General features: G+C 41.5%; 5 protein-coding genes across 7 annotated transcripts; 2 read left to right on the top strand and 3 right to left on the bottom strand.

Annotated features, from left to right (window-relative positions):
- The first annotated feature begins 52,471 nt into the window (after positions 1 to 52,471).
- On the top strand, positions 52,472 to 54,971 carry svbp (small vasohibin binding protein). Its single transcript, XM_084021404.1, has 3 exons — positions 52,472 to 52,600; positions 53,035 to 53,169; positions 53,260 to 54,971. Exons 2-3 carry the CDS (start codon positions 53,056 to 53,058, stop codon positions 53,344 to 53,346), a joined length of 201 nt encoding a protein of 66 aa, XP_083877530.1. The 5' UTR covers positions 52,472 to 52,600; positions 53,035 to 53,055; the 3' UTR covers positions 53,347 to 54,971.
- On the bottom strand, positions 53,797 to 62,475 carry fbxo2 (F-box protein 2). The gene is made up of 6 exons (XM_084021392.1): positions 62,380 to 62,475; positions 60,972 to 61,036; positions 59,039 to 59,165; positions 57,939 to 58,031; positions 57,721 to 57,859; positions 53,797 to 57,327 (listed from the first exon to the last, which is right to left on the bottom strand). The coding sequence occupies exons 2-6, from the start codon at positions 61,006 to 61,008 to the stop codon at positions 57,193 to 57,195; spliced, it is 531 nt and encodes a 176-aa protein (XP_083877518.1). The 5' UTR covers positions 61,009 to 61,036; positions 62,380 to 62,475; the 3' UTR covers positions 53,797 to 57,192.
- Positions 62,476 to 65,042: 2,567 nt separating this feature from the next.
- LOC311027009 (integrin alpha-5-like) lies at positions 65,043 to 109,384 on the bottom strand. 2 transcript variants are annotated; one of them, XM_084030756.1, is made up of 30 exons: positions 109,033 to 109,384; positions 102,169 to 102,293; positions 99,682 to 99,782; positions 98,289 to 98,412; positions 96,721 to 96,782; positions 96,584 to 96,629; positions 96,267 to 96,392; positions 95,641 to 95,685; positions 95,331 to 95,374; positions 95,173 to 95,229; positions 91,127 to 91,179; positions 90,362 to 90,570; positions 89,499 to 89,690; positions 89,366 to 89,411; positions 89,162 to 89,275; positions 86,817 to 86,872; positions 86,253 to 86,410; positions 84,895 to 85,032; positions 79,051 to 79,118; positions 74,452 to 74,602; positions 73,930 to 74,022; positions 73,505 to 73,584; positions 72,910 to 72,990; positions 72,677 to 72,782; positions 71,601 to 71,759; positions 71,346 to 71,453; positions 67,812 to 67,925; positions 67,066 to 67,167; positions 66,840 to 66,962; positions 65,043 to 65,997 (listed from the first exon to the last, which is right to left on the bottom strand). In XM_084030756.1, the coding sequence occupies exons 1-30, from the start codon at positions 109,230 to 109,232 to the stop codon at positions 65,914 to 65,916; spliced, it is 3,165 nt and encodes a 1,054-aa protein (XP_083886882.1). In that variant the 5' UTR covers positions 109,233 to 109,384; the 3' UTR covers positions 65,043 to 65,913. The 2 variants fall into 2 exon arrangements, with proteins under 2 accessions (XP_083886882.1, XP_083886883.1); XM_084030757.1 differs by having other exon boundaries at positions 102,169 to 102,287.
- Positions 109,385 to 119,364: 9,980 nt separating this feature from the next.
- On the bottom strand, positions 119,365 to 127,891 carry bin2b (bridging integrator 2b). Of its 2 annotated transcripts, none has more exons than XM_084038252.1 (12): positions 127,595 to 127,891; positions 126,012 to 126,092; positions 124,396 to 124,450; positions 123,887 to 123,981; positions 122,974 to 123,069; positions 122,742 to 122,849; positions 122,568 to 122,653; positions 121,871 to 121,946; positions 121,668 to 121,750; positions 120,857 to 121,532; positions 120,166 to 120,255; positions 119,365 to 119,726 (listed from the first exon to the last, which is right to left on the bottom strand). In XM_084038252.1, exons 1-12 carry the CDS (start codon positions 127,685 to 127,687, stop codon positions 119,616 to 119,618), a joined length of 1,650 nt encoding a protein of 549 aa, XP_083894378.1. In that variant the 5' UTR covers positions 127,688 to 127,891; the 3' UTR covers positions 119,365 to 119,615. The 2 variants fall into 2 exon arrangements, with proteins under 2 accessions (XP_083894378.1, XP_083894377.1); XM_084038251.1 differs by having other exon boundaries at positions 119,365 to 119,729; positions 127,595 to 127,886.
- A 1,718-nt stretch (positions 127,892 to 129,609) lies between these two features.
- Positions 129,610 to 141,528, top strand: txnrd3 (thioredoxin reductase 3). Its single transcript, XM_084040050.1, has 16 exons — positions 129,610 to 129,942; positions 130,572 to 130,632; positions 131,458 to 131,567; positions 132,823 to 132,930; positions 133,071 to 133,143; positions 133,271 to 133,390; positions 133,538 to 133,680; positions 134,153 to 134,268; positions 134,800 to 135,025; positions 135,377 to 135,469; positions 135,996 to 136,072; positions 137,458 to 137,614; positions 138,108 to 138,215; positions 138,464 to 138,559; positions 138,676 to 138,810; positions 140,393 to 141,528. The coding sequence occupies exons 1-16, from the start codon at positions 129,826 to 129,828 to the stop codon at positions 140,453 to 140,455; spliced, it is 1,803 nt and encodes a 600-aa protein (XP_083896176.1). The 5' UTR covers positions 129,610 to 129,825; the 3' UTR covers positions 140,456 to 141,528.
- Positions 141,529 to 144,179: the final 2,651 nt, after the last annotated feature.

Below are 144,179 nucleotides of genomic sequence, written 5' to 3'. Positions count from 1 at the left end.
ACGCTGAAGTTTGTGATTGTACGCCAGGTCACTGGTTTTTTGCAGTGTGACCCGGGCTAGATACATTTTTCAAGGCTGTTAAGGCACAAATATACAATGTCACTCCATAACCTTTACCTAACTCTTTGCACCTACAAGTAAATAGCAGGGTGCAACACGTCCCAGCAAGTTCTGGGATTCATGCTGGGAAATGTAGGAAATGAAAAACAAAGGTGGAGGTGGTGGTGCAGAGGGTGATGTTTAAGCAGGTTTAAGGACATGGATGAATCTAAAAAGTAAATTACAAGAATTCACTCCTGGAATACATTCAAAATGTCAAATGAATGACACAACACAAGCGTGTTCATCTGGTGAGGATCAGCTCTCTCCTCTGCACCATGTCAACCCTGAGAGTGATGTAAGACAGCTTTATTGATCAATCAAGCAATCAATCAACTTCACATTTTTTCTTACTGCATACAAAGAGTGAGGGGGGATTAAGTGGGAAACCTGTGTCAGCAGGGTATGCAGCAATTTTCTTCGCATCGTGTCCCATCCAAAACGCATATTTTTGGATCATCTGTGAAACAAATCATGTTTTTGTTGGCCTCGTGCAGTGTCAGTCAAGCCAACGCTAACCTATTTGGCCGTCTCTGCTGTCAACAGACAGTAAAATGGGGAGAATTGATAACTTTGTAATGTAACCGGCATATGGGGAAACTCCGGGAGGATCTTTACCAGATCTCCTCCAATGAGTTGAGACAGACCTCCGCTGACGTGCTGGATGACCAAAAACAAGCACAAGGTCCGCCATGAGTCCATGTTTGCAAGTTCTTCCCAGGCTCAAACCAGAGATGTGTGAATCAGACGCTAGTTAACCATGCAGTGTGTGTGTGTGTGTGTGTGTGTGTGTGTGTGTGTGTGTGTGTGTGTGTGTGTGTGTGTGTGTGTGTGTGTGTGTGTGTGTGTGAAACCATATGTGTTCTACTGCTGGTTAACTGTAATTTCATGTCGGTTTTAATCCCGGGGAGTCAATGCTCATTCCTAAATAATTTTGACTGGAAACACATAAAGTCAGCACATAGCTCTCTCAGTAATCACCTTCTCTCTCTCTCTCTCTCTCTCTCTCTCTCTCTCTCTCTCTCTCTCTCTCTCTCTCTCTCTGTGTGTGTGAAGGTGTTTGTATGTGTGAGTGTGTGTGTGTGTGTGTGTGTGTTTGAGGTTGTAAACAGCACCATTTCTCAAAGCAGTAAAAGATTTCAGTGACCTCGTGTCTGCAGTGGATTTCCTTTGACCACCAACCTTGCTGTCCATCATGTGCAGCAAAACCTGGACCCAGGACTTTACAAGTGCTCAAGACATATTGTAATTATTTAATACTGTAATAAACCAACGACATAATTCTTGATAACAGTAAACCTCTCAGGCTGTACCCTGATAGATCGTACTGTAATTCCCTTAAGAGACTGTCATTATTACAGCTGTCAAATGAAAAAAAAGAACACCCATATATAAGAATATATTTGGCCATGGTGCTAAAGTGATTAATAGAGGACATTTTGACTAATGTAAAGTGTTTCATGAACAAATAAATGAAAGTGATCATCTTGATTATTAAATAAATGTATGTCTGTTAAGTCATTATTGCTGAATGGAGTAATACAATGGTGATTGAACCTATAGGTCCACTGATGAAAGTATTAACATATTTATATATTTGTAGTATCACAAACATAGCCATTACATTACTTTCCCCAAATGCTGTATGAATGAATATTGATGTAATTAATATTTTCATAGTGGTGCAGCTTCATGTTAATCGAATTTAAATAGCAAAACAGGTGCTGCACATCTCCACCGTCTCAGCGGTGTAACCTGATACTTTCACTTTCACCATTCGCTGACTCATTCTGTGTGCACATTTGATCACAGAATGACAAAAGGACAATAATTGTCTGACAATTTTCTGCCCACACTATTTTGGGGGCGTCTAGTATTAAACAGGGTGTCAACAAATCAACCAAGACCGACATCTTAAGGATTTCCACTTTAAGGTCATAGTATGCTTGCAACAAACTTTTCAAAAACTTTCTGGCCAAGCAGCAACCTCAGGGTCTGAAAATGCAGCCAATGAAGACTTGCCTTGGACTTGATTCTTACTAATGTCCATCATATTTTATTTATTACCTCAGTAAACTCTGTCAACATAACTTTATGGTCTCAATTGCTTCAAGTCTTCTTTAATCCAGCATGCCAATCTTCAATTTTGAGGAAAGGTGGTTTCAGATGTCATTTGATGATCTTGTGTTAGATGCAAACTGACACCACTGTATGTCCCTCTGCTGGAGGAATCAATTAATACGGTTATGATTATTTACAGCCATTTAAGCTATTTTGTGTACAGTGCAATGCGTCTAGTGCTAAAAACATGCATGGTACATGCATCTCACCTTCAAGTTATTTGTTAACTGCAAGTGGATGAGATGCATCCCACTAGCATTAGATTGAGCCACCTACATAAATGGTTGGCTTTAGTCTTTCAAACAACTTGAGGTTGGCTTAAAATGGAACAATGGAAATGACTTTCTCTCTGTTAATAACAAAGATGATTGGATTTTGTGTTGTCTGCCCATAACCACAGTGCGGTCAGTATGTGTTGGCAGGAGTTTACTCTTGTGAGGATTTCACACAATGATGTGGTTATCCACAGTTTAACCTGGACACAACATGTCTCTCAGGGAGAATTTGAGCGGTATGGGGAAGTAACCCTGTCAGTTTGGAGTTTGGATCCATTAAGGAGACACTTATTTTGGAACAAAATATGTACATTAGTCAATGGGAAGAGATACATATTTTTTTGGATCCTGTTTGAATTGTCCCCTGAAAAACATTTATAATGTTTGCCAATTGAAAAGAATACATTTTGCAAGTGAAGAAAGTTGCAGTTTGTGGTAGATTTCTCCCGTCTCACACAATGTACGTCACCAACATTGGCTTGTTAGCCAGTAAGGTAATTTAGCTTACTTACACAAATATTGGGTGGGTAGTCTTTCTAATGACCAAATTCACTTATACTTTAACAGTTATATGCAATGCTTTCTTGACATGCAAATGATCTTTTTTAAATTGATAAACATCACATGTGTAATTCATGACAGTTGTCTCTCAACGGTGATTACCGCACATACTGAAATAAGGTCCCGTGGTGGATTTCTTTATCCCATCAACTAAACCAGAGCTGGTATGGTAGGCTTAAACATAAGTTTCTGCTGTTTTTTTTAAACATCTCCAACATTCAGTTAGTGTGGTTTGATATCTTTGAAGTGATTTTAAGAAAGTCAAGACACTCTTGGTCAGAGTTCCTATTCTGAATAACGCTGCAGTCAGACCTTTATGTTAGTTATCAAAGCAAATGATACTGTAGTTGCATTCATTTTTACATCAGGATAGGAGGTTCAGTGACAAAACAAATCATTGTGACGACCCTCTTGTTGACTTCCTGTGAAGTCCATGACACTGACAAATTTAAGTTTGCATTTCTGGCTTCTCAAAAATATACCACGAGATTGGGATAGGCCCTGCACTTTAGGATCTTTCTATCCTTATTTTAACGATGAACAAGTACAAACAAGTAGCAGAATAAGAAAGTTGCAACATGGTTTGTTATACACAATCATTTTTCTGATAATGTGTGTCATTTTCAAGCTACTGAATGCTGTGGTTAGCGTGCTCCCCAGGTTAGCTACAGCAGCTTATACAATGTCTGCCAATATAATTTCCACCTGCCTTTTGCTACAGCATAGATGTACTGTATTTACTTTGGTCTGGCCACACCTTAAAGGGCCATTCAGTTATTTGACTGAAATCTGCAACCACGCCGCTAGATGCCACATACACACTGTCCCTTTAAGAAGTTAAATTCATGTCCATTCACAGTTATCCCTGCATCACAATGATAAATGATGATTCATTAATCTTCTCTAATTGGTTTGTAAGTTAAATCTTATACCATCATTCACAGTACGTCTTTCTTTTGCTTTAAGAAAGGAAGAGCCAATATGAAATGGCCCATTAAAATTCACTGCACATTTATTCTCAAGAACCCAGACAGCCACCTGCTGCATCTATATTACACTTTGTTTTATTATGTTAGACGTTATTACCTTATGGATGTATTGTATTATGTTGGCTGCTCGGTGCACTTCCTGTCCCTAACTCATGATGAATGGTAGGTCCCTTGCTAGTACAAATGACAGTTAGGGGTGATTTATTTACCTCATTTCAGGATTGCTATTGGCTCTGTGTATATCTGTGTGTGTCTGCGTGCTTGCATCCTGAACCTGGCTTTCTTATTCCCTGACTCACTGAGACAAATGACATGACGTCAGCCCAGACCTCGAGGAGTGTCTCCTAGTCTGGTTCTCGTTCATCACCCACAAGGTGAAAATGGAGACTCTGCTGTCTGAGAAACGGTCTGCCTCTTCTAGGAGTGTAATAATACATGCTGTTGAATACAGAAAATAGTATATTGTTTTTTTGTTGTTTTTCACAAACAATAAACATGATTGGGAAGGAGCCTGCTGAGACTTCTGTATTTTTTTAAAAAACTTTTCATTTGGCACTGTCGACAGGTCAAAATTTCAGTTTGTCCAATAATTTGGATGTAGACCGAATTCAAAGTTCCCATTAGAATTGGCTGTACTTTGTGTTCAGTATTATTTAGCAAATGTTAGCAAGCTAACTCCCTAAACTAAGAGGTGAACGTGCATCTTACATTGAAAACATGACACCCGCTAACAATCAGCATGTTAACTTTATCCAAGTCAAATGCGTAGTGCTTCTCTGAAAAGTTTAGATGATTCTAAAACTGAAAAAAGCCTGATGCAGGAAGTGGCCCAAGATTATAGAAACGGTAGAAAAATTATGTTGGCTAAAAAAAGACTCCTGGTAGGCTACCATAAGACATTTAACTGTGTCTTCAAATTCAATATATTCTGAGTAGTCATAGGGGAACAAGATAAATGTAATCAACATAGAGCTGAAGGGACTCGGTCTCAGGGTCTCATTGGAATGCATTGCCGAACATGAGGCAGTGCGATGGAATCTCATTGCCACCGTTTAGCGTAAATACCTCGGCATACCTCGGTTGACCAAGGTTGTTTGCCTGGCAGGGGGACAAGTGTTTGTGTGTGTATGTATGTGTAGGCGCTGTACACAACTAGCAAAGAAACAGAGAGACTGTTATCACAATGTGTCATATCAACGACATCAAATTAGATATTGACGATAACTTGTGAAATGTGAAATCTACTGTTTTAAATCGAGGGAGACCCTTAAACTAGTGTGATTCCTTCAAAACACACACACACACACACACACACACACACACACACACACACACATATTCAAAATCAGACTGTGGAGAAAGCTGAGTGGTTCATTCATGAGGAGGTCCTGGGGGAGATATGTTGTGCCCCGCTTCCTTATAAAGAAGGGTTTTATAGACCTGCAGGCTGTCTCACTCTCCCCCGATGTCACATGACCTGTTTTACATGTGGTGTCTGACTGTCTGCCTAAAATCTAAATATCAGACACAAAAAACGCAACTTGAAATGTTGTTTTTAAGAATATAAAATCACAATTTACATTGTATGTACTGTAGTACTAGTTTACAGGTTCTGTGTAGGATTCAGTGCATTAATAGCAGCAAATGATGCTTTCCCTCCATGTTGTAATCCAGGCTGTGTTTTCTTTATGTAGCCGGGCAGACTGTGCGTTCATTTTAGTTCATGTCTCTTTGTTTGGCCCAGGCTGCTGAGCTGTAGTGCGCTCATGCAGGTTAACACTGTCAGCACTGTCAGCGCTGTTACTGTTGTTTACACTGTTTGTGCTGTGAGCACCGTTAGCTGCTAGCTGCCGGCTAAGCCGGGACTAGTTATGCTCTGAATTTTGAGAGCATTTCAGCGATTGAGGTGTGAAATAGGATTGCAGTTAACCTTACCTGTATCAATACCTTCTCTCTATATTCATCATTGTGCTCTTCAGTCAAACACCATCGAGAATATCAACACATTTTCCATCCTTACCGAGTAAACTGGCTAATCCTGATTTTGTACCAAGACAGAATGAGTTAGAAAGAAAAATGACATAACAAGTAATTCTGACAAATCCCTGCAGCAAAGGAGTAATAGGTAAAATAGTGATTAAAGTAGCTCAACAATTTTAGGAAAGTTCATCAAGCTGAGTACATTACACATAAATACAATGAGGTCTTGTCTAGCCGGTGAGCAATGCTGATCAACATTGAAAGCTTTGCAGGGATGGGGCCAACTTCTTGTTTGTGTCACTACTGCCAGCGTCTTGTCTGCCAAATATTCTGCTGTTACTTTTAGAAGTGTTTCTGACTTGACTGCAAGAATGTTAAAACTCTTCAGCCGCTGCTCTACAATGACTGATAACCTTTTTACTGTCACTGTCTGATATTGTGACTCATGAACAACTCAATTCTACATAGTGCATGCAATTTCATTGTAATGAGTCCTATATTCTAAATGTTCTAAAAAACTATAAAAACAAATCATATAATGCTTGTGCCTCTCATAGTATCTCCATCTTTTCATTGTTTCTAACCTAATGTCATGGCTCTACTCAACTCAGCTAGTTCATCTTAGGTTTTCCATTTGCAAACAGTTGTGATCAGTACCTGGTTTCTGGCACTTTTCTTGGTACAACCTTGGTCGAGGTTCTAGGCAAGCTGAACTGATACTAGAAGGTTGAGTTAAAACACTGCAGACCACTGATTGGTCAGAAATGTGACAACGCAGGACATCTTGCAAAATGCACCATTTTTAGATCGCCGTGATACTGTCAATAGAGCTCCCAATTTGTTATTCTCTCGACACAGATTGGCGCCTCCGATTCACTAATTAGTGTGTTACCATGTTAACATGTAAAAACAAAAACAACTGAGGCTGATGGGAATGTCATTATTTCTGCAGGTATTTGCTCTTGAACCAAAGTATTAGACAATGTTGAAAAGTAGTAACATTGCTATTACTTAATTTTTCATTTGGGTGTTTCTGATTGAAATAAAATGTTTACCAATTTCAGAGTGTATTTTATATTGATAATGATATTGTGTTATAGACAATATTTGAACATATTTGCTTCTTTTGTTAAAAAAAGAAAGACATGGTTATTACGTGCTTCGAAGTATAGTTAAAATTAAGGTATTGAATTGATACAGTACGGGTACCAGAACTTGACAGTGGTGCTACTGGTTTGCACCATAGACTCTATTTAAGTCACTAATCACTGAACGAATGACCATAAACTCACGTTTACAGTGTTTACAGAGTTAATAAATCCAGTTAGAAGTAGGGTAATTTTCTCATTATTAACCAGAGGAGTTGCCCCCTGATGGCCATTAGAACAAAATGTTTTCAGGCACTTCTGCTTGGCTTCGCTTTTCAGGTTGGTTGGTCCTAAAATATCGAAACCCTTGGTCTGGTCTCCATCAATGTGTCAAAACTCACCATCTGATTCTATACAAAAAAAAAAAAAAACAGATACAAAACAAACAACAAGTGTGACAGCATCCTCGGTGCTTGCTCCTCTAATGAGAAACAAGTTCAACACTAGTCCATGTCTGCCTCCAGTTATTACAGCTTACTTATCAAAGTCACTCTGACTCATTACAGCTGGCAGACACATGATGACTGATCAGCACATGTTTGTGTCTACATCGGTGTGTGTGAGTGGTCAGGTGAAAGGGGCCGCTGTGACCGGGACACACTCATTATGGAACCACCTGAAATTGTGTGTGTGAGATGCGGGGTCGCGGGGTCATGGTCTAAGTCCTGTCCCAACAACACAGCATCTGTGCCCTCCGCCTTCAATAAATAGAGACAGTCATTCATACATACCACCCATCCATCAGAGCTCTCAACATATCACCACGGAAAAAGAGAGAGCGGGAGAGTGCTGGCTTATTACTGAGCCAGACTGAGACATTTAAATGAAGAAATGCAGTAAGACTTCCTGTGCTTTACGTTTCGTTTTATTTCAAATTGTCGGTATCAGAAACGCCACAAGAGGTTAAAAGTGTTTAGAGTACAGCAGTTGGTCAGCTTGAATGCATGTCAGTTAGAGTGACCACGTTTACATGCACATTCATTCTGATAAATGAAAATATTCTAAATTTGATACGGGTCATATAAACAGCATATTCAGTCCATTCCCAAACCGTCAAATACCAACACTTTGTCAGGACCCCTCGGTGTCACTTTCCAAAACACTGGCTAGTGTAGGGATGATGTATAATTACAGAGTAAACTACCCGGCAGTATATAAAGTAGTTAAAATGATCTCCACCTTTACCAGCTGCAACATTAAAGTGATGAACACATTAATGCATCATTAATTCTAATATAATAACATATTATTCCGCATAAAAAGTACTTTTACTGTTGGTTTTTTAAGTATATTTTTAATGAAAATACGTTTTTACTTTGATTTAAATAGTATTTTGAATGTGACACTTTTACTGTAGAAATCGTACTTTTCCTAAAGTAGAGATCCGAATACTTCTTCCAACACTGTATGTTACCATTAGTTTATTTGAAATAGCCAGTGTCTTCCTTTCACTCATACAGTGACAGTGTCAGACCCTGTTCATATAGTGTAGTGTAGTGTGTGTACTGTTTACCTGTCAATCATCTCGTTCCACTGTGCCCTAATAAAACATCTTCACTGATAGTAAAATTTACTTTGTTTTGAAGACACGATGTAACCTAATATATTGTGAAGCAACATGGTCAGGTTTGTAAAATAAAGACAGCAGCTACAATGACGATAAAGAGGAGTGTACTTCATATTATAAATCTTTGAAGTTTTTTCTCCATCTTCACGTGGTTTACTTTTGAAATGATATTCGGGGCTACAGTTAAATCATTCAGGCCTAAAGACCCGACGAAATGAGTTTGAATGCCAGCATGTCGCACAAATCTACTTGCTTATTTCATGCATCATCCTGCCATCACATGTGAACAACACCTCCGGAAAATTGTACTTTTTTGTTGTTCTACAGCAGAGCAATGGCGACTTGGAAGTGCAAGCGCAGTGATATCATGAGCAAATACTGAGACTCCAAAAAGCTCTGTACGGGCTTGTTTTTATTTATTGTTTTACTTTGCAACACTTTGATTAAAATATGGGAAACCTGAAATCATGGCTCATTTCCCGATAACATGCCATTACAAGGCCCTGTCCATCCCTAGCTGAGGAGTCTTGATTTAGGAAGGTAATAAAATTCCTGTCAATCATTAAGATATTTCCTTTATCTATCCCCCCTGCCCACACTTGCATTTTATAGTCAGTGTCTCTGCCAGGTACAGCTTTGGATCACTCCAATCACATCACACAAACATAATGACTTACTGTCTGACTCACACACACTTTAATTACTTTTACAGGAGTCCTGAAGGCCAATGAGCTCGCAAAACACACAGTGTGTATATCTTCAGCCATTAGAGGAGATAACAATGACTCTTTTATAACTTTGGATGAGGTCAGTGTAATATGCCAGGCTGTAATATGTCAGGTTATCACCATTAACAAGGATGTAATACACTATGATCATGATCCTATCATGCCGCTTTTAAATCACTGCATGGGAGTCAAGGGAGGAGTTGGAGAACGATGGACTGACTCAACCCCAAATGACAATTGAAAGTCGGAGAATGAGAGCAAAATCAAAAAGTTCTGTTATCCGAGTGTGCGTGTGTAAAGATTATTAACCTTCCTTTAACATCTGGCCCATGTTTTAGGATGTCTGTGCATTAGCTTGGGCTTGGCAAAGTAGTCTGTTTCCCATGCAGAGAGAAATGTAAGGAGAACGTGAACAATTCTGTTGCTCAGGAAAATGTGCAAAAAGTCAAAAGAAGGATCAAAGTCAGTTTGATACATCCCCTGGGAACCATGAATATATGTGCAAAATTTCAAGGCAATACAATTCAACTCTATTTAATAGTTGCAATATTCCAGTCTGGAACAAAGTGGCAATTCTGCTAGCATCCCAAGTCATATTGTGCACCTATTTAAAAATGCATGCCCAAAAAATGCCAAAATATACATTTCACAGAGCCAGAGATGGTCATGAGCTAATCTTTCAACGATCAAATCAATGTCCTCCCAACATTATGTCCCGCCCTCCTACCCTGTTTCACTCGGAGATACGTCACGGTAAGGAAGCTTCAACTTTAAAGATACTGGGCGATCAGCCACTGCACACATTGTCCAAAGAGAAATCAGATTTTTATTTAATCAAATAAAAATTCTGATTTAATTTAGGATAAACTAGTTAACCACCAACCTTTTTTCATCCTATGACGTCATGCCTTTATGCAGTTAAAGTAATGCTACAGCAGCTCTCCCAACTTCTCCCATGTCTTCATCATGTACAGATCAACGTTTAATCAGTGCCACATGCAGTAACCACATCAGCCCAATTTTAAGATTTTTTTATGCTGGCTTACACAGATGCCAGGGCAGATTGAAGTCAAGTCAAATGATGCCATCTAACATCACATGGCAAGGCCGTTCTTTTCTTGTGGGCCAAAGGAGAAACAAAAGGTAGTCATCAGTTTGTCTCAAAGATGCATGCTGAATTTTGGTAGGTCATGCTGAATGTAAACTACACAAGACACCTTTACATTATGTTAGCTTTTAGTTTTTGTTTTAGTTTAGCTCTTGTTTCATAATCATCGAATTCTGACTTTTACGTCAATCACAAAAGTAATCCAGTCATTGTTTTCTTTACATAATAGTTACAATTACAATAGTAGCAGCTGATGTAGCATGATGTTCTTCACTATTTATTTATTTATAGGCTACTAGTGCCCAATCGGGCCATTTGCTTGGTTCCCTTGCCGCTTGCAGCTCTGTCAAGAACTGCTCATTGACTCCAGGGAAGTGAAGAAGAGTTCGGTTGTAACATTAGCCTAATCAGCATCCAACAGCAAAAGTGAACTGCAGTCAACTATGTATAATCTTGTCCTGTGCGTCAGGTCCATTTCAGGTCCGTCTGCAGTATTGACCTTATTCTTTGCCTCACAGGGATTATTTTATAACCTCACTTCAGTGTTTTACCTTTAAAAAAGACGTTATTAAATATTAATTAAATAAAAATAAAATAACCACAATATGATTTTTTTTGTTTTTTTTGTATGCCGTGAGGAGCTGCTGGGTTTTTAATCACTATCATTGCCAGAGAAGGTAGACACTGCCTTCATTACACTTTTAACCATGGGGTATTAAAAAAATACTGAGAAATTGAATCAAAGAACAAATGTGAAGGCTAGTTATATAGCTAGCTAGCTAGCCAGCTAGCCATTTAGTTAATATAACCAGCTGGCTAGTGACAGTAAGAGTAATAAAAAAACACAGTTGACAAGTGCTCTTATTGGCTAAGACCGACCAGCAGATGTTTATGCTTTGGTCATTTTTGTTGTTCCTGATAGCGGAGACTTCGACACCAATAGACACTACAGAGTGATTAAAAAATGTCTTTGTATCGATGACTTCACTGATGGATGTACTGTAAAATCATTGATCATTGAATATTATTCTTTGTTAAAAATGATGGAAGAATGAATACATACAAGAACTAAAAATTTATGATATCATAAATTCAGTATAGCTAGGGACAGACGGCTCAAATGTTGAAAATGGCAGTTTTCACCCAAAAAGTTTCAAATTTCATTTCACTAAAGTTGCAGTATTTAGTGCAATTTACTAAATACCCAACAAAATCATTGTGTAACTGGTGGTGTGTTGCCATGTCAATTATGGGTTAATTTGTTACTAATTGCACTCAGCAAAATATAAAGAAAAACAAATGCACATTTTTGATTTACATTTTAGGATTGTTTTTCTTTGGTAGAAATGTGTTGGAGTAGGAAAGGAAATATTTGTAACAGATGGGATAATTGCTGTGTTTGGCTTGAGCCAGCTGCACAGGGCCCATAATTCCTTGCTGCACCGCTGCTCCAAATGTAGTATTACTTTTACATTTTTGATATGAAACTCAAAACTTATATCTGGTGGCATGACACTGCACTAGACACCATCTATTAAACCCCTGGATAGACTTTACCTAAAATAATATTTGCGCACTACCCCACACACACAGATGTGCGCGCACACACACACACACACTCCGCAGCTAGCAGGCAGCTCATAATTCAATAGCCTAATGTTTGTCATGGCCGCCTGCTTAGCTCAGACACACAGAGACCCGATCCCCCTGGGACGTAACAGTTACACATAGGCACACACACATCCTCGCACACAGTCACGTCGTAGCAGAGGTGGCACGGTTTGCATGCAGCTCAGGACAGATGATTTTAAATGATCCTCATAAATACCTCTGTATTTAATACACACACATACACACACACACCCAGACACGCCGGATGGGGAAAAGTTGTTGAGAAGCGAAGGAGAGCGAAAAAGACAGATAGAAAGAGTGTCCACAATTCCTCCAGGAGTCCCACTTTAAATCAGGCCTTACAAAAAGGGCCTTATTTCAGCCACATTCAACCACCGCTGGACTCCCAGGTTATCACAATAACAATAAATCCCATTCACTCTCTGGCTCCGCAGACCGCTGTGTGTGTGGGCGTGTGTGTGTGTAAGTGATATAGTGTCTCTGGCTTTGGAAACTCATAAGGAGTTTCCCAATGCTGTCCACTGGAGGGCGGGGACTGGGGTTGCCACAGTAACAAGTCCTTTGGAGCCTGGAACTGGTTCAATCTATCCCGTCCAGAGACTGTGACCACCCTCCCACTGTGCATGTATCTTATTGATCATCTACTATCAGATTGTCCACTGTGATCTGAAGAACTGATGCTTAAGTCACAACTAAGGCTGGATAATATGCAACATATTGATCTGCAGACCTATTGGTGGTCATTTTAGACATGATTGTAACAATTTCAAACATGTCTCGTCACATCATAAGAATGAACAAAACATGCACTTCCACACTTTTAAGGCTCTCCCAGGGTTGTTGTTTTTTTCTTTGAAGAAGTTGTCACCAAACTGCATTTCAAGAGTATCTAGCTTACATATCACAACATAATTCTGAGTGAAACAGGATAGTTGAGACATAACCTTGGGAGGAATTTCATTTGATCATTTAAAATATTATCTCACAACCTTTTCTAGGTCTGTGCAGAGCCGAAATTGCAGATTGATGATGGATGGATTTCATGATATTATGGTTTGCAACTAGCTGTAAGCATGTGTCATATTTTGTTTTCCAGAAACAAGAAGTTTGTTTTTTTTGGTAATTCTTTTTGCATCTATTGTTAAATAAATGCACAATATAACTGTAGATTTTATCTAAAAGGTTTAAAAAAAGAAGGCATTTTTCATGTTAGCTCGTTGCCAGTGCATTATAACAAGCGCATGTTGGAGAAAGTGTGGAGAGGAGTCAGAATGAGCAAACCATATACGTTTATTTTTTTGAAGTGCTATTTGACATAAAAGAGGTGGTTTTCAACTAGGATCACTGCTGGCTATTCCTGGGGCTGTCACAGGAGCAGTGATGAGCAGGAAAAAGATGTATTCACTAATCCTTCTTGCAGCAGCCAAGAAAGCAATAACACAAAGTTGGCTTAAAAAAGACCCATCAACCTATGACACATGGCTGTCGGTAGAATTTACATAATGGAAAAAAATGACTTTCATGCTGAGACTGCAAAATGCACAGTTCACGGACCGATGGTCACCTTGGCTGGTGGAGGCATGAAGCTTGTATTGCAGACTTTGCGTCTTGTATTGTGTAAAATGTTTAAATTACCTGTGAAATTGTTCAAATTTCCACATTGATTTGCTTAGAAAGTTATTTTTTTAATTACACGTGAATGCATCAGTAATGATAATCCAGTAATCCAATATCTTCTCATAAAACACTATGATAAAACAGGGATGGGCTTTCTGTGTCATGGGTACTTTTACTTTTGATACTTTGATTACATTTTGCTAATACATGTGTCATTTTTAATAATACAATGATGTACTTTTTAATTGTTATTTTGAATCTGTTCACAGTGCTAGTGCACCTGAGGTAGAATACTATTCGTTTTGCAGGTATTTGGATGTAAATCAAAATATTAGACACATTATCATTTTGACCTGATGGTGGCGCTAGTCAGGGCATCACCACAGTTATTACAATTAATCCCGATGAGGAATTGAATGTATGTAATAAGATGTCATGTCAATCTATTCAACGGTTGACGTTATATGTGGACATTTTGCTCAAATCCATTCAGTAGATGTTTGACAGGATAATTGAAAATGATCAGTTGTTTGTCCTGCTGACAAAAAATAACATGATGATCCATCCAGTAGAGCCATGCTGCCGCATGGGTTAAAATAATGACCATATTTATGAATAACATAACACAAATGAACATTAAATATGGTTGGTAAATTATGGAGATAACAATAAATTCCTTGTGAAGTCATGTCTGAAAGATTGGATATCTGACTGACAATCCTTAAATATACACCTGACAGCTCTACACTGTAGCTGACTGAGCAGCTAACAAGCTGGCTCATTTATGGAATTAATGTTACTTATTATTATTATTATTATTAATGAGTGAGATCTTTGATGGGGGGGTTCCACCCTCATCAGGAACCTAGCAGCAAAGTTTTAGATGTACTGGAGTTGCTGGATATTCTTGTTGGGGATCCCGATGAGGAGTGCGCTGCAGTAGTCTAGCCTGGAGGAGACAAAGGCGTGGACAAGTTTTTCGGCGTCGGGTAGAGTGAGTGAGGGGCGGAGTTTAGCAATGTTCCTGAAGTGGAAGAAGGAGGTTTTGCACAGATGTTTTATGTGGGCCTCAAAGGTCAGGTGAGGGTCCATTGTGACACTGAGATTTGTGACTGAGGGTGAAAGGTGGATGTCCTGGGTGACGCTGGTGTAGTGGATGACCGGATCTGATGCGGAGTGCCGACAAGAATGGCTTCTGTTTTTTAACTGTTCAGTTGCAGGAAGTTCATCCACGCCTTTATCTCCTCCTAGCAGGTGGAAACTGTGGATAGGGCTGCAGAGGGGGTTGGGTAAGTTTTGATGTAGAGTTGGGTGTCATCAGCGTAGCAGTGGAAAGACATTCCATGCCGGCTGATGACACGACCAAGGGGGAGCATGTACAGTGTGAAGAGGGTGGGGCCGAGGACTGAAGCTTGGGGGACCCCACAGGTGACGGAGTGCGTAATTAATTTAATAAAGTTAATTAGTGTGCAACCATTATTAGGAGTACAGAACCACATTGCCCTTTCTTCGAATCTTCGAAGATATGAAAAAAACAAATTTCCAGCCTCAAGTACACCGATGTTTCCATAGAACAGCCCCCGCGGGATTCAACCTGTTGATATGTTCCTATTTAACTATCTGAAAAGAACAGTGAGAAGCAGCATGAAGCTCCAGAATCACTTATATAAAGACACTGTCCACTCTTGGCTGTATGCTAAGAGTGCAGGATTTTCAGTGGCTGTGAGTTCACTGCTTTTAAAAGAAATGAGAGGAGCTGATCTGATTAAAGCACTGTGGGCTTACAGCGAGAGGGCACGGGGTTCGAACCCTGGCCTGCCTTTCTGTGTGGAGCCTGCATGTTCTCCCCCGTGTGGGTTTATTTATTTATTTATTTATTTAATAAGTTTATTTGTATCAGGGACAATGTACAAAATAACATTAGTCTCGAGATGAGACGAGATGCCTTGTACCGGATTTAGCTTACTAGCTACTTTCCATCCGTAGTCCCTGGGCAGGTGAATAAGAACAATAGAAATATAAGAATTATCAATTTACATAGCATTCTAAACATCCATACACATATGCATATACACCCTCTCACACATCACAAACACTCAGGACATAGTCCTATTACATATCAGTTAACAAAACATACAGTTATTAAAATACTTCACACTTTGCCAAGGTTAAGAATAATTTAGGCTCATGATTAATGCTGACATGTCTGATTTCTTAGGATCCATTGTTTGACTTCCCGGGAGAAAACATTGAAGTCTGTACAAAGTTTCAGATTAGTTGGAAGATTGTTCCATGATTTGACTGATTTAAAAGAGAAGGCAGATTGAGCAAAGGCAGAGCTACGCTTAGGGATGTTACAATCTCCACTTGAGACAGATCTATGTTTCTATGGGTTCTCTGGCTCACACAGTCTAAAGACATGCAGATTAACTGATGACTCTAAATTGCCCCATAGGAGTGAATGGTTGTCAGCCCTGTGATAGGCTGGCGGCCGGTCCCGGGTGAACCCTGCCTTCATGTCGCCAGGGGAACGAGGAACGGTGTGAGCAAACTATCGCTGTAGCCATGTCATGGGCAGGCGGTGTGTTGTTCGTGGTATTAAAGAGTAAGGATCACACCTGCATCTAACCAGAACCAAGCAACATTTGCAGCTACTGCTGTTGAATTTGTTGAAACTGGGCAGCAAATTAGCCATCTAGCCTGCTAATTGCAATAGCAGCGGAAAGTATTTGCTTGTTTGCGTATGTAATCGCACGCATGCCTGTCTGTCTGTCTGTCACAGGAAGACCCAAATGTCTATTTTCAGAAATCAGTGTTCATTGTTCCGTCTGGAGCCAATTAGATAACCCGAAAGAAGCACAGACACAATGTTTTGATACAGAGAAGCTCTGTCCTTTTGGTGTCAATGATGAGAGTCCCGAAGAATGTGCGCACACATACATGCACTCACACACGCGAAAGCACATGATTATAAATTCCTCATAACTCTGTCGCTAAATCATACTATCATTCTGTCACGCATCAACCCTCTTTTGTCCCGTTCCACCCATCCACCCAGACGCACACATAAATGTGCTGTTGGCGTAGGTACTGATGATGTTATTTGACAGAGCTCTGATCTGTGTCTGCCACACGCAAGCGACTGCAGTCCAAATCAAGTAATGTATCAAACATGTGTCCACAGTGGAGAAGACGGACCATCTCTCTCTCTCACACACACACCCTCACGAATACCACAGTCTTAAGCGTAGATGATATCAATCACTTCATTGGCATTCTTACACTGTAACATACTCTCCCACAATAAAACTGTATGTGCGGCTGACCACAGATTCTGTTGGCCAGAGTCTCAGAGGAATGTGACAATATCCCAGGGAAATACATTGAGGCCTGAAACACATCGCCAGCGACCACCACTAGTTAATCCTGCTGTTATGTTGCGGGGTCAATCGACCCAATACTGCCTTCGGGTTGTCTGAAACACTGCTTAATCTGCTTTTTCCTCTCTGCAAGTATTTGCTTTGTCTCTTAATTGAGGGTCACGAACTTTGGTGTGAAATGTGGACATGCCGATGTACTGCTGCAACATTCTTCAACATTAAACATTTCTTGCTGTTTTGAACCCATAGGAATTGGACCAGCCTCTTATCGGTCAACATAATTCGCTGTTGAGATGTGTTCGGTGCTCCTCTTCAAGCCTCTGCTCATCTGTGTAGGTTTGCAGCTCGGGAATTTGTACCTCTGCAGAAGCTTATTCCCCACATACGTGTTGTCTGGGCAGTCCACGCTGGGATACCTTCAGCCAATCAACAAGGAGTTGAATCAGGAGCTAGCACGAAGCAGAAAAGATGTCTGCTCGAAGAGACAGTAAACACAGTAAGTGTGCAGTGCAGGAAATGCAACACTTACCTTGTGTTCACGTGGAGAATATGAATATACACATTACTACAGTGAGTTTTATATTTCAATCTTCTATCTGTCACAGTTACTCATGGGGTGCAAAGGTAGTTTATACATACTGAGGTAGTGGAACGACCTGAGGGGGGAGGGTCTCTGTGTGTGTACGAACACAGCCCTGCGTGTTGATTGGACAGGATGATCCGGGCTCTGTTGATTTTTGCAAAACAAACAACAGACTCTAAAACCGGATGATTTATGTTGTTCTGTCGGAGCATAGTGTTGGCTTCAGTGAATATAATCAAAAAAATGTTGCCAACTGGGACTTCAACAAAATGCAAATGCCAATTTACTTCAATGACGACTAAAGTATAAGTATGCAGGTTATAAAGGATTTACAGAGGCATATTCACTTCACTCTTTAGTGCCTCCTGATAATAAGAAGGAATATTATTAGCATTGTTGCGGTGTATGTGAGTGACACCAGCTGCTAAGAAGGACACGTATACCCAAGACGTTGCCTGGCGATGTAATTCCATTGAAATGGTCTATCATAGCATCCGGTCACCAACGCATCCTGTCATTCAACTTGGAGGACTTGTTGCAGCATATTGTTTCTTCACTATTGGTAATGTAACTGCCTTTAAAATCACACTATACCAAGTGTCCCATTAGAGACATTAAACACTGGACACAATTAAACACAATAATGTCATCTTTTACTTCTTTTCCTTAAACCTTGTGAATGCGTGACTCACAATTGTGTTGTTTTGTACTTTTTGGAAGTCTTTTTTGTTCCTTGAGCAGCTCAGAACTTATTTTTTTAAAAGCAGATCATCAGTGTATTCTATCGTGTTGCATCGGTAGAGAGGAACACATTATCTTGTCGCACATCTTGAACACTGCTGTGATGACACAATCCGACAACAATGCTCAAAAACACATATTTATGCACATACGCGTCCAATCGTGCACACGCACAGATACAAGCATCATCCAAACACCCCCCAAGAAAATTGCAACTGCACGTCAGAGGTGTTTATGCTGGCATGATTGGTGCCCACAGAGCCGCAGACCCTTACTGCTGTTTCTCCACCCAATAAAACACAAATCTGTTGACATGGTTCGGGACTTAAGTGCCCAAAGGAATGTACACAGACATTCTATGTCCAGTATATATGCATGACCATAGTAGTATCTGTTGTAAAAGTATTTCTACTTGTGAATGGAATTAGGTTCAGTAGAAACTGAAGAGAAAGTGACAAGAATATTAATCAAATAACAAAAAGCAGATGTTATAACTCATTGTGAAAGTTACATTGAAAGTTAAAGTCCTCTTCTAACAATACCAAGGTAACTCGTTATTACGGTAATCATGTCATCCTCTCGAGCTGAATGCATTTAAGTGATCCTGCTGATTTAACTGATTACTGATATGAGTGCAGGCTAGTTAGTTCACACGGACCACACTCAGAATCGTGCACCTTTGCAATTGCTATCTGCCTGTCTCGAGTGCTGATGTGATTATGTGTGCTAATGATATTGCAGCGCAAACACGACCATAAAGTTTTGCAGCTGAGTGTAATTTGCACCCTGTTTTTGCATCTGATTGCAATTATCCATGTGGCAAAGTGTAAATGTGCTTGAGGCCAATGTGTCGGTTCTCATGGACGAGTCAGCTGGAGCCAGAAGACCTGACACTCTGAGTGGATTCTGGCCGAGCTCGGGCCACATAGGCCAGGCTCGAGTCAGACTCTGGCTCATTTAACTTCTCTCCTTTCATTGTGCACCTCTGTGCTGCGGAGCACACATATGCAGGTGCTTATTATGAAAATGTTACATGATTAATGAGGGAAATATTAATTAAATTCTCTGATTTTGAGCATTGTTGGGACATTTTCTGGATTTTATTAAATACCTCATGCATTTTCAAAAGTGACCAGAGTTTTAGTCATTTATTTTTCATGACCCGCCATTGCATTCTCTCATCCCAAAATAAATTAGCTCTCTGAAGATGCTAATATTCACTGTAACTATGTGGCTATTACTGCTGATCTGAACTTTTTTTTGAAAAGAGTTCATTTTTATTTGATCATAGAATTCATTTTAAAAGTGTTTTTTTATTCTGTTTCATTTGATTTCATAACACTTCAATTTAATGCCACTTTTTCTTTGTTCTTTTTATTTCTTAATGTCACTTTTCATGACAATTGGGTTGTCCCGCCCTCTCACCCTTCAGTCAATCACTTGCCACAAGCGAGCCGAGTGTCAGTTAGCCGATAGCACCTGCTAAGCCTTGGGCTACTTTCCCGCGAGGACGAAACTCTTATTCCTTGCGGTGAACCGACATCTCAAAGCTCCAGTTGTCCATCTGCGTAGAGTAGTTGGACGTGCAGGGAAACACAGGTACAGGTGAAACAGTCATGACCCTCACAGACACTGAAACTGGCAAATCCTTTTATTTAGCCAAGACCTACAAAACTAGTTAGCTTGAGGTTTTAGTTTGATTGTTTATCTGATAAAGTTTACCGTATATTTGTCACTTGCCAATGCATTTACCCATTGGTTTGTGTGGAAGTGACCATATTTGGACTGCGGAGGAGCCTCACCCAGACCTGAAACCTTACTGCATCTGGCAAAGTTAGCTTCTATAATTCAAGATAAACTTTATAACTAAGTGTTAAAGTAATCTAAGTTGGTAGCATGGTAGCGACAGCAGTGAGACTGCTTCCATGCAATCAGACTTCTTTTTGCAACTAGAAAAGTCGCCCCCTGATGGCCAGGCGAAAGAATGCTAGTTTAACTGGAGATTGCTGCCTGGTTGACAGAACGACACACGCCAGCCGGCCATCTGAGGAGGTTCTGGTTGCCGCTGGCCTGTCCTGGTTTCCCATGGTTTAGTGTTTTTACGAGCAACTGGAAGCCATTATGGAGATGAGGTTGCTGTGCAGAGTAAAGCGGTCCTCTCCCAGTGATGACAGGCCTCTCAGTCTGGGTCCCCTTCCCTCCCAACGTAAATTAAACACAAATGGCCTCTGTGTTGTCACACACACACACACACACACACATTCTCTGTACACACAGTAATATGCACTTGTATTCACACACAAAACATGCACAGTGTCACCTTACTATGCAAACGCGCTGTTCACGTGTACGGTGAGCAGATCTGCAGCGTTTCACAGATTTTCACAAAATCAAATGTTTTAATATTTAATTTTAAATAAGGTGGAAAGTAACCCCTAAAACTTTCAGCAATTAAATTGCACATTTTAAAAATGTGTTTTATAGTAAATATTAAACTTACTTCGAGGAACTTTAAACTAAAAAAGTCTGATGCATTAATACTGATAGCTCAATGTGAGCTACATAAGTAAACAAGACCATCAGCGAGACAATTGGCTATTTCTTTAACATTATTTTTAATGGGAAACAATTTACAACACGCAGGTGCAGGTTCAGGTTCAGGTTCAGAGCTCTGGTGGAAGGTGGCGAGCTCTGCACCCTGCAGCAGTTGCTCCTCCTCAGCTGGGACCGGCCGAAGACAAGCTGCTGATCAGGAGGATCTTCCAGGATAACCTGGACCATGTGGAAGACGAGGCAAATGTGTCCCTGAAGGTTGGACCGAAGCTGACCACCCTCTTCCTGGGAACAAACATAAATAACATGCTGCCAGGCCGTGTTACTGGGCCGACTGGAGAACCAGTCGGCAAGAACCAGAACCAGGACTGTCAGACCCTGCTGCAGCACAATAAGAGGTTTTCTAAAGATGGCAACCGCAGATCTTTACAACACAAAGTGATGGTGCTAATGGAAACATTGTCCACAGGTGCCACCAAAATAAACACAAACATTGTATTAAATGAAAACTTGCATGTGTCTTGCACTATGTTGCACTTCAGTCTGCCAATGGACTAGAGTTGATTCAGCAACAATACTGAATGCAAAGAACTTACAGAAATACACAGCTGCTGATTGGTAAGTTGCCTTCGCCCAATGATAGCTGGGATCGGCTCCAGCCCCCCTGCAACCCTGAATACAGGATAAGCGGTAGACAATGGATGGATGGATGGATGATTGGTTAGTTGCTGCATTCTACACTTTCCTATTACTTTTATAGAAGAGCGATGCAATAAATAAAGGACCACCAACAAATTGTAAATAAATCAACAAAATAATTTTTAAATCAATAAGTTGTAATGAAGGGCTGCACGGTGGTGTAGTGGGTAGCACTTTCGCCTCACAGCAAGAGGGTCCCGGGTTCGATTCCCGGGTCGGCCCGGGTTCCTTCTGTGTGGAGTTTGCATGTTCTCCCCGTGTAAGCGTGGATTCTCTCCGGGTTCTCCGGCTTCCTCCCACAGTCCAAAGACATGCAGGATGGGGATAGGCAGTGGCGGTTTTTCATATGGGCAGTATGGGCAGCCGCCCAGGGCATGAGCGCCCGCACAAAAAAAAGGTGCGTCTGCTGAGAGAGACTGGTTCACACCGGCCGCGGAAGCGCCGCGAATAGGCGCGGCCGCCCCGCGCCATGAAGCGATCGTTTCGGCGTCTGCTCTATTTTTTGCGCGTGCCGCGAGCGATCGTGTCAATTCTGGCAGGAAATCACACAAATAAACACGAGACAATCCGGTCAATTTTCAAAATTAAACAATTTTCAAAATAAAATACCGCAATTGATAAATACGATATTTGTGTATCTAAACTCGCACTGGGAAACAGGAAGAGAAAATACAGTTAATAAATGTGAAGAGTAGATAGACAAATATGTGTATTTCAACGGTATATCTACACTGTCTACTACCATACACACTCTCTCGGTCTGTCTGTGTGTGTCTCTCTTTCTCTCTCTCTCTCTCTCTCTCTCTCTCTGTCTCTCTCTGAACGGATAAATAGAAGAAGTGTACAAACTTCTTGGTTATAGAAACATGGCATATTTATTTTATGAGGTTATGATAAAAAAATAGCTCTGAATGAACAACAGATGAGCAGAAGCGCTTGTCGACCGTCGCGGAGAATTACCTTCTGGTCTGAACAGGGGGCAGGGGGGTCCATTTGTGTGTGTGTGTGTATGTGGGGGGGGGCGCTGGAGGTGAGGTTCGCCCAGGGCGTCATGAAACCTAGGACCGCCACTGGGGATAGGTTCATTGGTGACTCTAAATTGCCCGTAGGTGTGAATGGTTGTTTGTCTCTACATGTTGGCCCTGTGATAGACTGGTGACCTGTCCAGGGTGAACCCTGCCTTCGCCCAATGACAGCTGGGATCGGCTCCAGCCCCCCCGTGACCCTGAATACAGGATAAGCGGTAGACGATGGATGGATGGATGGATGTTGTAATAAAGACATTTTAAGAAACTGTGAAAACAGCTTCAGGTTATTCAAGAACCTGCTGGCTGTGCATCATTCCTTTCATATTAATTAATTAATTTATAGTAACTCAAAGAGTACTGAAATTGCTAGGAGCAAGGGCTACACTAGCAGCTCTGTGAGCTATGCTAGTTTCAACCTGTCCTCACTGCTGATGCATCCGATAGTGAAGCTTGGTCAGGACTCCTTGGTGTCTGACATAGACGCTTACTTAGCATAGTATGCATTTGAATGTGACGCCTCCACGCGCTGCATAACAGACAGAGCAAATGAGAGAGCAAGACAGTCTGCACAGGGCAGGAGGGAGATGAGGTGGATGGGTCACACAAACACAGGACTTCCAGAGGAGACTGCTGTTCATGTCCATTTAAAAAATAAAAGTATACATTGACATTTTGTCACATCCGACAAAATCTAAACTGACTCCTACCACATACGTGGGCAAAGATAAGCCCGCGAGAAGCCTATTGACACGCTGGGTGATGTTAGAGGTGAATGTAGAGCCTAAAAGTTTAAAGCTTTGGAGCTGTGACCAAGCAGCTTTTTAGTTTGGCAGCTGTGGCAACCTCTGTGTTTGATTGGAGCGTAATCATGAGTCACACCTGGCCGGCGTGTATAAAAGCCTGAGCACCAGAAATCGCTTGTTAGCAGATCTCCTCTTGCCTCACATCTTCCTGTTGTGTCTTTTCTTTGTTTTTGCAGCATAGCATGCAGCACATGTTCATCCAGCCACTGACTTCACAGATTCCTCCCATCCATCTGTTTGACTTATTTAGAATGTCTTTGTAACAGTTATCCACTTCATGTCATACAGTATGTTGGCTGGCTGAACAGGACGCTGCCGTCGTGTGCTCTGTGGGCACGCACAACAGCATCTTTTAGCATTTATATCTCTGTTTCTGTCATAAAGACAACACCACTCTTAGTATTTGAAAGCGATTAGACTGCAGAGGTGAGTCTTGGCAGCCCGCGAGTCTCTGAGAGGCCTCGTCCAAGATTACTGGCTGTGATAAAGCGACGGGAGAAGAGGCGAGACTGAGAAAGTTGGCGGATGACGGGGGAATGTGTTTCCATCCATCATACCAGTGAACAGGTTGAAACAACGTTCCAGGGGAGAGGAAGAGAGGGGAGGAAGCAACAGGATAAGAGGAGAGGAAGAGAACGGGGGAGAGGAGAGGAGATGGCAGCAAAGGAAAAGGGGGTGACATGGAGAATGGAAAAACAAAAAGAATAGTGAGAAGATGAAAGGGCAGGACAGAAGGAGACAAAAATAGAGAGGAGAGGAAAGGAGACTAGAGGAAATTAGTGGAAAGAGAAAAGGAAATGAACAGATGGGGAGGAGTTGGGAAAATGGGGGAAAGAAGAGGACAGAAGTATGGAGAGATGAAAATAGAAGACAGAAGTGGAAAATGGAAAGGGGAGGAGAAAAGATGAAAAAGGAGTAAAGGAAAAGAGAGGGGGAAGCAGGGGGGAAGTACCCAAATAACTGTATATTATATGTATTTATTCTTTATTAATATAATAATTATTAATGAAAAGGAGAGGACAAGTAAGGAAAGAAGATGAGAAAATAAGGATGATGGAAGGATGGATTTAGAGAAGATGAAAGAAAAGGACAGAGGAGAGGAGGATGGGATGGGAGAGGACAATAGAGATGATAGGTGATGAAGGGAGAGGAGAGGGAGAGAGAAAAGAAGGCAGGGAAGGAGGTAAAAGGAAAACATGTCTCACAGGAGGGGAGAAGAAATTAGAGGAGGAGAGGAAAGGACAGAAAAGGAGGAGAGGAGAAAAGACTAGAGGACAGAGGAGGGAGGAGAGAAGATGAAATAAGTGGACATAAGAGGGGAAGAAATGAGACACACATAAGGGGACACAGAGAGAGAAAATAGGTGTAAGAGAAGGAAAAGAATTGAAGATAAAGAAAAGAAAAAGGGATGAGTTGTAAGAAGAGGAATGGAGATTTGTAAGAGAGCCTAGAAAGAAAGCAAACCTGAGTCTCTGTTCAAACAAACCCCATCACTGCTGCTGCCTCCAGTTGTCCTGCTGTGCTAATACATGTTGAGGTGTTCCAGACCTCTCTAATATCCTGCCCTAAAGAGGCAATGGGCATTCTGCCACACACACCATTCTTATTACTCCTCACACACAGACACACACACACACACACACACACAGACACACACACACATGCTGAGAGGACGTTTTATTAGCGCAGTGTGAAGGAGATAAGGCATTCCAAGCTGATGAGCAGGAGCGAGGAGACAGGGGGGGTTCAGGAGATCGGCCCGTATGCTAATAAAGATGTTTGGGGTGCAGCTCGTGTCTCGTGATGGATTATGCAGGAATGTCCAGCTATTCTGTTTTTTTTTTAAAAAGCAAACAGAATTTGCTTGGTGATGAATAATCAGCACGCAGACATGAACAATTTTCCCTCTGCAATGTTTCAGCTGCCCCGAAACACTGCACCGACTTTGTTTTAAATTCAAGGGCCGGTGCGTCTTGCTCCCGCAGTGAAGACTGTCCCTTTGTTGGTCGGTCTGACTCAGCAAAAATTACCGCAACGTGAAGAATTATTCGGAGAGGGTATTTGGACATAATTAGTACAGAGAAATAAGTTGTTTGCGCAGTTTCTCGAGCAGTGATGTTCATGCAGATTTCATTGGAAACTTAAAGCTTCAGTCATCAGTAAATATCTATCAATCAAAGTTTTCCCAGGTGTTTTGGTTGTCGCTGTTTAAATTCCTTCTGATGCAAAGTCAAAGAGTGTCATGGTTTGCTTGTGTACCAAATTCACGGTCTACAACTGCATTTCTTTGTGCATCCCTGTATTGTGCAATAACTCATAATAAATGATACTTGAATTCTTGAAATGTGAAAGATGTCACCAAAATGACCCAACCTCACAAAATTAACCGCCCTATTCCTATCTCCAAGCTCAAACACATTATTTGACACCTTACAGTGGGAACGGGTTGACAAGACAGAGTTAGCAGCTAGGTGGAGACCAAAACAAAGATAAAAGGAGCCTGAATATCAAATAGACTCACCTCCAAATGCTGATGCTGAATAAGAAGTAAGGTATCAACATGTTATTCAATGACTGCAGATCTAAAGTAGAATCAGGTATGGAAGTGGGAAAACAATACGTGCCAGTTCATCCTTTTACCTGTATGTTGATATTATGCTGTGAAATAAGATCAATTACACCATGCAAATGTAACCTAAGGTTACTCCAACAAAATACAGTGGACAATGCTATTGCAAACAACACATAATATCATTATTCAGCTGTACAAAATAGGCCAGGGTTTTCTCTTGATGAGGGAGATGCCTGCCACTTACTCACGGTGAAGAGTAAAAAGGGTATGAGAGAAACCATAGCACTGTGTCACTTTGTTTTCCAGGCATGGAGAAGCAGATGGGAAGAGAGAGAGTAGAAAATGAGATGGAATAAAAGACAAAAACAAGCAATGAAAAAGGATGGATGTCGGACAGCGTGGTGAATTCAACCCAGCAGGGAAAGCAAACGCTGGCTTTAGTTTGACTGTGAAGCAACAGAGCCAGATGTTTGCAGAGGAGACATCAAGTTTGAGATGAAAACAAACTACTGTGCAGATCTGAGGCTTTGCAGAGCTGAAATGAAGAGTTACATAATCTGTTTTTACCTGGAAGACTGCGTGCGTGTGTGTACATGTTGAAAATGGTACGGCCTCTTAAGGGCCACACACACACGCATACAGTATATATGTGTTTCTAAGTGTGTGTCTGCGTGCATGTGCCATGCCATTCGGAGCCCATTAAGCTTGTCATCGCATCCCATTCATCCGTCTGCGTCCGTGTGATTCTTTCTCTCTGCAGCGTGACCTGCTGTCACCATGGAGGGAGCTGCGTGATTGGACGGAGACCAGGAAGTCCTCGCGAAAGCCATTAGTCTGACGATGTTCATGGGAATGCTTGAAAATGAGCGTGGTTTCGTGAGATCTGCAAAACCTCACTGGAACCAGTTTCCTCCCATCCGCACGAGTGTTCCCAGTGAGTCTGTGTGATTTGTTATTCACCCCGGGTCTCTGCTGCCTTCACTGACGACAAGAGGGGCCACAGTAGGGATAAATAATCCAAGAACCACACACACACACACACACACACACACTCTAAAGAGTTACATTTACTGTATGCATATACACAGACACTTTAAAGCTGCACTAGTCAGTATTTAGTTATGTTTGTTTGTCAGCAGGATTAAGGAAAAAACGATCCACTTACATGGTTTTAAGAGTGTAGCATGAGACCAAGGGAGAACCTGTTCAACTTTAGAGCAGATTTGACTCATGGGGTGGGTCACTTTTGCTAAAGGTGTAAATGTGTCACATAGACTGGATACAAGAAGTGGATGTTGTCCTCCAGCATCTTTATTATTATAGTGCAAAATGAATCCCGTTATAGCCAGAAGAGTGCTGCTGCGTGGTTTTGTTATTGCAACATTACAGCGATTGAGTGGACATGGACATGGTCGGAGGTGGTGGGTTCACCCCATCCTACAAATGCAACCACAACGGGAGAATTTCAGGAGTGCAGGAGTTGCACCTGGATGGCCAGCATTTTGAGCACTATTTCAGGATATCAGCGGAGTGCTCGGCAAGGTGGGACCGCTTATCACGAGGGCAGACATCATCTCTCTTCTAGCGACTGGCCCTGCCGAGCGACTCGCCATATGCTTACGGTATGGATACTTTTTTAAATGATCATATTTCTAGTTGCATGTCCTTGCAGCTCATTTGCATTCTATTCTCATTGAAAATTCCGCTATAGAAAAGGTGCATTTGCACGATGTTGTGGGCATTAACATAATGGACGTTTTTATAATTAAAGAATACCGAGCAAAATATGTGGTCACACAATCCAAAATGCATTTCAAGAAGTTGTATGGAAACGCATTTTCACCAAAGCCTTTGTATGAACAAGCTACACTAGTTACACATGGCACAGGGGATTATTGATATTATATGGATGTGTGTGTGTGTGTGTGTGTGTGTGTGTGTGTGTGTGTGTGTGTGTGTGTGTGTGTGTGTGTGTGTGTGTGTGTGAGACACACACATATATATATAAATATATATATATATACACATATATCCTTTTAAATGCAAACTATTCATTATTTCAGGGTTAACTCAGCAAATGTATTATTATACATTTTACTCTTTACCCTTCAGGTAGCTTTCAGTCTCAGTTTGGTTACCCGGTTCTAACCAAATGGATAAATGGTTGCATTCACACACTCACAGACCAATCGCAACACGATGCCATGCAAGGGTTCTCTTTCTTCAGTTTGTTGCCTTACACTTCAACAAACCAAGCAAACTGGCTGCTGGTTGTAACTTAATAACCATTGATATTAACATCAATCTTCTCATCAAACTCAAAACTAATATGAGTGTTTCCAAAAGTAGCTCCTTTTCAAACAGCGGACAAGCCCGCTTATTTTCCATTTGATTTATTTAACCTCTAGAAGTTAGAAAGTAGAGCATTTGGACATTGTCTGCCATGAACAAAGCAACTGCAACAGAGATACTATGGGGAGATGTGAAGATACGCTGTAAACAAACACATTGCCTTTGACTGACCACTCTACCCACGATGCTGTCGGGCTACAGACGGCTGTGGTTGATCCCGGCCCAGCTGTTTAGGTGTTTTATAAACTACTAATCCTCTTATCTGGGTCATCTACGTGCTGTTCTGCTCTCTTCACGCCACCCTACACCTCAGATACAAACACACACACACACACACACACACATCTCACTGGTGTATAACCGTGCAGCACCTCTGTTATCTGATGGTGCTGCGCTTTTTCTCTGCCAGCAGCTGGACCGGCACTGACACACAGGTGGTGAGGAGTCCTGGTATGTGAGTGAGCGAGTCTACTTACCTACCTAAAATGGAAAGCAAGATACACGTAGAGAGTATTTGACATTGACTGCACAAAAAGATAAGAAACAAGCTACTTTTACTCAAATAGTGTACATAAATAAATACAATTTTGAGTAGTTGTACTTAAATTTATACTTTTACTGCATTCCATTCCATGGAGAATTATTGTACTTCCTTTTTTTATTTAGTTTTTACGCAATTGTTGTTTTCTGAAAGCATACCTCATATTCTCAGAACTCAGGATTTATGCCTTTTTATATGCAATTATGCTGAATACGTATGTGCCGTAGTCTGGTATAATATACATTTTTACAATTTTAATTAAAGTTTACATACCTTTACCAATTCTGCAAAAATATTAGCACGTTTCCTGGAATGCACTCCAATTGCAGTTGCACTACACTTTTGTTCACGTGAAATACTCTGCTATGAAAAAGTTAACTTTCATCCTATCCACTCGTAAGTATTGTAATACTGCATATCAATACAGTACACAATGATTACTGCAGTATGGTATTAAAAGTGGACCATACTGTGAATGGAAAGTATGCTTATATTCTGTTGTTTGTTCTGTATGCAGAAAATTCACATATCTGACTTTGTTTAGAAATGGATTGGTTTATTTTGTGTATTTTTGTGTTTCTATATTTATATTTTACAGACTTAAACAGACTATGCGACATAAACATAAAAACATAAACATGAACATAAAAAAGGCATAAATCCCTGATAAGGCACTTATACTCACATTTTCCATTAAATATTAGTGTTTTATATTGGTTCTTAGAAATGTCTCTTCATATGATATTGTGTGCATATCATTTGAACAGAAAATACCATCTGAGCAGACATTGCATTGTTTTGAAGGGTTGAGTGCCATTTTGCAGGAGATTTATGTGTTGTGTTGCCTTTGGTGTGTGTTTTTTTTGGATTTGTGTGCGGAGTTCTGAGAAGACATAAGGACAAACTTTAACATGCAGGACCACAATACTGTAATGAGAGTAGATGTCATACTTACTGTGAACCTGCTCCAGTTTGGTTGTCCTCTGCCCAGCATCCCTCATCATTAAACAACAGTCAAGTGTTGAGATAATGGCTTTCCCTGGTGGTGGTCTAGCACTTCCCTCGCTCTTTCTATGCCTCTCTCCTACAGCATCCATTGCTCCAAAACAGAAAAGCTCACCTGTGGCCCTTTTTAGTGCTAAAGCTCTGATTGCTCATTTGAAGTGTTTGCACACATGAACTGTGTATGTTGGACCCGTCCTGTGCACCTTCGATCTCGACACAAATAATCCTGAAAATAAACACCAATGATCCTGCTGTCAAACTCCAATAACATTAGGTGAAAAGAGCGTTGTGTTTGGTGTGAACACACCTTTCTGGTTTTATCCTTCCCTGGCTTCCAGTTGAAAGTCACAGTTCTAGACCCATCTGTTGAGACTCCATCTCCTACCGACAGTCAGCAATATTGGTCTTTTTATTCATGCGGTAAAGAGGGGATGGAGAGAGCTGTGAGCGTTTCAGTGTGTCACCTGGATGTGCAGTTCTTCACCTGCTCTGTAAGGAAATGAATGGTGAAAGGAGAGGTGAAAAGAGCCTGCAGCTCTCTGCATTATCACACTCATCAGATGCTCCATGATTTGTAGTGGAGCAGCACATGGAGAACATAGCCCTCATGTTGAATATCACCTTACTGTAAACTACATGATAAATGCACAGGGGAGCAGGGGGGGGGGGGGGGGGGGGGGAATCACCACTTTATTCAGAACAGGTGGCCATGCGTGCTAAGGCCCAAATGACAAGCAGCTGTGGTACACATGCACACTGCCTCCTAAAATCCCAACATGTCAGCCTTTTTATGGCTTAGATGCTCCCTCTCTTTGTTTGTCCGTCCAGCAGATCAGCAAACAGACAGACAGTGGAATCCGTTCTCCAGCAAGCAGCAGCACCTCACCGACACTCTCATTGGGCCTCATGCAAGAATCACTCGTACAAACAGTAGTGTAGTGTACGAGTGATTTTTGAAGTTTCCGCATTCAGCTATTTTCTTGTATTTTGAACTTTCTAGCATGGGGAAACCATCATGGTGCCCGCGAGCTCCTGGTCTCTTGCAGGGAGTCGATGAGTCGACCATGGGAACGTTCTACATATAGCACATAAGCAGGGGTGGGAAGTAACAATGTACAAATATTTACTAACTGTACTCAAGTCGAATTTTCAGGTATCTGTACTTTACTTGAGTATTTATTTTTCTGACAACTTTTTACCCTTACTCCCTATATTTAAAAAATAAACATCAATATGTTCCACTCCTTAAAAGTTTAAAACAGACTTGTTACTTTAGTTTTAATTTAGTTAATAGATAAAACATTTAACCAGATTAATCACAGGGTAGCTGTGAATAATTTGTGATCAATCACCATTCCTAAATATACCTGGAAAATTCAGATTTTCTCTGTATGTTGTTGTGGGAACGGAAAGATAAATGATAGAAGGCGTATATGCACCGGAATTTGAAGCCTCTACAAATAGGGATGCACCGATACCACTTTTATTCAGACCGAGTATGAATACTTAAATTTCAGTAATTTAAATTGCACATTAATTCCTCAAAAAAAACACTGGTGGACACAGAACTTTGCATAAAAATGTACAAACATAATATTATGACTTTTAAATGTTGATATAGACTAATTGTTGAGATAAACAGAGAAATGTCACCTTGAAACAAAGATATGAGAAGAAGAAAAAAAGTAGTAGTATTAATTTTAAATGATTTGACTCCCTCCCGCTGCAATTATTGATCAACTTGCTGTGGTGAGACGTTATTCATTTTGAATCGTTCCTTCAGTGACAATATGTTCCTTAACAGCACATGTTATTTTCCCCTATAGAGTGGCGAAGTCCCATCCCTTCCGGACTCATGAGTCCTCTGAGATCGTAAAAAATGTATGGCTCTCAATACAGATAATATAATTATTTGCTGGTCCCAGTCGTCATATGCCCCCGAATTAGAAATATGTTGTTCCATCCATCCATCCATTTTCTACTGCTTATCCTGTATTCAGGGTTGTGGGGGGGCTGGAGCCGATCCCAGCTGTCATTGGGCGAAGGCAGGGTACACCCTGGACAGGACGCCAGTCTATTACAGGGCTAAAAATGTTGTGTGTGGATTTAAATTAAAATTTGTCACGTCAAGAGTGACCGTTTATTGTGCAATTGTTCAGTGTAAGGCTGTAGAGAAAACACAATGAGAAAGACTACACGTCGCGTATGTGATGTCACGTCATGACCCTTTCTCATTCAGTGCCGATCAAACGAAGATGCCGGTGTATTTTGTTCATGCGGCTGCTCATGCTTTCGGTTCCCGACCGATGAGAAGACGAGGAATCGCTGGCTCAAACTGACGGATATCATTCGCATCGAGAGCAGCGACGAGCTGTAGTTCACAAAGCGGCCTCACACAAAACCTACTATTATCACACTTCTTCATTATAAATCGTAGTTTTTTTTGCATGAAAAATTATCTTTAAAAACCACTAAAAAAACCACTAACAACATATGTGAAATTCATGGCACAATTCAAACGGGACCAGAAAATAATGTCGCCATAGGAATACATGCATCAGAAATTAATTTTGAGGTCCCATGTACCGGAAATAGAAAGGTGGGACTTCGCCAGTCTATTCCTGCAAGACTAAAAATTCTTCCCAAAGAATGTATAGAAGGATGTGGTTTTTAATTACGATTAAATATATATGTATGTTAATATGTATGAGCTTCCTTACTTTTTGTCCCTCCTCCTCATCCAACAGCAGAGCAACAGCACATTTGCTTGATTCCACATTTGAGTACCTGGTCTACCCCCCCCCCCCCCCCCCCCCCCCATCAGCTGTTTTGCCTGACACAATGAAGCACCTGTTGCGACGTGTCTCAATGTGATCAGGGCCTATCTCTTCCGTGAGATGCCCAAGTGACTGACACCAAAAATGCTTCTGAAAACACTTTCTACGTGGATTGGATTAGGATCACAGTTTGTTTTGTCCGTAGCACGTAACTGTACACCACCTGCTCAGCACCAAACAGCAGACACACAACGTTCAGCTGGCCAAGAGCATTTGGTTGGATATCATGCCTCGTGTGTCAGAATAACCTTGCCAGTGAATTATGAGCATTTGGCAAAGAAATGATGAGTAAGAAAACATATTTACTCTGCAAAAAAAATGAGAGAAAAGAGAGCAAAATCACCGCTCACATAGCACTGACAAATCTCTCAACAATCTGGTCTTAGTTTGCATAAAACAGGTCTTACTTAGGACAGAGTATTGAGGGCTTTTTTGGAGTGCCACATATTTTCACTGCCAAGGTGTCAAATAATGCAGCTTGCTCAGTGCTCCTTGGCATGATGTCACACACCTGCCTGCTGCATTATGGGCAACAGATGTCGTATAGAGGGAGAGACACTTGAGGTGGACAGGTCAAACACAAGACTTTCATTCAGGAGACCGCTCTTCATGTCCCGTTCAAACAAAAAGTACACATTAGTGTACTCGTTAGTAACATGAATTATTAGGGTCAGTAGTGACTTGACTCGTTTGTCAGTCGCTATTCACGTGAGTTGCTTGTCAGTGAAGTTAACGTCGACCATGCTCTTTTCCTAAACCAAAGTGGTTTTCTTGCATGAACCAAAGTTCCTGTGAAGAGGGGAGTTTATTTTGAAAAGAGACTATGCATTAAACAAGTGCATATTTACAGAAACCTGCCCATGCTGCGTTATTAAACGCATTGGAGTGAGAGCGTGTTGCACTATCCTCTTATGGGACAAACTGTGCTCACCAAATCTCTCAAGATTGTTTGTCTGTTCTTTACTGGGAGGTTTGTATAAACCTTTAAGTTGTAAAAAAAAATGTCATAATAACGTATGCTTGTATACGCTGATGGTTAAGTAACTGACATCCCCTACTGTGAGCCAAGCAGCCGCGGTCCCATGTTGCAGTCACCTGTGGTTTTTTCGGGAGATCTGAGAGCTCTTATCTCCTGCAGGTAGAGCATGACACTAGGGGCACGGATACATGCCAAGTCTCTTTTCCCACCTCCCTGAGTCTGTACGAGTGTGTGTGGGTTCAAGTTCAGATTGAGTGAGTGGCATGCCTGTCTCGCACGAAGGAGCGTTGAGTGCCAGTTTCACACTAAACTCCATTTCAAACGTCAGTCCGTTTTGTCAGTCAATTTGCTTAATGGTCCTCCTCACCTTTCATGTTGAGTTGTTTATCTGGCCCTGGCCCAGACATCTCTGTTCTTCCATGGCCCAAAGGAACACGCAGTCAGCAGAAAGTCCCACATAAAAGCTGCTTGGAAAAGCTAAAAGTGATAAGCGTCCACCTTTTACATCTTTATATCACGCCTGTATGCCTAATTATGTTCTCCCCCACGTAGTAGAAATCAGCAGCTGATGGTGTCGATAAACAATTTAGCCCAATATGAATTGATGCCCATTCTGTGCTGTTGATCCATCGTTGGAACAAGTAAACACGCACATAGGCAGGCAGAGACAAATAAACCGTGGGCTTTGTGAATCCAAATACTTGATATCCGGCTGGTGTCCTGAACATCCAATCGTGTTTCTGGTCCAGTCTGAAGCCAGGCCAAGAGCAACTCTCTGAGGCTGCTCGGAAAGAGCCATGCCGTGACTAACATGAACCATCATCAGCATCACTGAGCTGCCAGCCAGGAAATAAATACAGCTGGACAAGACCTTGGACCAACAGGCCTCCCAGTTATGGTTGGTGAACCTCCACACAACAGGGAGCTGGTAGAGCAACACATAAACTTGTGACTGGAAACATTAAGATGAACATGAATGTAATGTGATATCAATCTTTGGATCTGCAGATGGATGTAATCATTCAAATCAGTTTTTGACACAACAGAACAGAAAAAGCTTGACCCATTTTACCGTCCCATCTTTCTTTAATGTAAATTGTAAACACCAGCAATTTTTACTCATCAAGACTAATTATGGGTAGCAATGCTCAGTTGCACTATGGGAATTGTCGGACCCAGCATGTTTCACTACAACTCAAGATTTCTCAGCCTCCACTGCAACACTTTTTTTTTTCACGCACAATACAACTGTAAAATGTTGAACCAAATCAGAGCTGGGATTATTTTGAAAACTTTTGTGTTTGATACTTTGTGGAAATGAAAACCTAATAGCCTCATTGGTAGACCAACTCAAATGACTCCTGCTCATTTATCTGCTAACTTTTGTTTTCATAACAGTGACACTCATAAATGACGTGACAGATTAGTTCATTGTAAACCAACATCAAAAGAATTCCGTGTTCTCAGGAAACATACAGTGTTATGGTCTTACAGTGGGATTCACACAGTATTCAGGCAACAACAGCGTTCTTATAGATGATAATGGGTGCCTCGATATGTCTGTATCACGGAAGCACCGCAAAACACATTCACACACACCATTTTCCGGCGACTGTCCATGGCCAGCTCACAATCTGCCACAAGAAAATACACTAAACAATATTATTTTAAATAATTTATCTCATTCTGATAAATCATCATGTAAAGTATATGCATCCCACACTTTTGACTTTCCTCCCCTCTCTCCCTGCTGTTCTCCCAGAGTTTCAAATCCCCCGATTTCCCTTCCACATGATCAAATGTCACATGTCGAGCCGACACACAAACGAACACAAATGGACAAACACAAGCAGACGGACAGACAGAAATTAGCTCTACGGAAAACAGCAGAGGAGCAGAATGGCTTGTTGAATGGTGTATATTTATAAAACCAACAGTGTGTAAAAGTTAAGGATCCTGCAGGACATTTACAATATACAATCCATGGCAGTGAAGTTTGGAAGGAGCCCCTCTGATCCACGGCCCATTTGAGCTGCTGGTGGAGCCGTGCTGCCCAGGCCTGTGTAACTGTAGTGTTGGTGTGACCCATGTCCCGCTCTCTGTGGGCCGAGCAGCAGAGGCATTCCAGCAGCCGTCACGCTCCCATCCTTAAGTAAACTCTGCTGGCGTAATCGTCGGAGGGAAGCAGCCAGAGGAGTTGCTAAAACACTGGAATCACGCACTCACTTAACAGTGCCCGCATTGAAGGCGAGGCTTAGCGAGCGAGGCGGCCCGGAGCAGATCTGCAACACCTGCAACACCTGCCCCGTTTAACGCGGCATTCACGTCATGTGGGATATGATATGACATTCCTGCTCGAAGAAGCCGTTCACATCGGATTCCAGCCAAGAAATATCTTTGAACTCAGTTGTCTGCAGGCAACTACAACAAGTTTGACAGTGGGACCGTGATGTTATACATTTTTTAATATTGTTATATGTGGAGGTATATATCTGTAGTTTAGAATATGACGTTATGTGTTTATTTCAAATAAATCCAAGAAGATGGATAGTAAAACATGTGGATGTATGTTTCTATGGCATCTCAGAGGTCCCATGGAGTCTAGCGGAAGGGGCGGGACTTCGCCACTCTATGTGGATGCGGTCATCATGACATATGCCATTGCTTTGTGGACTACGGTTTGGAAGCCCGGAGTTCAGTACTTTTGTCGTTGCCATCTTGGATTTTTTGCAACCAGTGAATGGAAGTGACCATATTTGGACTGCAGAGGAGCGAGGGGTGGATCTGATGTGCATCTGAGCGGCAGCCTGAGCTGCAACCTTACTAGCTCTGGATCCATCTGGCTTCTGGTGCGAAGCTGTTTACAACACTTCCTAATTCGAGGTAAACTTTACAGCTAAATGTTGAAATAAACGTATTAGCTAATTGCATCGTTAGTGACCTGTCATTCACAAGGTAGCCACGCCCGAAAGCATACCCTTATGGTCTACCTGGCTCTAAATGGACCATCATTTACTAAATGAACATCATGCAGTATTGAAGAAGACTTGGAACTAGAGATTAAGACCATAAACTCATGTCTACTAAGATAATAAATCAAGAGAGCAGTAGGGTCATATTCTCAATGACTTCTATACAATCTGTATAGATTGGCCAGCAAAGTGAATGCAGGTTAAAAACACTTCCACTTGGCTTCACTTTTCATAACAGTTTGCCGCCTGTCCCTTACTCAAGAATTAAAATGGTTATTATGACCATTTTTCATAAATGTCTTATACTTTTGACAGACATGGATGCTACTTGACTGTTTGGGAGAGGCAGACAACGGCAAGACAGTACATAACTTTTTTATTGGATGGATTATTAGGTTGAAATGCTGTGTAGATGAAGGCACACTCACATACAGTACAGGAAAAGGGTTGATCCATGCTTTCACTATGAATTACAGAGCTGTGTTGTCAGGATTTGATCCATACCATACTCTTATGCATTATCTCATTGTTTCTTTTTCAATATAAAATAATTGTGTTTGAATAAAACAAGATACAAATGTAATTTGACCAAAATGTTACTTCAACAGCAAAATCACTCCATTTTACCTCACTGGAAATTAATCTAAAATGTCAATAAAATGTACAATGTTCCTGACATCAAATGTGTTGTGAGTGTTTCTGATACTGAAAGAATGAAGAACACAGACATCAGTCAGCATCAGTCCTGTCCTCGGTCCTCCTCCCTCTGCTGATGAGATTTACTGCCTGCAGTGGAGAGAGGAGGGGCTGCTTCGTCTCAGGCAGCAGATACGTTTACAAGAACAAACTAAAAACAGCTCAACGACATACAGACAGCGTATTTAGCTTGTTTAGAACAATTCACTCTTAGCGGAGCTGGCAATCTGTGGTTGTGTAAAACATAGCAGCGCTGCATGAGAGACTGCTGAGCAGAGAACATTGTATTTATTTGATACACGTTTACATCATGTTGAACAGGTATATTGATAAAGTACTACCTTTTTGCCTGCAATGGTTTTATTGCATGTAGTTAACATTTAACGGTCTCCTAGTCATGGGGCAATATGCAAATGTAATTTCATTGGCCTGCGATCCATTCATTTATTCATCATATTATGCCGATAATCATCAAAATGTGCTTAGCAATCTGGGAGCAAAACCTAGAATCACTTTACATTTTGCTAATGCAATATTTTTATTGGGTCACAGACAAGACAAGTGTTTTTATAGTGAACATCGTGAGTGAGTTCGGTATGATAATAAATCATAAGGTAGTTTGTGTGTTGTATTTCTTTTTAATAAGGCACTATGTTTGTCTACCATGACAGTGAAATAGACAGGTCACACAAATTATGACCATCCAGAATGGATAATTCCCCACAATCTTCTTATTGTCAGATTTTATTATGCCGATCCGTGATGAAGTCCGACAGCGTCCCAGTGTCTCCACCACAACCACTCTGCTTACTTAGCCCCATTTTTCTGTCTCTGCTTGTTATTACACCAAAACGTGGGAACTAATCAATACTCCGGTTGTAAAAAATCAAGCTGAAATGGAAAATGCCTTTGAAAAAAAAAAAAAAAAAATGCTTTTAGATTCCAAATCAAATTCCTGGTATTTTTTTTACCTCAAAATCTAATATTTATTTCAACTAGTACCAACCTATTTCAACCACCTATGAATTAATCTGCAACTAGATCTGCACAGAGAGAATGTTCTCAGCTAACTTTTTCGACTATCAAAACAAATTCCTCCCAACGTTACGTCCCACCTGCCTATCATGCTCCACTTCCATTTGCAAGCCTAAAGTCCATGGCCAAACGTTTATTAGTTATTCTCCCCACACAAACACTGCTACGTTCTGAAATGCCTCAATTTAAATTTGGCCTTTTCTTCTGTAAAGTGATCAGTCACCAAGTAACTAATTTGCATAATATTTGTCCAGCTGCTAAACTGGCCCGCCCTCAATGAAAGGTACTTAAAGCAAGCTGGAGCATAATCTGAAGACTTGCCATGTTTTCTACTTTGTGAAAGGAAATGTCCTCTATATGGACTTCTAAAGGAAAAGGAGTTGTACAACGAGTGAGGAAGTTAATTTGGTCACTATTCCTCAGCAGCACAACTCCTGTTATCTGGTTACCGTAAAGAAGTGTGACACTAGGCTCGTTGGAGATAAGCCAGGCCTGTGCAGAATCGATGGCGGCGATCGCCGCACAGTGCATGCCGGTTAGTTTTGTGTCTGACTTGATCCAGACTTGCTCTGACGTCATGAACACGTGGGCAACGATAATCTCATTATCTCACAAAATCAAGGCAGCTACATTTTTTTAGAGCCAGGCCCTGCAGTTGCTCTCAACCGACTGCAAGACTAAGGGCATGATGGGAAACGCCTGGCTCGCGCCTCATCTGAGAGCTGATTGGCTCGTTGTTTTGACAACAAACAGCATGTTTAGTAGAAAATGCAAATTTCCTGTGTGAGTCTAATGTAATGCTGGATTGTGGGCTGTTGGTCTCATGTTGTGCAATAAAAGTTAAATCTGTCACAAACATCTCATGTGGTTTACTTAAGTGCACTAGATTATGATACTACCTCAACATCAGATACACTACAATATTGTATAATGTTTTTTGCATTATGTTCATACATTACATATATTTAGTGGCATTATTTTATACTTTATATTTTTATACTTATTTGACAATTTCCTTCTTGACTCTAATGGAGCAAATGCAGCTGTACAATGTCCCGGGGGGTTACTTAAGTATTCTGATTCTGATTTCCACAGATATTTATGAACAAATATATGCAAATGTGGTCGCAAACAACAGATAGCCTACAGATCGCGTATAACAGGATTTACCTTTTTCTATGACTTCCTGTCAAATCTTCGAAGGCTGATGGAAACTGTCCGACTGAAGTGCAGCTTTTAGGCTCCGCCTCCTGCTCATGTCTACTTTCCAGGTTAGGCGCAGTTCATCTCGAACGAGCCTAGTGACAAACACGTGGTTGACCAATCACAACAGAGTGGGTCAGCTGACCAACCAGAGAAGACTGGGCTTCTTGGGTGGGAGGGACAGGAGCTCAAACAGAGCACTTCAGAAAGAGTCTGAGAAGAGCTGCTGCAGCCTGAAATAGTAACCTGAAATACAAGTATTCAGCTGAAAAGGAGCACAATAGGTCCTCTTTTTATACTGGGTTTCTGTACCCAAGCATGACTATGGATCACATTGAATTTGCATGCCATTCAAATCCCAAAAGATAGTTGAAATACTTGTATGTGGAGGCTTTTGAGAACAGTGTATACATGCTCTTCATGTGGCTTCTGGATGTCAGTAGAAAGGCAGAGAGGGCCACTGATATATTTGCCCCTATGATATTTACCACAGCAACACTGCTGTGTTCTTCTCCTTCCATACCTCCTTGTCTAACTCACAATGACACACACACACACACACTCACACACACACACACACACACACACACACACACACACACACACACACACACACACACACACACACAGAGGAGGGCCTGTAAGCGTCCTCCTCAATTAGGAGTGTTTAACTTTAACAGTGCGCCGGCGTCGGCTAAGCCACGGCTCCCTCGAGACCAAGCCGCCAATCTCACTGAGTCAACACATGCGTACATACAGTACCCTGACTGGCCCAAAAAAATGACTCAGGCACACACACACACACACACACACACACCGACATAATCTTACACATCTATCTAGTCTAGTTTGCTGCTTGGATGCAGACAGCACCCCCTCTGGAGGACTTTCTGCACACATACACAATGCTGATACACAGTTCAGGTCATCAGCCTCACCTGTCTGTGAGCTGTGGTTATATGCTGAATTTGTGTGTGTGTGTGTGTGTGTGTGTGTGTGTACAGGTGGTATACACTACACTCATTCATACAGAGACACCTGGTTGTCTTGGAGCGAGCGTTTCTGTGTGTGTGTGTTTTGACAGCTGTGTCCAACCAGGCTGCACGGTGTCCTCAGACGTCCCACAGAAACCTTAACCCTTTGACCTGGTACTCCAGTCGCCACCACGTGCCACCAAACTACACACTGCAGCTCCACTCCACTGCAGCAACATTTACTCATGTGGCAGAGTCCCGGGCAGGTAAGCTCCAAGTTGACAGGAAACAGCACAGAAGAGGCAACTAAAATGGAACCAGAGATCATTGTTGTTCTTTCTGTTTTTATTTGATAAAAACATGTAGTGTGTATTCCATTCTGCTGCTCCGCATGTAGACACCATGTTGATTCAAATCTAATTGTCACTGGCACGCAATGAATCTTGGAATAAGTTGGGCCGTGGAGGATCGATCAGTTGGATCCTCCAAATCCAGGAAGATTTAGAAGATCATGTGGGATCAACTCAGTCTTGAAGCAACAACGCTGATTGGCTAATTGCTAGTGGATTTGATTCATTGTTTTTCAAATGAGAAAACGCTGTTTGTCACAACACCAGAAGGAGAAATTCCTGCATCAAAATGTGTGTTGATTCAAACTGCAGGATGTAATCTCAGGATTTGTTCGATATATTTTAGCAGAATTTTAAGCTCTGTAGTCATAAGGACATTTTTGACCCTCCAGTCTAGCCACCTAGGAACCTACATTTATTTATTTTAATGTCTGCATTTATATGTGCATTCCAATGTCATAATTATATGATCGGTGGGGCAATCTTACAAAAAAGGATGCAGAAAGGATACCCCCATTAAGCCTATATGGCACCTATGTGTGAAACTGGGTATAGAGAGGTATATTCCAATAATGGGTATCATTCTTTTGCATACAGATACATGTTTACAGATACAGAGTTACATGATTAATCTTGATGTCAATTGTGAATGTTCCTGTGTGTGCCCAACTCGCAGTAATGTCTTTTTTTTTGCCAACAGTGTATTTTTTTCTTCAGGCTTTAACGTTGCATAAGGGATCCCCATTTTCCAAAGAAAAGAGTGACTGTTGGTTATAATCCAACATCATTCTGTAACATTTTGACCACAGGGCTGCAGTGTGCCTGGACCCTGTTGGGAAACACTCTGCTCACTGAATCAAGTGTGTGTTCACAGTCCTGCTGTGTGTGTTTGTGTGTGACTGTGTGTGTGACTGTGTGTGTGTGTGTGTGTGTGTGTGTGTGTGTGTGTGCGTGTGTGTGTGTGTGTGTGTGTGTGTGTGTGTGTGTGTGTGTGTGTGTGTGTGTGTGAGACCATGGGGTTTTAACCTATGTACAATAGTTGTTATAACTGCTGGAGGGCACAGCCAGATGTGTCTGTACGTGTGTGTTTACATACATGCCGTACTACATGCATGTCTACGCACAGTGCCCGTGTGTGTGTGTGTGTGTGTGTTTGTGTGTGTGTGTGTGCCAGGTCCTAAGAATGCACGTATTGTTTATCACATTCCTGGTGTGTGTAGGGAAACCTAAACCCAACAGGGCTGTGCTCTCGCTGCTCTCCACAGCCCGTCCACAGGCTGTCCCAGACAGAAAATTGGGAGGGTTGGGGTCCAAATTACACTTGGTGAGAGAAGAGAACGCTGCGTTTGTTTCCTGCTCCATGTGTTCGCGCGTGTACAGTGAGGGGAGTGTGTGTTGTGGAGTGTAATGGCTGTGTGGCATGTGTTTTTCTCTGGCTTGGCCCGCTGTGGGCGAGAACAGCCTCACTCTGACAGGCTCTTTATGGAGTATTATCGATTCTATCTAAACTAAACGGGTGTCAGTGTTCGGCAGAACGTAAACACAAGAAACACTGCCGCTGTGTGTGTGTGTGTGTGTGTGTGTGTGTGTGTGTGTGTGTGTGTGTGTGATCCATAGACCGTATGTGAAGATTGGACGACGTGTTTGCAATATCTCTCACTCTACAAGGTTCAAGCCAATATATGCCGGGTATGGACAAAGCTGTCTTGTGCTGCTGACGTCATTTCTAGGGATCAGTGGGCGGAGCCACAGCATCAAGATCCCGCCCCCACACCCACCAGACGATATCATGGCATGGCAACATAACAACAACCTACAATGGTAGGCATTTTGGGGAAAGTGTTTAATGTGTTGGTTTGGTCCATGTCCCATCCACAAGCATGGAGGGGTTATGACCTTTACTGCCACCAGGGGAAGATCGAGATCGAGTCTATGCTGTCATCAATGATATGAATGGCACACAGGGGCGAACTTGTTGTTCTAATATTGATAAATTGATAAATAACCTAAATGTAACTCTAACCATGTGTGTAATAGAGGTGTCCTGTATGATATTCATCCACGTCCTATAAGATGTTTTCAGACTGATCACACAATTTGTTTCACATTCAACTTTGACCATTTTGAAATCTCTTATCTTGGAGATGTGCCATTTCTGAGAACCGCCTGTCCTAAAACATATCCCCCTGATACCACAATGTTCTCCCTGGCACCAACAAAGTCCTGCTGCGAACATTACAACCATCCCTACCTGTTGGAAATTATGGAGGCCAATAAGAGTCGGAAATACAATTACCCCTGGCACTAAAACAACAATGGAATGTGAACCGAGAGTTGAGTTTATTTTGCTCAACGTGCACATTTACCTGACTTTTCAAGCACAAGTCAAGTTGCTGTGCATCATAATGCAACTTGTTGATGCACACAATGGTGGCCTCGCTGAGCAACTGTTGGCTTCTATCTTCTTCAGAACAACGTTCTGAGCTTGTTATATCCCCCGGTGGCCGGCGTGCACATCACACGTTTTCAAAACATCATCTTCTGCTCGGCTTAGAGGCGTGACATCGTGACGCCCCTTTCCGTCTCTGAACCTTTTACAACGATGACGGTGCGGAAAAAAGGAGTGATACTCCCCCAACAAAAAGGCAGTGTAGAAGGGGCTAGTGACATAGCGGTATGTCCAGTGATGGGAATAACGGCGTTGAAATAAACGGCGTTACTAACGCCGTTACTTTTTTCAGTAACGAGTAATCTAACTAATTACTTTGACTGTCACTATAACGCCGTTATCATTGCCGACACCCCGTTACTGCACGTTACTCAAGTCGCACAATGAACTTTTTTCTAACTTCATGATAGGACTCGTGCGCGTGTTGTCATGAGAGAAGGGAGGATGAGATACCGGTAACCTCTCAGCAATTATTGGCTGATGTATAGTAAGATTACGTCTTCATCCGCTGTCGTTTACGTTGAGTTACAATAAAAGCAAACCTCTGTGCAGGTACTTGTCTTTGTTGTCGTGCACTCTATTCATCTGGCTTATGAAACATGCTCTGAGAAGGTGGGGGCCAGGGGGGGGGGGGGGGGGTTACGGGGGCGAGAAACGAAAAAGTAACGCAATAGTTACTTTTACTGGTAACTAGTTACTTTTATAGTGGAGTAACTCAGTTAGTAACTCAGTTACTTTTTGGGAGAAGTAACTAGTAACTATAACTAATTACTTTTTCAAAGTAACGTGCCCAACACTGGGTATGTCACATGACAAAAAATAACTCAAAGGTATACCAAGTCGCCAGCAGCTTGATGAGGCGTTAAGCGTCTATTCTGCGCTGAACGTTGCACGTTTTCAGCTCTTGAACCAAATGATTGTTTGTCAAACCCACAGCCGGTCCGTCCTCACTCCCCACGTGCTTCAGCCTCCCCTTCATCCAGAGCAAGAACCTTGTGCCGACTCTTTTACTTCCACGGATATTCCATATCATAACAACCGGACGTAATGGAAGCTCTCAGCTGAAGAAACCGCTGAGTCTGCAGCTGAGGCAGCTGAAAACAGCAGGGAAGCTTTGGTGGACAACGTTGCACAAAAATGTAACAAATGTGAAATTGGGTGACTTTCATGTGATGTTCAACAGAGAAATCATTAAACTTGCATGTTTAAATATATATGCTGTCTCCATATAAATGTATCGGATACCTACATGGTTTGAATAGCAAAATAATGTGTGTATTTTAACAGATTTGCTGGCAAATATGCTCAACTAAAAAAAAGGTAACAAACAATAAATATCTTGTTCGTAGAAAGTCTAGTTACTTCTGCGGTTGTTAAGAGAGTTAGGGGGGCGGGTGAAATGGGGTGAATATTAATTCCTGGTATATCGTTTCATATCATCTGTCTGGTTGGACGCGTGTGTGATCGAGGGGGGTGAGAGTCCACGCTCTGCAAAAGTAAACATGGTGGTGTGTTCGGCTGATCGCTGGCGTTTAGAGGCTTTACTAAGTGGCACCTGGTCACTGCCAAAACAAACAAAAGTTTCTGTGTGTGTGTGTGTGTGTGTGCGTGCACGTGTGTGTGTGTGTGTGATGCGTCTGCGAGCACACACGTGGGCGAGCCTGTTGCTGCTAAGTGCCACTGTGTGTCGGCCAAAACAAACAGGCTTAATGAGAAGCAGCTCCTGGGACAGAGAGCGAGAAAGTGAGAGAGAGAGAGAGAGAGAGAGTGAGAGAGAGAAAGAGAGAGAGAGAGAGAGAGAGACAGAGGGAGAGAGAGAGATGGAGGAGACCCGGCCAGGCCAAACACACTGACCCCGCTGTCTCTCTCACATGGACTTAAAGGACACACTGTTCCCCTCTGTCCCCCTCCTATAGCACGACCATCACCTTCATCAGCCTCACCCTCTCTCACTCCTTCCTGTGCCCGACTCTCACCCCTCGGTACGCTGCTGAGGTGCTAGGGTGACGGGGGTGATAGAAAGGGAGGAAGGTGTTCGAGGTGAGTGATGGCAATCAGAAGTACATTTGTAACTGTGTGTGGGAAATACATGGGAAGTTAGTCCGTAGATTTGTCGGCTCTGAAATGTGGAGCATGTGTCCATACGATTTGCATAATATGTTCCATTTCAAACTTTCAGCTTTTTAGGATACATATTTCTCATTTAAGGGCTGATAATATAATACTTTACACCCAATCATGACGTCTTTCCTAAGTGGTTTTGGTGCCTAAACCTAACTTTGGTTTAGTTTTTTTCATTAAGTGTAATGTCGTCCTGTTTGACGAAAAAATAACGTTGGTGAACAATGCAGTAACAGTGAAATGCATTAAAAGTTAAGCTGAATGAGACGAAAAAAAGTCCCTGTAGTCGAATCAGTAGAACTGATTTGTTGGATGGAGAAAATGTAGCGAACAGATAGTTGACAAATTTCAGATTTTTTTTTTTTTTTTTTTTTTTGCCAGACAGCCAAGTTTGTGATCAGATACCAGTATTCTATCAAACCAATTAAAAAAACACAGTGACAGCACTTAGGAGAGAGCAATTAATACAGAACAATGTGTGCATGTGTACATGAGAACGGGCCGGGTCTCTTTTGAGAAGCTGAGAGGCTGGAAGAGGAGACAGGAGATTAAGGTCTAAAGTCCCTCAGGCTCCAGGAGGATCCTGATGCTGAGAGGGGGGGTATACAGATTTCTATGATTGAGATTTGGACTTCCCTGAGTGTTTGCGAGATCAATGTGCACAATCATCCTCATGACCGCTACCTCAGCCAAAGCCCAAATGTCACTCTGCAATCCTTAGTTCTAACCATAGAGTGTATATAAGAAGTGGATGTAGTCATCTTGACGTCAACAGTCTGTGAACAGAAGTGACCATATTTGGACTGTGGAGGAGCGACGGGTGGATCTGACGAACACAAGCAGCAGAGCAGCACCCAGAGAGCAGCACCCAGAGGAGTCGCCCCCTGTTTGCCTGCAGGGAGAATGCAAGTTTAAGGCACTCCTGCTTGGCTTCAAATTTTAGAACCGGAGTTTGCCCCCTAGTTATAACTTCTTTTTAAACGGCATTGCCAGCAGGGAAAATATAAATAATAAAAATGATGTCTGTAGTTTATCCTCTTGTGTAATTGGTATTTGGAATCTAAGGTAAATATCTTTCTGACATCCGTTCAAACTATTTTAAAAGTCCATCTACAGAGTTGCATTGCTTCTCATATCACACTTGGCCCGGGCAGCCAATCAAATCAAACAACCCCAATTCCTTCCTGTTTTGATGCTGGTAAATAGGAACGGAAGTATTATAATTATTTGTTCTCGGGAATAACCACGTGATTTACATCCTCTTTCCCCGACTCCCTATTCCCGATGAACTGCACCTTTACCTCCTTTTCTCCCGTCACCTGACCAAATCACCTTCACGGATAATGTTGAGGTGCCCTTGAGCAAGGCACTCATCTCTTTGGACCCTCCGCCGTACCTGTAACAGTATACGTGTAGCAGGGTGGCGTTAAGAAGGCATAACATCTAAAAAACCTTAAAAAAAAAAGAAACCTCAGACAGGCTGACAGTGTGTGTTTCCTCATATTTATGTGCCAGCATGCATGTGTGCATGTGTGTGTGTGTGTGTGTGTGTGTGTGTGTGTGTGTCTGTGTGTGTGTGTGTGCGCACTGCATCCCTCCCATTGACCCCTGCTTGTCAGGTCATATCCTGTCCATATCTGTTGCTTTCTCTGCTGCTCGCTGTTTGCTTTGGCGGCTGCAGGTCTGTCGGGGTTCAGGTGTGAAGAGAGCGACAGAGTGCGTGTGCATTCGTCAAGGCTTTTGTGTATGCGTGTACAGTAAGCGCATGTGTGTGTGTGTGCAGGTCCAGTTATTTTAGGCACAGTCACCATGGTTGTTTATTTTTAGTTCTGAAATACTGTGTGTGTGCGTGTGTGTGTGTATGCATAATATGTACATGTCTATGGGGATTTGTACACGCCGTGCTTACGTGTGTGCGCGCTGCGTATGTGTGTATGTTTTTTGGCAGTGGACGGGCCGGCGGGGTTAGGAGGTTGTGGTGAGTTTGTGTGTTCAGGGCCGCTGGCGTGAAAGAGCAGTCAGAGCTGTGCTTCCCCCTGGAGAGAGAGTTTAATTTAGAAGAACAAGGCTCCTAACACACACTTGTGCCGCTGCCGTCTCCTTGGCCCGTCTCTCCACACCTCATCCCTCCCCTCCTCCGGCCCTCTCTGCCACTCTATAAAACTTTAACCATCTCTCCATCGTCTCTTCCCTTACTTCTTAACCTTTTCATCTCTTCTCCTCCTGTGTCTGCCGCTCTTTCCTTCTGCCCAACATCCGACGTCCGGCCGCTGCTTGAAGGTTACATATCGGTTCCTACTTGTATTTCAGGTCTTGACTGGAACATGTTTACATGCTTTAATGTTTTCTTATCCCGTCTGTCTGAACAACACAAATTAGTCAAATAAGCAGCAACGCTTCAAACTATGACGCTCTACAATCCCCTCTTGAGACACTTTTGAACGGGTCAATCACGGCGTGTCAATATGTGTTTGTTACACGGACAGTGTCTTTTCAAAATAAACCTCTGTCTTCACAGGAAGTTAGGTGTGCAACCGACCACAGGTTTAGGAAAATAGGGCCGTTGACACAAACTACACTGACTCACGAATCATGTGCATATAGACACTAACACGATTTAGATGACTAATGACTGATGTGACAAAATGTCAAAGTTTACTTGTAGTTTTTCACGGAACAGCAGACTCCTGAATGAAAGTCCTGTGTTCATTAGACCCATCTACCTCCCACCATGTGTGGACTATCTCCCTCTATATACTACGGCAGTTGCTCTGCGTGCAATGCAGCGGGCCGGCGGGTCCAAAACACGAGGATCACTGACCAAGCTGCTTTATTTGACACCTTGCAGAACACTGTTAGTGCCTCTCTCTTTAAGAAAAAGGGTCCACTCTGCTCTGATTGGCATGCGGAAAAATATGGTGCACCTGTTTGTGGGTTGCACCAAAAGTGATTTTATCATATGTCCCCTTGAATATAATGAAGTGCTCTGTAAATTGGTTTGTTTTATCCCCTTTGTGGCGAATCATGAACCTGACTGCTTCAAAGGGGGCGGGACTGTAAGGCCGAGTGTGGGCGGGTCAGAGATAATGAAGCAAGTAGCACCGTGGTAGCAGAGAGGTTAGAGCACATACCACATTACCACAACATCCTGGGTTTGAGTTTAGCCTTGGGACCTCTTTTGCATGTCATACCCCTCTCTCCTGAATGAAGCACTATAGTGTAAACAGAAAAATGTTTATGAGAGCAGAGACATGTCATCAGCCTGCGTCATCCATCTGCACCACTCTGACGTTTTGAAAATGCCGCAAAATAGCAAACAAGCTCTGGAAATAGTTTGAACTTAATGCATTAAAAAATCTCAGAGGAGGAAGAGAAGAGTGTGGAGACTGTTTGTTTCCCTAAACTTAAAAAAATGGCACCTACGATATGTTGTGGCGGCAGTGTATTCTGCCTCTATGTGTACAAATCCAGTCCAACTCCACAGCAGCAGCTGTGTACACACATGCTTTCATCAAGACACGTTCACTCTCAGTCCATCAATGAATTCATGATGCATGATGGACAGAACAGCACTTCTGCTGTTTGGACTGCAATCACAACCAGAGTCATCATTTATACCTATAATATTTTTTTATTCTTTTTTCTTTCCTTTTTCTTTTATGCTTTTTAAAGTTGGTAATGAAACAGTGCTCACATATATTACACTCAAAATAGCAATGCTTTGACATTGAAAAGTAACAACAAAATGAATTGCTGAAATCTGGCAACATCACGAAACAGATGAACAGAAGATCAGGACAGGTTTGATTAAATAAGCAAATTTTATACAAAAGAGAGAAAAAAATGAATGCTAAATAGTTATCTCACAATCAGACCAACACTCATGGTCACCTTTGACCTTTGGTGTGTTTGATGTGGTTGTGTGCTTGCCCACAGTTTTCCACTGTACTGAGAATTTCTGGCAACATTTTGAATATATTCACCTTCTTCTTTACTTTAATAAAGTCTTTTGGATAATCTGGCTGAACAGTTTACAACCTGATCTGTTTCACTATGGCGGTGTCGCAATGTTCCCAGATCCCCGCCATCACTTTGAGTCAATAGTTATCACAACTAAAATTATGCTTAAACAAATGAAAATACTCAAGTTGTTATAAAATGAAATCAACTCTGAAAACATGCACATTTTCAGGAATGGAATAAACTCCACCATACTTTTAACAATGTGTTTTATGTTCACTTTTGACTTTTAGTCATGAATATTTCCGATCACTTCCAACTAGATTTAACATCATCTGCAGAATATTAACAACAGCATCTCAACTTTAATGGAGGCACCATGTCGTCGCTCATTGCACCTGCTCCACACGTCACGATTATCCTGGCTCAAATATTTGCAATTCACAAGTATCAAGGTAATCATCAAGATATGCTTAAAACTCTTAAAATGAATCACTTTACATTCTGAAAGAAACAAATGTTTTTATTGTGTCACAATTGAGACAAACTTTTTTTGTGTGAATCTGTGTGAACTTGAGTAAGATGATAATAAATAAAGAATAAATTAATCAATCAAATGTATTGTATGTATTTTATTTAACCAGGAACTATCTTGTAGAGCGTGTATGTATTGTAATACATGTATCTGTATTTATACTTCTCTCCGAAGATAACAAGCTACAGAGCGTTTTCACGTCACTCTTGATGATATTTACAATTATACTGAAAATGGAAAATCACCATTATCTACTTATTGTGAGTTGATCTGTGATCAAATCCAATGTGGTCACATACTTGTTAATACATTTGGTTCAGCCGTTACTGAGGGTGTTTGTGCTTTGCTCTTCCCAGAAATCACTTGTCAATCAAACAGCATGGTCAGTACTGGGACTTCTTTCACTTTAGATTTTTTTCTCTGGGTGGCGTGCTTCTCTGACAGCCATGATGACTTCCTAACTGCCCACTTTGTCAACTTTTTTTCAAGATTAACTTCACTGCATGAGATAAATTATATCCTGAGGAAACATTGTAAACATTTATGGTCTCAATCTCTAGTTGCAGGTCTTCTTCAATACAGCATGATGCCTATTTAGTACATATGGTCCCATTTAGTTAAGTAGATGATAAAGCAGGGTAAGCTTTCCAGGTTGCTACCAATGTAAGGTCTGTGTTTTCTTCTTGGAATTTCAACCCTTTCATGGTGTGTTTTCAGTTCATGAGAGATAATTGTAACATTTTGGTCACCTAAAAATGTAATTCAGTGTCCACCCTCTTGTTTCACTTCTGGTTGCCAAAAAACAAGATGGCGATGGGCAAAATGCTGAACTCAAGCCTTTGGAAAGGCAGTCCACCATCCAATGGGTGACGTCATGGTGCCTAAGTCCACTTCTTACTACAGTAAATGCATACTTAACTTCAATCAGAGGAGATTGGGCATTTTTTAGGTTTGGGCTTAAAAAGACAGGCGCTAAAACCAAGCGTTTCAGGCAGAGTGTGACTACAGCTATATTCAGACAGATAGTATGAGAAAAATGTAAAGTTCTTTAAACATTAAACCATGTAAACATGTTCTAGTAGAGACCCATTGTACAAGTATGAACCTGAAAATAAGAATGACACGTCCCCTTTAACTGGCGAGAGAAAGCAACAAAGCAGACAAAATTACTTAAATTCCTGGAGTTGTGATCTATTATTAAGCGATTGAGTGTTTTCATCAAAAAGCAATGATATGTAAGTTGAGGGACCACATTAAAGCCCTGCTGCTGATTCGCAAGCTTTATAAAATCATGTTTTTCCTGCTGTGCATACGGAGCAGCAGGTCTGGCTGTTGTCTGCAGCGTTCAGCAGAAGTTGTTCTTGGCAGGATATTATTTCGAGGGAGAGCACTCTCCTGTAGTCGAGGGATAAATCCAGGTAAACCGTTGGTATGCCGCGCGATAAATCTCTGTGGCGTAGCACTGCCAGAGGGCACACATGCACATTCAGACTCCAGTTCAAGCAACACCAGAGACTACCAGTGTTGTCGGGTAGTTTGGTCTGAGAGGACGATTCCCTCATTTCATATGTGAGAGTGTTTAGTGATTCTGTCCCTTCGTAATGACTGTTTTTGTTTCTGAGGTTATGAATGTGTTCGGGACCACCCCTCAGCTGCTCACTCCTCACCCAGCTGATTTATGCACTGAAAAGGTGCCCGAAGGGGAGTCTGTTCAGTGTGTGTGTGTGTGTGTGTGTGTGTGTGTGTGTGTGTGTGTGTGTGTGTGTGTGTGTGTGTGTGTATGGTCTAAATCAAGAGTGAAATACAGGGAAAACACTTCGTAAACAACATTATAAAAATATTCATCAACAGGTGTAAGACTTTTGCAGGACCAAGTCACTGGAGTCTCTCCTGTCAAACTGTCCTTTATCTCAGTCTGATACAAACACAAGGTTAATGTTGAATGATGTCACATCTGCAGAATATCCGTGTGAATGCAAACAAACACACACACAGTCTAATGCTGGACTATAAGACAAGAGCGACATCTTGTGGTCAAAGCTAGTTGGAGCGTAGTGGACATGAAGTACCATTATCATCACCAAAACAAAATCATAGATATTGAACAAGAGTGCGCTGTATGAAATGTAAAGAATAGTGTTTTTTTTTTAATCTTCTAATCTTCTTTCTAAATGTTAGATGCATTGGGTGGCGGCGGTAAAGCGCAGTGAAGTATTTAGTTAACCACAAAAACGGAACCATTGTCAAGTAGCCGGAAACTGTGAACCATCTCGGATTTGTTTATCGGTGACACCGTAGGAACAGCTGTTTAAACCGGCGAGAAGCGAAGTTTAGCTACAGCCAACGTTTTGGCTAACAACCATAGACAAACACAATCAAAACAATCATCCCCGTCTATATTTCACGGGTAGGTGCATCATTAACTGGAATAAGAATGATTTTCCTGGTTTGAATGTTGCTTTCTGAAAAGTGTATAACAGCTATTTTCCCAGTCAGCTAATGTTAGCTCGTAAGCTAATATTAACGTTATGTGAGTGTCTCGACTAGCTAACGTTTAACGTGGTTCGTAATTTTAAATGTCCTGCAAGTAGTCTACACTCGGCCGGAAACATATTTCTAGACTTCATGTGGTCCGTATAGGACCGGATTTAAGACCTCTACTGAACTGTCACTGTTATAACGTTACAGTCAGAAAATGTTTGACATGTCGTAACTCGCACGTTAGCTATGTTTGTGTCCGCGAGCTTTATGCAAGTTATGTTAAAGCGTATCATATTGAAGGACTATAGTAATAACGTTAACCCAAAGCATATCTCAAAGTTGTTTGTATTTGCCTGCCAGGTTGAGTGGAGCAGCGTTGCCATGGAGCCTGCCTGCCGTAAAGACAAGCCGAAGCTGAACTCGACTCCGACCAGAGGAGACCGAGCCAAGCAGAAATCTGCACAACAAGAGCTGAAGCAGCGACAGAGAGCAGAGGTGACTTGCATCACCTTGTTAAAAACCTCATGGTGCAGAATTAATTCTGGTAGCATGCCACATTACCTCTGATCTCTTCTTTGTTTACAGATTTATGCCCTGAACAAGGTGATGACAGAGTTGGAACAGCAGCAGTTTGAGGCCTTTTGTAAACAGATGCAGTCACAAGGAGAATGAGGAGTCCTGCCTCCCGTTTCCATCTGGACCAGGACCTGTCACCATGCAAGAACACCATGTACGCTCGCTATTACAATCATAAACGTATACCTACGCTGATGTTCAATCAGACAAACTTTGCTCTTGATGCTTTAATGAATCAATGAACTAACTCAAACCGGGGCCTGTTTCAGATAGCAGGTTTAAAAAACTTTATTATAATGAGATGGGAAAACTCAGTGTTTTGGTTCCAGGACAGCTGATAAGCTTGTTCATTCGACTCCGAGTATGTTCAGTCTAACTAAAGCTTGTGTGGTGAATGAAACAAATATACCATCAATGGAGCACTGATACTTTGATACACAGTGGCAGCAGGTAAATTAAATGCAGAGCCTTCATTTTAATCCAGTGAGATATTAATGCTGTAGACATTTATCTTTAAAAAAAAGAAGAGCCTGAGTCAGAGAGGAGAAAGTGTCAATGAGTTCACACACTTTAATTCAGCGTTGTACATTAATTCATCCTTTACTAAAGGGGGCGGCAAATGAAGATGAAAAATATAGATGGAGATTCAAAAGGTATATTGATCAAAGACATAGAGACATGACTGAAAGCTCACAGTTTGATCCAGTAACAATGCCTTTGGTGATTTGCACTTTCAAAACCATCAAGATAAATATTAATTCAAATAATAATGAATACATTCAAGAACTCTAAGGCTTTATTTCAGCTACTTCAATCAATGAATGAGGTAAATGTAGCCACAGTCACTGAAATGCTGTAACTGTAGCTATCTTGTGTGCAGTCAGTGTTATAAAAAAGAAAAAGAAGAGGACATGCAGGGGTTTATTCTGAGCTGATGGTGGCTGTGTAATATTTGAATGTGAGGGCAAAACCGTTGTTCAAAGAAATTACTGACTAACTTCAACCAAACAGGATTTTGTTTATAAAAAGCTTCTATATGCGCTTTGATACGGAGTGAATCAATAAGGAATTAAAACAGTGGCCTTGCTCTGTATTATCTTTTCTACTGATGCATCAGGTTGCATCCTTTGCTTTAATATCAACATTTTAACATTTATTTAATGGTCTCTTTTTCAATACTGTCAAAATTCAAATGTACATGTGTGGAGATGCTGAAGTTAACAGGGTCAAACACAGGTGAGCAGTCGGTTAACTCACACAGGAGGCACCAGTGTTAACAGCTCCGGAAGGGCAAAGGCTCTGAATTCCCTCAGCTGGTCAGAGACCTGCCAGTTAAAGTAGCACTTGAAAGCAAGCTTTGGAGCTTTGGCATTATCCGTCCATCACTGGTGAGTCAGCTTCTTGGAGTTTTCTCTGAGAAACATCCGATGTGCTTTGAACTTCCCACAGCCAAACAAGAGGTGTGTTTCAGTGATTCATAAATATTGCTTAATGTAGCTTCGAAGTAGACGGTGCCCTTAATGATATTCCCGTGTTAATGGTGCTTACTTGGAACAATCTTGAAATATTTATATTAAGTACAGTATGTCGTCCGTTTGCACTCATACAATTTTGATCGAATGGAAATAAAACTGAGTTGTTGTTTTTTTAGAGTGTTTTTATTTTATTTTTCTGCTTGTTATCCATATATTGAACTCAAATAAAACAGTATTGATTACGGGTGCCTGTCTTATCTTTGTTTGTAGCTCCTTGGCCCTGCTTCCAGTGTGGTTTAACTAATTCAGGCTAACATCCTATTTTATCTAATTGGACTCTAGGTTGTGGATAATTTGTTTATTCTCGATTAAGTTGTCTTAAGTAACAGTGTGCTCTTGTTTTGAAATAAATGCAAATGGAATATTCATCTGACCCAAAATGCATTGCGGCTCTTCAGACTGTCCACTTGCACACTGTGAGTCAGCAAGTTTCAATAATTAAAGGTTGAGTAGGTGATTCTTGTTATATTACTTGAAATCCTAGGTGTAACATACTGCTTGCGAAGAATAAATTAAATGCTCTGACGTGAAAAAAATGTAATCTGTGGCTGTGGCAGAACTGTAAAAACCCTGTCCAATTAAAGAAGTCGGGCCAGAGAAAATAATTGGACGGCCTGCCTGTCCGTCAATGCTGACTTCCTGATTGTGCACACTCTGCTGATCTCGAGCACTGATTGCGGCGTTCTGGAGGAGCGGCTTTAAACAGTGTCTAAACGAAGGGGCGGGATCTTTTTGGTCCGGTGATGCGTGTAAAGTCAAAATCTCAGTTTTTTCCAAATTACCTACACTACCTTTAATTGTTGGATAAAATAATATTTTAATGAATGATGGCAAATTATGTTAAGCTTCAAGAGAAAAACAACAGAGCTTAAATATATCAAGTATTGTGGAAGAAATATTAAACACTAACATTTTTAATCATTTTAATTTGCCTTAAAGTAATGCTGAATTTCTACACTGCCCTGTCAACTAAAGGCATACTGTTTGAGTACAGTTGTATGCTGGACTTGCACAGCCTCAGTCTATATGCGTGTTCCTGCATTGTTACTGATGTTAATTTGCATTAGGCCTACATTGTGCTCCACTATGTAGAGCAAAATAATTTAATTTCAGTTAAGTAGAATTTTGAATGCATGACTATTACTTTTAGTATGTCTGCACTAGATCATTGCTAATTTTACTAGTGCTACTACTACTAGTATTCAGAGCATTAATAAAGCACCAAACAACTGGTCGTTAGAGAAGCAGAGCACCATCCTCCGGTTCTCCCTCAGGTAAGTGCTGTTAACTCTGTCGCCATGTTTGCTCCATTAGCTACAAGCCGCAGGCTCAGACTGCATGTTGAGAGGCAGTCAAAATACTCCCAATCTCATATTTTGCACACCTTTTAAAGGGAAGTAAAAGTACTTCCTCCACCACTCCTTTGAACGTGGCAGGACGTGGTAAGCTAGTTTATCTACTTTAGATCCAGTCAGGTTGTTTGGTCATAGATGCTTCTGAAGGGTCATGGGATGACTAAGCAAAGAGGAAACCTAAATTCTGATTTGTACTCAAAGCATGCTTGTACTTTACTAAAAGTACTATTTATTTGAATGAACCAACCTAAGAAGTTAATTTATTTTAGGAGCCCTTTCTGACATTTCTCATTTACCTCACAGTTGTATAATTTACCTCATTAGGCAATGTTATGTCCATTAAATCATCTGAGCAGTTAAGAAGCAGTGGTAAAATTAACTAAGTTGATTTACTCAAGCACTGCACATCAGTAACATTTTGAGGTAGATGAATTTTATCCTAATATTCCTCTCTGAAATGTTGCAAAGTAAAAGTAAAGTGCCATAAAATTGGAGTATTCAAGTAGATGACAGGTAGGCTACCCCAATTTGTACTTCAGTACTAGAAATAACAGTCTGCATTACTTCTGCTTTGGCTCTTCAACCAACTACAGACCGTTCCCTGTAAACGAGTACAAACCACACAGCCATTGAATTCTACGTTCACGGTAACAATCAATGATCTTGATTTGATTTTTAAATAAAAGTTCAACTTGAAAAACAAGCAATGATTTAGTTGACAATTTATTTCAGAATTTGAATTCCAATTTGAATGTTGAACGACTTCCAACACCTCCACCCACCAAACAACGCATTTACTTGAAGTCACTCTGCAGAGGTCGAAGTTAGCGGATCATACTGTTGCAAGCAGTCATTTCTTCATAGCCGCAGTGTTTTCACAGCATGCTTTATGCGTGACATACAGAGGTCTAAGCTAGGTGTACAAGGCAAAGCTGGTCTAGAAACCCAGAAACCTGGACTCCCCTACTCTAGTTATCTGCCTCCACCTTCCTCTTTACCTTCCAGTGTTCCTAACTACTTGGTTCCCCTCCTTTCTTGCTGTTTCCTCCCGTTCACACCTCGACAGTAACAGAGCTCCCAGTGACTCGGACTCCGTACCAACCGTCCCAGACGTTGGTGTCTTGTCCTCCGTGTTCAAAGGTGATGAAACGCATCCCAGGGCCGTAATCAGAAAATGTGTGGCTAATCTGGAGTTTGGAATGAGAGACAAACACCGTTATCTGTACAGTCTGGTGTGTCGATAAGAAGAAGGACAGCGGCAACCTTATTTCAGAAAAAATAAAAATATGTAGCCTATGGCAGTCAAGAGTCAGTTTGTCGTAGTGTCAATTAGTTTTGTGTCTCACACAAAGTACATCACCTAGCTAGCTAACTTAGCTATGTTCCATGCACAAATGTAACGATGACCATAAACTCATGTTTACAATATTTACTGAGATAATAAATCAAGTGGGAATAGGATCATTTTCTCATAGACTTCTATGCGATCAGAGTTCTTTTTGCAACCAAAGGAGTCACTCCCGGATGGCCAACAGAGAACGTAAGGCACTTCAATGGCTTCACTTTTCATAGCTGCATACCTGCTTCCAGGAGCAGTCATCAGAGTTGGGGTCGAGAGTCATCGGCTCGGGTTTGAACTCCTGCATGACCTCTTGGCTCTCATCCAGCAGACACACGGTCATTTGGTAGGTGCAGCCACAATCCGTCCTCCCACAGTACCTGCGGGATCATCCGCCCACCAATCAGAGACACTGGCCACTTTCAGAAGGTGTTGCATGTCAGTCCAACTGTGTCTTACCAGTCTTCCACTGTGACCGGAGGCTGAGCGTCCAGCTGTTCGCTGGAGTAATCCTCCGCCAACAAGTCAATCACCTGTCTCTTGAGACACATCCTGGGACACACGTGTTGTCAGAAAGTGGGAGGAGTTTGATTGATGAAAAACAACACTTTGACATGATAATATTACATAGATGTGAAATGACTGAACAAACAAGATATATGGCACATTCAATAAGATATAAAATATATCTATACTAGACTTTTGTATTGTCATTTTAAAAGATAAAAAGTAATACAAGTTCTACATATAAACTAATAATGAATTATAGCCTTTCGAATCTGTGATGAATCTATTTAATGGGTATTCTCTTGGAGAACCAGGATGCTAAAGTTGTTCTCCCAATTGTTTATTAGTTCACCTTTCCCAGATCTTCATCCCATCTTTTCTTAGCTTGTACATATTCACCCAGTTACATGTTTTACATTAGTTAGTTCATCCAATGATATTGTGTCAGTGGGTGTGAGTCATGTATTGACTTCCCGAAATTCAAAATTGTATTGGGGGGGAAGCATTGATGTATATAAATATTGTCATGTTTTTTGTCAATTTCTTGCTGGCTTTGTCACCTGGATTTGGAGTAAAAATCTAAATATCTTTATCAAGTTGTTTTCTTGAATTTTAACTAATCCCCATCTTGGGAGTGACTTGTTATTGGTCCATACTATTATAATTTGAATTTAAGCAGTATCATGTTGATTTATATTGTAATATTGAGGAGATTTAATCCACTGATTATCCTATTTCAAAACCTTCATATTCCCCCATTCCTCCTCCAATTCCACATACAAAACAAAAGTGTTTCCAGAGTGAAATTCTAATAATTATAATAATGAGCAACAACAACAAAGACAGCAACTATCCATTCCCATTGTATTCATATGGTCTGATATAATAATGCATGTTTTCCATACGGTAATATCTTGTCTGCTTGTTTTTTTCCAGGGTTCATAGTTCCATCTTCTAAACATTGTACAGAATACCAGTAAATACAGAGCGGCATTCAATTTCTAGTATTTAAATTCAGTCACATGACAATACATACAGTAATAAACACTCACTGAAAGGAGGTAACAAAGTATTTGGTCACTCCGTCGTTGCAGAAATGGTAGCCACAGTCTCCCGGCATGTCCTCCACCTTCCACTGACTTCCACCGTTCGCTGTCAGCTCCCAGAATTCCAGCTGCTCTGGGAGGGAAATGCAGATTCTGAGGCTGCCGACAGCAGTTTTGTGTACGATCTACTGTGAACACTTTCAAATTTGAGTCAAGTTCATTCCAATAGCAGGTTTTAGTTCACTTTGACCAAAAGAGGCTCAGGAGTGTCAAAGAACTGGCACTTCTAAGGTCCATTTACGGTTTTGGTTTTGTTTTCTTCCGAGCTTTAACCACGTCTCAAGGGCTAAGCTTTTCAGGTGTTGGTGAACACAGGCTTGCCATTTCCCATTCTTTCCTTTGTTTGTGCTAAGCTCACTGTCTCCCGGCTGTAGCTTTGTACACTTACATGAAAGTGGTATCACTCTTCTCATCTAAGTGTAGTTCACAAAATGGAGAACCATTCCTTTAAGCCTGAGCACAGCTTAGCTTCAGTGTGCTAAATACAGTAACATACAATCAAACCCATTAACAGTGAGGCATATTTAGATCGTGGCTGAGCTATTTCCAGCCTGTTTGTGTGCAGACTCATGCTCAGTAGCAGATGGATGTTTGGCCACTTTTATGTATATAAATACTTCCTCCCTGTTGAAGCTACTCTTCCCTCTCCAGTCATTCCAGTCTTCCACTGCAGGGGGCAGTCTCTTTCTGCTCCCCACAGAAATTGTTATCAGAAACTCCTTTGATTCTGAGATTCTGGAGAATTCCCATTGGGGTTTCATTTCACTTCACTTCTGGGCCCATCAAATTTTTTTTACAATTGTCCCGAAAATGTATCTTCTCCAAAAGCACACTGACGGGGCAGTTTCTGCGTGGCATAGATGGGTTGTATCATTTGAGGTTGTTCCTCCCTCTCAATTAGAATCGGTTGGGTCCATAAAGCCTGTGTCTTCCAAATAGATAGCCTAACGTCGCAACGCGTTAAGAGTCAGTGTGGATGGAAGGTAGGAAGAGGCCAGGAGGGGCTGAAAAGACCAGGTTGAAGAAAAGAAGGGCATTGTTGGACAACAAAACCACTAACTACATGATGTTGTTCTCTCAACCTAAAAATTGTGGTGTCGGCACGAACGATACTTCCAACTGAAATACAAAGTTGTGGTGAGCGACACGATGAAAGTGTGAAATTCAGTAATGAAAACACTACAAAACAGTGATTTGCTGTTCACACTATTTCTTGTCTATAAAGAGGCAAAGAAAGTCATGCCTTCCAGTGTTCTCCATGGGAACTTATTTATTTATTTAATATGGAAGGTCGTCATTCCCTGACTTTTTTTGATCCTGTTTGAACTGTTTCATGAATAACACCTATGATGTTTGTGTGCACAATGTACGTCAATAATATGGCCATTAGCTTGGATTGCTAGCTAGCTAACTTAGCTATGTTCAATGAACAATTGTTCTGTTATTTTATCTGATGCGTTTTATCCAGCAACTCTTTCAAGGAAGGAAGGAAGGAAGGAAGGAGAAAGAAGAGGCAATACCTGTTGAGTCACGTTAGATCCTGGTTCTAAACACACATCGTAGCTTCAGAGAGACGTCACTTTTAGGCGTGTAGTCCTTCTAATTACATAATTTCACCATCTTATCCTCTAACAGTTATACTGCAAAGTGCAACTTGCTTTACTTGCAAAACTAAATTTTAAAGTTGCAGTTATTAAATGACTAATTCATGGCACAATTCAAATGGGTTCAAGGGGACAATTATGTGTCTGTCATCATTGATTACCGTACATGTTTTTCCCAGAATAAGGTCCCATGGGGAACAGCAGAATGGGCAGACTAAGCTTCTCTATTTCATACTTTGGACAGCTTTGGGACTATGAAGAAAATGACCTCTTACCTTCCCCACTGGGATTCTTCAGCAGGTTCTTGGCCATGGTCACAGCTTACACAGAGAAGGCAGATCTTGAAGAAACAGGAGACAGCAACTTAGATCAATAATTGTCTCTGCTGCAGTTTCTATCGGACTGACATGAGCCCATTCTCAAATTACCAGCCGTGACACTGACGATGGTATTGTTTTCACTGTGTGAGTCATCATGGCTAATTTCACTCCTAGAGACACCTGCTGTAGCAGGAAGTACCACAGGGGAGCTTTTGAGCACTTTGCTGGGGATTGTCAGTAGGCACATTTTAGTTACTAGAATAGCGTCACAACTATGCAAGATTGAGTGACGAAACATTACAGGCATGAAGTTGAAATCAAAATGAAGGCCAAGTTTGAAGACGGGTGTTTTCCGAGCCAGGATGGGGGAAGTAGCTTGGTAGGAAGATGCCACTTTACACCCCTGGCCCGATTATGTGTTGCGACTGGTGTGGTCCCATCATGAGATTATCTCTATATCCAAACTCTATCTGCGTCTTCTCCAGGAGTCTGCTGCCATATCCTTATGTTAATATCTCAAACACACATAGAAGGATCATCTGACAATAAAGGTAAACAACTACAGATGGACCGAAATGTTTCAGATCTTTATTCAAATTTAAAAATAAACCCCTGTGGACACAAATACGCAAGTGTGGACAGAAACGCAGCGTTGTATTGAGCAGCACTGAAAAGGTTCAAAATATGGACCCAACCACAACACTAATACCCTGTCTGCTGACTCATAGCACAACAGACAGGGCAAAAGCCCCCCTCTTCACATTGCTGAATAGGCGGTGTCACAGAGGATCAACCAGTCATCAAACAGACATCAGTCAGCAGGAAAACAACTTGGGATAGCATGTTGCCGTAGAAACCAGTGGTTCAAGGGCCTGTTGTGGGTCTGCATCAAGGGTGTCCCGAGTGACACTAAAATGCAATTTACTTGAAATAAATCTTAGGGAGTTATAGGAATTATTATAGTAATATATTATTGTAATCTCTACTACCTCATGCAGAGCATACATACCTGCTCAGAAACCCCAAAATGTTCATTCACATTGGGGAATTTTCACAGTTTTGTGTCTGTGTGTCTAATTTTTGTGCATTTTAGGGTTTGCAGCACAAACGTTGTGTCTTCATCTGAGGCCTACAGAACAGTTAAGGTTTTAAACGACCAGATTTGTGTGCATTAAAAACTACTTTGATGCATATTTGTCCTGCATTTCATGACTCACTGAGGCTCCACAAAAAAACTGCTGAGTCATCTGCCCACTGCAGACTCAAAGTCTAGCATTAAAGGTGCAGTACATGCACATTAATGTCATACTGCGCTGTAAACGACACATGTCTAAATACACAAGAGAGCAAACATGTTACTCACAGCCAGGGGAAGACAAGTGCGGTCTTCTGTGTCTTCTGTCTCTTTGTCAGGACTCTGCAGGGTAGCGCCCCAGTGACAGCGTAGCTTTTATAGCCAGGGAGCGTGCGCACACACGCACACACACACACACACACACACACATACACATACACATGCAGTAAGAGAGAGGGGGAGGGAGGGGGAGAGAAGAGGAGGAACAGACACAAAACACCCCATCTGCAGATTGAGGAAAGTATCCATCCAGCAGAAATCAGCAGAAACACACATGCACACACTCAGCACAAATGTCAGTTCGTGAAACACATTCGAACCAACAGTGGAAGACAACATGCTCGTCTTTAAAGGTCAGAGGTTATGTTGCAGTTAACAAAACAAATACAGAAGAAAGATGATAAATGCACAGGGAGAACCTAGACGGTCTCAGGAGATGAGTTCAGGGCCGACATGTGAATATATAAAATGCATGAAACACTTTTAAAAATGGTGACTCGTTACAATGTTCACGGTCATAAAGAAGGAGCCGGGTTACCAGGCGGGTTATCATCGTATAATCCGCAATTAATGTGGAATTCAAAAACGAAAAAACAGTAAATCGGTTTCGGGCCGTGTATCTTTTGGTCATTCCTTTAAAAAACGTGTATTAAAAAACTTTAGTTATTTGATTTTCATTTTATCCAGTTGGTTTTCAATGGATTCCTGCTTAATTTGACACAGACTATCTGTATGTGAAATGTTATGTGATCAGCGCATGTTCTGACTAAATCTAGAAAGAGGGATCACATTTCTCCTGTATTAGCTTCTCTGCACTGGCTCCCAGTAAAATCCAGAATATCTTGAAGAGCTCATGAAACTATCCAACCAGAGCACTACACTCTCAGAATAAAGGGTTACTTGTTATTCCAAGTCTCCAAAAGTGGAGTTGGTGCCAGAGCTTTCATTCATCAAGCTCGTCTTCTGTGGAACCATCTTCGAGTTCTGGTTTGGGAGGCAGACACTGTTCCCACTTTTAAGGGTAGGCTTAAAACTTTCCTCTTTGACATCGCTTATAGTTAAGGCTGGCTCAGGTTTGACTTGGACCGGCTCTTAGTTATGCTGCTGTAGGCCTAGACTGCCGGGGGAATTATAATGACACATTGAGCCTCTCTCTCTCTCTCTCTCTCTCTCTCTCTCTCGTGCTTTCTCCTCTCTCAGGTTTCCCTGGATCTTGGTGGAACCTGATCCTGACTGCAACACCACCGTGGTCCTGTTTGGCGCTCATTGCTAGTATTATTAAAGCGGTTGACTATTGATTAAAGAAATTGGCTGTTTTTTCTCACCATTGTCGCGCTGTAAGACTTGCTCCTGGTGATGTTCCATGTTTCATTGACTGTGAAAACCAATGTGTTATGTAATGGAAATATTGTAATTTCTGCAATATGCAACCTTCTAACTTTGTAAAGTTTTGTACATCTTAAATGCTCACATCTGGTGTTAGTGGAGAACAAACAGCACCTTGTATGGTGGCCTTCGAGGTGATGTGATAACCAACTCGTTACAGATAGGACGGTTGACTCCTTTGTGGGCATCACCCTGCCAAGAAGTATATCTTTGTGCCGCACACCCAGCATGGCTCTGCATGTTGTCTCTTCTTATTGCAAGATTCAACAAAATGAAAAATCAATTAAATTGAGTTTTCTGAGAAAATTAAAGGGAAAGTCTCAAATGACATGACACTGTACAGTTTTGGATAAAATGTAAGGTCCCCATTTTTAATAAATTGAACATTTCAAATAAATGCCAATGTAATACTACTCAGCATATCTTCCATTCCAAACCAAGTCATTTATTTTTGACAAGTGATGATGGTCTTGGTGTTTCGGCCGTCTGCGGTCGTCTGATCGAATTCTTCGCTCAGCATCGTCCATGCTGATCTTCAGATTGGGTTTGGCCATGTTGCTCATTTGCCGGGTGGCGAAGCTCACACCTATTGCCTTCATGTAGTCATTGAAGTTCTCGCTGGCAGTCATATATAAATGAGAGAAACATAGAAAATACAATATTAACATAAAGTATAGCAGTGTCTTGCTATACATAGTTCTTCATATTTTCCCAAATGTTTTGTTATTATATTGCAGTATAATGCATATTTTACTTATTTACTTATTTCTTACCCAAAAGAATTGTGCTTCAGTCATCTATCCATCCATCATCAGGGTTTTCAGGGTCGCGGGGGGGGGGGTCTGGAGCCGATCCCAGCTGACGTTGGTTCAAGGCAGGGTACACCCTGGACAGGACGCCAGTCTATCACAGGGCTAACATGTAGAGACCATTCACACTCACATTCACACCTACGGGCAATTTAGAGTCATCAGTGAACCTATCCCCATCCTGCATGTCTTTGGACTGTGGGAGGAAGCCGGAGAACCCGGAGAGAACCCACGCTAACACGGGGAGAACATGCAAACTCCACACAGAAGGAACCCGAACGCGAGAACATTTTGAGAAAATGAACAAAAGATTTAGAAATTGTATTTAAAAAAACTGTAAAATACAAATATAGTACTGTGGAAACAAATTTCCTCTTGGGGTCAATAAAGTCTAAAGTATACTTGTGTTGGCAGGCACTTTACACTGGCAGTAACATATATCACCTGCAGAGGGAGGTAATGTATTAGAGTGATGCAGTTCATTCCAGATTAGTGTTTAATGTCAAATGGTGAAAAAAATCAAGTCTGAAAGAAATAAAAACAAATCTACTTGATGTTAAAAAAATGCAGTGGTTATGGCACTTTTCATTTCCAACATACACAAGCAGCACGTGTGGATAACATTGTAGGTGGGTATACAAAATTAGGCTTTATTCTGGGCCACAACACCAATGGGTCATAACACAAGGAACACATTACATACAGCACAACACAAATACCTCCCAATATGGGAGAGGAATGATTCAAGTTAAACATTGCAGTTTCATCAGGATTGTCCCGCAGACCGGACAGTACAACATTCAACAACCAAAATAGGAAAAAAGCACTGTGCCATAAATAAAGAGTGGTGTATAAATTGTACAAAAGGCAAGCATTTCAAGGAATATCCAACAGTGGGGTTGCAGACATGGCTGAGACGCACCTTGTAGAATGAAGAAACACATTAGTAGCATTAGTGCCTTTTGTTAGAGGGGCATTGTGTCTCCCTGTACTGATATGGGCGTTCCCTGTTCAACACAATATGAGGACGAAGTTCCAACAAATCCTTCCACGGGGATAAACCTTCTAAAGTGGCAAATCCTTGTTGCCGCTCTTTCTGCAGAAGCTCCATAAAACTTGCTCTGACTGTACAAATCCATGTCTAAAACAGCAGTGCATATTCAACTGCATGACCCATGTGGTTTTTCCTGCTACGTCATTTAAGTGCAGGTCCAGTGATACAGCACCCATAGCTGTCCCTTCATAAATGGGTTGTCTGCTTTTCCTTAGAAAGTTTCCTTATTTGTTTGGGAATGAGACGATAATTCCAGTTCTTTGGTACAGCTGCAGGGGAGGCTCCTTCTTGGATCTAAGCTTCAGAGGACGCCTGGGGTTTGAGCTGGGCCTTCTCCATGGTCGTACCGTACGGATCTGACCTTTTAAAGAAGCCCATCTGGAGGGAAACATGGAGGGGGAGATCATCACATACAAATCAATCTGACATACAAGTCTGCACTGTAATGGGGGTTATCTGTACAAATGAATGAGCTCACCCTCTTTCATGGGTTTTACACTCTTGTTTACATTACAAATTGTACACTTCACTTGACTGCTCTGCCAAAATAAAGTGCTGTAGGAATGACGTCATTTTGTAGGCCAACCTGGAAGTTAGCATTGTTCTGCTTCCATCGACAAAAAGCCAATGAGACTTTTATCATTTTTAGAGGGGTATTTAGAAAAATATCTTGTGATTATTTCAGACATCCAATGCTTTGCGTCTCTTGTGGTGGTTGTGCATCTTTCTTGCTCTTTCTAAGTGGACAAATGTGACTTTTCCTGTTATTTTATGCTCCTGCTTTTACTCTGTAGCACTTTGCGATTTGTACCATATAAAAGTGCGTTATAAATAAAATGTAGTATTGTTATTATTATCTCCTTCATAGTTTATGTCACTTTGTGGTCATTTTGCATATCTGCAGTGTTTTTGAGTCTCTGTGGTCTTTGTGGTAGTTTTCAGTCCCCTTTGTAGTCATTATGTGTCTCTTTGCAGTCATTTTGTGATTGATTGAAATTGATTGATTAGCATGTCTGTGTAGATGTTTTGTGACTATGTGTAGTGATTTTGCATGTTTTTTAAGTGGTTTTGTGTCTTTTGACTTTCCAACAAGAAACATTAATGATCACTTCAAACGGAGGCTCTTTGCCAGGTAGACCTGTGCCAACAAACCTCCAGATACCTGAAGAGTCCTGATATAAAATGTTAACATGCCAGCCAGTCATGTATCTGCTTGTTACCTTGTATAGTAGATATATGAGCAAGGAGAGTAATAGCAGCCCAGCCAGAATAGCCAGGATGATGATCCACACTGGAACAGGGAACGGACTGTCCGGCTTATTCCACAACACAGCCGTCACCACCTGAACAACAGGAAAAACTCAGCATTCAGATGACCCTCTGCAGATTTGTACCACATTTTACTGACATTAACATCTAAATACAAAATACTATCTGACAAAGTACCTTTTTAGATCCTGATGGCTTGAACTTGGGAGGAATAGAATAAGGCATCTTGTCCACCTTGTACTGAACAGAGCACTCCAGAACATATTGCTTATAGGCCCTCTGTGGACGAGCAAACAATCAGAAAAACAATAATTTACATTTACATTTACATTTAGGTCATTTAGCAGACGCTTTTGTCCAAAGCGACTTACAATAAGTACATTTGTCAAAAGAAGGAAACAAGGAAACCACAACGAATCATTGCCGATAAAGTAAGAGCTAAAAATAGAACAAGTGTTAGGTCCTCATCTGAGTAAACTAGTACTTCAAGAGCAACAGTGCTACGATCAGAGTGCTATAGGTAAGGTTTTTTTTTTTTTTTTTTTTTTTTCATTTATGGCCTGAAGGCTGCAAATACCTGATATTTTGTAGCACTTCTCAATATCATAAGAGTTAACTCAAACAATCCCTCAAAATAACAGATATTCACTGATTCTCCCCTAAATGTATTTTAAAACACTGTCCTGAAACCTAGGAAACCCTAGTACTATGATACTAATGTAAAGTCACTTCAGCATGACACTTAACCCAACACTAGTGCAAAAGATATCAAAAGGCATCATATTCATCATTGTTTGCAGATATTATTACAGCTAGTATGGAGAGGGTATTGACATCTGTAAGTGTTGTTTGATGCCCAACAGAGGGCAGCATAACAACACAGATTGTCTGACTGTGTTGCAGCAGCCGTCCCAGAGTCTCACCTCGATGAAGGTTTCGGCCCACAGTCTGGAGCGTAAAGTCAGGATAACGCTGGCACCTCTCTCCAGCAGGCCAACATTACACTGCAGCTGCCAACACTCCACTGCAGAACAGGTCTACGGAGGAACACACAGAGAAAATAGCATCCAGATCTATTTCTTTCCATTACCTGCTGCAGCTTCTACATAGGAATCGTGAACTGCAAAAGTACGTTTTTGAATGAGGCAAATCACTGAACATGGCATCGGACGATATGAAAATTTGATGTCATGATTATCCTGCCTAAAATAATTACAATTCACAATATTATACCGATTATTGCTAAAATATACTAAAAACTCTTAAATTAGCACTAAAACATACTGGAATCACTTTCCGTGTTGTTAAGAACATCTTATTTTATTTTTTTGTGGATCAAAAATCAGTCTCACTTCATGAAAAAAAAGGATAAATGCATCTTAAAAATGTTATTTTTGTATCCCATATTTTTTAAATCAGGCTCTATTTCTCACTTCTCTACCATAAAAGTGAGCTTTTTCAAGTCATGCGCGACAATATTTAGAATTATCCCTATGATGGAAATTCACCATGATCAATGTATTGGCAGAGTTTTTTAAATTAAAATCCTGTCTTCCCATCCTTACACTGCACAATCTCTATTTCAACGCACTTCATCCAGACTGCATCATTATTAAAATGCATCTGAAATACATAAATACCTTTACCTTCGATACGTAAAGCGGAATTTACTGCAGTTCAAATGTGCAATTTTTACTTGCATCATGTTTTCATATCACTGTGTTGCTCACAGGTTATGGAAGGATGGTACTCAGGTAATTTGTTCCCTAAGTTTGTCCTTAAGACTGCACTTTATCCCAGACTTGGCACAGGGATACGTATGTTGCCTGGGAGGAGGCTTTAAGACTAAATCTAGGGAATTAACGTCTCCTGTGTGCAGTAAACGCCACAGATTACTGCACATGATTGCCTGCAGTCTGCAAGGTGTGCTCTGTTTTGTGTCTCTGGCTATTTCTTTCAAAGAGTGGAGGATGGAGGTTTGTAACATGTTGCCCATGTGGTTGGATTCTCCAATTTTAAAGATGGTTCATTTGTATACCATAAAAGATTAGCTTTCAAACGTTACAGTCAGAGATGCAGAGAAAGGAACAGTGAATCACAAACCTAATTAACGTCATCTTGTTAACAATTACAGCAAGCAGTGGGAGATGCTGACCAGAGCTCATTATATCTATTCCCATTTCCTCTGTTGAAAGACATAATAATCTCATTATAATTCAAATTCAGAGGACAGCGCTAGCTCTTCCTTCTTGGACCATTTAGGTTTGAATGAGCTACATGAATGTGCAGTGCCCACACGCGACTGAAAGGAAGAGAAAGTCTCATAACGCTTCAGTAAAGAGCCACAAACTAATGAAAACACACTCCCATAAGAAACCCAGTGGAACTCAACACCCAAAACAAGAGCCATCGACTCAATTTAAGAGGCTCTGTTGTGGTGTTTTTGGAGAGAGTGTCGTCCCCATGATTCCCCCCACATGCTGAGTTAAGGAGGAAAGAGAAGGAGAAAAACAAACACCTCCTGAGGTCTTTATGGGACACATGCAGTCAACTCTCCTATCCTGATGAGGAACAACTGTTAGAAAAGGAAATTCGAAAAAAACGGGTGAATCCACCCAAAATGGGTTATTTGGTCGGTTAACACTTCTAAATTGGCCGCCATCAAGTGAAACAAAACTCTCGTAAAAATACTGAGAGCGGTTGGAAAACACATCAGCCATGTTTGCTTCTACATATTTTTATGAACAAGTTAAAGCTTATTAGTTAGCTTAGTGTATTCGACGGAAACGCGCTTAATTATCATAAAGTTTGCTTAAAATTTGCTTTGACAATGGATTGGAAACTCGACTGTTGTTGCCTTAGCTAAGCTAACGATACAACTATTTCTGAAATTCATATCAATCTTCTCTTGTTTGGTATGAAAGAGTAAATCTTAGGCATGCAACCAAGGGTGGTTCCACTCAAAGTTTCTGAATGCAGAGAGAAAGTGATAGATGGCCTCAAGTTCCAGTCAGGATCTAGAGTACATCATAGTACAGAGACAGCTCTGGTGAAAATCACAAATGACCTTCTAATTGCTTCTGACAAAGGACTGGTTTCTGTACTTGTTCTGCTAGATCTTGATGCTGCGTTTGACACCATTAACCATGAGATTCTAATATGTAGACTGGAAAAATTAATTGGCATCAGAGGAACCGCATTAAGCTGGTTTAAGTCCTATTTATCCAATCAATCTCAGTTTGTGCATGTCAATGAAAAATCCTCCAGGCACACTGAAGTTAAATACGGTGTTCCTCAAGGTTCTGTGCTCGGACCAATTCTTTTAAACTTAATAATGCTTCCTTTAGGCAATATCCTTAGAAGACACTCCTTCCATTGTTATGCAGATGATACTCAATTATATGTATCACTCAAGCCTGAAGAAACCAATAAGCTAGTTAAACTCCAGATGATGACATAAAATCCTGGATGACCTGCAATTTCCTGATGTTAAACAGATGAAACAGAAGTTGTTGTACTTGGGCCTAAACTTCTCCAAAGCTTGCTGTCTAAAGATATACCTATGGGATTGCCATCGCCTCAAATACTACCGTCTTTCACCTGCATAACATTACTAAAATTAGGCCAATGCTGTCTCAAAAAGATGCAGAAAAATCGGCTGCGTATGTGCGTATGTTCGTACATGGCATGGTTGGGATGGATCCATCTCGACATCGCTGTGCCTGCTGCCATGGACTACTACTGTTGATACTATTGCTTCTGTTAATAACACCACTGATGTTAATGCTACTACTACTATACTACTACCAACACCAGATGCAGTTGGAACCCAAGGGCCTGGGCTGCACAATATTTTTACCTAAAAGCCTATTAAGGCAGGTTTTTCTCGCCACTGTCGCTGTAACGCTTGCCCCTGGGTGATGTTGGGACTTTGAATTTGTATTGACTCTGGAAATCTTGAGCGTATTCTAGTCCTGCTCAATGTGTTAAGTGTCCTGAGATGACTTCTGTTGTGATATGACACGATAAATAAAATTGAATTGAAATTGAATTCAAGCAATGTCACTTGAGTGAGCATTGGTTGGGGCTGAATTTGAAGGTGTGGTACTTCAAAACCTTAGCCCCATCCTTATCTCTGCTTGAGGCTAGATGCTACATTAGCCGCGAGTAGCAAAACACAACCAAATCTTTGACTGAACGTCCGGTGGTCATATTGCATTCTTGGTAATGTAGGGACCAGGTTTTACGAGGATGAAGAATGTGTGGAATAAAAAATATGATATCTCTAGTTTCGCTGCATCAATTTTGACACATTTTGTTACGTTTATTCGGAGCACCATGCTGGAGTATATGTGTTTGCACCTGCAAATAAACTGTATCCATGGATACACATGGAGCAGTAATGAAAGATATTTTCAGTTTCAACAGTACTCCCTATTGTTTCCATTTTGCCTTACCAGGTTTCCTTGTTCAGATAAAAGATCTCTGTACACATCCCTCCTCCGGATGTGGTGCTCAGTGCTGGATTTCAGTGACGTGGGCCCCTCTGCTGCCTGAGTCTGGAGCTGCATACACAAGGACAATGACAGAGTCATTAACAGATACAATCACATTTTCACGGCCAGGAATAAATCAAGGTTAATGGTCTCGCCATGCCAACAAAGGAGTGTTTGTGCATGTGTGTGTGTGTGTGTGCGTGTGTGTGTCCTCACCTTGAGTTTCAGTGCATTGAAGGTGTGTTTGGAGGAGCAGCTGAGAGGCCCTTCAAGGACCATCTCCACAGGGTAGAGCAGCTCGTGGCTGTGAGCCCTCAGAGGACATCTCACCTCTAATGTGGACTGGCTGACCACACTGGGACCATTATTCACCAACTAAAACAGAGAGATGGAGTTTGATTTGGCTTTCTTTGCTGCTTTTGCAAATGCCTGCTTAAGAGACACAGAGGGCTTTTGGGGGTGAAATGAATGGTTGCAGTCACATTACACGTCCTGATGTAGGTTATATAAAGATTAATACAAAAGTTATTGGGGTTGGAGAGGGGTTGAGGCTCATATTTGGTTTTATAAAAAAGCAAGACCTATTATTATTATTATCATTATTGTTTTATTGTCATTATTTGTATCATTATTGTTGTTATTATTATTATAATTATTATTATTTTTAATTATTATTATATATTAGTAATTATATAATTAAATATATAAATAAACCAATCATTTGTGTTTGTGTTTAAGAATCAATTTTTTCTCATAATTCTGAAATGTTCATAATAAATAATGTGGTTGAAAGAACATTTTAAAGGGGTTTGTTTTTATTTTATATTAGACATTTTGTTTCATAATGACATTTTTATTTAACACTTATTTCATGTTACTTTTTATTTCAGAATGTTACTATTCATGTCACTGCCCCCACATCTCCCAGCTAATAGCTACATACCATATATTTAGCTCCAGATGTATTATGCTTCTCAGTATAGACATTTTGGTCTGACTGATAGCTTAGACGGAAATACAGCCCTGTTACAGAGACCTCTGCATATGTCAACATGAAAGGCACAATTTTTATGTAATTATTTGATCTCTTTTTTAATATAATACAATATAACAAGGGAAATTGAAATATAATCTAAATATGGGGTGAGGAAAAATAAATAAAATATCTCTGTTTTCCCCAAAACAGATAAAACTCTTTCTTCAGCAAAAATAAAATCTCCATACACAATAATTAGATTGTTGGTAGAGGCCCGACAGAAATGTGAGTCAACCCGTGTTTTAATGGACTGTACCTCATAAACCTGCTGAAGCTCCGGGCCGATGTCCTTCTCCTCCCTCAAACTCTGACTAACCCTCCAGTTGGGAGGAGGAAAGATGACTTTGTCTGGGCGAGAAACGCTACAACAGAAAAACACTGAGGTTCAGACTTTTTTTGGCAGCTCGCTTGGCAGGACTCTAAATGATAAGATTGATTATATAATGCTGATGTAATGACGTAGTGGAAGAGTTGGCAATGAATCCTCACCCTTGCAGAATAACATCAGCCACAGCAGCCACCTCCAGCTCATACAGCACCACCTCACTCTCTGAGTTGTTTGCATTTTTACTACAAACGACAGACAAAAGAGTTATTAGTAACAGTTACTCATCGCCTGGCAAAACAGTATAACCTAAATAAAAATTCTAATGAACAATTATGTCAAGATAAAATTCATTTTGGAATTATTTTTAACAGAAAATAAAAAACATTGACTCCGAAAAAATACACATATAAATGTAAAAACAAAAAGCACAACCCTGATTAAAAATGTAATAAAACCAAATAATTAAAAAAAAAATGCCCTGACTTATAATACAAAACCATTTTTTACCTTTCAGGTAGGTCATTATTTCCTAAACTGACCATGTAATCATTTTGATGGATACTGGTATAATGTAAAAAAAAAAAAAAAAAAAAAATTCAAAAGGGGTCTTAACTACATGCAAATTGAATGCGTGTAGTTATACAAAATGTATAATACTGTCATTCTGACTGAAAACGTTTTTTTTCACAGTGATTTCATGTATATGAACAAATGCTGTTTTATCACCATACAGCACGGGACTGAAAAGTGACCTACCTTCGTATCTGGAGCTCAAACTGTACAGTATTGTGAGTGTCCTTTAGTCTGGGCACAGTGAACCGAAGGCCGGCCCACAACTAGGAAATAACCCACAGAGAATGTATACAATTATTCAATGAACATGAGAATTAATAATAAAAAATAAAAAAAATTTGATTTGAAAAAATAGCCTTGAAGTCCAGATGATTGTATTGGTGTAATTAAAAGTTGACAAGCAGTTTAAATAATCAAACAGAGACTGGGCTCATATTCTGGTCTGCGATATTTTCCTTACATGAGTTTGATTCATGTTTTGTATGTTTTATCAGGTCAACTGAAAAAGGTTTGGAGTTTGTATATGAATTACTCGATGCCGGAACAACTTGACTTGACTTAATTGTACTGAGACACAAAAACAACATGTGGGCTTTGTTGGATCTTACACTGGTAGCAGACTTCATGGGGTTTCCCAGATCACACACCAGATAGCGGGTCTGGTTTTCTGCCTCGTAGCTGCACGTCAGCTGAGTCCAGCTCTGGAGACGACACAAAAACATCAAACCTTGTCAACTCCGTCACAAGGATAACAGGACGACTAAAGACATAAATGAAAATAGTGTGGTGTCTGGTCTTTTTAAAAAGACACATTTTTATGTTTTTGTGTGGTTTTTAGGATGTTTACTGCCACAAGATTCCTGTTTTGTTTGAGTCTTTTTTTCTTAAACTTTGTTTTTACTCTGCTGGGATACGGGTGGGAATGTACACAATGTGGGATTTACACATCCGTTGCTGTTCAGCACTGCATTCAAGTGCTGCTTTGTTGGAAAGGAAAAATCAAATGATGGGCAAACATGCTGTGCATTGTTACGAAAGCAGAGATGCGTAATTTGTACTTAAGCTGTAAAGTAGTAGTAGTTCAGTAATAAAGAAATGATAGGGGAACAGTTAACGGTTGTCTGCCTCACCACATTTTTGCGTGCGATGCCGCTGTAATCAGCCTCTGGGGGAAGCACCACATAGAGCTCTGCCTCGTACGCCCCTCCCTCTCCCTCATTCCTGGCGTTGAACGTCAGGCTCAAGGAGTTTTCATCACCCAGGTAGACCTCAGCTCTGTCTCTGTGGGAGGAGAACCACAAGCACGGTTGCAACAAGGTTGTTGTCAGAAACAGTGGAAGGAGTGTGCCCTGTTAAGCATGTCCATGTGCACATTGCAGTAACTTCTGCATAATGAATGTTAGATTACAGGACAATGAAACACATAAACGAAAATAGTGTGCCGTCTGGTTTTTTTTAATGACACATCTCTACACGTTCTGGTGCAGCTTTTATGACATGGATTGTGATGTTTTCCACCACAACATGATTCTTGTTTTCTTTGGGTTTTTTTTTATTATTATACTATTATTATACTCCTATTCTGCTCCGATTCTGGTGGAAAAAGTAAACACCGTTGGCTGCGTTAGCACTTGCCGTTGCTTTGACTGTGCTGTTAGCAACGTTAGCTGCAAGCCGCCGGCTCAGCCATCACCATGTTGAGAGGCAATACAAATACTCCCAATCTTGTTTAGAGCACCTTTAAAATAATTCTGTAACTTCAAATTAAGTCAACGTGTTGACTTTTGATTTCACTACGGGTCATGAACAACGGTCTCATGGGTGAAAGTCCTGTGTTTGTCTGACCCATCCAGTCATACCCACATTGATAAACACGTTCATGTCCTCCACTGGTTGAATTTACATAACTTCTCTTAACATGCCACCATAAGTGCATCAGGTTAAAATTGGTCAGCACTACTTTGTCTTTATTGCTAATTAGTAAATCTAAGTATACTAACACGCTAAACTAAGAAGGTTAACACGGCAAAATATATCTGCTAAACTTATTGTCATGGCGAGCATGCTGATATTCGTGTTCAGCTGAGAGCAACACCATGTGTAAGTAGCTAAAGCCTCACAGAGCCTCTGACTCAGACTTTTTTAAAGAGGTATTTCCCATGAGTCTTTATTGTACAGCTATATTTTTTTCAGTCGTGAAAAGCCCATTTATCTACTGCAATCAAAATGACCTAAAATAGCAGCTTCCATTTACAGTCCCTGTTTACTGGCACAGTTAAGTTTGTGCTACCTCTGCTGCTCTGTTCATTTGAAGTGACTCTGAGCAGGGCACGACCAAAATGCCCAAGAAGCAATTGTAAAACTTAATGAAAAGCAGCGACGTGAAGTCTTTACAGACAATGCATCTCTGTTTCAGACGGTCCCCAAAGGCCATTTTGCCGTGAGTATATCTGCCCGTGACTGACCTGGGAAATGACCCAAATCTGATCACTGTGATTTGTCTCAGGAAGCCGACCCCCACCTCATTCCGCACGTTCACACTGACGCCCCTGTGTGCAAACACACTTTCAGTGAGTGATAAATCCTCTCGACACTCTCCAGCTCCCACTCCAGCCCTCCCCCAGCAGCTCAACGTTTTGGTAGTAAATTCATTTCTATTGGGCAGAAAGAGGAGGAAAGGAGTCTGGTTGAGGGTCAGAATCCGGGTTCTTCTTTCATTTCTTCCCCTCCCCTCCCCCCGTCTTCAGAGGGTCTGGACGCAGTGACCCCTTGCGAGGTAAGACAACCACCAGATGATTTTAATTATGCCCCGGGCAAGTTTAGCGAATGCAGAGGAAGCAACACTGATACCCTAACACCAACACTGAGCAGATGCTGAGAACAGACAGAAATCTGCAGCCCATTGTCGAGAAGTTAACGACTCCAAGTTTCATTGTTTAAGAAAGTACAACAATGGACCATGAAGCTCATTAAGGCATAATTGAAGCCGCAAGTCGAACACCAGTGTCATCCCAGCGTAGCAAGAAAAAAACACTGTGTCTTGTAGCATGTCAGTGAAGTGAAATTCTTTTAGTGAAAGTGCTGAATCATTGGAGTCGTGTCCCGTGGCAACAAATGCCGGTCTTTGAGTTTTCGTGGGAGACTTTTCGCACTGATTGTATTTCTGCAGCTAAGAGAAATCACATGGCCATGTAATGCAAAACACTCCCTATGCTGGCTCGGAGGAGAGAGAGAGTGTGTGTGTTTGTGTGTGTGCGTGTGTGTGTGTGTCTGCTTTGTGAATGGTCTAAGACATTGTACAAAATTTGGATCACGTCAACTCACAAACAAAGACACCTTAGTTCATTAATCATCATTAAATATCATGCGTGAATCTTCCCTCTATACCTTTACTCTAGTGAAGGCATGTTTAACATCATCTCATCATTTATGTCTCACATGCTCTGAGTCACAGAATCATGTTTATTCCTTTGAAATCTTTCCCCAAACTCTCCCTGCATTAGGCAACCATAGCAATAATACTTATGCTTCTTTGATTGATACTAGTGTTTCTCATTAAAAACACAATGTATTTATCCCTGAGGCTTTAAAATATGTTTCAATGCATTGACTTCCCCATAAAACTTCTGAAAAGCTGACTTCTCATATTCTTAAGCCTGCATAGATTTATTGTGCAAGCCACAATGGTAAGTGGAATAACATGGAACCATCAGCAGAAACGTTTATCGTGTCGACCATGTGCTAACGTGCATGAACATACCTCCTGACGCATACATTCAAATCCGTCTAAAACTGCAGCAGATCACTGGTCAAAACTTCACAGTTAAATAACATTTGAAGATTTCCACCCAGCCTTCTTTTATCCTTTGGTAAGGGTCATAGTATGAGTGCAATAATGCACTCGGAGATGTCCTGATATAGAAAATAATGGAAACGCCTGTGAAGGAAAATTGTGTTGTAATGTTTTTCATTGGGAACATTGAAAAACTGAACCCAGGGCCCACTGCACCAGCGTGAGGTCTGACAATGGCTCTGAGGATTTCATCCCGCTACCTAACAGCAGTCAGGGAAGCGTTGGCTAGACATGAAGGTCTTTGTGACCCTCCAAGGATTTACCATCACTGACTTACTGATGTACTGATCATGCTGGATGATTACAGATTATGACAAACCTACAAATAAGTATGACTTTCTTGATTTGCTAAGTTATCTTTGAAAATGACAAACATATGTTTAATTCATGGTACAATTCAAATGGGACCAAAACATGATTTGCCTCTCACCGTTGACTACCATCCACCTCTGATAAGGTGATGTAAAGCTGGTTCCCTAAACAAGGGTCAAGCAGAGACCTGAATCCCAAACAGGGTTCTGTGTCTGTCAGATATGAGGATACTATCATATCAGCGATGCAATAATGTGATACACAGATTATAGGGCAGGGAGATTCCTTTGAAATAGCATTACTATATTCTCATTAAATTACGACTTTTCACAATATTACAACTTCTCAGACATATGTGGGATATGTTTTGAAGGTTTTGAACAAGGGCAGAAAACTTACTGAAACAAAAGAGTAAATCATGTCCCCATGTGTGCTGACTCAGCATCGAAAGCATTAAACGAGAAGAGTTGATCTACAGGAGAATGAATATTTAAAAGAAATGGAGACTGACTGAGAGTCTTACTGCATTATATTAATATTTTAAATTGTCACTTGTTGCCTACATTTCATGTTTTCCTTTAAGTAAATATATTTATACCATACATTGGTCTATAAAGAATTACCAAAATGCAGGAAAAGAAGCGTTTGATGCTCAGGGCAACAGGCAACATTAGAGAAACCAGCAAGAGTAAGCAAGTTTTTAAAAATGATCCCACTGAAAAACCCAACCCAGTGTCGCCAACTCATTTAGAATTAAAGTATCGAGCAGCGCTAGCTCCAAAAGATTCTCGTGAGAAAGTCGGCATCACTAACAGATCCCCTTTTTAGTTTTAAGGTATCGACTTCATTCTCAGTTGGATCAGGCGGCTGTTTTCACTGTACTTCACCAGCACCAAATGGCACATGGACAAACTTAGCAACTACCGAGTGAACACACTGAACATTTAGCAACTAAAGAGGCAGATATGTCCCTCAACAGTTGGTGGAGACCAAAAACAGAGCTAAAAGGCAAGTCAATATTGGACTTACATTCATTTGGTGTGGAGAAACATGCCTCCTTATGAATAATCTGCTGAAGGTTTAAATAAGCAACTGTTTGGTGACACTTTAACAATATGAACTTAATTTCAAGTTCACAGCTCGTTCTGCTTCTCAAAAGTGGTCAAATTACACAATTAATACTGCTTTGAATAGTATGGCCTGTGCTGCTGTGGTGTTGATTTTTTTTTTTTTTTTGGTATGTGGTTCCTGTAAGTGGTGCTGTTTACTTTGTCTGTTCAGCCAAGACTGCAACTGCTGATCATGCTAACTCGGCAGTTGGGTTTTTTTCTGTTCATTCCACAATAACCAGAAACATAAAATGCATCACTTGAAGTGCAGCAGACGAAAGACCATCCAGACACACTGAATGTTTCACACGGCAAATATAAGAGCCCCTCGTAATAAGTTGAATTTCTTCTCTATTTTATCGTTCGCAGACGGAAAAATACTGAGGCAGATTAGCAAAGCATCAAGTTGTGTTTGTTGAATCGGGTAAAGCAATAGAACCGTGCTTTCCTCTCACCCATAAACAGCCAGCTTGAGGTCAGGGACGCAGATGTTGTCCTCTCCACAATCGAGTTGAATCTGGGCCTGGGAAAGACAGGAGGATATGGATAAATGGGAAGGGGTTGGGAGCGAGGGATGGTTATGATGGATGAAAAAGAGAGAGGTATCTAGGGAACAAGTCCAAAGGTATGTAGAGAGAAAAGCTTTTGAGGAAGTGGATGTTTACAGAAGCCACGGCGCTAGATTCATGATTTAATGAAAGGATAAGTGAGGATATAGAGTACACATCTCCTCCATATATGCAGAAAACTCCAACAATATTTGCACCGAGCAGACGCCAAGAGAGTGTGTGTGTGTGAATGCAGCATCCTTTCATGCAGGATAAAAGTAACGTGCGATTTACATGTGGGAACAGGAAGAACAGAGAAAACATGGTGGAGGTTTAGGGGGAATGAAAGGATGAAGCTATTTCACCCAAACAAGTATTACATTTTTGCGGAAAAAGCCTTGATCACAAAGAGTGAAAACCTCTCATTTAAAAGAGAATTGGGCTTAATCTGCTCTTTAGTGCTTCGTGACAGAACACTTCTAAAAACCACAGTAGAAGATAAATGTGATTTGATTTGGAGGCATTGTTTTGTTTTGTTTTTCTTCTTCCAGTTTGTCCCTTCAGATCTTTGCTTTTCTCCATTTCTACCATGTAGCTCCATAGTGTCACTGGTGCCATATCCTCATCTATCCAACATATGGGAAACATTAGACTCCCAAAGAATGCTACAGAGAGAAGAGAATCGGCCTGGCAATGGTTAACGGTGTCTCAATGGAGATTCCTCATTCAAGTCCATGGTTTTACATCCACCCGGGACTGGAGGGGCTATCGTTCATTTAACACCAAACAGACAGGATCACACAAGCTCTGTAATAGACTTAAGATCAAGTGATGACTCCCAACTTATCTTCCCTCCCTTCGAACCATTTTCATCTCTCTTTCACTTTCATCTCTTCATCTTCCCATATGTTTGATCCATGTTTGCTTCCAGCTCTTAAAGGAATACACCCCATGGTTGGCCTGTGGGTCAACTTCAAGAAATGATGAAAACACAGGCCTCAAAATCTTTCTGGTAGACCACTGATGACTATAGCATTGCATTTTTAAATGTGTAAAATGTCCAGAATAGTTAGATATATACAGTGCTTGAGAATGGCTTTATCAATGTCATTAACTTAATAAAGAGCCTGTACTGTGCTGTGTGAAAGTCATGCATCTAATTTTAAACTTTCAAGAAGAATTGGTGTCAAATTAGGTCACATCTGGCAGAATAACATCGGACTACATTCAGCTACATTCATGGAGGGAAATCCCAGGATTCCTGGCAAAGACTGCCGGAAAAGTCATAATTTCAAATCAGTGGAAAAACCTTCAAAACCAATGGGTGTGCAATTTGAATCATGTGCAGCGAGGCCCACTCTGCCAGCAACAATAATAACTACCATGTAGACAGGCAATTACAGAGCGTAAATACATTAAATGGTTCTTTGGGGAAACCATTCATAGTGTGAATAATCGAATAAGACATTATGAAAATCTTAAGCAGTTTAATGTCATTTGTAGGTGTGGTCAGACTTGTTGCCTGTTGCACTGTGACCACACCCAGCAATGATTTAACATTACACTGCACCGCATTGTCACATCAACAATAATATAAATAAACAGCTTAGTAGCAGCAAAACTGTAGTTGTGTCCCGAATTCACTACTTTCACTTATTCACTGCTCACTATATAGTCCACTAAAAACTTTGCTTCTGCAATTTGAGGTTAACTTTAACAGTGTTAAAATAATGTTAGTAGGTAGAGAAGTAGCAACGGTAGCCAGGCTGTAGTAGCGACACAGTGGTGTCACAAGGTAGCCCCGCCTTAAATCATACCCTGCTTTATGATATATTTTAATCTAAATTGGATCATAATTTACTAAATGAACATCATGCTGTATTGAAGAAGACTTGAAACTAGCGATTGAGACTTTAAATATTATCAATATTTGCTGATATACTAAATCAAATGAGAAGTAGCGTCATTTTCTCATAGACTTCCATACAAAACGTCTTTTTCCAACCAGAGGAGTCGCCACCTGATGGCCAGTAGAGAGAATGTTTAATGCACTTCAGCGTTGCTTTCATAGCATTTTGATAAAAGGCAACTCAACAAAAAAGTGTACAATATGTATTTATTACAACATATTATGCTCTTATTTCTCATGGATAGTTACCCAGCTGCCGATGATCTGGCACGCTTTTATTGTGCGACAGCTGTAATGTAATTAACAGTGAAGAGTCAATGACCTGAGTAGTGTTCAAAGTGGGGCTTTTTTTCAGTTTGCAAATGAGCTCAACATCTACATAGAACTCCCTTAATAGTAGTGATTGGAATCATCAGTCACCTCAGGATTCGATGGATTCAGAGGGTCATGATTTGATTATTAAACGATTCTCGATGGATCACGATGCATCAATGGATCTATTTTGGATTTAAATATAATGAGAATTCAAAGACTTAAAATCTTTCAAACCAATTTTGTATGATACAGATGATGTGCTATACTACTGATATAAAATGTGGAAAGATTTAAAAAATGCAGAATCATTGAACAAAGCATCGCGATGCATCATAGAATCTATTATTTCTCCCACTTCTACTTAATAGTGAGTAGGGAGTAGTGAGTGAGTGATTTCGGACACAACCAATGATTTTCATCTTATTTTCCTACAATCCTTTCTAATACCGTATTGGAAGAATTCAAATCCAATTCATGTAAATGCGTGCAGAAGGGAGGGACTGAAAAATATTGAACACCAAATTGTCAGCGTAGACCTGGGGCCTGTTTCACAAAGCAGGTTCAACAAACTCTGAACCTAACCCTGAACTCTGAGTTGACCAACTCTGAGATGGGCAACTCGTTTTCGGTTTCAGAACAGCGGTTTTTAATTAGTTCAGTCAACTCTGAGTATGTAAACTCTGAGTTACGCGCGTGCCTGCCGACTCTATAAAGCCATCATCAATGGAGCTCCGATACTACGATTCACCATGGCAACGGGGAGAGCGTCATTAGATATTACCGAGTGTTTATGTAGAAAACAAGCTCATCCTGAGAAAGCGGAGCAACGTAACTGCAGCAAAGTAGCGATAGTTAGCGTGGCAGACAATTACTGCCCGATCTAATGTGTATAACTGAATGAAACAGTCTATTGATCTAAAGGTAATAAGTCTTTATTTTCAGACTTGAACAGCGACACTGTGGTGTAATGGTTAGCAACGCTGCCCACGGCGCAGGCGACAGAGGTTCAATTCCCATAGTTCACAAAGTAGCGCACTGAATGAATGATCATTTTCATTGGGTGTAATCCCAATCCCAGTTTAAAATTAAGCATAAGAATATTGCGCAAATACGTTGACTAAGGCATATGATTTTAATCATATTTCACTTAAACAGTAACTATAAGCAGGTATTTCAACACAGAAATGTACTTAAACATTTCATAAATCTCCCGTTCGCAAAAACACTACCTCCGCAAAGAATCTGGTTGCGGATTATGTCCGCAATATGAAATGTTGAAAATGTCGGAGAATATTGTTTAGATAATATCTAATGTGATTGGAAGGAAAGGTAATCAAAATTATCTCCCGACGCAAAGCTGCTAGAATCACTTTTATTTCCATATCGATTAGGTTGGAAAGGATGGCACATTTATTTCAGAGTTGGTTCAGATTCCGGAAAAAGGTGGAGACATGTAGGAGAAACTCAGGGTTTGTTGAAGCAAATCTGCTAGCGAGCAGGTTAGGTTCACGGAGTATGTTACCCGGGTAACTGACTCAGATTGCTGAACTGGCTTTGTGAAACCAAAAAAACAGAGTTTCCCTCATCTCAGGGTTAACTAACTCAAGGTTTTCACTAAACCTGCTTTGTGAAACGGACCCCTGGTGTCACACCACACAATGTAAACTGAGTATTTGTAGGAAGCATCGGGGCCCATAGTCTACTGGGAACATCGCTGAATCTAACCAAACAATGGATGAGAAGCCTGTTTTCACATACGGAGAAGGTAGAAAAACAACAGATGATATTGTTGCCTTTAAGGGTTCTAGCCTGAAAAAAGGTTGGTGTGTTCTGTTAAAAACATGTACACACTCACGCGCCCACATCACACACCACTTCACCTTATATCACTCACATAAACATGTGCACATTTTCAGACTCTGGTTCTTGCCTGGTGGAGGAGACCACTGGCAACATACATAAACAAACCACAACCAGATGTGTTGAGAGCTGAGTGCTGCCGCACCCAAACAGAGCTGTCAGTCCTCCCTCTGTGCTTTTGCAGAGCCATGACTCGCCAGTCCTCCATAAACCCTCCAACTCGCCTTATAGGAAACGCTACCAATGGAGACCAGAGTGCAGTAATCAGCTCGCGCTCTACCGGGTCTGACCCTGAACCTCTAACCATATGGAGCTCGGCACTATAAAGGGGCCTTACATTTGATGTCAATTTTAAAATGGCGGCCCGTAACCTCCGTCTGTGCCATTCAAATAAATTGCTGCATGCAGAATGTAAACAGTGGAAGACGTGCTGTGGCGTGGAGGGTGAAGGTAAACCTGGAGAGCAGGCCTACAGAGAACTTCTATATGCAAACACCACTTGTACAGGTTTTTTTTTGTTTGGTAATGATTTTTGAAAATGTTCGTCGTGCCATCTGTCACGCTCTCTCTCCTCTGGTAATGCTTGTGGTGACTATCTGTTTAGTTCAAAACACGCGAGGCGTGTGGCCATATAAGTGGTGTGGTCTTGATGTTCAGTGTGGTAATGTAATATATAGACACAACTCAACACAGTGCTGAACTCCCAAGAAGAACTGAAACAGAACAGCACTTCTTTGTTGGATATTTAGCAAAGATTTTCAACCTGGATATTTCTCTGACATGCATTTATTTCACATGATGTTCAAGCAGCATACACTGTAAACAATACACTTGAGTAACTGAAATTAAAAAAACAGTATAACTCAACTTGAAGCTAACCTTTCCTTTTACCTACCTACCAGTGCTACTGACCTAGCCAAACTTGAACTTTTCATTTAATGCAGATTTTTATTATAAACTTTCACCACATTAAAGAGATCCTAAAGATCTCGGTTTCTTTCTCTTTGGCGGCACCTATGGCAATAAGCAGTATTGCAGTTGTGTTTAATCCAAATGTTGTTGCCTGTATGACATCACTTGCAACCTACAGTTTAGGAAGTGAAACTGGAAGTCTGCCATAAACTTGCATTTTCTCTGCTGGCCATCAGGGGGCGACTCATCTGGTTGCAAAAGAAGTCCAATTGCATGGACGAGAAAATGATCCTACTACTCACTTGATTTATTATCTCGGTAAACATTGTAAACATGAGTTTATGGTTTCGATCTCTAGTTTCAAGTCTTAAAAATAGTAAATTATGGTCCATTTAGAGTAAATTAGTTCAGTCTATCCTTCAGGGTGTGGCTAACTTGTAATTGACAGGCCGCTACCATTGCCTTGGTACCATCGCTACCTACATCGACTTTAACACTTAGCTGTAAAATTGACCTCAAAATCATGGAAGCTTACTTCGTTAACAGATTTGCACAAGAAGCCAGCTCACCTAAATGAAACAGGGCCATAATTAATGTGTTTAGGTAGGTAGTTTTGGGCATCGGATTAAAATACGTCCTCACTGCGTTTTGGGTGAATTGACTTTCATGTGATCAAGCACCGATTTCAATCTGATCACCCAAATTGTAATGCAAGGTGTAAAGGGGGTATTTGTATCATGGGTTAATATACATACCTTCTGCTCTATATGCTGTTCTGTCTCATAATTCAGGATTGGTCTGAGGCCATGCTGGTCCACTGGGACATGAGGATCCAGACTGAAGTTAAGGCTGATGAAAATAGGAGAGAGTTTATCCCGAAACTCCTGTTCACCCTGCAACAGAGAAAGATGAAACTACGTGAGTAACTGACACCATGTGTCGTCTGTTGCCTGCAAAGAATGGATTAACCTTCGTCCGGTGTATTATTGTCAATATTCTGAATCAAGCTGGTACTTCCCATGAAGGGCATAAGATGTTTAGAAATATGTCGTCGGTGTGGGAATTCTCCTGCTTTTTAGTGCCGATTATTGTGAAACCCTCCTCCAAGTAAATGTCAGAGAAAAAAAAGTTGTCACATTATACAGAATCAAGAGCAGATGTTACAGCAACTATTGGCCTAAACGCAGGATTTAGTCTGTTTTAAGTTTCTCTGAGATGTGACTTGAATTCTGTTAAACCAGCCACAGTGACATGGCCCCTTTAAAGAAGGAAGAACTGGTGTACAAACAGATACGTGTTGACTGGCAGTTTCCATTAGAACCATCTCTTATCCTGTCGAAGTGCAAATTGCTCAGATCATTATGCCCTGACAATGAACGTCTACACATACGACTTAAGTGTTTTTAGCAGGCATTCACTTTGATCAGGCTGCCGCTGAGTGATGAGAAGATTGTTACTGTACCAGTTTCACCTCAAATAGCACTTCAAACGGCAACTTCAAGCTCTGTGTCTTAGGAAATGACTTTAACCTCCGCCCTACCGGCGACTTAATTGCCTTCACCTGGTGCTGCAGGTGCAACACAGCCTCTGGTTAGATGCCTCCACTGAAAACCAGAAGCAGAAAATTTGGCCTGACTGGCCTGAGAAATAATTACTTTTACGTTCAAGAATGATTTCATCTGCATGTGGCAGGATACATTTTGGCATATTTGAGAGACTGATGCTGTGACACAGGATGGGATGATATATAGACGCTTACAATATTTACAATAAGAATTACCATTATCAGGATAATGGTAATTGTCGTCATGAGTTACTTGAAAAAGCTGTTTAATGGTGTTAATGGTAGAAAATAGAGGCTGTGTAAAAATACAGGACACAAAAATACAATTTAAAGAATGTGTTTATGCTTTTTTTAAATGAAGGGATATATTTTGATTTATGATCCTTTTATTTAAGATTATTTGAATGCTTTTTGACTAAAACGCAATACAGATATTAGTTTCATAACTAAATGGAAAGTGATCCCAGTTTGTTTAGTGCTATTTTAACAGTTTTAAGTATATTTTGATGATTATCAGGATAATTATATGGCCAGCATAATTTGACTGACCCTCAGATAGATCTTGGCGTCGTGGCATACGCGTTCTCCGTTGGCAACGCTGACGCTCTTCAGCAAACTGGGCTGCTGGCTGTCCAGGAACAGAGTCCTCCTGATGGACTCCTTCTGGTTCTGCTTCTCACTGTCCAACTGAACCTCCACCACAAAGCCTTGGAAATACACACATGCAAAGACACACTGTAAGAAAACAGCCAACGTGTGCGGCGTCTGTACATCTACGTGGCTGTACTAAACACGGAAATGTATGTAAATGTAGGCAGATACAAATGCATATCTGCCACATGCAAATGCTTTCTTTAAAGAATACGGAAAGAGAGCATTGCTGAAGCCTGCATGCAGCGCACACAGACAATACACACTTGAAGTAAACACACACACACTTTTCTAAACTGCCGGAGCCCACCAAGTTACCCCGTGTTTACATGATTGTTCTTTTATCTTGATCTTAACTGCCAAATTGACCACAGTGAAGTCCGGCATACTTGTGGCTACACAAAGAAAGCAAGGTAATAGGGACCATATGTGTGTGTGTGTGTGTGTGTGTGTGTGTCTCACCTAAATGAGAGGGGAGGTGCTTCCCATGAGCCAGCAGGCAGAAACCAACGCTGACACTGGAGGTTGAACACAGACAGAAATATGGAGGGAAAAAACGTGAGCATTGAGCTTATACAGATGTGTTTACACAGATTGAGGTACTTCTGTACAGCCTATCCCTTTTCATCTAAATGTATAGTTAAAATACAATGTTTGATACGATATAGTAGTTATAGTCTGCCATTTCCAGGTGTATTCACAGGACAACAATGTATCATCCAGAGTTATTTTTTGTTATGTTCACACTGATATCCGTCAAAATGTTTACTGTCTAAAGTTCATCTGCGAACACGTTCCACACATGCGCACTAAAAAACAAGACCCGACTTCACAACAGCTAAAAACCTAGAATGACCAGCTAGCTGTAGTATGCCACCGCAAACCAGTCCTTTGGATTTCTGTCCAAAAGGTCATCACTTCCTATCAGACATTTGTGTGAAATTGTCATAATTAGCATATGAAGTCTTGAGTTATGGACAAAAAAAAAACATGTTTTGTGAGGTCACAGTGACCTTTGACATGTCAATTGTAATCAGTTCAACCTTGAGTGCAAAGAGAAGTTTGGTGACAATGACCTTCGACCACAAAAATGAAAGAAGTTCATCTTTAAGTCAATGTGGACGTTTGTGCCAGGCGTCCCTGAGATATCACGTTCATTATGCTCTCGGCCACAGCTCTCATCGGCATGGAGGCATAAAAATGTAATTGCTATGTGTGAGCTCTTAACAAAAATGATACCATGGCTGGAGAAAATATTACAGCGTCAGAGACGGCATGCCCATTAAGCACTATAAGCCGTTGCTTTGGGCCTCCTGATCACATTTTCTTTTTAAATTAACAAGACAAAAATTAAAACAAAGTAACAAAATCCTTCAGACATTATGTGCTATTTTTTCAGTAAGCTCAGAGAAAATTGACAATTAAGGTAGGCTAAGTAAATAATTTATTGTCCCCTATGTGATAAACACCATTCAGATTAACATTCATACAGTTAAAGGGTTTAACTGTAGTCTAAAGAAAGTGTTGCTGCTGACAGGTGTCGCTTTAAAGCTATTGGAAAAAAGATGACATTGCAATATTTCTTTTTCTGCAATATATATTGCAATATGACAAAATACAAGAATTTCCACCCTTTCTGGGAACATTTTAAAGAGTAATGTGTCAATTTGATGCACTTTGACAGCTAAAGTAAGCTAGAGTCTAGATCTATAAACAATGTTGTGCTCTAGTAAAAAAATAAATAAAATGGAGAGGACATTCCCACACAGAGCTACCGGTGTAAAAGTAACAAAATAGAAATATCTAAAGTTAATCATGAAACTGTGGTGGGCCTGTGATACCTCATTTATCACAAATACTGGAAAAGTCATGGAAAATGAGCAACATGCCAGTTTCTTTTTCGTGTCAAGCTGCAAAATAGTTAGCGTGACGTGTTTGGTTCAGTTGGGACGCCCGAAAGTCTAGGACCTGCACTGCATACAGCCAACGTAACATTGCTGTACCACAAGCACATGACTTTTGACCTGAAATCTAAAGGATTACAACTATATAGTACTATAGTATAGTATCAAATGCTTGAAAAATGTCACACGGGTAAATGTGTGTGTTGGTATTAATGCTCACATAAAGGGAGGGTTCACCACATGGGCTGTGTAGGGAGTCTCGTTAATGACAAACAGCATCTCATTCATTTCCACACAGTTACAATCCTTTTCCAACCTTTTCAACGTCAATAACTGCACTCAACACTCTCTCTCTCTCCACCGTTTGGTCTTTCCACTTACTCCACCTTTCTCCCACTTCCTTCCTCTTCTCCCTTCGTCTTCGTTTTGTCGCCACGGCAGCAAAAACACCAACAAACACGAAAACAAGACTTGCTCAAATCAACCGACGGGGCAGACACTAAAATGCCAGCCGAGTTTGGCAGCTTCCTCTCACGGCAGTCTAAATATGTTCCACATTTAAACACGATGGTTAAAGTGATTTTGTGGAAAGAGCATCATTGAGATTGAAAGCGGGGTGATGCTTCCCTTTTTTCCTCCACTTGATCTAAAAATACTGACACTCGGACAGGAACTGGCAAACATGAAGTCATTTGACATTCTCGCGAGGTAAAGTTTGGAACCAAGATGTGTGTTTATAACATTTGCAAGACTTTCCATGTTCTGTCCTAGTCAGAGTACTTTCACTAAACTCTTAACCATTAAAGATAATGAGAAACGCTGTATAATGGATCAAATGGTTTATGATCTTCCTATTAAGATATAAGTGGAGCTGAACTTTTTTATAATAAAAGACGTTCATACCAAGACACAGCGATGGTTTCATTCGCCGTGATCAGCTCACAAGTCTTCTCCTCCTGGTTGAACATGGACGGCTGCACTGTAAGAGACGCACTGGCACTCACTATTGGCCGAGCCCTGATTGAAGAGACACACCACGAAAGAATAAGAATGAAGTGAAGGGCATTTCTTTTAGTTGCTACACTCCCATATGCTTATATAACGTACCTGTATAGCACCGCTTTATCAACCCCAAACGCACCAACAATCAGATCTGCAAGAAGAGGAAACAAATTCAGTGACGATGTCAGAGACGAGGATGAAGTGTTAACAGATGCTCGGTGGCAGAGGATTTTTATACCTGGATAGCCGTTTTGATCCAGATCGCTGTCGCCTCGCAGGGAAAATCCAAAACTGGCTGGGAAAGAGCTTGAAGCCCATTGGCCAGAGAGAGTCTGAGTGGGCGTGTCCATCAGTCCTCCAGTATGACCATTGTAAATCAGAACAAGTCCATGCTGCTCTTCGCCTCCATAGGGACAGCCAATAGCCACGTCTGCTTGCAAACACCAATAACACTATGTTAAACAACAACAGGTAGACTCGTGCTTCTGTTTTATCTCAATTTACTACTTTGGACTTTGGCGGAATGACGATTGAAGAAAACACAGACACTGTCTTCATCATTTTTTAGAAATTTATCAAATCTTAAAAGGCAAACCATTTTACTTTTTCAGTTTCTCCAATGAGAGGATATCCCATGCTTTTTATAATTGTATAACTTTCCATTATAGCTGCAAATGATGACTATTTTCATGGTTGATTAAACTGATCATTATTTTCTTGATTAACCTATCTTAATTAATACGTTTTGTCAATTAAATATCGGAAAATAGCAAGATTATATAATAGTGTATTAATTAACCAACCAACAGTATAAAATCCCAGAAAATATTACATTTTCTGTCTTGTATGACAAAGACAAGCAGTAAATCCTTTAAATTTTGATGTTGAAAAACGAAAAATTATTCAAGTATCAAGATAGTTGTAATTAATCATTTGTAGCTGTATGACATGGAAAAATAAAAGAAAATAACAATTAAACAATTTTAAACATCATAGCTCACTACAAGCTTAGACTTGAATGTTGGGACACTTAACACGTTCATACAAACATTAGGTTTGAAAAGTATAAACAGTTCAATAAGTGGTATAATATAACTCTACCATTGAATCCATCCTGGTTGAGATCGCCCAGCGGAGCGACTGAGGTGCCGAACCGGCTGAAGGGCTGTTGACCCAGGAGGTGGGACTGGCTTGGCTCCAGCAGCAGAGGGCCTCTCTGGAGGTACACATACACCTTACCCAGCTCCTCCAGACGGCCATCAACCCCTCGGCGCATGAACATTGGTGCTCCCACCACCAGGTCGTCCAAACTGGGGGGGCAAGCAATGTCAGGAGTCAAATAATAGGGATGAAAACGGAAGGAGAAGAGCAACTACAAGACAAAGAGATATTTAAACCGAATTTCAGGGCCAAAATATCAGACCCTGCCACCAGCGTTTTTTCTCATTGCATAGCCAGGTTGCTGCAGTTCATTTGTGTGTCCACCATATAAAAAGGATCCCTACTGACTTTCCATTGGAATTGTTTTCGTGCTGAGTGACACAAAAAATAGACCCTGCATAATGTTCATGAAACCAGCAGATTGCTTTTTTTTTTGACGATTTCATGATTTGCCGTGAGAATGAGCTGTTTACCACACACACAAGCAAGTGAAACAGATGATAAATAGTCATTTCTAAACTTTAAAACATATTTTAATTGTGTGCCAGAATCAGGGAAGTGTAAAGGAGAACTTATCACTGAGAGGAACTAGAGACAGAATGAGAGTGCAGAGTATTTTGGGAAAATGACATATTAGAGAGTGACAGGGTGACTGGGCTGAAGCATTGGAAACTTCCAAGAACGTCACACTGTCCATCCACTCACCCGTCGCTGTTGATGTCGGTGGCAGCCACCGCGTAGCCGAAGTAGGACCCCATCTGGAACGCATTACAAACAAGACCCAGTTAGCCTGTAATCACACCACGGTGCATAGATCCCTTTCTTTTCTTTCATTTTCATTCGTCCTTTTGTACCCTCCACCACCCCCCGAAATCTTTCCTCTTCAATCTCTCAATCCCACAGTCCCCTGGGGTCTCTTCTTCTCCTTTTTCATGGAGCTCAGTGTTAGAGCTTCTGTAAGCTTAAGGGGAGGTAGGGGGTCTGGGGATCGAGGTCTCAAACTCCATTAAAACTACCGCAGAGAGAATACGCAAGGGGCTTGAGTTGTTCTGGTTTAATTTCATACACCATATGATAAATTAGAGTCACATTACATCCTCGGGTTACTCTCACTTCAAAGTGATTTGTAGCTCTGCAGAAAAGACTTCTGTGAATAACAAGACTGAATATTGGGGCTGACTTCCGGTATCGCACATGCAAAACAGCTCTTCGAACCATGAGTCCAACTGAGGCTCTGCACTGCTTTGCACTGAACTACGGCTCTCAGCAGGCTAAGAGAGGTTGCCCACAGATCAGTTGTCACAGTCAGGAGGTATATTGGAAGTAGCAGTTGTCAAGTAAAACATGTTGCTTGGGGGCATTGAAAACAAGTTGTAAACATGGTGTCGGGCGGGAAATCAACCCAAAATATAATAATAGTCTCATTGCGGAGAGAAATTCTGTATAGGTTCATCACTATAAGTGACCATTTTCACATTGTTATTTGATTATATCATTAAAATATTAATTATAGCCGTGTAAAGTAATTTTATCTGAAGCACTCAAGGAATTAATACAAACAGCCTAAAGGACAGAATCGGTTGTTTGCCACGACTACTTAGTTGGGTTTTAGAAAAGATCCTGGTTTATGTTAAACCCCCACAATGCTCTGAAACCCCCAGAGATGGAAAGCTGGTTTAAATAGAGGTCCCTTGGTATAAAGAGTATGGCATGGCAAGTTCCTGACTCCTGTTGTCTCATATTTATATTACCATCATAAGTATGCACTCGGCAATCTGGGCACAACTTGGCTTGTTAAGCAAATGAAACATGGCCGAACAGAGAAAATAACGTTCACTGGCATAACAGATGACAAAATGGGAGGTTTCATTCAACAAACAAACAGCCCTCTTGCACAAATCCCCACCGGTGTGTTTTTGCAGCTGACTTTGTCTACACAGTCCAGACTCCCACAGAGGGACCAGCATTCACCCACAGAGAGCAGAGAGTCCATTAGCCTGCAGTTTACCTCAGATCACTCTCACTGTGTCTTAACAGTTTACTCAGCGCCCTTCGCCCTGAGACTGACACCTCCGAGCACTCACTGATGACCTCCCACACTGAAGACACACACACTTCCGCGTGTGTGTGGTCACATGCTCATCTTGCAATACCTCCACAATGAAGCCTCGTTAAATATAAAAAGTAGACAATGAGTCAGTCTCCTATGATGGAGCTGGCATGTCCCAAACCAAAAGATAGGTTCACATGTTTTCATTTATCTCAAAACAATATTTGAATGTACATTAGAAGAGTTCTTTTGTCACCATAATCGTTCCTCCTGTCAATGCTGACTGTGAAGAAGACACTATAAGTGATGGTGGACAAAATCCACAGTCCTCAATTTATGTAAAAATACATTTTAAAGTTGAACCAAAGAACACATAGTGCACACATAGTAAATGTGTCAAACTGCAATGGAAACACACTGTGGATAAATCCTGACCTACATGAGGCATGTGACTTGAACTCGATGCTTCTGCTCCAAGGAGATGAGAATGGGTGGCTGATGAGATATGTGTGCAGCAATGAGGAGACATAAGCTTCTTCAAATGAACACACGAAACTTGTGTTAATTTTGGCAGCAATTTTTAATTTTACTTTTAGTCTTAGTCATGTGTCAAATGTGCTTTGTATTTTTTTTATCATATTTAGTCACCTTCATCCTTTTGTTGTTTCGTCAAGTTTTAGTCAACTACAGGTCTGAGCATTTTAGTCTTATTTTAGTCTCATCTTAGTCTTTTTTGTTTAGTCTTGATTGAGTGTGATGATGGCTATAAAGGACCAATAAACCTAGCAGCAACATCAGTGTTTTTTAATTCCCAGAGTCATCATATCATCATATAAAGCCTCTTTACATTCACTCAGAGAAAGACACAGAGAAACACAGGTGCTCAAACTCACATGTTTACGTAATATGTTTTTAGCTCAAGTTAAAAGTTAAAAGGGCCACATGCTGCTAATTCAGCTAGTGCTAACTTATCAGCGCGAGTTAGGTAAAGTTAATGCTATCTATGTAACATGAGCCACTCAATAAATCGCTCGTTTTCATCTCTTTCCCCAGACAGGATCCTTCACAACAATTTTAGCATAGCCCACCAAGACCCTGTCACCCCATTGTTCCATTAAAAACTCCTGTCGTGTCCACAGCTACTACCACCAAACCAAAACAACGTCTAATGTCACGGATACTTCAGCCGCGCAACAGGAAACGGAAATGCAACAACAATAAGAAAATCAATTATTCTAAAAGTTATAATTATTTCCTCTACATTTTGTCTCGTCTTTTTTAGTCAACAACATTGCATGTATTATTTAGTCATGTTAGTGTCACATGATCTCGTCTCGTTTTCGTCAGGGAAATAAGCTTCATTGACAACCTTATTTAGTCACAGTTTTCGGTGACGAAATTAACACTACATGAAACTAAGAGAAATTACATACATCGTGTTTTTCTACATTGTTTTAAGTGTTTGACTGGTACTGTTTAAATTGCATCATCTCATAGCGTCCTCTTCTTCTACAATGTTTAAATGGCGCCCAACGAGAGATTCAGCGCCACCAACTGTTTGTCTTTACGTGTCCAACTGCTAATATTCACGTGACAGAGCATGATAATGTACGTTAACCAGAGACAATCTTGCGATGAGATCACACTAGCCACGATGCCAAAGCAGACCAGGAGCATGAAGCACCCACTTCCTACCCGCTACTAACACTAGCCTCTCAGTCTGTGTGTGAGTCATCGTGGCTAAATGTAGTCCTGGAGACACCTACTGTAGCAGGAACTACCACAGAGGAGGCTTTGAGCACTTTGCAATAATTACTTAGTCATTTGGTGTTTATACATCCATCTAGTGGAAGATGCCGTCATGAAGCTTTACAGGTGTATAGTTGAGATCAAAATGAAGGCGCCCTACAAGTCATTCATACTAGTACTAGACACGACCTTGCGATGAAGGAAGGGGGGGCACTTCCTACCCTCCTACTTTGTGGTGCCATTGCTCGTACCACACCCATCTTTTAACCGATGTCAACAACACATCTGCAAAAATTCATGACTGCATCTTGCACGGATGTGACACTATCGTGGTAACAAAATGTGGTGCACACAAACACACACACACACACACACACACACTCACAAGGTGAAAACAAAACAAACATGTAATTAAATGTATTATTATTAAAACCAGCGTCGCTGTCGTGGCTGGGAAATACTGTAACTTTAAAAGACTCCCACTTTATTTGACTAACTCATGTTATTGGAGCCTCGGTTTCAGATGAACTGAAAAAAACTAATTTGAGTTACAGTGTGGGAGTGGGTGTTAGTGACACTTTGTTTTAAAAATATTGATGAATCATCTGTGGGTTATATTTTAAGAAACACGACTAAAAGCTCAGCTACTGTCTGACTGAGAAATGCTGTCACTCGAACGTCCCACTTCGAAAAGCACATGCTGAATCAATAGAGTGACAACACAAACACCATTCCGGTCGGCTGTTTCTGGGTTTGATTTACAGCTTTTAAAAGCCTTGAGCAGTGCATACTGTAAGCCAGACCTCTGACCTCAGCATAGGCCTCCTCTCCACAGGGCAAATTCCTTCATCTCCAGCGCTCCTTTGCACATGCCACTTTAAATGTGTACCCACATGATGAAAATAGGAGCCAGGCTATTACAGAAAATCCCCCCAGCCAGATGTGCACATACCTGCTCCCCTGTCAAGTTGAGCAGAGACTTCAGATCCCTTCCATCTAATATTGACACCTATAGTGAGATGAATAATGTCATTATCTGGATATACTGCGTGAATACATGACCTTTTGCACTGTAAAATGGTTTAAAATTAAAAAGCGGGAACTCCTTACGACACCATACAGCATGAGTCCTTTTGGAACTCCTGTGATGAAATCTGCAAGAAGTGAAGCAAGGGGCAAAAGGTCACTATGGGCATTTCAAAACAACACTGATATCTAAGAAGGGTTGTCACAAAGCAACAAAAACAAAGACATGTATACTATCTTTGGGTCTCTAAATGCTTCCTGACAGATGAGATAATCCATTTGCATCATGTTGAGACTGAGCAGTTAAATATTTGACAGAGCTTGGTGTGGAGGTCAGCGAACCCTCAACGCAGTCATGCATTCTGGTTCTCTGTACCGTAAATATGACCCTCACCTTCATCGTCATCCCCACTGAACTCGCCACCAGCCACAGAGTAACCTGCAGGAGAAATCAAGAGAGTGTGAATGAGAGAGAAAAGCTGAGGTTGGAAGCTGTGTCACTGAAATTACAAGTTGAATCTGTTTAAACTTGGAGTGGGTTAAAACGATCATTTATTATTTATTAGAAGTAATAACAACATGTGGCATTTGTGCATTTTTGTGTGTGTGTGTGTGTGTGTGTGTGTGTGTGTGTGTGTGTGTGTGTGTGTGTCTTGTATCATCATTTGATCACATCAACAAGGGGTCCCTAATGCTGCGTTCATACGCTAAAAGCAACATTTTTGTGGGGCTCGACTGCATACAAAGTCAATGCAAGGACAACAGGAGATGAAAATGGGCGGGGCTAGTTCACGTCGAGCGGGTTGAAATTTCAGCTCAAGTGACAAATTAGCGTGAATCTATCAGCGGTGAGATTGTCCTCCTGTTGTCCTGATGTAAGCAGCATTAAACGTAAATGTTACAGTCTGACAAAATAGGCAACAGTAGTGTAAAGTAGGGTTTGTCATATCAGTAGCAGTCCTGTTAATATAGTGGTAATAATACATCTCATTTCAGTAATGCTACTTGACTCTTCCTCACCCAGGTAGCTGTCGTCGTAGCTGCCCTGCACCTGTCGTGTCTGAATCTGCCCGGCGACTGACAGCAGAAAGTACGAGGGGTAGTAGGCCTTAACAATCTCCTCTGTGGTGGCTGAGATCAGCTGGCCTACGGGAGGATGTGTAACAAAGGGTCAAAAGGTCAGAGGTTAAAATGAGACATGGGACTTTTGAACTCTGGCTCCTGAGTTGTCCGAAGAAAAATATGACGGATTGATTTTTATGACTCATTCAATGGACGAATCCATTGGCAGATATCCTTCTCAAGATCGCTGCTGTTTCACATTCTTGTGAGCTCACCTTGCCAGTAAAAGCTGCCTGGTCCTCCAAGCACAACCCTGCCATCCTGTAACACACAATACGTCACCAGAGCTGAGGAGTCTTCGTCAGTATGACAAGTATATGATTATGTAGAAACCAGCAAATATTTCTCTTACCTTGGTGAAATCTGCACTAAATCCCCCCTGACAGTAGCCCTGTCCAACAGGTCCATGTCTTTCTGCAAGGAACAGCACCAAACAGGGAAACAATAATAATTTGTTCTTTTGAGGGCGTAATACTTAAGTGTAATATTTTTCACATTTCAACTGTCCACTGACCCAAAACAACACAGTGGGCCCTAGTTTCGTGGCGCAGCGCAGGGCGGCGCAGGGTGGTGGAGCCGTCGTAATGCAAGTTTCGACCCGCGCAGCCTTGCGCACGGTCAGTTTGGCAGTTTGGTGGATCGCCTGCGCCAAGATGGGTGTGGCGGCGCAGCAGGGGGAGGCGTCACAGATTCAGCTTGGCGTAGCGGAAGTTTCGTGGCAAAAAGCCTCGCCGAGACTTCTCCGAAAGCCCGCCAGCTCCAACCTGGTATACTCTCAGCGCAAGGCGCAAATAAAGTCCATTCATTCAAGGCGAATCACAGCTGGCGGAGTGGAAGTTTGGCTGACGGCGCGCAGTGCGCACACGTCACCGAGACCTCACAGGCAGGTTTCCACAGTTCCAGGCACATTTAAATGCAAGAAATATTCACAACAAACACTATTTAATGCAACTAATTGAATCAACACGTGAATTTATATCTATATAGATTGTCCAGTCACATCTGACGTCAGATCAAAGGTGGATGGCACGCGTAACGGAAACTCAGCCTCTCGGACCAAAACATCTCCCTCTCTCTCTCCTGTTTTTTATAATATGGGCATTGTTATTATTATGATACGCGCGCACAGCGCGTGATGCGCGTGGTGGGAGCGGCGGCGCTGCTTCTGTCATCGGGTTGTCAAGTGACGGATCTTGCACGGAACCTCCCCTAACGCATTAAAGGAGAGGAGAGGAGCTCATTTGATTGGTGAAGATCTGAATCGGCTGTGTTAATCCCAGTCCAAGCCTCGTCTCCTCCCCGTCTCCCACTCACGCCTTCTTCTCCTCCCTCTTTCCCACTTGCGCCGGTGGGCGAGACGTGATGTGTGCCTGCGCTAGCCTGCACGGTGCACGAAACTTGCAAAGTCCAGGCGGACACAACCCGTCGGCGTGGCGCAGGTGCGCTGAAAGCTGACTGCGCCTGGTCTACGAAACTGGCCCAGTGTGTCAAACTGGCAACATTTATAGTCGAGCTGAAACATCATTTCAAGAGTATCTAGCTTCCGTGACATGTTTCTGAGTGAAACAGCATAGAGAGGTGGGACAAAATGTTGGGAGGAATTTGATTTGATTTGATTTGAAGAACCGCGCATGACTTTCTCTAGCTCTGTGCAGCGCTAAAGTTGCAGATTGATTGATTGATGGAAGTCATGATATTATTTGTCGAAATTGGTTGGTACTTTTTGTCATGTAAGTAGACAAAAAGGTCGAACAAACCAACAAAGTTATCAGCTATCATCAATCACCTAAACATCAAAATATTTTTCTCAGTAGGTGGCGACCAAAGCAGAGCTAAAAGGGGATTTAATAAATGTCTTACATGGATGACGTGGACAGAAACATCATGACACGGAGGTTGACTATCATTGCAGTAACTCACCTGTTCGGCAGGGAGCATACTCCACAAAGGTTTTGAGACCGTCTACAGAGAGGTAGCAGGTTCCTGTGACATCGGCGAAGGGAGCGTCGTGTTCGGTCCTCCAGTAATACCTGGGAGCACAAGCCTGGCAAGCACAGAGACACAACTCAGTGACAAAAGTACATGGCCGCGTTTTATATTTCATAAAATCAAATCAAACAGCCATTATGCAAACACAGCTTAGCAACTGTAACTACACACAGAAAGTCTGAGGGTCTTCAAAACGACGGGAAAGAAATGAAACTCTGTATCACTTAACATTTGAAGGATGGTGTCATTTTCTGGCCAAAACCAGACACCCAAGAGCAAGTTCTGGATAAAACAAAATGTGCTGAGAAGTATGTGCGTCCATGGCCAAAGTTTTACTTGACATTAGCCAACAAAAGTGTGTGGTTGTTAGAAATAGCATCGCTCAGGAATGTCTCAAAGTCTCTAATAAATGGTCGCTATACAATAGCCAACTTTTGAAGCAGCAGCTGTATGCTGCTCTCTATTTCATTTGCAGAAACATATTTGCCGTACTCATGGTTTAAGGCTCATTTTGCAAGCCTTCATACTTGAAAAAGTGAAGCATATCATTTGAAAATACTTAATAAGGAAACCTTCAGAACAATACCGTTGCTTAATTTTGGAGATTGTTGGCTTCGGCCAAAGTATGTGGCCACTGAATTAGGGACACACCTATTGTCTTCTACATGAATTATCAGCTAGCGAGGATGCTAATGTTTAACTGGGACCTATACGTTTCTGCTGTTTTTGCATCCAGCTAAGTTAGCATGATATCATGAATATAGCAATTATCGGTACAGTTAGCATTCATCGTTCTCCAATCTCGAAAACCGATTAGTCTATCGGTCTGACGAAAGTTCAGTTTTACCCCGTGGAGGAGAGATACCACGGTGTGCTATTTATTTATTTGTTGTAGTTCATTTTAAATTTCCCGGAGTCATGTTGCTGGGGCAACAGCTAATATATCTGTGGTTCTGGTGTAGCCAGCATATATTCAGATACATAATAGAAGCAAAATGGCAATGCTAGTCTATCATACAACATTGGTTAGAGTGGAGATATTTGTCAAGATACTGTTGTCATAGAAACATTTTTAAAAGGTGCTCAGAGATTGGGATGAAGCCTTCCCCAACAGGCTGTGGCTGCTTTTCAGCCAGGAAAAGGCCCTATGTGGACACATAATAGTGTAATAAATGTTGTCTTTTACTTATTTAGAGAGGGAAACCATTTTTTTTGTCTTTGTTGCATATTCAATTGATTATTCTAATAATTAAAAATAATGAATAAATAACGGAGTATATGATATGATTTATTTCTGTTTTAGAAGGTGAAAGAGCACGCTTACCAGGATGTTGTTACCATGGGAACGCACAGTAGCTCCAAACCACTGATGGGACTTGAACTCAACCTGAGTGTTCACATCATTTATATAAAAATATCGATCACCTAGAAGAACACGGAACAAAAGAACACATTTAAGAGCACATTGACACAGACTTTCATGCAGCTTCTTACTAAATAACTTTATCACTGCTACTTCCCTCAGAAACTTCAGAGATGTCAGGAGTTGCTATTTTAACTTAGACAAAGATCTCTCTGTCATCAGTGTTTGATTTCTGTGCTGTCAGGGCTTCATTTGAGAGTGTTCCCCACATGTTCTTGGCTTTTTACATGGATATTTTATGGCCTTGTTCCCTGGGTCTGCAGTCTTAATCCATCCTTCATGCTACGGCAGACATCAAACAGCTCAAAGGGACTTGGACCTTGTTGTTACTGTAACCCAAACGGCTGTACTTCATTGTCAGGATCTGTTTTAAGAAGAGGCCCGGGTAGCAAGAAGGCAACGCGCATGAGATGAGGGACGGGGTAGTGGAGTGTTAGAGGTGTGTGTGTGTGTGTGTGTGTGTGTGTGTGTGTGTGTGTGTGTGTGTGTGTGTGTGTGTGTGTGCGTGTAGTTTTCAGCAGCATTTTGAACAACAACATAGGAAAAATAAGTCATATGTCTTCCTGTATAGCTATTCCTTGTCAACAAATCAGTTGAGCCAGGTTGCCCTGTGTCCTAGGTATACTGTAATCTAACGTTCCCGACTTGGAAATAATGCTCACATCCTGATCCAAGATCCAAGTACTTAATATAGGTTTTGATTTTCCGTGTGTGCTGTCAGACTCTAATTTCTTCCACATGTAGAAGAAATGTTTTGTCACACCTACAGTAAAAAATGTTCTGCCATTCAGCATACTTGAAAAGTCATCAAACAAAACCTGATGCCTTAAATCACACTTAAACGTGCCTGTAAGTGCGTAAGCTCATGCAGTATATTTTCTAATATATGAGCCTGCTGTCTGTAGGAGAGTGGTGACATTAAACTCTCCTGGCTGCACCTCAGTGTGCCTGTTTGTTAACCGAGTCTGGGTTGTGTCCTCAAACACACCATGAATCCTGAGGCGAGTAATGGGAAACGCAAGACTACTAACATGGATGGATTACTGTATGGGGCACAGCCCTATGGGCAAAGTGTCAGGGCCCCCCTGGCCTTCACCTACAGAATGTCTTTTGACCAGGACACCTACCAACCAGGACGAAACTCAAAATGACCAAGAAATGAAGATAAGAAACAACTTCAATGATACATAAAACAAGAATAAATAGACACCAAACAAACAACGGCAAAGAGAGACAAAATTACCAAAAAGAGACGACAACAAAAAAGACCACAAAAAGACAACACGACTACAGAGACACAAAGAGACACAAAGAGACACAAAATTACAACAAAGAGACACAAAGAAACTGCAAAGAGTCACACAGTGACAACAAAGAGACCAATTAACTACAAAGAGTCACAAGTTGATCTCAATATGACAAAATAACTACAAGGAGAAACAAAATGACAACAAAGAGACACAATGATGATGCAAAGACACAAAATGATGACACAAAGACACAAATTGACTACAAAGAGACACAAAACAACTACAAAGAGACACAAAACAACCACAAAGACAGATATATTGTGTGTCTGTATGAACATAAGTGAGTTTTTTTCTTGGCTGTGTCCCGTTTCAGAGTCTGTCTGCAGAGTCTGTTAAACAGTTTGAAGGTGTGTATTTATGTACACAGAGTTTACATCGTCGCGGCCCTCAGTCTGTGTAAACCACCCTTCTATATCAGCATGAAAGACCGTACGATAAACTCGACCCTGTGATCCTCAAACGGTGGTCCTTATCGCTTCCTGCATTTCTGATGGAGGAGATTATTTTGCTGGCAGAGCTGGGGGCAGCCCTGGGTCCTCTGGGGTCCTTGTCCCTATAATGACTCTGCCCTAATTAACGAGCGCTCACAACACTGGGCCCGAGTCAAGCAGGAAATTGTAGCTCTGTGAAAACACTGCAAAATACAGCTCCAGTCCCAGAATGGAGACCTTAGTGAGGAGTGGCGAGGAGGAAAGTCACCATGACAACACCGGAGAGACATGAAAGGCTGGTTTCAATCACATAAGAGCAGCGATTAGCAGTTGTAAGATGGCAGGGAGTCACACTCCTGACCTCAGGGACATTTACACTCGGGATGCTACCTACAGCTTCTCCATGCCACTTTTATGGCTGCTGAGAGTTTACTGTGCAGCCCTGTCTCACCTGTTTAACAGTGCCGTCAGGGGGAAGTGACATTTTTATATCCTGGAACAATGTTGGCTACCAACTACTGCTGTGATTACGATGTAGGGAAAATCCTCTCCCTTGGATTTTGAATATTGAGCCTGAGTTTTCACAGATCACGTTTTTATCTCACAAAGGGGCCGGCCATCAATTTCAATTTAACAAGACCCCCTACCTTGCTTGTCAAAGTGGATGGCGCTGCAGTTAGCTTGGCTCCAGGGGCACAAGTACACAGCTCCTCCTTCAGTGACGTTGGGTTGGCTGGTGTTGGCTTTCGGAGCGCCGATTAAAACACTGACACTGGACAGAAAGGAAAACAACATGTTACGTTGTGACAGACTGTGTCCAAGAAGGTCACACCAAGAAGATACAAGATTACACCGAGAAACATTTGTTTTGATCTACAATCATGTGCATTTGACTTATGAAATACAGTTTTGGCAGACACACGGCTGATGAAATAATGTGGCAACTGATTTTGAAGGGGAAAATTAGTCTGAAAGGCCCAAATGCAGTGGATTGTTATTATTCTAGAACCTTACAAATTTTCCCGACATATGACTAAACATCTCCTGGGTGTAGTTTCATAGTTACCGTAAATGAGACGGGTATCAATATTGTCATGTAATGCCTGGTTCAGATCCTAGCCCGGCAGCCATGTTGGCTCAGATTGGGAATGATGATCTGTTTCGCAGGCGATACTCAAACAATTAATTGTGTATAAAAGTAAATGATTATATCATAAATAAACAGAGCAAAAGAGGAAACATTGGTGCGGTGCTATTGCGAAATGGGGTAAACATTTATGTTACTATGACAACAACAGCCCTGCCTCTTAAATGTTTCCTCGAGGGACGATCACGACAGAGTGAAGAAAGGGGAAAAAAGCTGGCGAGGAATAGCAGAGGCACTTCAGCAACCGGGTGATTAGGGATGATATCACACATATGGCAAAAACGGCCAGTGATGACTCAGTCGTTATATCCACATCACTGATGATTATATATCAAAAATCTCATTGTGTAAATACTTTGTCAACACCCCAATAGTCAAATATACAATATTGTAGCAATACTGAAATCGAGGTATTTGGTAAGAAATATGGTGATATTTGATTTTCTCCATATCACCAATGCCTATTTGATCATAACTTAAATCATGACAGAGACAAAACCAAATTATGTTAGCCTGTAGAGAAACTACGCTACGACAACAATTGAGAATTAACATTAAGCACCACCGTAAAGATGCCGTACCAAGCCTGACTTCTCCCTAGCAGTTTCATACATACGTGCAAAGATCTGTTTACAGCTATTACCTCATGGCTGTACGTCCTTGATCCCTGTCATTATCACTGTTGGAGGTTTTCAAATGTTAGATACAGGAACAACCTATGTCCAGCATCGCTGCCCAGAAGGTTAAACATCTGTCTATAAGCAACAGTGCTATATTTTAATGTTCACATATTGTCACATCGAATTAAGCCAAAACTTCACCATGTGGTCAGAATTGCATCAAATCAAAATCAGTTGTTCGGTATTAATGTATGAAGAAAGAGGAAAGAATTATTCAGAAGAAAATAGCCATTTTCCCAATAAAAAGTAAATTTATGCAGAAAATAAGGTCTGGCATTTATATGCACCAATGTGGTTTTCTTTGAAGAAGACTTCTGAAAGTGTTTTCATTCATTAACGCAACATGTTGTAAACAGACATAGTTTCACCTCATAAAGTTGAGATAGCAGATGTTCACCAGCTAGTCTCTAACTGTGCCTGTGTCCTGTTTGGTGCTGAGCAGGTAGCGTACAATGGGTTCATCGGTGCTTCTCTGCTGCAAACAGCTGTGCACCGCTGCCGGAAACGAGGCTGACAAGAGCCGTGAAAGTGAACAGTAAATCTGTTGGCCGTTAAATAAAAAATAAAAATTAGCTGAAAGATGCTGGAAAAACTCAGTTGAGCTGACGGGCAGAACTGAGCACTTATCCTGAGTCAGTGCATTACCTCGAATAGATGGGGGTCGGCACGCCACCAGTTTGGAGTGATAGATGGGAGTAACACCACAAGAGCAAAGAAGTGTTTCAACCGCCTAAAAGAAAAGTCAGCTTAAACAATATCAGTTTAAGTGTAGGCTGTATTAAGCCAAAGTGTAAGCCAATGTATTTTCACAGCTTTACTTTGCCATCAAACAGCCCTTTCTGGCAGGGAACTGAAGGCACCAGGCTCCTTTGAAAAAACAGTAATTCTACCTCGTATAACATGGAAGTTGTTGGTCTCCCGACGCCTCAATCTGTGAGTTAGTTCACAGAAACATAACATAAACTGAGAGGTCAGTGCAGTGGTAGAACAGCAACTCCAATCTGGTTGCAAAGGTAAAATTACTGTCTTTGTCAAAGGAGTCTAACATTTTTGAGGTAAGCATTTCTTTACATGGTGAAAATCTGTTTTGCTGTTACCCCCGTCCAGAGCAGCACATTGCTTTGCTCCTGTGCTCGTACTCCTGTCTTGTTCTCCAAACTGGGGAGCGTGCCACCCACCATCTCTATTAGATCATACACGACTATAGATAAAGACAGCACCAACATCAAAAAATCCAAACTATCCCTATAGAGTTGCTACAATGTTGTCCTATCAAAAACGACTACTATAATTGGCTGAATGTTCACAAGTCATAGTAGGTCAACGTGAAATCTGAGTAGTAGTGCAAATATTGTAGCTCTTTTTAGCATACTGAATGTCAATCATTCATTGGAACTCCTTGTTTGGTTGGTTTTTGTTCAGTTTTACGCCAACGTCCAGTCAAAGATGTGATCATTTCAGTGTTTTTCTTGTGATGAACAGAGGTGAAAGCCAGATCTGCAACTGCACTACAAATACACGGTCCTGTAACAAACGTGTCATGTTTTTCATAAATGCACATCATAACTGTTATTTCGATGCTAACTACTGTACAATCTGCCATTTGGCAAGGAAAGTGGCATTTTTCTCACTATCTCCAAAATGTTTCAGCCTGGAAATGAATGGCAATAACATGCTAGAGAGAGAGAGAGATGAGTGAATAGCATGCATGCACTCCCACATTGCACACATTTACATGTGCAAGCTTTTAAGGTTTTCAGACTGTCCTGCTAGAAAGGCCTGGCCCAGGGCGAATGGCACAACTTAAGGCATTGGTGACTGATGACATTAGCAGAGATCAGACAGACTCTCCACTCCCCCCTATCCCCCCAAAATGTCTGGAGAGCACTGGAGGAATATTTACATGGCTGGATAATCTTTCCTTATAAACCACTCACTCCGCAACCACTCAGCCGACCGGGGTGCAGGCTTTCAATGGCCTCCTCTTACAAAGATTCCCCCTGTGATCGCTGCACGTGTGGATTTGTAAGAGTCAATTAAAAAGCACTTGTTATGAAAACTTAACAACCTCTCCACAACATGAGTGAATCAGCGGGATGATGGATGCTCCTAAAACCCGAAATAGGATTCCTTTCCTTTAACTCACGTTCAACGGGAACATCTGCAAACAGCAAAATGGCTTAGAGGCATGGTCAGGTCTGAGATGGAACATGTAATTTTTTACTAAAAGATTTATGAGCTCCAGTGAATGCATTTACATAGCCACAGTATTCTAATGGCAGCTCTTACTCAATTTAACTGTTCCTAGAGTCGTAATCTAGACCTTCTTTCTTTCAGAACTAATTTTCTCTAAAATGTTGAATAATTTTAGAAATCTAAGGATTTTCCAATGAAACATTTAATGGCTTAGGCTTCTTACCATGTATAGTCATATTAAACATTACACATTGCTTTATTTTCAGGAGCATAAGCCAAATAGATTTGGAACCACATGTTAATACAACCTTCCCACTACATCCATGAATGTCTGTGGAACCAGCAGAGCCTCTGCATGCAGCTATCCCTCTTCAGGTTACTCAAGATGTTATCTGGCTTGTTATAATAAACAGGATATGATGCTTATATGAGTCAGATCTCTTTTACAAATATGTTTTGTTTGGTTATCATGTAAATACATTCATTAACCTCATACATATGTGGGTGGCCCAAAAATAATCTGACATAATACTCAATTAGTGTGTTGTCTTGTCGTATTTTGGTCAAATGGGTAATGTTGGCTTAACCTACATTTAAGGTGCATTAAGGTATAAAATATCCACTCTTCTAGACTGTATATTTGCTCATGAAATCTGTTTCTAAGATCAACATATGAACTACATCAGGATACTCTTGAAATATAAGAATAAACCCAACACAGCATTGACTGTGACGGACTAATGTAGAGCTCACAGACAGGTTGGTAAACAGAGAGAGGTTCACTGACATCAGGTCACAGGATTTCAACAGCTGTGTCCCATTTAAATACTACAGACTACTACTATAGATAGTATAGTGTGCTCTCGAATGTGACAGCATCAACTACACACAAAGTAGAGTTTATAGCCATATTAGCATGCTTACATGCCCATAATGACAATGCTAGCACAAGTACAGGTGAGGCTAGTGGGAATGGCATTACTTCCGCAGGTAGTTGGTCATAAACCAAAGTACAGGAAAAAAATTGGAAACAGTCAAGGGATCACCAAAGTGAGTAGGATTCAACCACTGGGAACCAGGATTGTCTGTACAACATGTCACAATATTTCATGCCATAGAGAGGGTAAGCCACGCCCCTTCTTACACACAAAATGTGTCCATTTAAAAGATAATTTTGCACATCAAGAAAGCAGTTGATTTAGTGTGTGTGTGTGTAAGTAACATTTTGTCATATAACCAGGAAAATATTTAATTAGAAAACGACACCCAAAACTCGCACAGGTGACGTCTCCCTGAAGCTACGATGGCTGTGTGTGTGTGTTTGGTACCAGGATGTAACATTACTCACGCTAACGGGTCTTGCTCATTCATTGACTTTGTGCACGGAACAAAGCTTCATTAGCTAGCTAGCTAGTTAGCAAGCTAACGACCATGTTGGGGATGCACGTTGCACAAGACGAGAGATGTAGTAGAAGTAGTAGTAGTAGTAGTAGAAGTAATTGACTGAGCAAAAATAAATTATACTACGACAAACTACAACAAATTGTAAAATTGAAAAATGTACAAAGATCATAGGTATAAGTTGTGGTACAATTCAACCAGGATCATCCCCAGAGCCATGAAGCGAGTTAATTGTTGACATCCACTATTGAACCATCTCTTCCGACACACTTGATGCCTGCCTCTTAAACTACACTTGTAGACTGGACGTGTGTGCTGAAACAAGTGAAAACTGAGGCCAGCAACAAGGTCAACACTTAACACAGCTCCCTACAGCCAAACAGTGTAGTTATTGTCTGAGTGCATGACAACCAGCAGAAAACATCCCATCAGCAGAAAGAAAAACATCCATCTGGTTCAGGAAAGCATCCTTCTTCTGCTGTGTTGTTCACTGACCACAAAACAAGGATCGCTAGATCCACGAGAAGACTTTTAACTATAGTTGTAACATGTCAAAATACATGACTTTGGACTGCCTCATAATGTTGTTTTGTTCAGTGGAAGCAAAATTACTGCAGGCAAAGAAGAGCTTAGTCCATACTAAGTCAACATCTCAGTAACGACTCAACAACATGGCCTCGAACTGCCAGAAGCTCAGTTAAAAAAACAAAGAGAATCTTAACTAATTTCCTCAGAGGGAAATATCGGCACTCATTAAACCAAAGTTGATTTTACTCTGTGAGCCCTCTGGGAGGTAGCTGAGGGACAGTGGGGGGAAAAAACCCTTATTGAAGTAAAGGTACAAATAGTTTTGTTCTGGAAAAATATTGGGAAAATATTGTCAAAAAAGTCCCACATATTTTCCAGAACAATGTATGTTATTGGACTATAATCATGTGTCACTTTGATGTTACAGCTGGTCAATGTGAGGCTAATTGTACTTGTTACTCCATTGGGTAGCTTGTGAATTTATAGTTTTATTATTAAAATCTTATCATATTTTTACCAATCCACACATTTTATTACAATCGAAGATTATCAAAGAAGATTAGTGGAGTAAAAATCAGCAAATTATACTTATAGTGCCGTGGTTGAGTACATGTACTTGATTACTTTGCATCACTGGTGAGGGAATACTCAGAGCTGATATGGTGTGTGTCTCATATTGGTAATGCATGAGAGGCACAATATGCATATGTGCAGCCAGTTAGCCTTAAAGCATTGTTCTTGGTCAGATATAGCTACTTCACACAGTGACTTTTGGATTATGACTGCATGTGTGTTCCACTATCCAGACAAGTTTTCTCAATGAGTCAAAAGCAGGTGATGGCTGCCTCCACGCTGTGTGGAAAGTAAGAAGAACATGTTTGATCTTTGACTTTATCTCACTCAGCAGTTCCTCATCTGTCAAGAAAAAAAAACCGAACCCAGCAGGAAACTCCCAGTGTCCCTTTGGTACAAATTCAGAAGATTAGCATATTTCTTACTTTGCAGTAGGTTAACCCCCTCCTCTCCAAATCACACACAGACTTGCATGTCTGTTTCCAATCACACTTGGGCTGGAATCCAGTGTGTGTGTGTGTGTGTGTGTGTGTGTGTGTGTGTGTGTGTGTGTGTGTGTGTGTGTGTGTGTGTGAGTATGAGAAAGAGATGTAAGCATATGAATGGCATTTAACTATTTGCCCTCACATTTCCATTTCACTATGGAATATATTCAACAGACTAATGTTAAACTTCTTAACGTTGAATAAAAAGTTTTTTTGAAAGGCAAATTCAATTTATATTATGACAATTTAATATAAGAGCACAAAAACACTACACGTTTTTATAGGGATATTATAACTGTAGATAAGATAAATATGAAAATATGAAGTATGTCAGACACAACTATGATAGTGTAATATCATGTTATACGAGAGATAAAATAAAGGTAGACAGTGAGTATTAGCCTATAATAAAATGGGGATTATGAACTGTGGAAAGTGCTGTAAACTTCCTCTCAGTGTCTTGCCAAAGTGACGTGAAGCTTTGCGGCGCAGCTACTTTACCTGGATGAGTTCCTGAAGAACTCCACCGAGTATCCGAAGTAACTCCCTCGTGGTCCGCTGAAAACGACGCGTTCCTCCGCGTCCAAGTTAAAGGCGGCGCAGAGCTGGACCAAAAGCGCCACTACAGGTAGAGCCAGCGCGGCGCGGTGACAACGGTTCCCCCGTGAGCGCGGAGCTGAAAGTCCAGCAGCGGTGCCCATCTCTTCCTCTGCGCGTGTCTTCTTTCATTGAATGGCGCAACGCGAAGCGCAAAACGCATCATCCGTGCTTGTTCCTTGTGTAGTGCTCATGAACTGGTGTGCTGAATAATAATCCCTCCAGCTCCAACAACAACAGGTCCGGTGTGCTGATCCAGAGTGCAGGAGAGAAACGCGCAGAAAGGCAAGACAGAGAAAGTGGGGAGGAGGAGGAGGAGGGGTGGGGGGGGTGATTGCAACCTCATTTTTTGGGTGGAGCCTTTGAATATTACCAGGCAGTCTGGTCCCCAAAGACGCAAGGCTGCGGTAACGCTGGAAAACACAAGACACACATCATAGCAACACTTCGGCAAATTAGACAAACTCATCATTAAGCATCACAAACGCATTGTGCGCATTTCTGCAGCCCGATTGTATTCATTACAGGCCGATGTGACGGGCGGCTGCCAGCTCCACAGCTCCACATCTCCGGTATTTACTGGGACAGCGAATAGAATCCAGCTGAAAATGACATTATGAAAGCGGTGAGAGTGAATCCAAACAGCCGCGGGCAAACAATGAACCCGAAGCTCACTGAGTGAGGCTTGTTAAAGTTAACTGCAGATAATCAGGCCTTTCCTCATTGTCATGTGATACACTGTTATTGTGCAAATAGATATTTATTAGATATGGCTGCATGCTCCAAACAAGCGGGGAGCAGCGTTTCACTTCTACATTTACAGTTGTCAGTCCATAAAAAAATGAGGACCCCTTTATGACCTTTAATTGTCATTGTGCAACACAGGGGTGCACAACGGAATGCAGATGTCGCTACATGGGAAGAAATACAAAACAAAAACGTTTGCACATTTTTCTGACTTTGCATCAGAAAGAATGTAAACAGCAGCCACAAAAACAATTCTCTGGGCAGAAAATTAAAAATCGGCATCCTTACTCTGGACACAGTAAAGATGTGGACAGGACAGTCAGAGACCTCCCGTTGCCGGTTGAAGCATCTTATTCTGTCCATCTTGCTTTCCTGCAACAGAGCATCAGACATCTGAGCGTTTTCTTAAAATGTGAATTTGACAACACTATCTTGACAATGTACTTTATCAAGACTATACCACTGTTGTATGATGGAGAATCCACCCTTTATTTTTTATTATCTAATTCTTTGACATTGTTTTTTTTCACCACGATGATCGTTTCATACTTTCTATGCTTGAGCGTGTCACCACTCTGTTGGAGATAATACATAAGTATAGCACTCACCAGCAACATTCACTGTCAGCCCGGCCGATCTGCTCCCACAAATGGGCATTTGCGTCTTTGTTACGATAGTATCTGTCTGACAAGCATGGCCAAAACAAGCTTTCCCTCCATTTTCTACAGGGAAGTCACCAGCGTTTTTCTGAAAAGTTCAATCATTTTCAACTTGAAATCAATGCAGTAATGCATTCTTCCTACTGGCCATCAGGGGGCGACTATTCCAGTTACAAAAAGAAGTCTGAGAATATGGTCATACTTCTCGCCTTAACCTCAGTAAACATGGTAAACATGAGCTTGTGGTATCAATTGCCAATTTCAGTCTAGCATAATGCTCATTTAGTAAATTATGGTTACATTTTGGGGCTGAAGGGTGGTGTAGTCCTTAGCACTGTCGCCTCACAGTGAGAGGGTCCCGGGTTGATTCCCGGTTCGGGTTCCTTCTGTGTGGAGTTTGCATGTTCTCCCCGTGTGAGTGTGGGAAGAAGCCATAGATCCCGGAGAGGGTTCTCCGGCTTCCTCCCACAGTCCAAAGACATGCAGGATGGGGATAGGTTAATTGGTGACTCTAAATTGCCCGTAGGTGTGAATGTGAAAGTGAATGGTTGTCTGTCTCTATATGTTGGCCCTGTGATAGACTGGCGACCTGTTCAGGGTGTACCCTGCCTTCGCCTATTGTCAGCTGGGATCGGCTCCAGCCCCCCCATGACCCTGAATAGGCCTACAGGATAAGTGGTAGCCGATGGATGGATGGTTCCATTTGGGGAAAATAGACCATAAAGCAGTGTATGCATTAGGGCGTGGCTACCCTGTGTTTGGCAGGTCATTACCACGGTGTTGTCCCTGTTTCCGTCTTAGATCTTTAACCCTTTCACAGTGTGTTTTCAGCTCATGAAATTTAAACGTAAGCTTTTCTCTCATTCATCAACAATATTGTATTCCAGGTTGTCCTCAGCTCCATACTCCATAAACCAGTGGGTGACGTCACAGTGACTACATCCACTACTTTTACAGTCCGAAGAAACATAAAGTGGCAGAAACGAGAAAACGAAGGCCCTGTTGATCCACCACCTCCACAAATAATGCTGCTTGGTCAGCGCTCCTTGGCACTAGTGCGTGAGCGTGTCTTTTTGATGCACCCACCAGCTGCATTACGGATGGAGCAACAGCAGTAGTGTAAAAAGGGAGATAGTCCACACTTAAGGTGGACGGGTCAAACAAAGAAAGGCCTTTTGTTCAGGAGACTGCTGAAACCAAAAGTAAATGTTGCTATTTTTCCCATCAGTCATTAGTAATGTGAATCATGTTTGTATCGATAGTCACACGACTTGTTTGTCGCTCGCAGCAGTTCAGTCCATTTGATGATAGTAGGCCTACAGCGATGATCGTAAGGATCCGGCCACATTTTCCAAACACAATAGTCTTCTCAGGGCGTTCTGGTTTTGTTCTAACATCCTCTGCATGTCGAGACAAATTTCAGTGTTACTAAACCTGGAAAGTCCGCAGACATCCGTGTTCAGTCACTTTGTTGGAACTGCACTTGCAGTCATGGCGGACTGACAAGCACCAAACAGTACGGGATTATAGGTCTCCTCATGGTAGTGAGCATGCGTGTGTGCCTGTGTGTGTAACTGCGTGTGTGTGTCTGCATGTATTTGTGTGTCCGTGTGTGTATGTGTGTGTCTGCATGTGTGTGTGTGTGTGTGTGTGTGTTTGTAGCGGTTGACGAGCAGTGAGTCAAGATGTGTTACCTGCCAAAGGCGACAGGAATTTGGACAAAGAGAATTCTTTCTCTTAAAAACAGATTTCCACAGAGAGGCAGTTAACTTTGCCTTGTAGCAACTGATAATGCAACGCTTCCCCTCCTGAAGTAACAAATTCCAGCTGATGTAATAATGTGCTGGATGCCAGGTGTTTATTTAACCGGCAGTTTATTTCACGAAGATAGCGATATTTCTTATTGATTTAAAAGATACTTCCTCATATTATGTTATCATAGACAGCAGAGCAGTTATAATGATGTTTGTTATCTGCCTTAGTTCACTATAAAGTCCAAACAATTAATTTAACTTGAATGAACGTTTTGATTAACAGACTGTGTCCTGCCTCCTTCAACCGCCACCAATCCAAAGCTTCAAGTACCATAGCTGCGACACAAAGACTCAGGGAAATTATTTACCATACAGTATAAATGACCATGGATTTAACAATCTATGACCTTTATTGACCTCTATTGGCATCAAGTATGAACTGCAACATGCCGTGCCTCACTAAATAACCTTTATAGTGTTGCCCAGTTGTTAACGTTGGTCTACAGCTGCATTCAAAACTAACGCTGCTTTATTATTTGGTTCTTAGACTTGAGAGCCACCTGGCGATGTAAACTCTCTACATTGAAGTACAAAACACATTACTTTAATTCACTTATGTGGGTTTTTCCACATTTTTGGTAATCAACCAAATTTTGTGTATGTGATTTGCTGCACGATAAAACATGAAAAAGAGCAGCTTATTTTGAAACGGCTGCTTGTGTTGACGCAATCAAATGCTCGTGGGAAACTGTGAGACCTGAACAGTATCTGCAAATCGAACTTGCTGCTAGCAAACTAAATTTAAACTCATTTTGCATGAAAGACAAGAAAACAAACTTTTATTATTAATGCTTCAAATGGCTTTTAAATGTGAAATATGTCTCTGTTATAATAATAATAATAATAATAATAATAATAATAATAATAATAATAATAATAATAATAATAATAATACATACATACATACATACATACATACATACGTTTTATAATCCACTCTGCTTTTTTTTTTTAGCATATTTCTTCTTTTGTTTTGGTTCTTATGAACTTCAACTTTGCTGGTTCGGTTCACTCTTGGGTCTAATTTGTGCTAATCTGTAATTTAGGACCTCTCGGTTTTTGTCTCCCTGTGATCTGGTACCTATTTGTGAAGAACTGATACCTCTCTTGGTACAAAAACAAAATAATGGGCATTTGTTTGTGCTGCGATGGTATAATGAGTCGGGCCAAATTAAAGGGTACCCTCTGCTGCTGGATTTTTGAGGTTGTAAATAGAACTTTCAGTCCTAATTCCATTTGCCCCCATTGTAGCAAACCACAGACAACAGAGAGACAGAGAGAGAGAGAGGGAGAGAGCATCATAAACAGCTGTATCTCCGATTTTCAATGGTTATTGTGAATGCTCCAATTGATAAATACGTCATAATAAATATTTGTTGTTTGATTGTGATCACAGTTTGGTCTAGTTTTGTTTAGTTGTAACAGCTTGTAACGATGCGTTGTCCACTGTGCTCCAGGCTCTGTGGATCATTGTTGCGTTCCATGACTTTTTGTCTCCCCCTGACACGCCAGAACACGGGAACCTTACTTTGGAAAAAATATGTACGGTAGTAATCGGGGCGACTCATTCGTTCGCTTCCCAGATGACAAAAAGAGTCGCTGGATTAAATAAATCAGGTTAGACAATGTTGCATCTACGTGTTGTGTTGCAGAAATATTGAATGAAAGGACCATATACATATTTTGTCCGAAATTAGGTCCCTTGGGGGAAACTATAGACTGATATTTCCTGAAGAATTCAAGGATATCTGCTGGAAGTGATTGGTTGTTTCTCATCACATGACATGCAATGCAGAGTTTCAAAAGTTGAACTACAACTACAACTGTTGTGCCCTGACAAATAAGCGTATTGGAATGCTTGTACGTCGCATTTGAACGGCTGCTTACAAATTACGCGCTGGTTCACTCTCACTGCCCTCATGACAGCAGCAGGCAGCTGACCTCAGCAAAACGCTTTGCTAACCCACGAAAAAGTTGTGGAGCATTAAGTGCTAAAGTTATTCTCTCTTGTGAGTTGGTGGAGACCAAAACAGAGATAAAAAGACAGTGAATATTGGACTTTTTTGAGGTGATATTTCATTTTGTGTTCTACTGTCTCCAGTGACCAAAACATCATGCTACTTCAAAGCAAATCTACTACAACAAAAATAATCTCAATAGTTTAATTCTAATTTCCAACTACTTTTCAAGATTGTAACCCCACTATAATCGTACAGCAACCAACGTAGCTACAAGCCACAGCAATATGTTTTTCCACCAACCATTTACTGAACCTTTGAGCCGTCCCTTCCTGCTTTATGTCTCAACATCCTGAAATATGTCAAATTACATTAGCAAAACACCAACCAATCGCTGTTTCCTTATGACTTGAAAACCCTGGCTGTGTATTTAAGCTTACTTATCAGATACAAATATTCTCCCCGGTCCAAATCAAGCATCCGGTTTTTATCTTGTTAGGACTCAGGTTTTGAAAATTGGAAATGGAGACTCAGCTCAGAGGAAGCTTTAGCTTTGACTGGTAGGAACGACACCTGTGACCTCACAGAGGTTCAAACAGTGGAGCTAAACATGAAGTCAGTGAAGTGTTGTCTCCCTAAATTTACTTCAGTGAACACTGGCCCGCAAACCAAAAGCAGTATATCATGTCAAAGAAGAAAGGAATGGGTTACAGTGTGGTGCATTGACTCTTAACCTCAGTGAGGGCTGTGTTGTGTGTTTACCTTTTTTAGACAGGAAAGACAAAAAAGTGAACACAGGTGACCTTTACTGATTTGGCTCAGGACTGTGGAAAAAGAGCATGTTCCAAGTACAAGGAGCAAGCTGAACCTGCAAAAGCTCAAAGACCTGCTGAGGTAGTTACATCTGGAGTCTAATTGAAAAGGCCTGAGGAAAGAAGCTCACTGCAACACCTATTTCAGTGTTTCTGCAGTTATTTTGCTTTAAAGCATTTTCCACTGGTCAACTCGCCAGCCATGTCGGCATATTTATGTCTTTTCACAGCCAAAATTACCTCCCAACCCCCCACACACAAGCACACACACACACACACACAGGACTGCCTGCATTATGTCAGAGTAAAGGTGATAAGAGACATAACACACCTACGAGGAGTGTCTGCATGTCGTCTGGAGCGCTGAAAGATGGAGGAAGGAGCGCTCTTCCCTCCACACACATTCATGCACAAGGCCACCTACACACGCAGGAAGCTGCAGGATTACCACAATTAAAACAACATGGCTTCTAATATGTGGCTCCAGACGTCCAGATACCTACGATCACGACTTTATTCAACTATGTTTGTGGTGGCTGGTAATCGTATGTTTACATTCAATGTTCCTGACCAAAATGTGTTCCCTTAAAAGTATTTTAAATCCTGAAAGCGTTTGTCCATGTTTGTTATCTTGCAGTCTTTTTCTACCCATGTCGTTTTGGCTCATGCATATTTCTCCATGTTAACACCACATTTCACATGTCAAATGTATTGTAAAAGATGTCCCTCACAGGGACAAACTCACAGGGAATCATCACCGAACGGTTGTCAGGCCAAATGAGACAAAGTCCCCGATCACGTTGACGTCCCAAAATGCGAGGACGCTTCAAAAAGTTGGCAAAGTGCGTTAAGTAAACTAGGTGATCAGCCTGTGGAGAGGGGGTGCGAGAGCAACGGCCCCAAAGTTGGTTAGCTGCTGAACATAGTGGAGCATTTAGCAGCTAAAACGCCAGACATTTCCCTCAGGAGTTGGTGGAGACCAAAAACGGGGCAAAAAGAAGTGTGAATATTAGTGGACACAAACACTCCAAATCAGTGCTAATGTTGTCTGATGTAAATAGCAAACTGTTTGCCAACAATGTTCCATAATAACTTTATGCCGTTGATACAGTATGTCAATGTTTATAGCTTGTTGCGCTGCCACATGTGGCCAAAATAAATAAATGAATGTAGGTTTAAAGACCTTCAACTAATGTTTGTGTTAAGGATCTTTTTTTTTTTTTAAATGGGTAGAAAAGTGAGTATGACCACTGACCTTTTCCCTGAGTATTGGGAAAGAGGAAAATAATATCGTAACAGGAAGTGAGTAAAATTAAAGCTTTCCCCTTTCAAATGAAGAAGAGTAACTTCTTCATTCATGGTTCCTCCACATGATTCGTACCCGTGTTTCTGCAATCCTTTTGCTATCTCAGTGCAAGACTATTGTCAGATTGAGTTTTCATACGTGCACAGCAGTATGAACATAAAGTGTAAGACTCCAAACATTGCATTTGCATACAGGGAACGATCTGCTGGTGAGGAATGTGACCAAAGGGTAATTGAAACTCCATAGCTCTCCGGGGGACCCGGTCCAAGTTTATCTATCATCCGCCACGTCAACACAACACTACTTCTTAATGGCCCTGGGGCTAATACAGCAGTTAACAAATGCATAACCTACTCGCCTATTCCTCAGAGGACGCCATGAAAAACTCACACCGCAAACAAGCAGAGCGGCACGAGGCCCGCGGAGAAGAAACAGGCCTCTGTGAAGTTCTCGCCCAGATAAAGGCCCCTCATTGAGAAAAGGACAAGTAACAATGCGTTATATTCCTATTGGAGCACAGCCCAGAGTCTTCCACTGTGAATATCATCTTTCAATATTAACCTCTCAGTGACAGACTAACTCTATAAATAACATAATCTCAGTTTGTGTTGGATTGTCCTGATGGTATTCCCACAGGCTGCCTGAAAAATATTCCATCGAGACGCGTCTGAAGTAATCTACAGGGACGTCTGGTTTCTCCGTCAATCCCTCAGTCGCTGGCATATTTTCACCACGACAGAAAGAATGAAGCTGAAGAATAGATTGTTTTTGTTACGGAAGTTTGGGCCAGAATATGCCCAGGAAGGAAAGGCAACATAAATACTTGGTTATTCTGTTTTTGATCAGAAGCACCAAGTAAATACTCAAGCCTACACTGCTGTTGTAAAGCCGTAACCGTGCCAACATCCACCTGAAAAGGCTCCCTGTGGGTAAAAAGAGCTAATAATTGTGGTAAATGTCCTCGGATCGTGTTATGGAAAATGTTCCAGTGCAGGAAAATGCTTTCTCTGCTTCACTGGCAACAACAACAGCTGTAAATCAGAGGTCATGTAAGTTATAAACCACTTCGTGTCCAGATGTTATTTCATAAGAAAACCGCATGAAAAAAACCTAATGTTGCTACTTAAACTGATCTCATGCTCTTCTTCCAGGAATCATGGGCGAAGAGAGGAGTCTAATCCAACTCCGGCCAGCATTACACTACGTCCCTGTGTCACTGTGGTGACTTCATAAAGCAGGAATGGTGCAGAAGGAGGTATACGCCAATAATGGAGACTTTGACAGTCATGCAGCGGTATGTTCTCATCCGGAACAGAAGAGACCCCAGGCACCTTCACTCCAGCAGTTTATTCTGGCCTCCAAGTCATCACCCCCAGCCTTGGCATTAAAGGTGCTGATTACATTGCAGGAGTTTGTCTCATTGATCGCCGGAGCTCATGAGAGACAAGATCATTATATTGGTAACCATGGTTACCTGCACCCTGCTTAAAAAAAAGTAATTCAAATAAAGTACAATTTCAATGACCGTGATGACAACACAGGAAGCAGAATGTTGCCAGTTCAATCCCCACAAGAGTGAACTAGTAGCTGGAGAAGTGCGAGTTCACATCCTTGGCAATGGCTTTTGAGCAAACCTCCGGCACTAGGATGGGTTAAATGCACAAACTAAATTTCTCCGATTACATGTAAGACAGTCAAAGTTGGTTTGCATTTGACATCCAGTTCATCAAACTCACATTCACTTGACACAAAATAAATGAGTTTTTTTAAATGAAAAAGTGTTGTGGGAGACAACCGCGCCAATAAAAGCTCCAAAGCACGTGGTGAGGAAATATGAGCCCTGAATACTTCAGATTTCATAAGGGCAGCCGGCGATGAGTGAGGCAAAGCAGAATAGTTATGTCGGCATTACAGCTGACAGTGGCATAACACGTATTTACAGCCAAGTTCCTTTTTTTTTTTTGTCATGTCATGATTTTTTACCCTCTCTCGTTTATTTGAGAATGCGGTCCTTTGGAAATGTTTTAACAACCAGAAGGCCTCAAGTTACAAAAGGTTGAGAAACCCTGGTGTAACGCAGCACGGGAACGCTAGTGAACGCTTCCCAGTGTTGTTGTCAGACTAAATGTGTGACACCGCCTCGTGTCAGTCCTTCGGATACAACGGGCGGGAAATGCCATCTAAATGAGGTTTGCTTGAGCGGGGGCATGTTGACGGACCCAGCTGTTTGACGGTAACTGTAACCACACCAAAGCCAAGCCTGAACCCAAGCAGCCAATTACAGCGATCAGCCTGAAAGGGCCATGAAACAGTGTTGCCATCTCGCTCCCCCTTTAGGTGCATCAACCAGCCGGCTGTGTCTGTGTGTAGTCTGCTGCTCCGTAGAAACCTCAACACCAGTTAGGTTCTCATTTACACACAATAGAGCTGCCAAACTAGAAGCAAGCCCCAGCTCGGTGTGTGTTTTTTTTTTAAATTTTATATACAAGACAGACCTTTTTTCCATAAACCCCTCAGAGTAAATCAGTCAGCGTGTCTCACTTTCCAGGTCCCGACAATATTTTCACATTCCATCTTGGTGAATCATTGTAGTCCTTTCTCGAGCGCAGGCTGTTTATCTGCACTCTCGCAGCAACCATTTCCTTTATTTACAAAATGCTAAATCCCACTTACTGTATGTTATCTGCTTCTTAGATTTGAAACTGAATAAATGTCATTTGCTGTATTCACATACATCGTCATCGTCTTCTCTTTTATTCAGAACTTTATTAGGACATTTTAGACAGGATCACAGCTTCAGTATTTAAAAACATGTTTTTGTTTCAGTGTTTCACAGAAAGACTTTAAAAAAATACAATAAAAGCAAAAATATTGTAACATTCAACAATCAAAACATCTCTTACAAAATGTTCCAAATCTTTTCGGGATTTTTTTTCCCAAGTTGCAACATCATAGCATGTGAGGCACCACGTGGGAGTCGTGCTCATCTGTTTGTACAGCTTCTGCACCCACAACACATGGGTTCACTCCCTCTGTGTGTGTGTGTGTGTGTGTGTGTGTGTGTGTGTGTGTGTGTGTGTGTGTGTGTGTGTGTGTGTGTGTGTGTGTGCGTGCGTGTGTGTGTGTGTGTGTGAGTCACCAACTGCACGAAGGAAGAAGAGTGTATTACAGACTGGGGAGTGACTATTGCCTCACTCTGCCTGAATTGGCTTGAGGAGTTTTTCCGAGAAGATCCCAGAGTGATTTTGTAGATCTCTGTGCTGGTTCCAGCTCTCCTCCCTGATCCCCTTCACCAGGCCTTCCTGCTGCAACACACAGACATTACACACATGTAAGATCGTAGGGAAACAAACCCACCCTCCGATCACATACTTGGTGAATGAGGGTTTCCTTTTGGTGTGATGTCCTGCTTTCTAAGGGACCAACAGTTAACTGTCTGGCACTAAAAGTTCCCGGCATAGAGTTTCCCCTGAAGAGCCATTCAGAAAGCTGCTGAGAGACACTTTCACTGAAAGAGTGTAATTCTGTAAATTTAAACAGAATATCAAATAAAGTTCAAAATTAAAATAAACGAAATTAAATGTATTTAATTATTTTCAAAGTCCAAATTAAATAAAAAAAAATGTAAATCCTGTTTTTAAAAAAATGACTCAAACAGACAGAACCAGTTCCCACATTATACTGGTCTATAACAACATATTCAAGTTCACAGCTCTACAGTGCAAACTTGTGCACACAAACCTCGGTGTCAGCGATCACCAGGATGACGTCTCCCTGTTCAAACTGGAGCAGGCCATCTTCAGACGCTGCGTGGCTCTCCAGCGCCACCCCCTGGTGAAAAACAGGACAACTTTAAAAGGTCAGTTCAGCTTAATGAGCACAAAACAGTTGCAGGTTTGGAGATGACGATTTCACTTGTGGTGCTCACAGATTGGTTTGTGTCATTCCAGCCCAACGAACCCCTAATACATTTTATCAAGGCCGACAGGAATGGAGAGAACACACAGGCAACAGTTTCCATAACTATTTTTTAAATTTTCTTTTAAATATTAAGCACAATATAAACGTGTTTGCGACAGCTTCTTTTCTGCAATAATAAGGAAAAATCATTTTTTGTCGAGGGAATCAGAGTTTATTCTATAGCTTCTATAGCTCATCCCTGTAGCACTCTCTTCATTCAGTCTGTTGAAGTGAGACTATCTAACATGTAAAAAGAGATAACACATGTTTCTTCTGACAAACAACAAGTTGAACTCATTGGCATTGAAACAAATTTGTTTGTTGAGCGTGTTGCATTGTGGGTAATGGAGGCAGGTTTTCCACGGAATTAGAATGCATTAAATAATAATAAAGACATAAAGACAATATTGGATCTGATTCAGTCAAACATATTCACCAAAATGTTAGTCATCCTTGAATCAATGTTATGTACCTTGTATAGGAAGCCTGGTGGATTGTGGGAACTGGAGTCATCTCCTGAGTCAGCCGTCTCCTGGTTGACGGACGCTTCCTCCTGCTCCTGCTGCTCCTCCTGCTCCTCCAGCTCCTTGGCAGTTATGAGGGGTCTATCTGTGCAGCGGAAGGAGAGGCGAGGGGCGGGTACCGGTGCAGGTTTGGGGTTTGCTTCCTCTGATGGTGGATCACTCAGAGTCTCCTGTTCTGGACTCTCACTATCTGCAGAATCGGAGGGGTTGGAAGCTTCCTGACTTGCAGCCTCTGACTTCGGTACACCCACCCCGGAGTCATCGGACTGGTTCGTAGCAAGTTCGGCTTCTGCTTCTGCCTCCACCTCCTCCGGACTGTGACTCCTCGTGCTCCCGTCGCTGGTGTCATTGTCGCACACCGACTGCCTCTTAGGCGTGTTGGTGCCGCTGGAGCTGAGATCCGAGTCTGACGAGTTGACATCTTTGGACGGGGCGACACTTTCTTCCGGCTGCCCGGTTTCTTCAGAGTCGCCTTGAGTTTTCTGGACGGGGGAAGAGGGCACGGCGTCTTTTCCGTTTTCACTGGAAGAATGGAGGGAGACGTGGTCGGATGGGAAAGCTGTATTGCAAGGGATGGGATTGGAGATAACCAGGGACTTCCTCGGCTTGGACTTGCTTGACGAGCTTGTTCGAAGAAAAAGGACATTTGTTATGTTTGGCTTGCATAAAGCATTTTATAAAGAGGTATTTGTTATTAGTTCTCCGGCACACTGAACTAAATAAGGCATGCTTGTTGGAAACACTACCCACAGTGCTTACCTGTTCAGACCCTTGATGATGAAAGCTTTCCCTGAGTGCTGAGTCTCCAGCTTCTTCATCACATTGTACAGCTCACGGTTCAGCTGCAACACAACGCGCAACATCAGCACACGGACCAATCCGGTGCACAAATCTAAATCGACAGCATTTTACATTCCTAATATGAGAGTGAAAAATAAAAAAAGGGATGTTGCACGTCTTACCACACTCATTTCCTTATAGAAGACATCTCTGAGGTTTGATATGTTTTGGAACACCGTCACATAGCAACCTATCCGGCTAAAAACACAAACAGGCAGCTTCTCAGTTTCATTCAGTTCCTTCACAGAGCCTTCTTGATTCAAAATACAAATGTTCAGTTACGTTTTCTCTGGAAAACATCCGCTATGAATGATTCCGGTTGTAAATTTACAAGCCTGAAATGCATATTTACACATTTGACCCATAGTTTACTTTATTTTTTAAAGCTTTCAGTCACGAATAGTATTAATGTATATTAAATTATTTTCCTGTAAGTGGAAATAGACATGTTTTTTTGCATTAACTTAGTGATGAAGTAAATGTTGAGTGCATAATGTGTTATCAGTAGAATAATAACACCATCTTTAGATTTAGCCTCAATGTGTCAACTGTTACGCAACCAAAACAGGAACAAGATAATGCTTTTGCTTTCTTCAGTGGAACCGAAGTAACCGTTAAAGTGATGCAGTTAAAATGATGCAGTGTGAGAGACACAAAAACGACTACAAAAAGAGGCTTAACAACTATAAAGTCTGGCACATCTGCAAACACTTCTCACATATTGAATGTTCTAACCCTTTCCTTATTTAATCATGAGCCAAAACTCTACCATGAGGTTCCAGTAAGTCTTATCTGGGACCGTGTTAGTCTCAACCACACCTCTGATAGAGAATAGGCAGCTCCTCCCTCAGCTCCTTATTTATTTCTTCAAAGACATTCTGGGTTTTGTTGAACTCTTCTTCTGCCTGTTGAAGAGGAAAACAAGAATCTTCAGTTGAAATCACAATCAGCCAACACATTTCTGTGCTGCGTGTACCGTCGCACTAACGTTACCTTTGTTATTTTGGCTTCATCCTTTTTCTTGGCACTCTGTAGCGCCTCCAGGTGGTGACGCGCCGAGTCGTAGTCCACCAGCTTGCGACCGCGTTTAGCTACTCGTTCCTGAAACGCAGACAAGAGATGCCGAAGTGAGCGTGTCGTCCGCCGGAGAGAGGAGGGGTGATCTCTACGCTCGTCGTCAAAATCACTGATTCGAGTTGGGGAGGGAAACACAGCGTCAGGTTACCTTGACCTCAGGGAACTGGCTTGTATAGTTCTCCATGGTGCGGACAAGCTGGTCACTTATTTTCTCTTCGTAGTCGTTCCACAGCAGGTCTTCACTCTAAAGGGACACATCAGTGCAACAAGTGTCTCTAAGTACCAGACTTCAACCAAACCAGAAACAAGCTTTCAGCAAAGGAGGATAGGAATATGTGAAAAGAAAAACAGTCCATGGAGAAATTATCATCGTTTCCTTCAATAAAATAAATATTCTAACCACGTGTATAAAAAGTGGACGTAGTTATCGGGATGTCAGCCATTGGTTTGTGCATCACAGCGGAATATTTCACTTGCGAGTGGAAATATTTCAACAAATTAAAAAAAAGGCTGTCATTTGCTTCATTACTGTTGCGTCATCCGTGCCGCCCAGCATCTAATTAGCTATCTAGCCTGCAAAACCAGTATTGTTGCTGTCCATCCCTTTATGACCACACTGTACCCTTCTTATCATGACTCCTTCTAGCAGGTCGTCACAAAGCTCACAATCTCAAATAGCTCATGAGGAGCTCAGTAGCGCAATGAATCTTGGGATAATTTGGCCCATCCATCAGTTGGATCATCCGAACGCCGGAACTGAAGGCCTCTTTCCCAGCTGCATTTGAAGGAGTCTTCAAAATGGGAGAGCCTCGTCAGAGCAGCTGTGACGCGTTTGGTCTTGAAAGCCTTTGATGCTCTGAGGAATGCTATAGCATCATGTTAAATCTACGCCGTGAAGAATTAAGGCCTGAAGGCAAAAGGGAGGTCTAACCAGACCCAGTAGAGGTTTGTCATGCTAAATTAGATCAATGAATTCAAACTTTCCTGGAAATGAGCCCGACTTCTAAGTGATCAGGCATTCGGCTCACAGATTTATTGTCCAAGTAAACTTATGAACGTACCTCTGTGATGACAGCGAGATCCTCCATTCCGTTCCAGTCCGGTTCGTAGATGTCTCGCAGCGTCTGGGACAGCCGCTTGGACGACTCGTGCACGGCTGCGGAAATGTAAAATTGTAAATCATTCCCCCACGAGCAAATTATCTTTCAGCATCAGCAGCACGGTGCATTGTGGTATTGTTTTTTAGAGTTTGTGCCACCGTTGCTACGCCCACCCACACAGAGAAGGTCAGAACAACACTGGTTTCCTGACCGGAGCTCACAATGCAGGAGCAATAGCTGACCACACCAGAAACTCAGCCGTTCTCTGGCACACCAGTCACATACGCACTGCTGTGCTTGGCATTTCCACTGCGGGATTCTTGTACAACGTGGCAACGCAGACGGGATTGCAAAAGTCCACACAGGATCCAGGAATAGAATAAATCCACTTCCCCATTATTCAGCACCGCTCCGGAGTCAGAGGGTGGTTTTTCTGTTGGACTGGAGGTCTGCGTGTGCTCTCGACCTACCTTTCACTGCTGCATGGTGGGCTTTCACGTCTTTAAACAACCGGCCTCCATCCATCTGTGTGCAGCAGCGGAACACAAAGCAGAAAGTACATTCAGTGACAGAAACAGCCATTTGTGCTTCATCGTTTCCTTGACAACCTCAAACTTTAAAATCACTGGTTGCTTTTGTTTCGAGGGTAACTTCTTTATCATCAAGCTCTGAGCTGCTTTCAATCCACCATCGACAGACGACGGCGTCTGGTTTAAAGTAAATAAACGTTTGATGTGGTGACAAGTGAAAGCAGCGTCTCGTCTGCGCTGCTGCTCCTCGGCAGCTTCCCGCCAATTTGTACTGTAGTTGCAGCATAAAAGATGAGCCTTGGTTACTTTTCCCTAACTGCAACAATAGCGGCAACAAGTGAGTTACAGGGCAACGATGAATGCTGAAACAATGTAACAAAAGTAGGAATGAGACATAACATCCTTGCTGGTTCATTCAATTTTAAAGCAATGTCCTCCAATATCTAGGTGTGCTAACATTAGCACACAAGCTAATGTTAGCACACTCTAGCAACAACCCCCTCGAGTGAGGCTACGTTTCATAGCTTTTGTATTAAACTCATCATTTGTAAGGAAAGTTGTGTTAAGTTCTCTTTGCCATGTTACATTAGCCGTGTCTCCATTCAATTGGCTCCTGCATTTTGACCATATTTTGAAGTTTGAAGTGAATAAACTCGGCTACAGTGTAGTTTGGTCACACGTTGGCACTGCAGGGTACCATGGCTGTAATCCAACACAAAACAGAGTAGAAGAAGAAGTGGTGGTCATAAACTGACCATCTAGCTCATAGATTGATAGAAATTATAGAAAAATGGGAATTCTTCAGGAATTTGTTTCAACCGAGCACGTTTGGATTGTTCTTTCGTGTCAGATTGGTGATGTCCGGAGACGTTATGGTAATATCCAAGAAGACGGCAGAAACAACTGATCAACACACGAGTTAAATGTAAAAAGGATTTTCATTTTCCATTGGCAGAAAACCACCTCAAAGCGAGCTTAAAAAACATTTCTTCACAATTGAGGAAGTTATATTGAATTTTGTTGTTTCCATACAGCTTTTCGAACTTAGATCATTCAACAATACTAACATGTGAATGGAAACACGGCTGTAGTCTCACTTTAAATCCTTCCAGACAAAAACAATTCTTCCGTTCATGAAGATGTGGGTAACCCTTTAAATGGATAGTGTGTTGAATCTGAGGATGCACACACACATCTTATTTCTTTTAGCATCAAGGCCGAGGGAGACGCTTGTGTGTATACAGATATGTAGAGGAGATGAAACCAGCAGCATTTATGCAGAATGGATAAGTAAATAAGAAAGGGCAGGGTCTTGCTTTAAGTATATCCTGTTGTCAAGACCGAGCTGCTTGTCTGAGTGTGTGGGTTGGCATCACATCAACTCTGTCCTTGTTTTGTAGACTCAGCATTGTTGAATTTAAATGGAGGTGTTTGGTTAAGGTCGATCAAATGAGCTGTGTGACTGTAAAAGTGGAATAAAGCAATGTGCATGCCACTTCTTTGAGTCTCGCGTAGATAACCTGTATGATATTAAAAACGGTGACGTGTCGGTGTACCTGTTGTTTGTTGAGGCTCTGGAAACACAGCTCAAACTGTTCATCCTTGGTCTCCATGGTTTTGCCCAGTTTTTGAAGGACCTGAGAAAGGACGGCAGAGACGGAGTAAGATTTCAACATGATATAGACATACGTTTCTACTTTGACACAATTCACAATAGGCTTTTATCTTGAAATCATTGGATTTTTATGCTCGTTACAAAGAAAAGGTCTGTAATACATTGAAATTACGTGGAAATAGGATGATACAATGTATTAATGTAGCCCTACCACTGGGCCAGACCCCTCCATCACAACAAGAACCGGACCCCCAGGTTTGCATTATCCACAACGAGCATAACATACCCGACTCTCTGACCAAACTGTCTGCAAGTGAATTGAATTGTGGTTAATGTAGGCACCAGGCTATGAAGAGGTGTTATCTCTGGCTCTGCTGCATCAATTTTTATACTTTTTGTGTTAAACTCGCCATCGTGAGTCTTGACAGCGTTATAGGACTGCAATGCTAAAGTGGCGGCCTACTCTTTGATGAGCAATTCAGCCATTTAAACTCATTGCAGATGGATGTGTGTTTGTGTAAAGAGAAGGTTCAGTACAGAAACAGGTTTTAAGACATTTATCAACATGGTCAGGATGCATCGGGATCTAGACGGAACGTTCCAGCACTATAAATCGAAACAAATGAATGCGCCACACACTCCTGCACCTCCCCGAAACTCCCCTCGCATACAGTAACAAACTAGTGTCCTTCACAGTCCACCGCACGCAGATGTTTGCATGACCTTTAACTCTTAATCTACACCGAAGGCCAACATCGAAGGAGAATTAAAAAAAGGCTTCATCCCTGAATCCCTAAAATAATGTTCGGTCCTGCGACTTCAGAGTTACATACAGACTTGTGTGGCTGCTGTTGCTTTTTAAAAGGTGGAGCAGTGGAACCAAACAAGACAACCACAAACTGAGTGAGAAAGCTTCACAAACAAGAGGAAGTGCACAGACAGGAAGTGGCAGCTTTGTGTGTCCACAGACAGCTGAACAGTACTGAACAACACTTGATCACACAGGGAATGTTGCTGCCTGATTCATATATTACATTAACAGCCAAAGGGCTTAAAGCCATGAGTCAAATGTACCGTAACTTAAAAAACAGAGGAGGTGTACAGTGTGTGCTGCCAGCAGAGACAGCTTTGCCTCTCCTGCTATCACAAGTTCTCACAGCAAACAGGCTCGACGTGATTTCAGCCTCGTATCTGGGAGGATTTCATCAGGAGTTCCAGCTCGACACGGGGCTGAATAACGGGACTGAAAGCAACTGTAGTTTCTCCTCATTTCTACGACCTAATCCTGTCTGAACGAGCAGCTAAAGCCCTCCAGACACGCCTCACATTCTCAGGACCACTTTGGCAGCCTGATCTGGAAGAAACCCTCAGTTTAGAACATCTAGTGAGTCAATACCGCAACTAAACAAGCGCGATCAACACGTTTCAGAGCAGAACTAACTCATGACTGCGGTTCTGGCGCACAGATCAGGAGTTCAACGGGCCCAAAGCAACTTTCCATAAAAAGGGGGGTTTCTGGCTCACCTTCTCCTGGGCGCGATTCAAAGACTTCTGGACTCGTTTGGCGAGGAATCCGGCTCCGGCCTGGAGGTTTGGGCCCATCTTGTTCTCCGCCATCGTCAACTTTGTTGGTTCTTCTCCTTCTTCTCTCGTTTCTCCTCAGCCAGCAGCGATCCTCCTCCCGTCCGCTTCCTCTTGAGAAACTGCGTCGCGGCAGCTCACGAGCGACTTAAATTCGAGTTGACGGAGGTGGAGCAACAGTGCAAGTGTACAGACACACACTGGCGCGCTCATACACACAGACGGGCGGTGTTAAACATCAGGCTCCTGTCTCAGCGTGTTGAAGGAGTCGCTGCGTGTCCTGATCTGCTCAACCAACGTCCTGTGAAATGTTGCGAAACTGAATTCCGCTCCCAAGCTGCTGCTGCTAGACAGGTGGAAGTCACCCAACTTCACTCACCTGGAAAGGTGCGTCGATGACGTAGCTCTCTGATGACGAGACCTGACTCAGCAGCGTGACGTAAAGCAGCGGAGCCGCGGATGAGCACGTCCTGGATGATGGATGCTGCCTTCACGTGTGCCTCAAAATGATGTGTTTTTGTTTACGACCCCATTAGGATTCAACTGTCCAAGTCTGTGTGTGTTCAAACGTTAATGGCGCACACGCAGTCACAGTAGCAGATAGTGATGGAAGTGTCGTTTGATTGTCATATTTCATAAGTCTAATGTCGGTTTGTTGCAGAGCTGGTCATCGTTGACACTTCCGCTTTTTCCAATATTAATATGACTCACGTGTATGTCCAAACCCAATGTGGCTTTACTCAACAGAAAGTAAGTTATCTTATCATTTCATTGAATTCTCCAACCTCCTGACATAATTAAGCATATTGAGTTAAACAAAATGTTCATGGAAGAGACACTTTTTGTATAAAAAGAATGCAGATTTGTTAAAAAAAATGTTTAGGGCTATAAAATGTAATGTGAAACCATCCAAAATATTCCTTATCCCTTACCAAACTTCTGGCTACGTATAAGTGTGTCTTATCTGTTTGCTTTTTGTAAATGTAAATCATTTAAAGTAGAATCAAGAGGTAAATATTGGAGCATATGTGACTGCCATTAGTTTCATTTTATTAAAGGTGCATTTCCCTGATTTTTGCACATAAGACCAGTTTAGTTCAGACCAGTTGTATAATTAGTTCAGTGGCTCTGAAGGGAGATATGTTTGTTTGAGCCTGAGACAGAAGTCTGAAGGTTGAGCCATGTTAGAAATGAAAAGAAGATTAATCAGAATAACTCAGTCAAAGTAATCTCCGTGAACACTGTTGCGGTCATGTGCAAAATTAATTTTGACACAATACATTCATTTTCATGTTACCAGAAGAATATCTCAGTCAAAGTAATGAAAATCATCAATCGACCCCCCTCGGCATCACGCGACCCCCGGGCGGTCCCGACCCCCACTTTGGGAACCCCTTTGTGGACACGATGCACCTGTTACTTGTCATTGATTATTTTTACCGGCAGAGGGCGGTAGATAGCCGAGTATGCTCATGGGGCACCACTCATAATGTACAGTGGGAATAGAAATATGGGATGCTCGGAGCTACCACGTTATCAATCACCGGCTTACATTCGTTTGCTATCAGTATTAAACTACAATACATAAGTTCAATAGTCTTCTTCGGTTTGCGTCTTTGCTTAATTTAGGATTAGCTGTCTTCCAGAGGCGCCTGTTGGCCCTCTTATTTTTTTATTATCGGCGACAAAAACTAGTACGAGTGCTTTCATTGTTTATGTTAACAGACGTCTCATTAAATATTCTGGTTTCAATAAGTATATTTGCGGGGGAATGATAGCTATTGTGCTTTTACGGCATGTAAATAGGCAGCCCCGTGACGTTTCTGTAGGCTCGCACGTTTTGAAGCACGGCGCTGACCGTGTGGGTGGAGTTAGTCCTGTGGACAGCGACGAGCAACGGAATAAACAGTGACCCCGGTGACACAGATGGAGCGCACCCAAAGTAGCAGGACGAGAAACGGTGGAAGACGTTTGGCGCGGTTGGGAGAAGAGCTGCTGACGGCAGAGGGAGAGGAACCGAGGTCAAACCCGCGGCACAACTGTTTGTGGTGTTTTCAATCACAGAAAGAGCCGTGAAGAGATAGTCGGAGCGGTTTAGCTCGGGGTTTCCTCACTCGCTCGTCAGCCGTCTATCGAAGCTTGCCCAGCGCAGGCGGGCGGAAATAGCTTGAAAAATGCCTCCCATCGAAAATGACACCGGGAAGAATGAACTCAAGTCTCGGATACAGCAGCTTATTGACTCCAATCAAGTGATGGTCTTCAGTAAAAGCTACTGTCCGTATTGTGTCAAGGTAAGGCATTGGTTCTGTCGAGGAGGGAGACCTCGCTTACGCCGCTCGTAAACTTCCATCTTCTCTCACGAAGTACACGGGCTCCGTCTAATTGCTGGGCTTTCCTTGTGCAGCCAGCGACTTGACTTCATTGACGGCTGAACCGAGTCTTTTACTGTAAATTAGCCAAAGCACACAGAACTATGAACGTCAAACCGTTTAACAGAATTCGGCTTCGGTCGATGATTGTTGGAGACAATTAATTGAAGTCACAAACGAGTAAATTGTTATCTGAATGTGATCGCACTTCTTAGAAAAGTGAGTTACATAATTTACAGTTCATAGCTGACTGAAAGTATAAGATGTAGTGTCAACGCAGCAATATGCTGTTATACGTAACATTTAGTTTCTTCTAGCTAAATGGTGTCTTCCGCCAACATCATTCACACACGGAGGTAGATGGCTAACAATTAACAGAATGAAAGGGTTTATTCATACAAAGCTCAAAGTGGCTTTTATTTACGTGGAGTATTTCAGGCTGCTGTGAAGCTTTGCTGAGGCTGGTTGGGTGTTTCTGCTGTCATTGTGCGTGGTGAATATGTCTGACTGAGGGAACGAATACGTACATTTTCACATCTGTTTCTTTGTAGGTGAAAGACTTGTTCAAAGAGCTGAAAGTCGACTGTAACGTGGTGGAGTTGGATCTCATAGGTAAGATGGAGCTGTTACACACGTCCTTACAAACACATCATAGTGTCGTACACCATTGATTACGTGTTTACACACTTAGGCCTAGTGCGTCACCTTGCTTAATTTGATGTGATGTAAATATAAAATGCTTTTTCATGGTTGAGTTTGAATCCATAGATTTGTGCCAACATTGTGTGAACTTGTCCTCCGTGACACCGTAGGGATGTTGTGTTACCCCGGACCGTGCAGCATGAAAACATGCTGAGTCACTCACGGAAGATAGATTGGCCTCATGCCGTATCTCAGTAAAGTCTTCCCTCTTTGCTCTGTCTTGAGTTATTTATGTCACAGTCTCAGCTGTATATTGAAACAAGTAGACAGTGATGCCAGTGATTAATTAACTCATTATTGATTAATTTAAATCAGCATTAAGAATGTGATCAGCATTTATTACAAACAAACACAGCTTCAGTTAAGGATATTGCTTATCAATATGTAGGTCTTACATATTGGGCTAACTTGAGCGTAGAGTCACAATATTTGAATTGTTGGTAATAATTGCTGAGGAAACTTGATTTCACAACATTTACAAAGCAGCATTAGTGATGATTTCATTTTACTTTTGAAAAGCAGGAGGTTATTTGAGAACAGCAATCTATTTGAAGTTTTTAAGTGGAAATGAAGAAACATTTAATTTCATGTCATGCAATGCTTCCCCTTGTATTCATTATTTGAGTATTTTTGCTCATGCTGGTTACCATATGAAAATGAGATGTATTGAAAGAATGGTAAGTAGTGTCCAGTAATCCTGTTAACGTGTACTAACAACATTAACCATCTGTCCAGAGGATGGATCCAACTACCAGGAGATGCTGCTCGAGATGACTGGACAGAAAAGTGTTCCTAATGTCTTCATCAACAAGACGCACATTGGCGGCTGTGACAAAACATTGCAGGTGAGGACCAAATGTGAAGGGATTTTGCTGTTTGGTGCTCAAAGTCCTTGTGTTATACATCAATTGACTCATTCAGATCCCAGGCAGTCAAACCGGTTTGGTTGAAGTTGTTACTCTAGTTCTTTGTTTTGTTCGTTATTTTCATAAAAATAACATGTGAAGTGCAGTGTGCTCTTCCGTCTTTGACCACATAAAAAAAAATACAATAGTATGTCTTTGTCACAGCAACATAGCAGGAATGCAAGGGTGTAACCAAATCAATGCAAATGCATGTTCCTTGTGAACAAATACTAGAAACGTGAGAAAATGGTGATAAAATCCTGGTTCAGGAGGATTTTTGCCCGTGGTGGAGGAAACTGTTTGTAGGAACAGTGAGTTTGTCTGCTCTACTTGGTACGTAGGGACATAGGCAGGCACCTACTTAAATGAAGTGTAGTATTTGTTTGTTCTGGGTGAAACTTGCGCTCCAGATTTTCTGTACCCAACATTTCCATTACAAATGTGTACCTTTTACACCCCTGGTGGATACTAGCTAGTAGCTTAGCTTCATCTTTTGATGGTACAGAGATGGTACAGCCATTTTTCATTTGAATATAATCACTACAAGGACATGGAGCTTTTCATACTCTGAACCTGCAACAACCCTCACAGTCGAGGTTCTGCGTTGTTCTACAAACCAGAATGTTTCAGATTTATTTTGTCTTTGGGACAAATACTTTTACAAGAATTTTTCTTTCAGATCTTTCAAACCAATTCCTATTTGCATGATAGTGTTGATGTGTTACATTACTTATATAAAATGTGGAAAGATTGCCTAAATAAATAAATAGATGATAGACTTTACTTCATTGATGCAGAGCATAGAACATACAATAGATTACTTATCTCACCTCTAGTGTCTGTACTTGGTGTGCCAGTATCTCAGCATCATGTTCCATCTTACATTATTGTTTTATTTTTAATATAGGTAGTTTTTAGGGTGCACCCAACATTTATTCTCAGTATGAACCCCCATTTTCTGCAAATAACTACTTCTAACGGTCCACTGGCTCAGTGTTGACTGCATACGATGTCATAATGAACGGATACGTCAGCAAAATCACTCACAAAGAGAGTAAATAATAGATTATGTTGTTAATAAGAATCACTGTGCAGCTGATGATTGTCTTAGTCATTCCAGCCACACTTTGAAATGAGTTGTACAACATATTGTCACTCCATGATAGACATCAACTTTGTGTGGTGTTTCTGTCAGGCTCATAAAGACGGCAGCCTGCAGCAGCTACTCAGTGGAGAAAATGAAGCTTATGACTACGACCTGATCGTCATCGGAGGAGGATCTGGAGGCCTGGCCTGCTCAAAGGTGACACAATAAAATGCAACACGTTGGCACACAGGGTTACTATAGCCATTAAATGTTTCCACATTCCAAAGGCTGCAGAAAGGTGTTGGTGAATCACAGATGAATGTAATGTGGCGGTATCATTGCTCTGTCCACAATAGGAAGCCGCTATATTGGGCAAGAAGGTCATGGTTCTGGACTATGTCGTGCCCACACCGAAGGGAACCACCTGGGGTAAGACACTTCCACTTTGGGATACGTAGTTGGATACATATGATCCAGGGTATACATTTGAAATTAATTTGGTCTGGTAACTTGACCATTTTCACGCGTTATTAATCCGTTCTGCTGTGGCGATCAGGTCTCGGTGGAACTTGTGTGAACGTGGGCTGCATTCCTAAGAAGCTGATGCACCAGACGGCCGTGCTGGGCACCGCCATGCAGGACGCACGCAAGTTCGGCTGGGAGTTTTCTGAGACAGGTGAGGGCTCAGAGCAGCGACCCCGGAGGTCACGAAGGGGAGACATCACACCGGTTTGCCGCGGTAAATCAGAGGCAAGCCTCGTCAATAGTCACATGTTAGCGTTCCGCTAATTCTACTCATGGCCGTCTGTCTGTCTGTACTCAGTGACGCACAACTGGGAGACGATGAAGACGGCGGTGAACAACTACATTGGCTCACTGAACTGGGGCTACAGGGTCGCACTGAGAGACAAGAATGTCAACTATGTCAATGCCCTTGCAGAGTTCATCGAACCACACAAAATCAAGGTAAGTGAGTACTTGTGATATGAAGGAACCTCAGTTGTACTTGTACAGCGGTTCTGATTTTTGGGGTACAACAACATGCAAACCCCGATTTTAAAAATCTGAACTATCCTTGTAACTGTTATTGCCTGTTTGGTGCCAGTCATATTAGACTTGTCCCTCCTCAAGTTGCTTTCCCGAAACTCTTCACTAATCTTGATAAGCCATCTGTTTTTTTAAATGTTGTCTAGCCTGTCGTGACAACCTTTCTTGCTGTTTTTGTTCTTCAGGCTTTGCTTAACATTTGACATCCTCTTTTGGCTGCCTTCTGCATTTTTATTGTTTGCTTTTCTATCTGTGATCACAAAGCACTTGGAAAAAGTTCCTACCTTATCATTAACAAAAATACTTTGTTTGATGAGTCAGTCAAAATGACTTATTGTAGCTCTGTGTCCCTAGCTTCAACAGTACCTCAGAGCTTTGTGTTTTCTGACAGGCTACCAACAAACGAGGGAAGGAGACATTTTACACAGCGGCCAGGTTCGTCTTGGCTACAGGCGAGAGGCCGCGCTACTTGGGCGTCCCTGGAGACAAGGAGTACTGTATCACCAGGTGAGAGCACAGTGGTAGTTACATGGTTGCTGTAGCATCTAAAGACCAATGGCTGTTTTTACTGGAAGGCCAGATCAGGAGGTGGGTTCAGCAGATGTCTTAAGAAGTGTTTCTTGCCGTAGTGTGCAATCTGAAAACAGAAACATACCCTTTGAGGTTCGGGAATTTTGCATCCTCCTCAGGTGACTTTGTCTCAGGGCGTTCATTAATCTCCTGTTTCAACAGCATGTAAGATTGTCTTAGGTGGATGGTGACTACAAGTAGTCACATGCTGCTGAGTTAGTACAAAGAGTAAAACAATGAACAAAGTACTGCAGTCAACACACTATACACACTATACGGCATATGTAGAAAATACACCATTTTATAAAATGTGCAAGAGAGTTGTGCAAACATTGTGCAGTGTAACCATAACAGCATGTGTTTATACTTGGAAAATGCCTCTGAAATAAAAAATGATCATTTTAGCACCTGCTTCATGTTTGACTTGCTGTCTGTTATCCTCCTTGTCTGTCTGCGTTCGTCCCCCAGCGATGACCTGTTCTCGCTGCCTCACTGCCCGGGAAAGACCCTGGTGATCGGGGCGTCGTACGTGGCTCTGGAGTGTGGTGGTTTCCTGGCTGGCCTGGGTCTTGACGTCACCGTCATGGTCCGGTCCATCCTGCTGAGGGGCTTCGACCAGGACATGGCCAACCGTGCTGGAGAGCACATGGAGGAGCACGGTGTCAAGTTCCTCCGCAAATATGTTCCTGTAAAGGTGAGGGTTAACTAGACTGACAAGATAGTATTTTATTTGAGGCAGCGTTTTTGGTTTCCACACTCAAAGCATGTTTGATTCAATATGGCAGGTAGACAGGTGTATAAACTATCAAACAGGCAGCATTTACTTAAAGTCAAATGTTTTAAATTGGATAGTTTAACAATTTCATCTTACTGAAAGGAACCTCCATTGTTAGCAAAGGCAGCAGACTTTGAGCTGTTGAATTGTACAGATTTATTGTGGTACCATCTTGCATCATGAGTTGTATCTCTCAGCTAGGCATTTAACATAAGAACAAAGATGTTGTGTTATTTTTCTCTGACTTCCCTGAGTCTGTGTGTGTGTCAGGTGGAGGAGCTGGAAGCAGGCACTCCTGGCAGGCTGAAAGTGACAGCCAAGTCCACAGAGACCGATGACATCATCGAGGGGGAGTACAACACGGTACGTACTTACCTGCCAGTTCATCCCTCCCATCTAGTCCTCGTGGAACTGTTGTAGAATGCTGTGGAATTTATTTTGGATGTTTCTTTCTATGGAATCCCAAATCTTCAATATTATACACAGTAACCCACACGGTAAACCTTTAAAAACTAAAAAGGCTTCTGATTCTAACAACCGAGCCAGCTAACCAGCTAGGCTGGCTTATTAAGATGGAAGTGTTCTTGCTGCTCTTCGCTACAGAAAGTGTCAGTTTCAAATAGCAAGAAAGATACCGTGTTGTTCTGTTAAACTCACACAGGGTTACCAAACTGTGTAAAATGATTAATATGAAATAATCCAACAAAGACATTAATATGTTGCAGGACCTTTTTGTCTTTTCTCTAATATTTGCTATTTTTTTATGTATTTTTTTACATTTTGTCTCGAGCCAACATTTAGCCGTTGGTGTGTTTGTAACCTGCAACTTGCCTGCAGGAATGAGGTGAAGGCCGAGCACTAAACTACAAGCTGCTTCTTTGTTCTTCAGGTGTTGATAGCAGTGGGCCGAGACGCATGCACAGACAAGGTGGGCCTGGACAAGACGGGGGTCAAAGTCAACCCCAAGTAAGTTTATTATGTCTTTGTATATCTTTTTTTTTTTCCCTACATACCCCCATCCGATTACATGGGCTGGCCTGTGCCTTTAAGACTTGTGGTATAGTCATGGTGATTCAGCAGTTATTGCCTTCCCATGGCTCTCGGCAAGGGTGGTGTGTTGGAGGATTAGTCAGGAGAGGTTTTATTGTACATTGTATCAGCTGATTCTGAATGCCATGAAATGAATTATCTAAGACCTTTTCATGCTGGTGTTTCATTGTCTATTATGTGATGTCTTCCATCAATACATTACACCACTTTTTACTGCTTAAATTAGCAAAACTAGAGATGAAGTTTTAAAAAATCATATAAAGTTGTATGTTTTGCACTTGATTATTTATGCCAATATTAGAAGCATAGGAAATGTAGCATTATCTTTGATCCAGTATTTTTGAATGACTGAGTGATTCAGCGTATAAAGCCAACAGGGATTAAGACAGCATGAGGCCAGCGTAAAAGAGCATTTGGTGGGTCACATGGACCGAGTCTTATGACCTTAGTAGTACTCTAATGAAGCTGAGAGACAGCGAGGGAGCTTATTTATGGTTTTTATAAATACTACAATAGTTATGTGTCTCCATTCTGCCCAACATGACCTGAGGCTCGGTTAATTTGGCTTCTGCCTTGTGATGGATCACCTCTTCTGCATTTATAGAGCTGCTGTGTTGTAGCCTGAAATGACCTAATGGACCAACAATCAATTAGAGGAAACGTGACGTAGCGCTGAGCGGTTTATATGAATAATGTCAACTACAGTGTGCAGAGATGAGCTGCGGATGGTGCAGCGTCAATATGTCTGAATGAGTTCCGCCATTTTTGCCATCAGAAAATATTTAAAACGACAGGAAGGCCCAAACTGTTTTTGATCATTGTCTTGATCTAGGACTGACTTTGACAAGAAGAACCAAGAAATGTTTGAGAAGAGAGAATTTTTTTTTTTTTTTTTTTTTTTTAATATAATATAAAAAATTATACCATCCAGTTCCTTCAATACTGATGTGACGGCACCTTCAACATAATGCTGCACAACAGGTCTTGTTGTCCTGGTTGAAAAATACCTCAAAAGTGATGCTCTTAATGCCTCAGATGTACTTTCTGTGGGCAGCTGCCGACTTTTTCAGGTCACGCAGCCTGTCAGATTTCAAGATACTGTAAATCTGTCTGAAGCAGAGGGGGACCAGATGCGTTTCCAGAGCAAATCAAATATGTTTTGCAGATTGTCTGCCCATATATCTTGTTAACCTAAAATATGCTGAATAAGTCAGGAAATAGTTCATCAAAATTGGGTCAATCAGAATGACAGAAGTCCAAATAAATGTGTGGGGTTTTGACCTCTGCATGCCGTCCTCCAGGAATGGAAAAATCCCAGTGAACGATGAAGAGCAGACCAATGTTCCCCACATCTACGCCATTGGAGACATTCTGGAGGGCAAGTGGGAGCTGACACCTGTCGCCATCCAGGCCGGCAAGCTGCTGGCACGTCGCCTCTACGGGGGAGCAACACTCAAGGTACGTCTGCATTACACTTACAGATACCATCACAATAACAAACCGTTTAAACACAGTCTGTAATTAAACGTGAAATGAATCGGACGTTTCCTTGATTCATAGTAATGACGATACTCTAGGTAATGAGGTCATATAGTGATGAACATTAAAAACATTTAAAATGCTGATTGCTCCCTCTCTCACTGCGGGGAGGGTTTGGGCAACTGTCAGCTGTGGCCTCAGGCGTCTGCAGCGATGATCCGCCCTGAAACGCGGGCCCGTTTCATTAGTCATGCCTTGTGGGCGTGGCTTTTTTTGCTGTGTCATCCCCATTCACATCTATACAACCCGGCTGGTTGATCCTTTACAGCACAATTGTTTATCTATTATCTTTGCTTAAAATAGTACCAGATTTATGCGTTTATACATTTTTAAATGTAGCCTACAAAATCTTCATAGTATAGTAGTATTCCTCTATCGTAAAGCTCTCGTCATGAATTGTCTGTCTGTGCAGTGTGACTACGTGAACGTTCCCACCACTGTCTTCACCCCACTGGAGTACGGCTCCTGTGGCCTGTCTGAGGAGAGGGCAATGGAGCTCTATGGGCAGGACAACCTGGAGGTAACAAACACTCCACCTGAATGATTTATTACCCAGCGGCTGCACCTCAGAGTCATCCTTGTGATGGGCTGGATTGAATTGCGTCCCTGAGACAGGGGTTGGTTATTTGGGTTCCAAAATTGAATGTAATAATGTTACAAAAAAATGTTTTTGCCAAATGTCTCCTTAACTCATTCATTGCTTATATAATGTGGCTTTGCTGTTTACATTGTAATCGATCATCACTGTGTTTTTGGTGCTGTGTTCAGGTGTACCACAGTCTGTTCTGGCCCCTGGAGTTCACTGTGCCCGGCAGAGACAACAACAAGTGTTACGGGAAGATCATCTGCAACAAACTGGACAACGTAAGATTATTACTTCTGCTTACAAGTATCAAATCGGGGCCCGTAGCAACCGATCTTGGCACCCTCGCTGTGTCACATGAATGACCGTGTTTCTTTGTTACTCTGTCGCGCTGTAGGATCGAGTCATCGGGTTTCACTATCTGGGTCCAAATGCTGGAGAGGTGACGCAGGGCTACGGTGCCGCCATGAAATGTGGCGCCACCAAGGAGCAGCTGGACGGCACCATTGGCATCCATCCAACCTGTGCTGAGGTAGACGTCAACTCCATCATTAGATATATATTTCTGAGTTTTACAGTCACATCATGGCCGATAACCGTTCTTGGACTGTGGTGAAGTAAAATGGATTTGCATGGCTGACTGAGCAACTCGTCAAGCCTCTCAGCTCTGTTTCCTCCAGTAGAAATGTTTGCTTTTGGGGGAAAATATAACCGTCGTTAGGACATTTTATTGTGGAAATTCAGCAAATTCCTTTGAAGGAATACAAATTTATGAGGATTATGAAACAACACGGAGAGTCCATATTCTGAAGCAAGACTCGGACGTTCTTACCTTTCACGAATGTGAAACAGACTGCCAGACTCTGCTCCGGGTCAGTAGGATCCCAGGTCCTCTGCCTGAGCAAATTTGTTCAAACTTGCATCGCTACCAGTCTGTGTACTTTTGGTGCAAAATATTCTCAGGTGAGTATTAAGGAGCACACTCACTGACTGTTGCCAAGCATGGCTCTTATTTCAGCGTGAGCCTGGGGGTTGGGTGGCTTAATTCTTAGGCTTACAATAAGTCTGTTTTTTTTTGTGTGTGAAACGGTCTAACATGTGCTGTGCTAATCTGAGAGCAAAGTAGCTGCATTGGTGATTAATTGGTGCCACAGTAAAAGTTTGTTCTTCATTTGGATTGTCAGTTTAAGGTCTTTTAAGGATTGCATTCTGTTGACGAACAAGCAGGAAATTACAAAATGCTGTAGAGCCAAAAGACTTTTTGCCCAACAGACGTGTTGAAACAGAACTGTGTGAATGTGGATGTCCTCTCTCTGCATTGTAGGCTGATCTTAAAAGATTTGCTCGTGTCCCACAAAAACATTTATGATGAGTTTGTTGTGCCATGCTTATGAACCTTTGCTTCCTCCTGAAATATTTCCTGCTCCCTCCAGTCTTAAATCTGTTTGAATGATCTCGTTGTGCCGACACAGATTTGATCAGAATATGTAAAGCAGGGCAGCCACAGGCAATGGTTTAAAGTATTAGCATGTCTGTTTTAAAGCCCTGACTTGAAGAGCTTTTTTTAATCCTGTTTAGATCTTTGCAGATCGTAAACTAAGTGAATATTCAAATTTCTGTTTTATCTTTCTACCCTGATACACGCTGTGCAATAATTAGCTGAATCAAAGATCTCACCATTACACATTGATCATGTTAATGCAGTAGGTGATAATTGCAGCTCATTAAGCTGCTCAATCGTTTCATGTTTTACATAACTTGCATTTCTATTTTGCAATAGTGTTGTGCCCACCTAACTTGATTATGAATGAATGTAGGATGCTGTTGATTGAACCATGTCGTGCCCCTGTCCAGTCATCGCAACAGCAAAAAACATGATCACTTTCTTCACTGGACCTTGTCGTCTTTAGTTTCGGACCTTGTTTTCTCCAAGTAGTTTATGCTGAACTCCACCAACCAACGTAGCACTAAGAAAAGTATCTTAGTTCGACCAATGATGTTTGTAAATGTATTTTTAGAATTGTTAAATTTCAGATAGGCTTAGAAAATGTCCAACGTGTGTTCCTGCCTGTAAATGCTGCATAATAAAGGTACTTTTTGTCTTCTCCCTTTAGATCTTCACCACTCTGGAGGTGACCAAGAGCTCCGGCGGAGACATCGCCCAGGCCGGCTGCTGAGGTTAAACCCTGCTTGTTTAGCGGGCTGCTCTCATATTAGACTCTCATACCAACCCCTCTTATCTAAGTTCTCAGTCCACCTTTGAAGCGCAGCCTCACCTCCAGCTGCTCAGCTTACAGAGCAGCTGTTTCTCAGGACAAACCTAACACCGTGGCCAGCGTCTGAATGAGCTTCGAGGTGACTGAACGAACCCAGAGCTGAAGACCTGCGAGTCTCTGGCTCTGGCTGAGGTAGTTTAACATGAGGGCAGCCTGCTGAACAGCGGGGTTACTCTGCTGATATTCCTACTGGGCTCCACCAGCGTGTCCTTCTCAGAGGAGCACCGAACACGTGTGTGTTTGGGCTGTTTGTGACGTCCTGGCCCGTAACCTCAAATACAGAGGTGGGCGAGGATCGATGTCCCTCTGCAGAAGCACCTGATGGTGGCCCAAACCCTTCGTCCAACCCCCAACTTCAAACACTTCTCATTCACCCCAAGTATACACACTTAAGTAAAAGATTAAAATTGGCACACAACAAGGGTTTGAATGTGTGCACGGCTCTGACCTCTGGGCCATCTTAAAAATCTTAGGTTAGATGTTAGGTCTCTTCTTTAGAGCCTTGGTCATTTCCTCTTACCAGGTTGTTGGGATGAAATTGAGGTCCATCAATATTTGTCTTCACTACGTGCAGGCACCAGGGTTTTTCTGCCTTAAAGAGAATTTCTCTAAACAAGTATGCAGAGAGATCAAGAGCCGGTAAATCTGACCCCTTTCAAACCTTGATGTGCTGTATCGCAGCATTTCCAGATACAATTTAATGGAAAAGCCTCATTGGAATGAATGTTGTTTTAAAAACAAAACAAACAACATTTTCACATGTTTTTCTAAATTAACTTAATGCTTGTTTGTTGCATCTTGCGATCTGTCTCTGCTTTATGTGTATGTAAAAGATATATTCAATCTTCTAGAGGGCTGTGTTCTGACTGCTGTCGGTGAGTGACTTTGGTCTTCTGTATAAATGACTTGTTATTTGGTGTCAAACCACTGTAGATTACTTCTCTATGATTTAATAAAGGATGAATTCACCTTCAGTCTTGTCGGACCTTTTCACTTGTTTCTCTACAGAGGAGCCTGCTTCTTTGTTTGTTGGCAGTCGTAAACTGGGACCGCCAGTCCCTCATAATAAATGATGCAACAGTACATCGGTCATCTGTTCTTAAAGAACCGGTTATAAAATAATAGTCAACCCTTTTTAAGAGATAACAATCCATTTCTTTCTATTTTAACTAAAAAATGTCTTACTAGGAAACAAAATACAGCAAGCTTACATCAGCTAGTACAACCATTTTCACTCAATCATATCGGGACATCCATCAACCAACCCATTCCCAATCATACTTTTATTTCATGTCACATTATATTTTAAAATGACTCACCAAAAAAATTACGGCCAATCACCAGAGGTGTCAAAAGTACAGATGTTCTATACTCAAGTAATAGTACAGATACATGTGTTCAAAAAGACTGATAAAAGTAGAAGCACTGATTCAACTTCTTCACTCAAGTAAAAGTAAAGTACAGCCTCTGAAATTGACTCTAAGTATAAAGAAACAAGTATCACTTTGAAGGACAACAATGTACTCAAAGTAGAAATATCCCTATGAAGGACCTTTTTACTATTTTTTTTTTTATTATTTGATTTATTAATCTTATCACATTATTGAATGTGTTGGTTCATTAATTGCTTTTACGTGGCATATTTCATGACATCGTATCCATTGCCGTACAGGTGAGGTAACAAAGAGCTGAGTGCTGCTCCTACTCTGTACAGTGGAGCTCATTCACGTCGCCGACATCAGAGCTGTGGACGAATAATAGCATCGTGTCCTCCGGGTGTCCGCGCTGCTTTGGGACTATTCAGCCTCCGCAGTCTTGATAATAGCCTCTGGGCCGGTGCAAACCCTTTGTTGGGTTCACCGGCTCACATCTGAAAACGCTGTCACCTGCACGGGTTGCCATGCCAACGTGAGCTTTGATGAGTTTGAATTTGTATGATACCCATTTAATTGAAGACAATATGATTGAATATTCAAAACAAGAGGCCTGCTGGGATGCTGGTGAGGCTGTGCTGAGCCGCCGCTGCCCGTGTAACGCCTGGCCAACTCGCGTCGTGTACGTCCTCAAACAACCAAAGGAATGAGTCGCCTATCAGAGCAGCAGTGTCTCGGTTTGCCAACTGATCGGGGCGATGCCGGCCTTTTAAAAACTGAGGAGTGGATCATCCATCATTAAACTGCTGTTTATTTTAATTGTGAATCAATGTCACTTTAATTTATGCACCACAGTTCCTTTGTGTAAGGGTCCCATTTCTTTCCACTCTGGCGTAACAAAGTGGTGGAGGATCTCACTGTGCCCCGATGGCTGGATCAAGATTGGTAATTGTAATAAAATACTTCAGTTTCTCTTTTAATTAGTTTTTATTGCCAGGATTTTAGTGTATATTCTTGTTTTGTGTCTCTTTGTGGCTGTTTTGAGTCATTGTACTTGTTTTGCAGCTCTTTGTGGTCGTCTTGTGTTTCTTCATCCCTGTTTTATGTATTATCTTTATGTCTGTTTGAGGTAATTTTGTGTCACTTTGTGGTTCTTTTGCAACTCTTTCAATGACAAAATGTTCTCTGACCATCCAAATATACAACCAAATCCTTTCAGGGATGTATATATCAGTGAGCAGATGGAACGTGTGATCAACACATGATCAACAGGCCCATTTCAGTCCTTTTTCCACTTTATTTTCCACCTCATGTCCATCTCCCCAGGCATCATGGATCACATCCCTGGGGGAAGTCAGGATGGGTTAGGAGTCACGCAACTGATCAAAACCCCGGCCTGATGTGTTTACCGTGGAGTGGAATGATGGGTCGGGGGTCGGGGGTCGGGAGGTCAGAAGTCAATGCACACATTCCGTCAGTGGCTGGCCAATCAGAGAGGAGGTGTCAAGCAGAATCAATACATGGTCAAAGGTTAATAGACGTATGCTATTACTGTTACTAAAATATACTACTGGTATAAATATAAAAATATATCTTTTTACTCAACCACTCTAAACTAAGGAAGTCACATTTGATCAGCTAATGTCGGGACAAAACATCATGTCCCTTAAATCTCTTTGTTTCTCTGTATTATAACTAATATGATTAAGACCTTTGTAATTCTGTTAAATGTACTCCAATATAACCCTCATTTGAAAGACCCTTGGATGCTGATTGCTGTAATGTGTTCGCTGATTTGATTTGATCAGGATGTAGTTCAGAATAAGCTGTCTTGTAAAAGTTACCAGAAGGAAACTCAATCCTTTACGGGAACTATGTTGACTGAGAAGTCATCCCTGTTTCATTATGACTTGCTAGTTTCCCAACACGCTTCTTATCGTCCCCGCCCAGAAAGTATTTCACTACGGATGCCAGCCTTGCTTACGCAATCTCATACATTACAGCTGTGGACACAATATAATGACTGGAACATTCCTTTGTGTTGTGATTTCAGGAGATGATTAACCAACATGAAGTTTATGTAATGACATGCTGTTAAACGTTGAGTTTGACTTATTAGATTATATCTGTCTTCACCTGTAACTGAGTCATGCTGTCGGGGTGGTTTTTACCTGGAAAGGCTTCTGTCATTTCCCTTAAGAATCAGGAAGTTGAATGAAGAGTTTTAAGGTAGGGTGGTCCACTATTAAAGT

Source organism: Eutrigla gurnardus (genome assembly GCF_963514095.1).
Source record: "Eutrigla gurnardus genome assembly, chromosome: 2".
Taxonomy (NCBI): domain Eukaryota; kingdom Metazoa; phylum Chordata; class Actinopteri; order Perciformes; family Triglidae; genus Eutrigla; species Eutrigla gurnardus.
Note: the sequence above shows the minus strand (reverse complement) of the source record. Positions and strands in the feature narration are given on the sequence as shown.

Coding starts and splice junctions, on each gene's coding strand:
- svbp (XM_084021404.1), top strand. CDS start 53,056: ATGGAGCCTGCCTGCCGTAAAGACAAGCCGAAGCTGAACTCGACTCCG. Junction 53,170..53,259: donor AGCAGCGACAGAGAGCAGAG/GTGACTTGCATC, acceptor CTTTGTTTACAG/ATTTATGCCCTGAACAAGGT.
- fbxo2 (XM_084021392.1), bottom strand. CDS start 61,008: ATGGCCAAGAACCTGCTGAAGAATCCCAGTGGGGAAG. Junction 58,032..59,038: donor TACTTTGTTACCTCCTTTCA/GTGAGTGTTTAT, acceptor CGTGTGTCCCAG/GATGTGTCTCAAGAGACAGG. Junction 57,328..57,720: donor ATGACTGCTCCTGGAAGCAG/GTATGCAGCTAT, acceptor TCCAAACTCCAG/ATTAGCCACACATTTTCTGA.
- LOC311027009 (XM_084030756.1), bottom strand. CDS start 109,232: ATGGGCACCGCTGCTGGACTTTCAGCTCCGCGCTCACGGGGGAACCGT. Junction 89,412..89,498: donor GGATCAAAACGGCTATCCAG/GTATAAAAATCC, acceptor CTCTTCTTGCAG/ATCTGATTGTTGGTGCGTTT. Junction 79,119..84,894: donor AACAGCATATAGAGCAGAAG/GTATGTATATTA, acceptor TGTCTTTCCCAG/GCCCAGATTCAACTCGATTG.
- bin2b (XM_084038251.1), bottom strand. CDS start 127,687: ATGGCGGAGAACAAGATGGGCCCAAACCTCCAGGCCGGAGCCGGATTC. Junction 121,533..121,667: donor ATCATCAAGGGTCTGAACAG/GTAAGCACTGTG, acceptor TCTTCGAACAAG/CTCGTCAAGCAAGTCCAAGC. Junction 120,256..120,856: donor CACCAGGCTTCCTATACAAG/GTACATAACATT, acceptor GTTTTTCACCAG/GGGGTGGCGCTGGAGAGCCA.
- txnrd3 (XM_084040050.1), top strand. CDS start 129,826: ATGCCTCCCATCGAAAATGACACCGGGAAGAATGAACTCAAGTCTCGG. Junction 129,943..130,571: donor ACTGTCCGTATTGTGTCAAG/GTAAGGCATTGG, acceptor GTTTCTTTGTAG/GTGAAAGACTTGTTCAAAGA. Junction 135,470..135,995: donor TCGAGGGGGAGTACAACACG/GTACGTACTTAC, acceptor TTTGTTCTTCAG/GTGTTGATAGCAGTGGGCCG.